Below are 144,179 nucleotides of genomic sequence, written 5' to 3' on the forward strand. Positions count from 1 at the left end.
TTAAACCATTAACTGAAAAGCTCCAAAACAAATTTTTTTTTTGGTTTTTTATCAATATTTAATCAAATTAAAAAAATGTGGGCTCCTTTCATGCCATCAACCTCTTTTCACAGCTAGAGATATAAATTTAACTTCGTAGACTCACTTCGTAGACTCATTTCACATTATACCTTTAACCAAAAACTTCTAAATCTCATCACTGCTTCTCTGTTGAAGATGAGTGATGGCTATCAAAAAATGCTATCAACAATTTTTCAATAGCGATCATGAAATTTTCTTGATAAGATCTTACCTATACCTTGTGCAAGATATATCAATGCCATGCATAGCTCGTTTAAATGCGTCAAATGTCGACTCATTGGGAGCGTGTTATAGATAAACTCTCAATGAAAACAAGAGATCTTTTGATTACGCATATCAAAGCTGCTCTTAATTAAAAAAGTTATGAGGCGATTTGTCTTTAATTGTTTTGTGGGAAAAATTAATAAGTTAGTTGATTTACATCTATCTGATCAGTAAACAGCGCAAAACGAGAAAAAAATCAAAACACTGCCGTGTAAAGAGGACAACTTTTACTTATTGTTAATTTGCTTAATTAAACAACAGGCCATGAAATGAGGAGCAGAAATTTTGTTAATGATGTTATTGACATCTCGGTTTTTGATCCTTGGAAGCTTTCAAGTATATCGGTTTTTTCGTGAGCTTGAAACATGGTGATCTAAAGGAGATTAGTGTCAGGTTGGCGGAAGGGGGACAGCAATTAGCGAGCTTTCAGAAGCTTTGGAAGAGCAAACAACTCGGAATTCCCCCTCAAATGTACATTATACAGAGCTCTTGGCTTGATAGTGGTCTTGTATAGCTCTGATACGTGGACCATGAATAATTCAAAACAGCGGAGACTTGAGAGTTTTACTTGCAACTGTCTGTGAAAGCTCCTATGTATATAATACGTGGGGAGGGTGACAAATGAAGTACTAGCTAGATCACGTATCTTGACAATTTCTGCAGTGATTATGATTAAACGGTTCAAGTGGTTTGACCATGTCCTGAGGATGAATGACGATCGTCTAGCGTTCCAAGCCCTCAATTGGGAACCGACAGAAAAAAAAACAGTTATGCTAAAGGTGCTCCAGGAGGTCAGCGCAAAACGTGGCTGGATCAACTTGAGGAGAACTGCTCAAAGAACAACATGAGCTACATCACCTTACGACAGAATCCAAAAGAAGGTCTAAATCCCGCTTTAGCAGTAGTTTTTTCAAACAGCATTTCCCGCATTAAATAAACTCAAATAAACTCAAACTTAAATGCATTTCATAATCTTGTTTGTACTTATTGTATTGTTCCTTTATTTCATTGTGAAATTTAAGTAGTAGTAGCAGTAGTAGCAGTAGTAGTAGTAGTAGTAGTAGTAGTAGTAGTAGTAGTAGTAGTAGTAGTAGTAGTAGTAGTAGTAGTAGTAGTAGTAGTAGTAGTAGTAGTAGTAGTAGTAGTAGTAGTAGTAGTAGTAGTAGTAGTAGTAGTAGTAGTAGTAGTAGTAGTAGTAGTAGTAGTAGTAGTAGTAGTAGTAGTAGTAGTAGTAGGTTGGTCTTTGAATCAGCTTGAATCGGGACTTGGGCCCACTAATTCACAGCTTATTTGACTCTCTGGATTGGGTTGTGATGTCCGCAATTGCAAATGAAATTCCATGAACAATTTAAATCTGTGTAACTCAAGATAAACTATTACCAGTAGAGATTATTAATTGAGACTTGTTAATTTCGCTTATTATTGTACAAGATTTTTATACAATTATGTTTAAAAGATTGCTGGATGTCCAAAAGTCATCGTCAGCATTTTTATGCGTGTTTTTGCAGATTGTAATGGTTACCTTGTGTCGTGTCTGTCATAGTATTGTTTAGTCGTTTTGATTATTATTACTTGCCGGTGGTACGATTGACCGGGTGATTCTACTATTGCCTTTTTCCGCTCGACAGACTTCTAATAGAAGTTTTCAGAGCACATGATCCAATCAAAGTTTCTCTTAAAGGGCCAACACGGCTACCCTCGAGAACAAAGTATCAAAAAAGAAACCGTTTCATAGTTTTGTTGAAATTGTTTTCCTAAATTTGCTACTGCATTTGATATGACGCACCAACAAGTTTCAGAAAGCCTGTTATTATGAGATTCGGCCTCCGCTTCAATAATTTGTTGATGAAAAAGTGAATTTGGTGTTGGTGCGAATTTCGGTTCTGCTTAAGCAAAGCTATTAAGTTTTTGATATGTTTTTCATATATTTGTTACACGCTGCGAATTTTATCCCTCGCTCGTTTGAAATAGAAGCCAATCAGTTTTACAATTGAAACAAACATGTCGACTAATGAAATATCTTTACAGTTCTTTCAACTTAAGTTTAATCTGCAGGAGCTGCATTAAAAGTTTCAGCTTGAATTAAGTATAATGGTGAAACAAAAATAAGTTTAAGACACCAAAAAGCAGTGTGATTGTCATTTGGAATATTTTTCGATACGCAAAGCAAAGTTGATGCGTTTCATGGAGTAAACATCTATGTTACAGTTTTTCAGAAATCGTTGGATTTGTTTTTTCTCTTTTCTTTTGTTCGTTTTATTTGTTGAGTTTTTCTCTTTCCTTAATATTTACTGAGTATCAAATACTGATTGAATTCGGCATTCAATAGCAGATAGGTTTCAGTCAACAATAGTTCAGGTCATCACATGGCTCGGGCAAACGAGTAAAAAAGTCGACGATTCAAAAAATAAAGTAACTATTTAAGAAAATTTTCAAACAATTATTCATAAGAGATACAATACGGGAAGATATTCTAAGCAGTGGCTCAGTAAAGATATTAAAGGTGATCTCTGGCCATCCGAATTTTAGCACAAATCATGTGAAACTGAAATCAAAATAATGAAGACTTATCTACTAACCGTTCCACTGTGACGGGCAACTCAGTATAGAAATATAACAAGCTACAAATGGAAAATCTGTTCAAAGTTGATTTGTCATTCACAGTTCCCAAAACAAAGGCTGTGTGTTAATCCAGAATTGCCGTTGAAATTTTTTCTTAAACAAAAACGCTGGTTCTGCGCTCTTTGTTTACATCGTAGAGCATTCTGAAAAGATTTTTGAGAAAAAATTTGGTTGAGGACTCGTCAGCTTCTTGCACCTTGTGATACCTCTGTCTGTGGAGGTACGTATATGAGCCAAGAATCCGCTTTAGAATTCCAGAACTGGATTCGAGGTGCGAATCCAAGGTTCCACTAATTTGTGGGATTACCACTTTTAGTTTTACTTAGCAATACAGTTACGAATGCAGTCGTAAACTGATGACGTGGAAATCCTCCTCAAATCCAACCGGAGTCTTCTGTTTGTAAAACTGTGTAGATTGAACAACTGAATTGAATGAGGAAAGTTAAGCGAATGAAATATAATCCAAAGTGGGTGATATGAACAAAACTGAAAAGTTGACTTATTAGTCGGCGGCAAACTTAACATAAGTGAACTATGACTATTGATCAGGCAAGGACAAATTTATACTTATTTAGTACTAATCAACAGAAAATGAACTTAATATGGTACAACCGTACCAAATATCCTCGGCTCTAATTAAATTTGAAATTGCAACAGTAAAAATTTATGATATTAATAACATACGTACTGGTTATTATAAGTAGTAGATTAATGAGAGCAACAACAAGCCAACTGAAAATTACAGTGGAATTGAGGAACTTATGCTAGAAAAACTATTTTAAGGTAAATCCTTTACAATTACGTTCAATCGTAAACATAAAATACAAATCAGTGCACAATTGAGGTGCGAATCACATAAAGTTTAATGGTTAAGATTTTCTGCTACGAAACCAAATTTAATTTAACAGTTGGAAACTAAACACGTTCACAAATAAATATTGATCCTTAACAGAAATTCTGCGCAATGGTAGCACAATTTCAGGTCTAAATTTAATATTGTACAAGCGAATGAAATAAAATTTGATGATTGCAAGAAATGAAATAGTTTAAAACGGCAGTTTTACTCAGTTTATTGAATTTGATTTTCTGCGTCAAAGATGCTCATGCTAATCTCCCTAGCATAATCTTCATATTCAAAACGTTCCGGAGACTATGTTCCAATTGGAGGAGGTGCAGGAGGACTCACTACTGGCAGCTCAAAATATGTCTTCGTTGCAGGGGTTGTGACGCCTCTTCCTGAGTTATTGTTTCTATGACGAGATTTGCGGTCTTATGATTTTTGGATGCAGGAGCAAAGTCATCGCTAATTGAACACACGGAGCTTTCAAAACCAATATAATCTGGAGCCTTTCTGTTTCTTTTGGTTTTCGATGTGGAACGCGAAGCGATTGACGAAGTGACCGATGACGCAGCAACTGAGGAAGCATTCGATGTGTTTAACGTGGTGGATGATTGTCTCGAACGATTAGTTCCCGTTTGTGGCTTTTTAGGTTTGCCGGAAGACATGGCTTTCGATATATTGCTGTTGACAGATGAAACTCCGGAAGCAGCATCAGACTGGGTAGGTCTGTGACGAATTTTGATCTCCCGACGATATTTCCTTTTAAGATGTTTTGTACGTTGAGCAATTTTTGCTTCAGTTGTCTTATCATAAGGGAGAGGACGTAGTTGAGCATATTGCCAGAAGTCCGTATTACGCTCAGCACGGGTAGCTAATTTTGCGATGTCGTTATTTGGCACTCTGACCTCAGGAACTCTGGGCTTTTTAATCACGGTTGTCGTAGGTGAAGTTCGCACGAACGTACTAACCGGGGCCAACGTTTCCCACAAGCCACGGAGATCCCTCTTTGACCGTTTGGACACTTTGCGTGCCAGCTTGATTTCCAATAATTTTTCCGACCGCGGTATCGGGTTTTTGAGTTTTGGATGCATTATGAACCGGGATATCGATTTGTTTTTATCACCATTTTATCTGCGCCCAGCATCCACGTGAGCCTTTTGCATTGCCTCTTCTATTAAGATGTCGCTGCGATCACTGGCCAGCCATCCGTTTTCGTCAAGGTAGTCATCCACGGGAACAGTATCAGCGTCTAAATAGTGGTGAAGAATGTTTTTATATGATAAATTTGATGACCTTGGTTTTGTACTAATATTGCTTAGTGGTGTGTTCGGCTTCTTTCCAAAATGTGCTTGGAAAGGTGTCACATTTGCTGTCTTTTGTTTGCATATACGTAATTGATATACTATTGAATTTATTGCTTCTTTAATTGCGAATGTGTTATTTCTACTATCTAATTTCATGCAGCTTAAGCGTTTTTTAATAGTTTGTATCAAACGCTCTACTAATCCAATAGCTCTATGATCATTAGAAGGGGCAGTGATTATGCTAATATTATGTTGTTTGCTGAAACTCTTTAATTATTATCCAATTAAACAACGTGCTTGATCTAACCTAATATTTCTGGGAAGACCGTGTATTTGAATGTATTCATCTAAAAATTTAATTACATTTGGTCCGTTAGCTTTATCAATGACTTCTACAGTAGGATATTTGGAAAAACGGTAAATGCATGCAAGAAAATGAATATCCTGATCTTTTTCATTCGTGGGCCGCCGAAATCAATTTGCATTTCTTCATTAGGTTCGGAACAATTTAATAAAGGCTTCCATTTCGACGCCGGAACAACGGGTTTGAGATTCTTACCAATATCAGTACAATGCTTGCACTGGGAAGCCTTGTTGAGATTTTCACGGTGCATATACGGCCAGAACCCATACTGCCCAAAAGTTTTCAAACCCCAACTGCCGGGGTGCGTGAGATGAAGACTCTCTAGCACTGCATCTTGGATTGAGTGCGCGATTGCCACACGTTCATCCACGCAAACGCAACCTGACCGCACGTGAAGGTCCCTCCAATAGGAGAATAAGTAGGGGTTCACCGCCTTATACCGTTGTGGATCAGATTGCAAGATGCAATCGCGCACCTCTTTGAGAACCGCGTCCTTGCTGGTGAGCACGTCTAAGAATCCTTTTGTAAATAACTTCATGAAGTTATTTTCGAACACTTCTTCTTTCGACACTTCCAGATTGGGGGAGTTTTGACCTTCGTTTGACGAGTGTGTTGAATTTATCGCCAAGTTTGGGGTGGACTGGAACGTCACTCTGCTGTGGGTAGGGGGGTTTGCGGGTTTGATTTCGGACTGCTATATTTCCTTGAGAGATTGAATGAATGTGTGATACGATTGAATTCAATTTAGTGTTAGATTGGATTTGACTTGAGTTTGTATTTAAATTTGAATTAAGATGGAGTTGAGCTGCGTTTGCAGAATTCTCGAGAAGCAACTGAGTTGTGTTACGATTAATGGCAGAAAGCAAATTGGAATAGTTTGTTGAGTGAGGATGTGAGGCACGTGTGAATTGTGTGTGATTGACGCTGCTAAAGTGCTGTGATTGGCAGTTTTGCTGTGTGGTATTTACATAAATTGCTGCAATAGCGTCGCGAATGCGGGTAATTGTTGCTACCGCAAACTCCTCATCGTATTTGTTTGCAACTTTTGCTTCTTGATTTAGTTGGCGGGAAATATAATCTACCAGCCCCATTTTTGCGCCTGGTATATGCTCAATATTAAAATCAAATGGTAAAAGACGGTCTACCCAACGGGTTAAACGACTATTATATGATTTTTTAGATGGGTGTTCTTTCACAATTGAAAGTAGTGCTCGATGATCTGTGATGCACGTGAATGACTTGCCAAATAAATAATAATTAAAATATTCTACGGACCACACAACCCCTAATAATTCTAATTCATTTATACTATAGCGTTCCTCGTTTGAATTTAGGAAACGAGACGCAAACGCAACTGTATGCCAACCTGTCGGTGAACGTTGTTCTAATGCTGCGCCTAACCCCGCTCTAGATGAGTTGCACTTGATCCGCGTTTCCAAGTGTGGACTTTAATGTGTTTTTTCTGTTGCATTTGCAACTTTATTTTTGATTGATTGGAAGTGAGTTTCAAGTTCATCATTTCAGACAAATATTGTGTTCTTTTTAAGCAATGGCCGAAGTGGATGACATAATTGGGATAAATTAGGGATGAATGTACCTATGTAATGAACAGAACCTAGAAATTAACGTAATTGTTTTTAGATTTTTAGGTGCTGATAATTTTAAAATTGCTGCTGTTTTGGATTCAAGTGGTGCGATTCCTGACTGAGTAAATTTATGTCCTAACCATTCAATTTTGGTTTTAACGAAATGATATAGGTAAATTTATTCTCAATTCATCGTAGTCCAATTTTTTTAAACATTTTTAGACTAACTGTAAGTGGTCTTCTTTAGAACCACGACTGACTACTATAATATCGTCCAAGAAACAATGAGTATTCTTAAGTTCAACTAAAGTTTATTCCATCACTTTTTGAAATGCTGATGGCATGTCAGCTAGTCCGTAGAAACCGGTAATGAAGCGATATGTACCAGTTCCCTCACCCCTAACAATATTAAATTTACAATGCCGGGCTGTTTCCGGGTCTAAATTAAGTTGATTGTATGCGTACTTCAAATCCAATGTTGAGAATTATGCTGTTTCATGTGACGCATTTGTTTTTAAATTTTGTTGAATCGTGTCAATTAAATTATCTATATTCGGCATTTGATATTTGTTTTTATGGATAGATTTATTAAAAATTTTTGAATCTAAAGCTAGTTTAATTGTTTTATCTCTTTTTACCGTGATAACTATAGGTGAAATGAAAATTTTAATTGAACAACTGTTTTGATGTGAATAATTTTATGATGTGTTTTTTCTTCAAGTAATTTTTTAAGTTCGGCATTAACTAGTGTTTGTAAATAATGGGGACTCTGCGTCCTTTTTGATGTGTAGGTGTAAAATATTTAAGAAATGCAGATTTAACTGAGTGTTTCAGAGATTAACTGATTCTTGAGATGAGACCTTGGAAATAAAATGCTATCTGTTTTTTGATTAATCATTGGTTTTGATCAATGTTTGCGACTTATTTCGACTGGGTGTGAGAAAAACCTAGCTTTGGGAAGAGATCTCGTCCAATGATGGGTCCATGACCATCTTCAACTGCAGTAACATCAACGCCTGTAGCCACCAAATCATTACACTTGATTGATGTCTTGAATACTCCAATTATCTTGATTAAATCATTAGAGAAAGTTTTTAGGTCGTGCATCTCTGGTGACTGTACCCAAAAGTTTTCTTTACACTCTGACACCACAGTAGTTGCGAGTCTTTTATTGATTATAGTGCACACGCTCCCCGAATCCACCAAAACCTTTGTCTTGCTCTTCCCAATACAAAAGTCTAAATTCTCCGGCTCCACCTCTCGAGTGTCGCTAATAATTGAAATTGTAGCAACACAGTTATCATCGTAGTCATCATAATCCGAATCGTAATTTGCATCGTAGATACCTTGTATTTGAAGCAATCTATCTATATGGTTAACTTGCTCTCCCACTGTTGCTGAAGTACCTACCGTGGCCGCTTCGGAGAAAGAATCATCTACATTGTTTACTTTGAGCCTCGGCTTGTATGGATGTTTAGGTTCCCGGCAAACTTTCGCGAAGTGGTTAGCAATACCGAAATTTTTACAATTCTTCCCGTGGGCAGGAAAATTTTGTCGATCGATGTGCAGCTGACCATCCATAGCCACAATTTGGACAAGTTGTAGGCTTTACGAATTGACTGTTTGGTGGTCGCGATCTTTTGCAAGATCCTTGTACATTGTTCACTGCTGCACTTGTAATATCGTTCGTAGTTGAATGGATGGAGGCCACAGATATCTTTAACTGATTTTGTATGCCCATCTCAATGTTCATGACAACTTCTATTGCCTTTTTAGCCGTTTTCGTTTCCTTTAACAGTTCTCTTTGACTCTCGCCGTCTTGCATGTTGGCTATGAAGACGTCACGAATGATTGGTTCCTCATGGCTTTCTAAATCGCAATTCAAGGACAGTTCCCGAAGGCAACCGTAGATGTTTTCCACAGGTTTTCCCTTCAGTTGTTTCCTGTTGAGAAAAAGTATACCGATCAAAGGTGATTTTTCGTTGTTTGGTAAACACTTGATCTAGGCTTTCCCAAAGTCCCTTTGTTGTTACGCGATCAATTTGTATATTCGGTTCTTGGGAACCAAATATTCGTCGACCCTCCATCCCCAGGCAGAGATAAGTCAAAGAGACAGCTTTGTTATCGCAATATTTCCAAGGTTTGTCACCACAAAATATTCCTACGAGTTCTATCTTCTGACAACGATTTAACCACGCATTCCTAAGTTGCTCGTTTCGAGTTTTCCGAAATCTTTCGCTCTGGGATGTGCTGTTTTCAACATAATCCTCGTATATAGGCTCAGGAGGTAGGGTGACCTTGTCCGGGGGGTCTTCGCGTAGGGTGTCAATCAATTTGCCCTCCTTTGCCAGGATAGCCAACTTCAACATTATCTTCCAGCGATCCCATCTCAGAGGTGGTTCTAGTGTTGGTTTCTCCCAAAAGGGTTCGATTCCAAGTGCCTGCTGACTGCGCCATGTGATACCTCTCTCTGTGGAGGTACGTGTATGAGCCACGAATCCGCTTTAGAATTTCAGATCTGGATTCGAGGTGCGAATCCAAGATTTCACTAATTTGTGGGATTACCACTTTTAGTTTTACTTAGCAATAGAGTTACGAATGCAGTCGTAAACAGATGGAGTGGAAATCCTCCTCAAAACCAACAGGAGTCTTCTGTTTGTAAAACTGTGTAGATTGAACAACTGAATTGAATGAGGAAAGTTAAGCGAATGAAATATAATCCAAAGTGGGTGATATTAACAAAACTGAAAATTTGACTGATTAGTCGGCAGCAAACTTAACATAAGTGGGCTATGACATTTGATCAGACAAGTACAAACTTAAACTGATTTAATACTAATCAACAGAATATGAACTTAATATGGTACAACGGTACCACACATCTCAATCGCTATAGTCTGGAACAAATAGCCTTTCTCTGCAATTTTTTTTACAACGTCTTGCTTTTTTATCGAGTCTCTGCATCTTCAATGCCCAAGTTGGCGATGGATCCAATATCAAGGCAAGCAGGATCAAGCGCATCCACTACTGTAACATCCCACAGAAGCTGCTTACGTGTCTTCCATGAGTTGCGTGTCAACTCATCCAGTCTGTTGTTGTCTGTTTTGCAGAGATGACTCTGCTCTAGCGCTGAGGTGTACAAACTGAAGCCTAAGCTTGCTTAATCAAAAGGTTGAGGCTTGCGATAGATTTTCTATTGCTTCCGGGATACAAAAGACCGTGCCAGCTGTTTGACTCTATCGTTTTACCACATAGTCAATTGTTAGTTTCACAGATCTTGATTCCCAGTTGCAAAGTTATTTGTTTTTTTATTCCACAGTGTCAGATATAGGTTTTTGGGAAGCAAACTTGTCATGGAAGCTGTTAAAACGTTTGACTCCCTTGACTCCAAAAGGACAACCTTTGAAAACGAGATTACGAGTGTGTTTCTTGTGAACAGGTTTCAACCAATGTTTTGTGTTGACTTTTAAGTGTTTCTTTAGTCTGTATCTTTTCATACCAGCCCTCTAAGCCATGTTTGAATGTTCAGTCGACTATATCACAACTATAGACACGGGGCGCCCGTTGCTGAAAGTAGAAGAACGGCAAGTTCAAGTATATGCGCAGATGAGATAAATCCATCCTTTGAGAAGGGCGAGATTGCTTAGAGAAACGCATTTTCATCAGTATGTACATTTGTTACTTAACTCTAATTTCAAAGCCGCATTGTTTTTCTCTTATACATTTTTTTTCAATAAGCCAAGGCTTGCTTTAAGTGAATAAATTTTTTTTGCATTCTGAAAGAGTTGCGGAGGAGATAAAAACCATAGTGCGCATCTCATATATCAGTAATTTCTGACATTTTCCATATCTTTAAATTTTTCCGCAAGCAGAGAACGCCTAATGTTCTTTCCGACTGGAGCAACTAATATTAAGAGATCGTATTTTGCTGTAACATTTGTTACCCTGCATATTTTTGCAATGTTGTTAATTAGTTACTTCATTAAACTTTATTAGGTTACCTTGATAATCACAACTCCCCTCCAGCGCTCCCATTTTAAGACTCGAGCCCAACTGTTTCTCAAATTTTGAGTTTTGTTTAAATTCTTGAAGTACAATTTTTCAGCCATCGGCCAGATTGCCATCATCCAAGTGCCATGTGTTGAGTTTTGACTTCATTTATGAGTACCTGTTTTGTTCCGGCCACTATATGAGGAGCTTGTGTGTACCCTTGTTGAGTTCCTTCCTACGACGATATGATTGCATATCCATATTTTGTGAAACAGTGTTGACAATAGGCTGCGTATATGTAGTTTCAAATAATCAGTCTGACCTTGCGTGAAAGTTTGAGCATTCTTTCTTATTTATGGAGTTGAAGTTAATTCCTTTTCTGTTTTATGCTTCCCTCTGAAATAATGTAAAAATTTGGTTGGAGCGCATGGTTTTCATGTAAAAAAGCAGCTCGATTCACTCGATGGGGGGAACAGCGACACCCCACTATTAAACATCAAAGCAAGAAATTCGGAGCCGCGTCCAAAATTTTTTAAAGTCTATCAAAAATTCTATATGTAGATCATATGTTTAAATTAAAAAAATGTACACAAGACACTTCGAGCAAAATGATAGCTCTCACCTCTTCAGCTGCAAACTTCTTATTAGCTGGGAAGGGTGATATAACAAGGACATTGAGCACCATGAACGGTAGGTTTAGATTCGAAGTCAAAGTATTTTCAAAAATTACTTTGGTAGACACCCTGAAGCCGTTTGCTTTGATATCATGCCGAGCGCTGTCATCAGTTCTAGTAGATGAGTTGCACAAGCGTTCACCTTCTAGCATGTGAAGTGATGGGTCAACTTTGACGTCACAGCATACATCATGGATTATCTCCGTAAAACGGTTTCCAACTTGGCTGTGAGGCATGTGGGTAAAGAATTTCCGTTTGTGTGATTTTTTCTCCACAAGGAGAGTCAATAGGTGTATTTTCTGCTTCAAGGTTGTGCCGAATGAGCAAACCGTTCCGGTAACTCCAATTTTTACTCAGTAAAACCGAGCCAGTTCGAGGCTTCATTTGCGTATGCCAAGCAAAAAACGATGTTTTTCTTCGGGTAACGTGCGGAGAATTTCTTTTTAGCGAGCTTCCATCAAGCGTCAAGCGTTGTGTTTGTCTTCGGTAGTAATATCTCGTATGTGGTGAACGTTCATGGGCTATTACTTTCCAAGAGGCTCGACGGCAGCCAGTGATTCATAGTATTCCTTGTCGGATTCCCTCGGCTCTCTGATGTTCAATTCAACCTGTCCGTTCTGTAGCAAGCACAACTGACCTACAGTGTCGCCGACGGGCGAGTCAAAGGCGTCCACGAAAACGTTCTCAGCGAACATGAGTAAGCTTTTTGGGGAGATGTATTTGCAATTTCTCCAAGTTTCTAAATAGATCGGAAAACTTTTGCGTGGTAGTTACCATGAATGGTTTCATCCCTATTCTACAATATCAACATCAGTTGCGCTGAAAGTTTCACGAGCTCTGGGTTTGCGTGCTCCTTTACAATCAATTGGCATTTGGAGCATTAACTGTGTCCAAAATGCATAGCATGATCGGAAAAGTCCGTGAAGAACTGAGGAACCTTTTCGTGACCTCAAAATTGCGGATAATAGTGACAAAGAGGACAAAAACTGTGGCATTTAGGGATGTTAAAATTGCGGAAATTAGGGACGTTCCTTAGCGCGGGATTTAGTGACATACATTTCGATAAGTGACACGGATGCGTCGGTGTTTCTCACTTGTCATCAAATTCCGCAATCTTCAAGTTTTCTAATTTTCCGTGTTCTTCACTGTCGTTGATAGAGACTAAAAAATGCTCAGACCTTAAGCAGATCTCCGAGGACCAAGCTGTTGTACAATGCTTCTTCAATTATAGCCATGCCACAACCAACAAAGATATGAATCTTGAGAATATTTTATTCATGCAGGTTTTTCCACTGAAATATCTAGTGATCAAACGTGGTGAAATTCCTGAACGTATCCTTTATCCTGAACTACTCTATCATATTTGCATATAGCTAGAAAAATTTGAATAATTTATTGTGTTTTGACTATTCGATTCTTACGATATTAAATAGATGGGATTAATGCTAATTGAAAACCATGGTTTTCCTGGTTGGAGCTAGCTGTCTCGCCAATCTTACAAGAACTTTGGATCACAAGGACAAAGGCCGATTTCAACGATTCTCCTACTCGAAGCCTGGCCTCTCTGTCAACCCCAGAGCGAAGGACAAGCAAAAATCAGTGCAACACCTGTTTCAAAACAATTTTGTGCTCCTAAATCGAAAAAGAATAGTCATCTGGCACAACATGATCAACAATAGCATCACCCCCCACAGAAGTAACAACAACTGACCCCTCTCCCCCGAACAACTGATCGAAACCCTCAAGAAGCTCAACTCAAACGGGCAGATTGAGGCCATAGTCTACACCCGCCGAGCTGGTACCCCTGACTTATCCATCGATCTCCGACAAACTGGCATCCTCATTCTAGAAGCTACGAAAAACCTGAGCTCAAAAAGAAAACAGGCAAATTTCGAATATCTTTACCAGCTGACCCAGTTACACCCCGTAACCCACATCGATCTCAAGTTGTTCACCACTGTTCTCTTAAACTGTCAAAATCTTTGAAAGCTGATCAAGAAGAAGAGATCGAAGAAGCCGGCAAAGAAGAAACCGAACAAACGCCAAAAAGACAGAAAGAGGAAGCGGGAAAGCAAGAAAGCAGAAGAAGCAGAACAGCAAGAGTAAACAGAGTAGGTCACTGTTTCTGATTTTTTCTTTTCTCTTTTCTGCTTAGTGAATCTGGAGGTCTTGTTATCTCAGGATCGCAATCAGAAATTAGTAAGGAAACATCAGTAATAGTACTTACGTTCCCATAAATCACACTTCATGTGAACCCGGAGACATTTATTCTTGAGATTGCGGAATTGTGTAATCTCCTATCAAATCCCCTGACTCCAGGAGCAGTTAGCTTGCTTTGGAATCGCGGATCTGTGTTTGAAAGTCACCCCCTCGGTTAAGGTATAAACCCGTCAGTGAATCCGGAAGTTTCAATTGTTACCTCGGAATTGCGACTGGTTTATGAAACGACCGAGATGACTCGATCAAAACCTGAAAGCACCTGCAAAATGTGCTCCCTCCCCATAAGCAACAAAAGTGCAGTGTTCAACTGTGTCTCGTGTGGCGACTCCATGCACCTGACCCCGAAATGCAGTGGAATGAGTGAAAAAGCCATATTTGGACTACAGGAAATCCGACAAAATGTTCTGCTCATATGTAACGACTGTGTGCAGAACAACCAACGAGACCGAGTTATAGACAACTTGGCTTCCAGCAGAGAATCCCCAGACGTGGCGGAAATAGCAAAGAACTTCCATGAAGTCAAACTTGAGATATCCAAAATCCGAGTGGAAATCAAGTCCCCTCCGCCTGAGCCGACAAAACCAGCCGTGCGTCCATCAGCACAGCCGATCATTCGGGAAAGCCAACATTCGATGGGGTACGCTTCCGTGGGATTCCCGAATCCTGAGGAAAAACCGCCAGAGAGCGTTATAACGAAGATGTTCAGAAAGTAAAGGAAATCCTCGCCCACATGGGTATCGACTGCCCAATGGATGATGTAAAACGCGTTGGGACCTACAAAAATGAGAAAACGAGAACCATAATTGCAAATTTCTCCAGTGAACATCATCGGCGACTTGTCCTGCTATTCGCCCACAAACTTGCAACATACGGGAAACAAATTTTCTTGAGCCGAGAACTCACTCCGGACGAAAAAATGGCTTGAAAATGCTCTGTTGATCAAGCGTAGATACGTCATAGATGTCGAGAAAATAGCCCTAAAAGAATTGCGAATTCGCAATCTGAAACTGCAGAAAAAGGAAAACAACAAAGTGATGGACGTTGATGTCACTCATACTGGCAGCAGCTCACCTCCGAAACAAAATTGACTACAAACTAAAAACAAACTCCAAATACTTATTTTCAATGTGCGAAGTCTGCTTGACTTCCAGAGGCGGAAAAATTTTTGCCAATGAAATAGCAAAGAACAACTACGATGAACTCTGTCTCACCGGAACCTGGTTAACAAGCGATGTACCTGACAATGCACTCTTTTTTACTGGATACACAATCCACAGAACTGACCGACTTACTGAAAACAATAACCCAAAACACGGAGGAGTTCTCATTCCTCACTACAGACTAAAAAACACAACGCACTCGGAAAGTGTATCGATTGCGTTACAAACGCAATCGATTGGAAAGTGAATCACTTGTAATTTGCTGCATGTAAAACCCTCCTAAATGTAGCCCTTACAGGGCAGCAGCCAGTCAAGTCCAAGAAAACCTGGAAGAAATCGAAAAGCAGATGAAATAACGGGACAATTACACCTTAATTGTCAGCGGCGATCTCAACCTCCCTGGAGCTGATTGGAACAGCATGCTCTCAGATGACGACTAAGAACTCTCGCTTCTCAACAACTTTGAAACCCACCGACTTCAGCAAATTCTGCCTTGCAAACGAAATCAATCACTGGATGTATGCCTCACCCAATCTCCTGACAGCATTGAGCTCACCGAAATCGACAAAAACATTCTCAGTTTCGTTTCTATTTTTAAGCATAACAAGGGAATAGGGGTGTGATCCACCCACCCAATGGACGCAATGAAGCATTATCAGTACTAGTCCAACTTGCGTGTTTTGAATTTTGCATGAATAAACTTAAATGGATTCAACTCAATGGTAGAATAATGCAGGCAGTGCTTACCGAGAAAAACTCTATAGTATAGCTGTTTGCCAGTTTTCCGTAAGAAGAATTATTGCATCCATAATTAAATGATGGTCCTATGAATAAATAACTCTTTCAGAAAAGCTATGACTGGCGAGACAAATGAACCAAAACCACGACTTATCATTCGGAAGCTGAGTCTAGAGAATTTCAAATCATATGGTGGAACCGTTGAGCTGGGACCATTTCATAAGGTAGATGATTAGTAATATTTTACTACTAGTAGTACTACTAAAACTTAATAAACTGAGAATGTACCTGACAATGCACTCTTTCTTACTGGATACACAATCCACAGAACTGACCGACCTACTGAAAACCATAACACAAAACACGGAGGAGTTCTCATTCCTCACTACAGACTAAAAAACACAACGCACTCGGAAAGTGTATCGATTGCGTTACAAACTCCAACTGAATCACTTGTAATTTGCTGCATGTAAAACCCTCCTAAATGTAGCCCTTACAGGGCACCAGCCAGTCAAATCCAAGAAAACCTGGAAGAAATCGTAAAGCAGATGAAATAACGGGACAATTACACCTTAATTGTCAGCGGCGATCTCAACCTCCCTGGAGCTGATTGGAACAGCATGCTCTCAGATGACGACTACGAACTCTCGCTTCTCAACAACTTTGAAACCCACCGACTTCAGCAAATTCTGCCTTGCAAACAAAATCAATCACTGGATGTATGCCTCACCCAATCTCCTGACAGCATTGAGCTCTACGAAATCGACAAAAACCTCACACGGGATTACTCAACGGAAAGACATGCTCCGACCATCAAGCATTCCGGACAACCATTTCCATCGACATATCAGCTACGAAACCAGCCCCCAAAGTGAAACATGCATATCACAAGGTGGACTGGAAAGAATTAAACAGCCACATCAGAGACCATCCTTTTTTACCCTACTGCTTAACCAATGTCGATGAACTTGTTGACCAACGAACCGAAGATCCTCGGAACGATGAAAAGGAAATACGAGAGAGCACCGACCCTTAACCTGATAAAGATAAAACGACGCTAAAAACTCCTCAATGAGCAAATCCTGACAGATCAGGCAGTCTATGAAGACAAATTCTTCAAAAGCCGCCGAATGTCTGACCTACAGAAATACCTGAAATCCCTGCGCAAATCAAAACATTTCCCTGATGAAATGTACTACAATGTTGTGCAAAATGGACAAGAAACAAAGAAGACAGCCAGAACCGATAGTGAAAAGTGCAATCGTTGTCACCAAAGATGGTAAAATCAACGAACCCTCAGTCTATCCAAAACTGAAACTCAACTACCTCAGAATTTCTGAAGAAGAAATCGAAAAACTTCTTCTTCAGAGCCGCAAAGCTATACAACATCGTCAGAAGAACAACGGAGAAGCCAATGACGAAGAAACTTCTGACAGAGATGTACCAAAACTACTTCCACAGAAGCTACAACGAACTCGACAGCTGCACCTGTAGACTTCTATGCAACTGTGAAATCTGCAATCCAATGAAAAAACTCGTGCCAAACAAAAACTGAAGGGTTTTTTTTACAACCGTGGGCTCCAACCCTAAAGACTCTCCTACTACTACTACTGCATATGCAAGCTTTTGTTCTATAGGTTCTACATTCATGTGAAACGCAACAGCTCAAATTGCAATTTTACATTCTCAGTTTCGTTTCTATTTTTAAGCATAACAAGGGAATAGGGGTGTGATCCACCCACCCAATGGACGCAATGAAGCATTATCAGTACTAGTCCAACTTGCGTGTTTTGAATTTTGCATGAATAAACTTAAATGGATTCAACTCAATGGTAGAATAATGCAGGCAGTGCTTACCGAGAAAAACTCTATAGTGTAGCTGTTTGCCAGTTTTCCGTAAGAAGAATTATTGCATCCATAATTAAATGATGGTCCTATGAATAAATAACTCTTTCAGAAAAGCTATGACTGGCGAGACAAATGAACCAAAACCACGACTTATCATTCGGAAGCTGAGTCTAGAGAATTTCAAATCATATGGTGGAACCGTTGAGCTGGGACCATTTCATAAGGTAGATGATTAGTAATATTTCACTACTAGTAGTACTACTAAAACTTAATAAACTGAGACATAAAATCCATCCTTTTTGGAATTTAAGAATATTGCTTTGTTGGGGGATGAGAGCCTTATTTTAAATATCAAATATTTCTGGTCCATTTTATTTCCAGCAGTCTCAGTGGGTATGTATGTTTTAAGCGCCACACAATTATGATACATTTGCGGACAATTAAATGGTAATATGCCATATGAAAGCATATTTTTCATCCTAGATTAGGTTTCATTTTTTAGTTTTCAAAGTTTGGAAACCCGTTGCAAAAAATCTGTTTAGAAATTTTGCTGCATTGTGGGACCGAATGGATCTGGAAAGAGTAACGTTATTGATGCACTTCTCTTTGTGTTTGGATTCAGAGCCGCAAAAATCAGGCTGAAAAAACTGTCGATGTTAATTCACAACTCTGATGAAAGCTGCCGAAGCATTCAGTCATGCTCTGTTGCTGTACATTTTGCCGACATTATTGACTCGGTGAGTTTCAGGCTTGTGCGATCTCAATGATTTGTCGCACAAACGGGACAAAAAAACCTATTTGCCTGATGGTGAAGTCGAATGGTGAATATATTGAGAACTCCATTAATAGCTTTTAAAGTTAGTGGGAGCACATTTGTTTTTGAGGTCTTAGTTCAAATACTCAGATTATAATTTTTTGTCAAATATCTAGAGCAATTTTATTAACATAGGAAAGCATGGACTAAAAACTTGCTATAAACGCATTCCACTGTGGAATGAAGTAAACAATTTTTGTTGTAGAATAACAGAGCAACGAAAGAACCCCTCTGTGAAAAATGAAAAAAAAAATGCTTAGAACAATGAAAAAGAAAATGCCTAGAACAATGAAATTGCACAAGACAATCAAACCTCTAAGCGAATTTCTTGGCATTTATGCCCAGCCAACAATCCATTTTGTCATTTATTGCCCAACCAAACTAAAATTTATTTTTTTTCACGACGAGACTATGAGTTGGAGATAGCAAACAGAAAAGGTTTCGCGAAACTCTAAGAAGAAGAAAATAAAACTTCTTGCTTTTATGAAAATGACAAAAACAGGACGTAACTCATAAACTTTAGTGATGTCGGCTACTTTCTTGCAGCTTATATTCAGTTAATCGAGGATTTTCTCTTGCCATTCTATCGATAAAAATTGAACTACCCTAGTTTCATTTTGCTCGTGTGTCCATACCAAATCAGTTAAAATTTTTTAACGATTCGTTAGTCTACTGGAAGTTGTCGGGTTGGTTGCCAGAATCATTGTTTTAAATATCGTGCACCCTCTAGCTGCAGGGAAATGTGGCCCCTATCCTTCTACATCTCATTTTCCGTGGTTTTAAATTGTCAAGTAAAGTTAGTAGCAATTATTAATTGCTCTCAAACGAAGTTTGAAGCAATTATATTAGTCCTGTCGGTCATTTTTTATGCGATTTTTCGCTTGACCGATTTTTCGTCTGACGATTTTGACTTTTCGTCCCCAAAAACGGGATAAACAGGTAGCGCTCCTCTAGGTTTGAATAAGTTTTTTGAAATTTTATGTCATTCTTAGATTTTTCTAGCCTCAAGAGCCACGGAACTTACTCTAGGGTTTGATAATTTGTTACTGCATAGTTTATAGATAAAATGGAATGTTTTTCAAGATTTAAATATCACGAATTTAAGCTGTTTTTTAAATTATTTGCAATTTTTTCAAGTTTTTGATTTTTTTCCGGAATTAGGGGCCCTGGGACCTCCTCCAAGGTTTGATAATAAGCTGATGCATAGTTTCTAGAGTTAATGGAATGATGATCAATTTTTTATGACTCCGGTTTTAGAAATTTTTGGATAAGTTTTATGTTCCAAGTGTATGGATCTTTGTGTCAGTGAAACTTTTGCAGGCTTGAAACAATGATACTTGATAGTCTCCGGAGACAATGAAATGGTTCTTAAGATATTAATAACTTGAATTTTAGCAAGATTTTAAAATTTGCAATTGTCTTCAAAACTTTTCAATTTTTTGTCCTTGAGTTTAACGACCATTACTGGCAAACGAAAATTTTTAAGTCTCGGAAATGGGTTACTCGACAGAACTTTCGAGACAAGAAGTGGTTAAACTTTTCTTACTGCGAAGTTGAAATTTTTAATGTTTCCTTTTTCAGTTTTTTCATGATTTATTCACTAACAAGGCTAGAAAACTAGAAGTTGGTTTATCTCTCGCTCTATCTTTCTCTTTTTTGTTGATGCCGCACTTCAGCTGCTGTTTTGTGGTGTAATCTCATCATCCCTGATCCTCATTAACAATGAGTTATAGTAGAAATGTCATTTATCATAAATGACTTAACAGGCTTTTTATGAAAGCATTGTTTATTGCTCTCAAAAACAATTTGTAGCAAATATATTAATCTTGTTTGTCTCTTGCAATTTTTGGCCTGGCCGATTTTTCGTCTGACTCATTTGACTTTCGTCTTCAGAAGCGGGATAAAGAGGTGGCGCCCAGTTTGTATGAAGTTCTCTTCGAGCCGTTCAGCGCACTAGTCGTCAAGTATGCAATTAACAGAAACTGTTTTGGAGACTTATACTTATGGTGTGAAGGGCCGTTCTCAGAAATTGATCCCACACCACACTGCCTCTACATCAGTCCCCTCAATCCACTTTGCACACCCGCTACGGTGCACCGTCGCTGCGCTCACCTTAACATCCATTCAATTAATCTAAGGCTAGGCTCACTAAACCGTGGCTAGCTTCTGACGAAGCCAGCCGGTCGTTTGAGAGCAATTCGCCTGACGTTAGTCGGCTATGTTATGAGTTCTGCTGATCTGTTTCAATGCATTTTTTGATACTATTGACATATCTTCTGATAGTTTTTCTATCTGATCATTTACAGTTTTGTCCTCAAAGTTGGATAGACAGTGAATACCGAAAAAGCATTTAGCCGTTGAGCACCTAGAATTGCAAGCCATAGAACTCAGCGCAGGTGGTAATAAAAGCAAATAGTAGGCACTGTCATTTAGCTGTGATGCAGGATAGAAGCCATCAACCAGTAAACTACTTGAATTAGATGACTGTATTAATTTTGGCGATTTCATTGCTCATAGCCCTCTATGGGACTCGAAATTACCAGAAGACACAGGAGGAAACGATATTGCAAGTGAAATAGACCTCTTTAATCATGTATTAAGCAGCAATGAACATCCTGCTCAAGCATAGTAATGAACATCGACTGGCGCACGGAGTAAGCATTAGGCTCGGACCATTCACCATTTTTTCTATCCATCACCTATGACCTCATCACTTACACAACAGCAAAAAACTTTCATCAATTTCCGCAAAGCTGGCTTGGCGAGTTTTAAAGACGACATTGAACTGAAACTGAAGAAACAACAAAGGCCAACAAATGTGTACCATGCGAAAAAGACCTTAAGGAAACCCATCAATTGTGCGGCTGGCAGGCATATCCCACATGGAAGAATTGAAACAGTTGTTGCCAATTTTCCCAACGAAGAAGTAAAGCTTCCTGAAAAAAGATCATATTCAAAGAAAACATCCAAGGCACCTCCAAAAAAGCAACTAAACCTTGAAATAAAAACTGGTTCAAAGTGAAAAACGCAAAAAAACGGGATCCAGTTTATGCAAACAGAGGTAACTGCTCTAAACTCTTGAGCACAGTAAAAGGACTTTCCTCAAGTAACGCAAAACCACCTGCAATCAGAGCCATATAGTTTGATGCTAAGATTACTACTCATCACCGTGATCCAAGGAAATGCGCGAACAATTTTAACCAACAATACACTCCACACCCCAAGAAAAATGAAAAACAGGAAATACACTAAGAACAAGGAAACTGGAAATAGGGGGGCAAAGTTTAAGTGTAACACAGTGAAAGAAGCTATAAGACAAAAAGAAAAGCAAGGCGCTGGGCCAAGTAGAATAGCGCCAATCCAATTACACCCCAATGCTTTCAGATACCTCACTGACACCATAAACTTTTCTGTAAACAGTGCACAATCACGAACATCTGGAAAGTTGAACGGGTTGTACCTCTAAACAAGCCGGGAAAACCAAGACGAATCTAAAAGATTCAGAACGATTGCACTCCTCTTCCCCATTGCCAAACTAAAAGAAAAACTCTTACTAATTGACTTCAGAATATCCACAAAAATAACACCAGGATGGCTTTAGACCTGTGCACTCCACAAAGACAGCTCTCAATATTGTCATCAACGATATACAAAAAGGCCTTAATCAAAAGAAACCTTGCAACCTTACTCTTCTAGTGACCTTAGATATAACCGCCGCTTTTGATACGGTTGATCACGACCTACTACTAAGAGACTTACTCGAGGCACCACGTCCAATTAACACAAACGGTTGGGTCGCTTGATATTTACATGGCAGCTTTTCCCACATAGAATATAACAAAAAGTCAAAGTGGAGAAAAGTCAAACAGGGTGTCCTCCATGGTGGTGAAATATCGCCCACTCTGTGCAAGGCTGCGTCTACCCTTAAAATCCCCCTATAAACATCACGTCTTACGCTGACGATATGACTTTTACTACATCTCACCCAAAGTTTGAAAATGTACGTAACTTGATAACTCCCTAACTTAATATTTCGCACGACTTGCCAGAATCAAGAAAACTTATGATGTGAGCTGAGATACCAATTGCAACTGTGTTAACAGCCTGGAGCAAGGAGGCCAAGTTTGGCCTACACCTCACTATCAACAGTTCACCAATACCAGTTAAGTCCAAAGTCAAAGTACTTGGTGTCACCTTCGATAGTATGCTCAAATTTGGAAAACGTTAAAAGTACAGAGAAATTACAAAAGCGCAATAACATACTGAATAAGATTTCTGGTAGCTACTGGGGCTGCACAAAAGAAACACTCTGTGACTTACAAAGCTATTGGTCGGAGCGTTCTGTACGTTGCTCCCATGAGGGCGTCATCAATCAGCAAAACAAACTGGTGCCACCTTTAAACACCACAAAACATTGCTCTTCGCACAAGAGCTCGCTCTGTAGACATTTTTTTATCAGTGACAACAATGAGGGTGAAATGCTGCCTGTTAAAGCTCACACAGAAGTGTTAGTAGAGCAATTTATTGACAGCAGTTATCAGAGCTACATTGCTGATCATGAAACAGCCTTTTCAAACAGTTTTCTCCCCATGAGAACGACACTAATTGATACTTAATAGCCACCGCGTGAAACAACACAAATAATAAAGAGCAATTAAATTGCAAAGAATACAAAACTGCGCTCAAAAGTATCCATCGACACACGGCCCATACTCAGTTGAACCAAGACAGCAAGCAATTAGGCACACCCCCACCAAAGATAGCAAAAGAAGAACGAACGCTACCATGAATTGCTTGTATCTGATTGGCACAACTGAGAACTGGATACTGCCCCTGCTAAACTCCATGAGTAAGGATCTCTATCATTGTTGATAAACGCTGTCCCGAATGTAAAGTAGCACCACATGACTTAAACCACATTTTCAACTGCAGTAAGAACACCACGGAACTGAAAGTGATTGACCTGTGGGGAAAGACAAGTAGAGGTAGCCAACTGACTGGACTTTATACTATCAGTCCAACACGACCACACTGCACAGAATAATCCGCCTTGCTTGCTCCTTTCCCCCGATGTTGACGATGTCTCTTCTGGTCCTCCTAACCTGGGGACCACATGTCGTTCACCCTGGCGTTGAAGCCAAACGGTTGCCGTACCAAGCAAATTGTGGATAGGGAGTCACACTACTACCAATATATCTCTTTTTATTTTGATACGAATGCAACTAGGGTACCAGTTAAAAACGGCAATCAGCACCAGTAACTGCAAATTTAAGCTCTGTGGGACAGCTACAACAACTTACTAGCATTTTGAGTAATTGCTCTCAAACAAAGTTTGTAGCAATTATATTAGTCCTGTTGGTCGTTTTTACGGCATTTTTCAGTTGACCGATTTTTCGATTTTTTGTCTGGTCCATTTAACTTTTCGTTCTCAAAAATGGATTAAATAGAGGTCTCGGAGGGAATTATTTATCTTGGAGCTTTTCAGCTCATCTGTCTCTAAGTATGCGATTCACAGTAACTGTTGGAGACTTATACTTACCGTGAAGAGCGGTTCTTAGAGGTTGACCCCCCCCCCCCCCCCCCCCCACACACACACACTCACGCACATCAGACCCCCTCACCTCACCCCCCACCCCAATCACCCTGCCCTGCACGTTGCTCGGGCCAACCGAAGACCCCTTCCCACCGTGCTCCCTACAACCCTCCCCCACACACACGCAGCCCCCCTCACTTAGCCCCCCCCCCCCCCAATTCCCACCCCTGCACTTCACATCATTCAGGCCGTAAGGGCCTTATGCAGCCGAAGACCCCCTCCCACCGTTGCCCCCAACAAACCCTTCCTCCCCCCAGCTCACCCCCCCCCCCCCCACACACACACACACATTTCACCCACCGGTGCAGCCCCCTCTCACTTCACCCCCAATCCCCACTCCTGCACATCGTTGAGGCCGTAAGAGCCCCGTGCAGCCAAAACCGCCCTCCTGGTGTTGAACCCCCCAACCACTGCCCCCCCCCGCTGCGCTCACCTCACGCCCCTTCAATTAAGCTAAGGCTAGCCTCACTAAACCGTGGGTAGCTACTGGCGAAGCCAGCTGGTCGTTCGAGAGCAATTCGCCCGACTTAAGTTGGTTATATTTATACTATTCGCCAAAACTGAAGTTATAATTTAACAGTGTGAAGGGTGCCTTTTTCGTCGAATGTTTTGCCAAATTTAATCTTATCAAACGGGACATATACAATTACTAATTAATTTATGAGAACTCAACTTTATTGAACGGCTAAAACAAAGAATTGAATTTTTAAATGCTCTTTTTTAATGAATACTTTTAAACTACTGCCTGATTTTAGTTGTAATGTAAAATTTTGATAGTAAGTTTGATCCATTGTTATTCACTTGTTAATTTCATTCTCAGGCAACTGATCCAGATGATTTCACAATAGTTGAGGGATCAGAACTGGTTATTTCAAGATCAGCGTACAGAGACAACTCATCCAATTATTACATCAATGGGAGAAAGAGTAACTACAAAGAAGTGCGTGATCTCCTCAAAAGTAAAGCCGTGGACCTGGATCACAATCGTTTTCTCATACTTCAGGTAATGATTGAACTTTCAATTTAATCAAGCCCCGTACTCTAGTGGATAAGAAACAAAATAACCGCTGTGAAAGTACCCCTTTTTGCATTCCTCCCCCCCCCCCCCATCGAATCGCTCTGAAGTACAAATCTCTGAAAACATTTTTTCTCAAAAGGAAAGATTTTGAAGTAAAAGTTATTCGTGCAAAGAATATGAGGGTTAACGTACTCGTCTAGGAGGAAACTCACTAAACTGATTGGGTTCCAAATTTTAAGCCCCAACTATTAGCTAGGGTTTTGAAAGCGGGAGCCAGCTTACTGCAGCGGCAATTAATTTGAATTAAAGTAATCAGTGCCCTAAAATATCAGGTTCAGTTAACCCTTATAGCTGTAAAGCTGAAGACGGCTGTTTTGCGTTTTTTAAGAGTACAATCAGTAACAGTAACTACGTTTAAAGAGTATTGAGCAAATTTCCGGTTGCTTGTGAAATTTCACGTGCGGTAATTTGATTGGGTTTCACCGTTTTTCTCAATATTTCTGGAGTGCCAATTATAGGGGATATAACTGTTTTAATGTTGGCTAGTGGCAGTTGTTTGAGACCTGAAAGGGCAGCTGAGAGTTTGTCAAGGACTCTTTGTTTTTCTGACTTTTAGTCAGATTTTGAGGTTGCACGTCTCTGTAGATCTTTGTTATTCTGTCATCTGGTCTAATGCTTGACACGTTTAACTGACTTGGTTATAAGTCCTAATATCATCCAGTTAATGGTTTCAATCTATATCTGGCGACGTACAAAAGAATTTTCCGGGTTGACCTTAATTGTTGTTCTGTTTTGATGTCCTGTTGCTTAGTCTCAAAGTTGGTCTTGTATGAATGGATTTTAAATTCCTGCACGCGTTGAATTACGCAAGGTAGAGAATACGGTCAATGTTAAAAGAACAAAATCAAAAGAAATGGGTTTAATCGATAAAGCCGAGTCATAGTGGATAAGGTTATCAAAGTTCATTAGAGCAATTGCTAGCTCACATTAGTATTTAGCTTAGTTTTCTGTTTAGAAGCTGTATTAAGTTTAATTTTGAAAAAATGAACTGAAACCGCACCAAATTAGAATACTCAAATAATTTTTTGACACTTAGATAAAATTCAGTCAATTTCTATCTCTTCTGTTTTCTCTTTCAATCCCGATGTGCGTCCAGCGCGTCAAGAGCAGCTATTTTTCGGCAATTTGCCGCTTCTCTGTAAGTTTTTGAATTGAATTATTTTTCACCGCTTTTGCGGATAGTTCAGTTACATGGTATCTTCGCATTTGACAGAGGTGTATACAAAGTTTCATTCTTGCCGAGTCTTTCCCATGTTTCATTTGACTGCTCGATTTCTTTTTAGTTCGCTTGAAGTTCTCTTTTTTAAACCTTAATTAAAGTCGATCTAATTGAGGGCTTTCTCAAGTCTTTATAGATATTTTTTTTCTTCAAAGCAGTCTCGTAAAAGTTACTTGAATTTATTTTCATTCTATATAGGCATTCAAGAGGTCCATTCTGTTTGGGCATTTAAGAGGTAAACTTTGATCGTATTTGTTGCTCTAAGATCGTATGAAAGATTTTATATTTTCCCAGTTTGAGGGTTTTAAGTTGTCGGTTTTTAAATATTGTGATTGCATTTTACTTGCTTTTTAATTGCTCTCGAACGAAGTTCATAGCAATTATTGTAAACGTGTGTCTTTTTTATGGAAAATTTTCGCTTGACAATTTTGACTTTTCGAGTGACTTTTACGCCGTTGACTTTTTGCGTTTCGCATGATCTAAAATTCTCTCTCAATCACAATTTCAAGCAGCTGAATTCAATTTGTGGCAATTTAATACTAAAAGTCAAATAAAAAGTGCGCCGAAACTGGTGTCATTTTTTACTTTAAATCTTAATAGTGGTATATGTTAACCTCTGTGGTTATTTGAAGCCCACTGTTTTGTCGGTTATGTTACTGTATTTGATTTTTTATTTTCGACCTATTACTTTAGTTCCACGTTCTATTGGAAAAAGTTTAAGGAATGTTGTATTTAACATGGCTTTAATGTGTAGAGCCACTTGAAAAGCCGTCTTATATGTTTTATGTTTTTTTTTCTGTTTGTATGGTTTTGTGCTTTTCTTCACGAGTCACGTCAGCCACGGCATCTGAAAATTACAAGTTAGGGTGTTTTATTACATTGGTGTTTTAGAGAAGCTCCATTCATTTTTCTGTTCTATTTTCCACGTTACTAACCTTAAAACAGCTTTTTTGGACATCATTTTTGTCGCCTTTCATTTTTACTAAGATCACGTGAGGTTACTCTTAAATATAGCTCTCAATATCAATAAAGGGCGGCTATTTAACGAATTCCTTGTCAGTGGAATGAAATCAGCGTTTTAAATATTCAATTGTCTCGAACGAAGTTTGAAGCAATTGTTATAAACGTGGGTGTCTTTTATGATGCAAAATTTTTGCTTAGCTGTTTTTTACACGTTTGTTCTAGAAATTTCTGGACTTTCACGTTTGAATTATTTGTTTTCGAGTGATCAATAGCCGCCGTCGGCCTCTCAACGGCTATTATTTGGGCGCTCTCATTTTTTTATTGGCTTTTCTTTTTGATCACGTTTCTCGGTTTACATAAATCACAATTTTCAAGCTTGACTTCTGACTTACCTCACTCACTGTTTCAACTGAATAGATTTTAAATTCTTTCAAGCATTGAATTACGCAATGTAGTGAATACAGTCAATGTCAAAAGAGCAAAATCAAAAGAAACGGAATAAGCCGTTAATGCCGTCATTAAGTCACATTGCACTAGGTTATCAAAGTTCATTAGAGTGATTGCTAGCTGACATTAGTATTAAGCTTAATAGCTTTCAATTTAGAAGCTGACTTAAGTATAGTTTTAGAATCTAACTGAAACTGCATGCCAAATTAGAACTTTTTGACACTAAAAAATCGGTCAATTTCTATCTCTTCTTTTTCTGTTTCAACGAAAAGAGCGAAAAGAGTTTCAAGCGAAAGAGGATCAAAGCCATTGTAGCTTAGTGGTTAAAATGTCAGAGTGATATCGTTGAGGTCCGCGGTTGGAACCTCTCTGGGGGGGGGGGGGGAGGAGGAGGTAGAAGGGGAGGGGCGTTTTTTGCAACTATAAAACATTTCTATGCTACGCCCCCTATAAATGCAATTGCCCCACCTGTCGTCCGAGAGCAGTCCACTGTCATTAGTGGGTTTATGTTTTTAATTCAAAAATATTAGAAGTATTTAAAGTTTTGCAGCAATTACGGCTATTTGCGGGCTATGTTGACTAGTATGAGGCTATTTTTCACTTGACTGCTGACACTTAAAAAATGGCTTCTTCACTTCTTTTCGCATATCAACTTGACATCACGGCGCGTTCGGCTTGTTTGGTTCAAAGGACCACATTCAACGAGTCCAACGTGTTTATGTATGATCTCAAACTACTTGTAGAAGTATTTTGGACGGTCATACTTGTAAGCCGGTCATAGTTTTGGGTTTTACTATTATAAGTTTTAAAATCTTTCGCTAGAAGATATCAGGAAGAGGCAATTGCTTCAACCAAATGCTTTGTCTACAAGAGCTGTATCTTTTTAGGGAGAGGTGGAGCAAATTTCACAGATGAAACCAAAAGGTCTCACTGAGCACGACGAGGGGCTCCTGGAATATTTGGAAGATATCATTGGCACTTATCAGTACAAAGAACAAATCGCAGTTATTGAAGTCGATCTATCTCAATTGGAGGAGCAGCGCAAAGATCAGGTAAATTATGGATGAGGTTAACATTTTTGATATAAAAATCTCGCAAGATGAACAGAGCAATTATTATGCGAGCAATTTGTCCCTCTTGCTCTGCAAATGAGTTTTCGAAATTAAAGTGATTGAGAGTACTCTTCTATGAGCTAGGGACACATGTACGCTAAACTCTGCCATTATTTCAGCTTCACGATTGAAGTGAATACCAGATTAAAAATTTCTTAATGGTTTTACAATTTTTTCAGAAGATTTGATCATTTCAACTCGTTTTTTAGCTGCTGCGATGTATATATTCAACTGTGCGCCAGCCTATCTCTATGGTCTATCCAGCTGTTGCCTGTTGTTTAATTTGTGGAAATTAGTTCAGAATATTTGATTTCCTCTACCCTTTATTGAGCAGTTTTTTTTTTCAAATTGGAGCTTATCGTTTTTAAGTCAAACGATAAACGTCGTGCATGTTTAATTGCTCTTGAACGAAGTTCATAGCAATTATTGTAAACGTGTGTCTTTTTTATGCAAAATTTTTGCTTGACAATTTTGACTTTTCGAGTAACTTTTACGCCCTTGACTTTTTGCGTTTCGCGTGATCTAAAATTCTCTCCACAATTTCAAGCAGCTAAACTCAATTGGCGGCAATTTAATACTAAAAGTCAAATGAAAAGTGCGCCGAAACTGGTGCCATTTTTACTGGCTGCAACTGATTAGAGCTCCCACTAGTCGTTCGGGAGTAATTCTTCCGACGTTTAGTTGGTTATGTTTAGTTTTCCTCTCTGGGAAGTTTCACATCGAAATCGCGCTGAAGTACAAATCTCTGAAAACCAAACGATTGGGGGACTGAACATTTTTTCTGAAAAGAAAGATTTTGAAAAAAAAAATTTATGCAAAGAATATGAGGGTTAACGTACTCGTCTGGGAGAAAACTCACTTAACTAATTGAATTGCAAATGTTAAGCCCCAGTGATTAGCTAGAGCTTTGAAAGTGGGAGCAAGCTGGCTACAGAGGCAACTAATTTGAATTAAAGTATTCATTGCCCTAAAATATCAGGTTCGGTTAACCTTTATAGCTGTAAAGCTGAGCAAGCCTTTGTTGCGTTCTTTAAGAGTTCAAACTTTAACTGAAACGCTGTTTAATATGATCACTTTGCTTTTTTAAAAACTTATTTCGCTCTGCCTCATTCTGCTGCTTTTTCGATATTTTAAGTGGAAATCTTGGACTTCTCTAGGCTATTTTCATTCTGCTCAAAATGCTATGGGAAAGCATCAAAACAATATAAATTGAACAGAATTAGTATCAACAAACGAAAGCAAAATCGGAAACAGGATAAACCCTTAAAGACCAACTTTAGATGCCCGCTACTTCAACTTTATTTTTATAAGTTTTAGTTACCATCTCTAATGTTTAGCTCTGATACTAGCACCTGTATCCTGTCATTAAGAGGCGGGGGTATGTATAACAAAGGAGTGGAATCAAAATAGTCTGCACTCCATTGTTTTCATGCCTCCATCGGTTTTCCAATTTTCAATAGTAATCCGTGGTTATGCGAGTCAATGGCGGCTATTTTCCGGCAATCTGTCGGGCATGTTTTGTTTTTGTCTTAAAAGTTTAGTAAGATTTTGAGGTTGCGCGTCTCGGTAGATCTTCTTGTGGTCCTGTCAACTGGTTTTTTTGCTGGACACGTTTAAATGACTTGGTAATAATTTAATGGTTTCAAAACATCTGGCAAAATACAAACGAATTTTTGGAGCTTTGTCCGTAATGGTTGTTCTGTTATGATGTCCTGTTGCTTAGTCTCAGTACTGATAAGTGGAGCCTTTGGTAGGCTTTCTAATAAAGAATAGTTGTAACTGACCCGTGTTTCTTTGAATTGTTAATGGTTATTAGGACCTTGAAACTTTTTTTCAATAGTTATCGGCGAATTTTTTTTAACTTTGGAACCTATTCTGTCTTGTTTTTAGTTTATAGCAGGTTTCTGGCAGCTTTGTTTAACCCCATTGGTTTTCCATGAAAAACAAGGTTTTTATTAATTGATCTCAAAAACTTTTGTAGCAATTATGTTAGTCCTGTCGTCGTTTTTTTAGGAGCTTTTTCGCTTGACCTATGTTTCGTCTGGCTCATTGGACTTTCATACAGTTAGAGCCTTACTCTTCTAGCATGCGATTGACTAAAATTGTTTCTAAACAATTTTAGAGCGTGAGGGGCGGCTCTTAAAAATTTAACCCCCTTCGGTTACTTCCCTCAGACACCCCGTCCACCCTCCTCCAACTTGCATGTCGACGATATTGACCCCCCCATTGCTTAACCTCTCCCTAGCATGCCTAAGCCCCAGCTGGCTACTACCGTAGCCAACCGCTCGCCGGTCGTTTGAGAGCAATTCGCCCGACGTTAGTCGTTTGTTTGTTGACTTTCTTACTTTCGGTACGTGTCACTTAGTTATATCTATGAAAGTTCATATAAGCGTTGTAATTATAAATTAATAGTTTTGTAAATAATTTCAATTGTTGACATAAGATTCAATTGTGGCATAAGATTTTTTATTCCTTAATGCGTTCGTAAAATACAAATGTGACAGAAATTTTATTTGTCTGTTTACGGTCTCATTGTTTTTCTACAAAGTGTGTATATGTTGTCCAAGTGTCTGTAGTGATAGATGGTTTTATTCGAGTAAGTGTTTTTGATAGGTGCTTTATAGGTTGCAATGAGCAAAGAAACAAGTCTGATTATTAATTGCTCTTGAACGAAGTTCATGGCAATTATTGTAATTGTGTTGGTCTTTTTTATGCAAATTTTTCGCTTGACCATTTTGCGCTTTTCTTCTGGAACATTCTTTGACTTCTCAAGTGACTTTTTCACGCCTTCGCTCTTCATTTTTGAGTGATCTCTATTGCTCTCGCTCTGAAGTAAAGCTTGTTGCTATAAAATCGGTTGCAGCGCAGCAATAAACAGGGTCTGGTGGCAGAGTGGTTGGTGCATGTGGTTGAAGATCGGGAGGTCAATGGTTTGAATCACGGTGGGGTCAGAATTTTATCTACCCGCCTCGTTCGAGAGCAATTCTTCCGACATTTGTCGGTTTATTTTTTATTTCAGTAAGTGTAATATTATTCTTAGATATTACACAAAATGCTCAATTCGCGGTTTGACAAAGTACTGAAACACACAAGAAATACAAATTAGAAAATTTGAATTGCTCGTCATAATTTTTTTTGAAACTTGATTTTTCAAATAGATTTTAAATGTGAGCAGTATATAGATGAGCAGTTTTCCGATTTGATTGCGTAGCTGGGGGATCTGACTTGACTTCTGTTAAAATATTATTTATGTTTTCGAAGTAAAAAAAATAACATTTTATACTATCTACATATCTAGGGAAATTGTTATGCTCATTGTTTAAATGATGGTTATCGCCGTTCTCGAGCTAACAAATCGCAAAAATTTGCTTTTTTTTTAGTTGAAACGAGTTGCACTGGTGGAAGGCGAGAAGAATGGACTCGAGAAGTTGAAACTGGAGGCAGTTGCTTTCTTAGATCTCGAGAATCACATCTCCGTTGTAAAGAACAAAATCATGCAGAAATACAGGTTAGACACAACTGCCATGATTTTTCATGAAGCTTTCTTGTCTAAAAATACTGAAAGAAGTGTGACAATGGTATTGTTTTTTCTACAAATAGTAAATGTCTGTAAATGGCTCAATATTAATCGCATATTTTTTTTGCTACGAACATTAAATAACTGAAAATAGCTTGATGTTTATTCGTCTGATCAAGCGCCCCTTGGTGTGGGGGGATCATACCCAAGGCAAACTCCCACGTCTGAATGGAAATATCCGCGGCAAAAGTGATCGAGGTGGAATAGATACCATCTAGTCGGTCCCATAAGACGTCAAGTCAAGTTCAATCATTGCACTCTTCGAGACGGAAATCTAAACTGAACCGCTAGGGAATGATTTTTCAGGCTGGATGTGTCGACCAGTAAAGCTAGTTTGGAAGGTGAGCTCAATGGAGTCAAAGATAATTTGGAGGAAAAACTGACTGGACAGCGAGAGATCGAGGCCCAGATTCTGGAGGCCAAGAAGAACAAGGAGCAAAAAAGCAGGTAAATAAGCGACTGAATGCCAGCTGAAGGAATTTTTCCTGCATGTTTTACTCTGAAATAAAAAGCTCTTTGATTCATGGTGAAATATCCATTTCTAACTATGGAATGTAAAAAAATAGATTGTCCCTGCCCACTAAGCTGTAGGAGAAGCGAAACAGAACATGTCCTAGAAATTTCATGAGATAAGCGTGGATGCTGGCCTGCAAATGTATGTGTTATGTGTTTCCAGGGAACTGAAAGTGGCCAATGACAAGGCAGAGCAGCTGCAGAGTCAGTTTGCTGAGATAGACGAGCAGGATGTAAAGCACCGCACAGATGTCAAGAATGCCAAAGAGGGCATCCCGAAGTTGCAGAAAGAAGTTGAGACACTTGGCAAAAAGGTCAATCTCCCATCTTCTATCTAGATATTAAACTCATAAGGCTTCATGTTTAATAGAGACTAAGCACCATGTTTTAACAGTACTACCGAAGAGCGCAGTTTAGTGGCTGTATAAGGGTCAGTGACAGACAAATAATGTTACAATGAGGCCATTGGCCGAAAAATCGTTCGGGAAAAAGGTCCATGACCGAAAAGTTTTCGATACAGAGAAGGTCAATGACCGAGAGCAAAAAGAGTCAATGATCATAAAAATAGTGCTGCAAAAGAGTCAGTGACCGATAAATTTGTAATACATAAGGTTAATAATCCCAAACATTACTGCTTAAAGGGCCAATGACCTTCAAAATTGTTTTGACAAAGCTTATTGACCAAGGGCTTTTCGGAACAGAAAATTTTAATGGACAAAAGATGTTCATGCAAAAAGAACCAATGGCCAAAGATGAAAGTAAGCTGATGAAAAGAAATTCGGTGCCCATAACGTGCTGTAACTATAGTATGAGGGAGCGAATTGCTAAAGGTCTTAGTAAAGTAAAGCGTCTTGTTTAATAGCCACCGTCAGCCTCTCAACGGCTATTATTTAGGTGCTCTACTTTTAGATTCGCTTTACTTTTTGATCGCTGTTTTCGCATTGAGTCACGATTTTCACGCTTGACTTCCGACTTATTTCACTCACTGTTTCAACTTAATGGATTTTTAATAGCCGCCCTCATCTTCTCAGCCGGCTATTATAGCGCTCCTTTTTTTTACAATTCAAAGAATTTGAATTGTATTGGGGCGCTGTCTTTTTTTTTAAGATCTGTTCACACATTTTCATGATTTTTGAAGTCAAATTGGAGCAGTGATTTTGGTCACGCCGAAACAGGAAGTGGAGCGAAAAAGCGAGTGGTTTTGCGGCGTGAAATTTTTTTGCTCTAAATTTAAAGTGGAGCGAGAAAACGGTGTTTGAACAAAAATTCGCTTTCTCGCTAGTGGTTTTTTGTTCACATGCGGCAATTTCACTTTGATTTTTACTGTTTTTTTTCGATTTTTTGGATCGGATTTTTTTCTAAATGGTTTTCCCAATCCATTCATAGTCCGTTCAAGGTCTAGTTTTCTGTTTAGTCAATGAAAATTCTTTGAATTGTACGTCAGGACTTGTCCTGTTATGTTTTTTTACTTCGTCGAATAAAAAAATGTTTCGCTTTACCTCATTTTGCCGCCTTTTCAACATTTTGCGTGAAATCTTTTAGACTTCTCTAGGCTAGTTTCTCTCTTCTCTCATTCTGCTAAAAGTGATTTTGAACATCAGTTGCTCAGCAAAGCAATTCAAAATGAACAGAGATAGTACAAAAATGGATGTCAGAAATAGAAACGGGATAAACCCATAAAGCCCAATTTTAGATGCCTGCTATTTGAATGTCATTCCTATAAGTCTTATTTACCATCTCTAATGCTTATTGTTATTGATGGTAGCCCCTGTAGCCTCTCACTAAAACAGAAGTATGTTCAACCACGCAATGCCATCAAAATAAATCGGACTTAAAAAAATGTTTTTGTATAAAAATCTTTTTTTTTCAATATCTTGTGTTATTTCAATCCCAATCATGCTTATTGGAATCAACGGCGGCTATTTTCCGGCAATCTGCCGGGTATGTTAAATCCTTTCACGTATTGAATTACGTAATGCGATTACGGTCAAATCAAAAGTGCAAAATTAAAAGCACGGGATAAACCGATAAAGTCCGGCCATTATGTCATAGTGCATTAGGTTATCAAAGTTGATTGGAGCGGTTGATAGCTGGCATTATGCCTAATACTTTTCAGGTTAGAAGCTGAATTCATTATAGTTTTAGAATCTAACTGGAACTGATTACCAAATCTAACAATTTTTGAAACTTATAGGAAATTTCTGCCATTTAGTCAAATATTGCCGCTATTTTCTGGAAATCTGCTGGTTTTTTTGAGTTGCTCTCCAAGTACGAAGAAATTAATGTAAACGTTGTGTCTTTTTGAAGCACATTTTTGCTTTAATGTTATCTTCTAAAGCATTCTTTCGATTTCACTTCTCGAGTGACTTTTTCATGGTTGACTTCTCAATTTTTGCGTGACCTGAATTGCTCTTATTCTGTAAATTATTCTGTTACTGAAACAAAAGCGATTGTAGGATTGGATAAACGAAGGGCCTGATAGCCTGAGTAGTCATTGCTTTAGTTTCTTACGCCCTAAATAGTGCGTTCGAATACCACCCCAGTCCATTTTTTTCACTTATAATTAATTTTTATATGGGTTACAGCCCCCATTAAATTAAATTGCCCCGCCTGTCTTTCGGTAGGTTAGTCGATTTATTTTAGTTTTTTTTTTCAACGTTATGTAGCTATCTGTTACTTTTTCTCTGATCTCTTTTCTCTTTTTTCTCTCTAATTTTGTGGACCCCTTTTTAATTGCTCTCAAACGAAGTTTGTAGCAATTATATTAGTCCTGTCGGTCTTTTTTTATGCGATTTTTTGCTTGACCGATTATTCGTCTGCCGCTTTTTACTTTTCGTCCTCAAAAACGGGATAAGCAGGTAGCGCCCAGCGGGCATTAAGTGTTCTTGGAGCCTTTCAGCTCTGTTTCGGCTCAAACTGTTTTGGAGACTTATAATTATGGTGTGAAGAGCGGTTCTTAGAGATTGAAGACCCCCAACTGTTTACCCCCCACTATTACCCAATCCCCCCTCCCACAGCGCTATTGCCCACCCACCCGACTGTTGCCACCCTCATCAGCACCCCCATGACTAGCTACTGACGAACAACCGCTCGCTAAAAAGACGCAAATTTATACAAATTTTCAAAATTTTTAAGCTTTTTGAAAATTTGTCATTTTTGTAAAACTTCTGTCAAATTTTCGAGTTTTATCAACCCTAGATGTCAAGGAACCCACTTTATGGTTTTTAATAGGTTACTGCACAGTTTCTAGTGGTAATAGAATGGTTTCAACATTTCAACTTGGCGAATTTTTGCAATTTTTTTTGAAAAAACTTTTTTCAAGGTTCAAGCAAATTTTTTCAAGGTCTTTGAAAATTTTTGTTGGTTTTTAGGTTTATCCGGCCTAAAGAGCCGAGGAGCCTCCTCTAGGGTTTGATGATAGGTTACTCTATAGTTTCTAGACGTAATAGAGTTTAAACATCGCGAATTTTAGCATTTTTTAACATTTATTGTCACTATTCAAGATTTTTCAGCCGCAGGGTTCAGAAAACCTGCTTAAGGGTTTGATAATATGTGGCTGCATAGTTTTTTGTGGTAATGGAATGGTTTTCAACTTTTTCATCTCAACTTTTTTCGATTTGTTTTTTATAAAACTTTATATAGCCTCAAAGGTTTATCTAGCCTCAAGAGCCAAGAAACGTCCTCTAGAGTTTGATAACAATTTATTGTATAGTTTCTAGTTGCAATGGAGTGTTTTTAAAGATTTTAACATTTAACGAGTGTTAGCAATTTTTTAAAAATTTTTTGGCAATCTTCATGTTTTTTTTTTTTTGAAATTGTTATTTTTTAAGGTTTTTCCAGCTTCAAGAGCCAAGAAGCCTCCTTCGAGGTTTAATACTAAGCTGCTGTTTATTTTCTAGAGTTAATGGAATGGTTATGATTATTTTAATGACTCGAGTTGTAGCAATTTTTGATGAAATTTATTATTTTTAGTATTCGAAAAATTATTATCATGTTCCAAGTTTATGGATCTTTATGAGCCAGTGCCAAGGAGGCTGAAATAGTGATATTTAAGGCTTGAAAATGGATACTATATAATCTCTTGAGACAATGAAATTGTTCTGATGATTTTAGTATTACCCTTAATAGGTTACGGCAGAACTCTAGACACAAAAAATGGTTTTGGAATGGTTTTTTCAGTGCGAATTGTGGAAACTTTTCTTTTGAATTTTGCACTTTCAGTTTTTTTCTGTTTGATTTAGTTACTAACAAGGTTAGAAAACTTGAAAATGTAGAGTCGAATCTCATCATCGAAAAAGTTCTTAGCTCCCTCCCGCTCTCTGTGTTGGCTGGCGTTTCTTTCCTTCTCGCTCACGTTTAATCTCTCTCTCTCTCTCTCTCTCTCTCTCTCTCTCTCTCTCCTTAATTCTTTCGCTGATGCCGCACTTCAGCGGCTGTTATGTGGCGTGATGTCATCTTCTATTACCCTTCAATCAAGCTAAAGCTAACCTCACTAAACAGTGGCTAGGTACTGACGAAGCCGACCGCTCGCCAGTCGTTTTAGAGCAATTCGCCCAACGTTAGTCGGTTATGTTTTCTTCCTCGCTCTTTTGTGTTGCTCTCGTCTCGCTCTCTCTTCCTCTCTCTCTCTCTCTCCCTCGCTGTCTGTCTTTATTTTTCTCTCGATCTGGCGCTCTTTTGCTTCTTTTCCCGATGGCTTTATTTTCGTTGTAGCTCTTGCTCTATTTCATACGACCTAATTTTCTGCATCTGGTGTTCTTGCTTCTCTTATTCAGTTTCTCTTTGGTTAACAACCGCCCTCATCTAAGCTGGCTATAATAGCCCTCCTATTTTTATTTTTACTTCATCGAATAAAAATTTAGTTCGGTTTAACTCATTTTGCCGCGTTCTCGACATTTTACATAAATTTTCTCTAGGCTTTTTTCATTCTTCGCTCATTCTTCTCAATATGCTTTTGAACAGCAAATGCTCAGCAGAGCAATCTTTAACAAACAGAATCAGAATCGAGAAAGGAATTCAAAATGGAAATAGGATATCCATAAAACCCATAAATAGGATACCCATAAAACCCAATTAGATGCACGCTACTTGAACTTTCGTATCCGTCTCAATCAACATCTAATTCTTTTTGGCATTCATACTAGCGCGGTATCCTCTCATTAAGAAAGAACCACAAAATCCAATCAAAGTATTTTGCACTTTTAGGTTTTTGTTTAACAATCAGTTTTTCATTGTATTTCTGTTCTTTCATACCAATCGGTGTTATGAGAATCAATGGCGGCTATTTTCCGGAAGTCCTTCGGGTACGTTTTTTTTAGCTCAGCTGTCTCTCTCAAACACACGGTTTTGGCTCTTCTGTTTTAACCATATCATGTGTTTCTTTCATTCTTCTTTTTTGCTTCTCAGTCATTACAGAATGCTGTTTCTATCTTTTCCTGAGCTCACCTCACGCCCCTTCTATTAAGCTAAAGCTACCCTCACTAAATTGCAGCTAGCTACTGACGAAGCCAACAGCTCGTGGGTTTCAGAGCAATTGGCCATTTCCGAGTTAAATTAAGGGTTATCAGGGCTTAGTGTACGAGAGGGAATTTTCTTTCGTTGCAGTATGCATGTGGATGACTGAATTTGGTTGCAGAGAATCTCTTTAATAGCCGCACAGCGATTTTTGTTACGACCATATGACGTCATAACCACTTCAAATCTGCCTTTTGTTCATTCGTTTATGCAATTTCAACTGAAGCGCGTGTGTGACGTCATTTTTTGCTCTTAGTGGTGCGAGTTTCTTTGTTTATTCGCGAGATTAAATGTTTGGTCACACTTGTCTTACCTCTCTCAAAAATGACTTCCTCACTTTGAAATTGACTTTTATTTACTTTAACTCAAAGAGATAAGGTCAAATGGTTGTTTGTCACTTCAAATGAAGATTATTAGAGTATACAGTTTTTAATTAAAAATAACATATCAACCTTCATTGAGAAGACGAATTCTTTTGGTCTGTCTTTTTTACTGTTTTTTTGAGACTGCAGATCTACGAAGCTATTGCGGCTGTTCTCTGGCAATCTGCCAGCTATGTTCTTTATTGGTTTTTTTCCGGATGGTTTCTATGAGCCTGCTTCTTTAACTCTAAATTAGAGAAAATTGATTCATCTAGTGCATATTGTAGCCTAATATTGAGCCTTCCATAAGAAACATTCATTTTAGCCAAAAGGACTATTTTTTTCAGTTCCGAGTTAAATTAAGAGTTATCATGGCCTAGTGTATGAGTTGTAATGTTCTTTCATAGCAACATTCATGTCGATGAGCAAATTAAGTTAAATTTGATTTGCAGGAATTCTGTTTCTCTGTATTGGTTTTTTTTGCAATTCAAAGAATTTGAATTGTTTTGGGACGCTGTATTTTTAAGATCTGTTCACACATTTTCATGATTTTTGAAGGCAAATCGGAGTAGTGAGAAAACGGTGTTTGAACAGAAATTCGCTTTCTCTCTAGTGGGTTTTTTTTTGTTCACATGCGGCAATTTCACTTTGATTTTTAGTGTTTTTTTCAATTTTTTTCATCGGATTTCTTTCTAAATAGTTTTTCAAATTTCCTTATAGTCCGTTCTAGGTCATTTTTTTGTTTAGTCAGTGAAAATTTTTTGAACTGTCCGTCATGACTTGTCCTGCAATGTTTTTTTAATTCGCTTTACCTTTTGATCGTGTTTTTCGTTTTCACGTTTGACTTCTGACTTACTTCACTCACTGTTTCAACAGAATGGATTTTAAATTCCTTCACTCATTCAATTACGCTATGTGAATACTGTCAACGTCAAATGATCAGAAGAGACGGGATAAAGCTCGGTCATGAAGTCATTGAGATTTAGGTTATCAAAGTTCCTTAGAGTGTTCGCTAGCTAACATTTTTATTAAGCTTATTAGCTTTCAGGTTAGAAGCTGAATTAAGTATAGTTTTAGAATCTAACTGCAACTGCACGCCAAATTAGAACACTTTTTGACATTGAAAAAAAGAAAAAAATTCGGTCAATTTATCTCTTCTTTTTTTTTCTTTTTCTGTTTCAATCCCGCTGTGCATCAAGCGTGTCAACGGCGGCTATTCTCCGGCAATCCTCTGGCTTTGTTTTTACTGTAATTTTTTTGTGGAAGCAGGATCTATTTGTACTATGCTTCACCGTATCTGACGGGGAGATAGCGTTTCATGGTGTGTAAATCAATTTTGGTAGGCTTGGGCCACCTTTACCCAATGAGGTGGGCCTCCATAAGTTTAGGCTAGCTACAACCAAAGCCAACAGCTAGACTGCTTTGAATTTTTCTGATGTTGATCGGTTATAGCAAATTGATTAGGTCCTTCCATTGGAATTTTTTTTTTGGTTCAAGAGATTGACAGCTGTTGCTTTGATTGCGTCGGTGTGAGCTCTTGTGCTTAAAAGTACCCTCAATTTATGTATGTATTTTTACGCCTCATTTATTTTGCTTGATCTAGATCTTCAAATTTTAAGCCGCTAAGTTGATCCTCCTCACTCTCGAATTGTTTTTTTAACAGCCGCCTCAGCTTTTCAGCCGCCTATTATAACGCTCATATTTTTTAAAATTCGAAGAATTTGAGTTGTATTGGGGCGCTGTCTTTATTGGACTAGTGATTTTGGTCACGCCGAAACAGGAAGTGGAGCGAAAAAGCGAGTGGTTTTACTCGTAAATTTTTTTCCTTCTAATTTACAGTGAGAAAACGGTGTTTGGAAAGTTCGCTTTCTCGCTAGTAGTTTTTTGTTCACATGCGGCAATTTCACTTTGATTTTATTTGTTTTTTAATAGCCGCCCTCATCTTCTCAGCCGGCTATTATAGCGCTCCTATTTTTTTTTTTTTACTTCGTCGAATAAAAAAATGTTTCGCTTTACCTCATTTTGCCGCCTTTTCAACATTTTGCGTGAAATCTTTTTGACTTCTCTAGGCTAGTTTCTCTCTTCTCTCATTCTGCTAAAAGTGATTTTGAACATCAGTTGCTCAGCAAAGCAATTCAAAATGAACAGTCAGTATAAAAAATTGAAGTCAGAAATAGAAACGGGATAAACCCATAAAGCCCAATTTTAGATGCCCGCTATTTGAACGTCGGTCCTATAAGTATTAGTTATCTCTCTCTAATGCTTATTGTTATTGATAGGAGCCCCTGTAGCCTGTCTCTAAGAAACAGAAGTAAGTTCAACTACGAAATGCCATCATAATAAATCGGACTTAAAAAATGTTTTTGTACAAAAATCTTTTTTTTTTCAATATCTTCTGTTATTTCAATCCCAATCATGCTTATTGGAATCAACGGCGGCTATTTTCCGGCAATCTGCCGGGTATGTTTCAATTCTTGGATCGGATTTTCTTCTAAGTGGCTTTCCCAATCCCATCATGGTTCATTCTAGGCCTAGTTTTTGTTAGTCAAATTAACTTTTCTCGCTAGAGGCATGTTGACATTGATTTTCTGTTTTATTTTGTTTTTATCTGATTTTTTTTAGAATTGTTTGTCTCAATTAACTCATAGTCCATTTTAGGTCTAGTTTTTGTTTAGTCAATTGAGAATTCTTTCAATTGTGCGTCAGGACTTGTCCTTATATGTTTTTTTACTTCGTCGAATACAAATTTTTCAATTTGCCTCAGTTCACAGCTTGTTCAACATTTTGCGTGACATCTTTTTGACTTATTTAGGCTAGTTTTACTCTTCTCTCATTCTGCCAAAAGTGTTTTTAGACAGCAGTTGCTCAGCAAAGCAATTAAAAATGAACAGGTCAGTATCAAAAAACGAAATGAGAAACTTGAAGTAGGATAAACCCATAAAGCCCATTTTTATGTTTAGATGCCCGTTACTCAACTTTAATCTTAGTTACCATCGCTAAGGTTCATTTGCTCTCAAACGAAGTTTGTAGCAATTATATTAGTCTCGTCGGTCTTTTTTATGCGATTTTTCGCTTGACCGAATTTTCGTCTGACCTATTTGACTTTTCGTCCTTAAAAACGGGATAAACAGGTAACGCCCAGCGGACAATAAGTGCTCTTAGAGCCTTTCAGCTCTGTTTCAGCTCAACTTGTTTTGGAGCCTATACTTATACTTATGATGTAAAGGGCGGTTCTTAGAGATTGAAGACACCCCCACTGTTGACCCCCCCCCCCACTATTGCTTTATCCACCGCGCTGTTACCCCTCACCCCAACCCCACTGTTGCCCCAACCCTAAAACCCATCAGCCCTCGGTGCAACACCCCCTTCCCCCGCCCCATCCCCGTTTCTAGCTACTGACGAACAACCGCTCGGTAAAAAGACGCAAGTTGATACTCTTTCGCAATTGTTTTCAAGCTTTTTGAAAAATTTTTTTTTAGCTGTTTTCGAGTTTTATCAGCCCTAGGTGTCAAGGAACCTCCTCATGGTTTTAATAATAGGTTACTGCTTAGTGGTAATGGAATGGTTTCATCATTTTAACATCACGAATTTTAGCGTTTTTTTGACAAAACGTGCAATTTCAAATCTTTTATTTGTTTTTTCTTTTTCAGGTCTTTCCAGACCCAGGGGGGAGAAAACATCCTAAGGGGTTTGATGATAAAATATAGACAAATTTTTATTGGCCATGAAATAGTTTTAATGGCCATGAAACTTTTTAATGTAATAAATTTTAGCAATTTTTTGATAAAACTTGCTTTTTCTCAAATTTTAAAATTTTTGTCTTATTTTAGTTTTTTTTTCAGCCCCAACGGCCAAGGAGCCTCCTCTAGCGTTTGAAAATAGGTTAGTGTATAAATTCTAAGTGTAAAGGAATGTCTTGCAAGACTTTAACATCTCGAATTTAGCATTTTTTGACAATATTTGTCATTTTTTGAATTTTTTTTGACATTTATAGTCATTATTCAAGTTTTTTAAGCCTCATGGGTCAGAAAACCTCTGTTACGGTTTGATAATAAGTTACTGGAAATTTTTTGTTGGTTCTTGATTATTTTTCAATTTTTTAATATCTTAATAACTTGAGTTTTCGCAATTTTTAGTTATATAATTTTGTTTTCTCGAATTTTTTTTGTCGTTTCATAGCTTTCCGCAGCTTCAAAGAGCCACGGAACTTCCTCTAATTATTGATATGTTACTGCATAACTTATAGGTGTAATGGAATGTTTTTCAAGATTTTAATATCACGAACTTGAAATTTTTCCGGCACCAGGGGCCCTGGGACCTCCGCCAAGGTTTGATAAGCTACTTCATAGGTTCTAGAGTTAACTAAATACTGATTAGTATTTTTTGACTTTAGTTTTAGTAATTTTTGGAGAAATTTTAATTTTTCATATTTTCGGAAATTTTTTGTTCCAATTGTATGGATCTTTATGAGACAGTGAAACTACTTCAGGCTTGAAGCAGCGATACTGGATAGTCTCCCGAGACAATGAATAGGTTCTTAAGATATTAATATCTTGAATTTTAGAAAAATTTTGTTAAATTTTGCTATTGTTGCCAAAAGATTTCAATATTATGTGTCCTTTTCTGAGTTTAATGACCATCTACTGGCCAACGAAGTCTCGGAGATGGGTTACCTGAAAGAACTTTCGAGACAAAAATTGGTTTTGAACTTTTACTGCGAAATTGAAAGCTTTTATTTTAATTCTGACTTTTTCAGTTTTGTTTCTATATTATTTATTTACTAACAAGGCTAGGAAGTTGCAGAGTCGAATCCCATCTCGGAGAATATCCCTGTCTCTCTTTCTCTCTCTGTCGGTTAGGGTTTCTTTTCTCTTGTTCACGGTTTATCTCTCTCTCTCACTCTTTTTTGTTGATGCCGCACTTCAGCTGCTGTTATGTGGCGTAATGTCATGTCTGATCCTCATTAGCAATGAGTTGTCGTAGAAATGTTGTTATCATAGTTGACTTAACGGGGACTTTTTGGGAAATCTGTGTTAATTGCTCTCAAAAGCAAATTGTAGCTGATATATTACTCCTATTTGTCTTTTTAATGCAATTTTTCGCTTGGTCGTTTTTTCGACTGACCCATTTTACTTTCGTCCAGAAACAGGATAAAGAGGTAGCGCCCAGTTTTTTTTCTTAAGTTCTCTTAGAGCCGTTCAGCCCACTAGTCTTCAAGTATGCGATTAACAGAAACTTTTTTGGAGACTTATAATTATGGTATGAAGGGCCCACACTGCACCCACCCACCTTCCCCACATCAGTCCCGCCAATCCACTTTTGTACCCCCGCTGCGCTCACCTTACGCCCCTTCAATTATTATAAAGCTAGCTAAATAAACCGTGGCTAGCTACTGACCGCTCGCTGGTCGTTTGAGAGCAGTTCGCCTGACGTTTATCGGTTATGTTTTTTGTCGTGTGGCGTTCATTTTTAATAGCAGCCTCAGCCTCTCAAACGGCTTTTATTTAGGCGCTATCTTTTTAGATGTCTTAACATTTTTTTCATGATTTTTGAAGTCAAATTGGAGTTGTGATTTTGGTCACGCTGAAACAGGAAATGGAGCCGAAGAGGGAGTGGTTTTGCGGCGTGAAATTGTTTCGCTCTAATTTTAAAGTAGAGTGAGAAAACAGTGTTTGAACAAAAATTTGCTTTCTCGCTAGTGGTTTTTTGTTCACATGCGGCAATTTCACGTTGATTTTTACGGTTTTTTCGATTTTTTGCCTCGATTTTTTTTTCGAATTTTTTTTAGAAACGGTTTTCTCAATTCACTCCTAGTCCGTGCTAGGTCTAGTTTTTTGTTCAGTCAATGAAAATTCTTTGAATTGTACGTCAGGACTTGTCCTGCTATGTTTTTTTAAATTTGCTTTACCTTTTGGTCACGTTTTTGGTTTTACATAAGTCACGATTTTCACGTTTGACTTCTGACTTACCTCACTCACTGTTTCAACCGAATGGATTCTATATTCTTTCACGCATTGAATTACGCAATGTACTGAATACGGACAATGTCAAAAGAGCAAAATCAAATGAAACGAATTAAAGCGATAAAGCCCGGCCATCAAGTCAGTGCATTAGAGCGATAGATAGCTGATATTAGTAATGGGCTGAATACTCTTTAGTTTAGAAGCTGAAGTAAGTAGTAGGTTTAGAATCTAAGTTGTACCCTGAATTAGAATATTTTTTGAAACTTAAAAAAATTTGTCAATTTCAATCTTCTTCTTTTCTGTTTCAATCCCGATATTCGTCTAGCACGTCAACGGTGGATATTTTCCGGCAATCTGCGGGCTATGTTTCTTTTTTTTCACTTCCAAACGATTTTGGCATCTTCCAATCCAGCTCTTCCACTTCTCTGTCGCCGCTTTTTGTCAACATTTTTTCAGTAGGATTAGGTGAAATTGCGTTGGTAGGTTTGTGGTCATAAATGATTGTTTTCTTTAACTCGTTAATTAGATTTACGAGTTATATTAAGCCAAATTTAGGTTGCTCCAAAGCCTTGCGGTGTATGTTGCCTTCTTGATTGAGACTTCCATTGGTTGCAGTCGTTTTTGAACGTCAGAAGTTTTTGACAGAATTTGTTAAGTCTTGTCAATGCATACATTGAGATATCTTTCAAGTGCAGAGCAAGCTTGGACGTTCTTGAACCTATCGTACGTTTAAGCTAGCCTCGCTAAGCAGCAGCTGGCTACTACTGAAGCCAACCCCTCTCCAGCCCTTAGAGAGAAATTTGCCCCATGTTAGTCGGTTATGTTTGTCGTTTTAAACCTTTGGCGAATCAGCGTTAGTTGCTTTTTAATTGTGGGGAAGGTTTCTGGGATTCGGTTAGATTAAATTGAAATGCTCAATTATTGATCGTTTTGAATGTGTAGATAGAGGAATGTGAGAAGAACATAAATGAGAAGTCGGAAGAGGTGTCTTCGTTAGAGGAGGAGCTTAAGTTAGTCGAGGAGACTAAGAGGGAGCTGAATGAGGAATACACTGCTGCAATGGAGTCAATCGATACACGACACTTACAGGAGCAAAAGGAGGCCAAAAGCAAACTGCTCATCGACAAAAATGAGGTAAAATTTGTTAATACAAATGAATATTTTGTGACTTTTTGGCGAATAACAGGCCTAATTAGGCAAATATATACATCATTAATAGCCGCCCTCATCTTCTTCTCATTTGGCTATTATAGCGGCTATTTATAATTGCTCTCGAAGAGAAGCAATTATTGTAAACGTTTGCTTCTTTTTACGACTCGAAGAGGAGTATTGAGATTCTAAAGGTTATTTTTAGCTGAAGTCATGACTTGAAATTTGACTTTTGCTTTCGAACATTGACTTTTGTTTTAGAACGTTGATTTCTGTTTTCGAACATTGGACTTCAAAAGCAGTTTAGTGTGTAATGTATAGTAATAAAGAACTGCCAACTACTCCCCCCCCCCCCCCCCCCACACACACACACACACACACACACACACACACACACACACACACACACACACACACGCTTAACCCCCCCCCCCTCCAACATCCCCCACTCCGCCCCCAACTAGCCCCCCTCCACGCAACTACCCCCCCCCCCCCCCCCGCGTCTACCTACTTACCTACCCTTATTTCTCACTAAAAATCGATCTTTTTCACACTGTTTATTGCTTTCATATTTCTAAAATAGGAAGGGTTAGATAAGACTTTTTGATGCACGACTCTTCGGGTCGTTTTCGATATTCTACCGGCTATGTTTTTTAATGCAAAATTTTTGCACGACCATTTTTTTGACTTTTCGAGTGACTTTTACGCCCTTTACTTTCTGCGTTTTGCGTGATCTGAAGTTTTCTCTCGTTCACAATTTCAAGTAGCTGAATTCAATTGACGGCAATTTAATACAAAGAGTCAAATGATATGCGCGCCAAAGTTGGTGCCATTTTTTCAGTTTAAATCTTAAAAGTGGTATATATTAACCTCTCATGAGGTTATTTGAAACCACTAGTGAACTTCTTAGTCACATTTAGGCTACCTCTCTCCGCTCGACTGAAGCAGGTTGCAATTGAGTAGAGCTTCCACAAGTCGTTCGAGGGCAATTCTTGCGACGTTAGTCGGTTGTTTACTATTCAAAAAATTTGAATTTTTTTGATGCGCTGTCTTTTCGTTTTTTTTTACTTGTTAGGTCTTTTTGCAGAATTATTATTTGATCGACAATGCATCTATTTATAACCCTCTGATAATAATGTTCTTGATTATCTAATTGTATGTTTCATGTTTCAGTGGCAAACTCGGCTCTTATTTCTCAATTTTATAATTGATTTTTGGCTTTTTTTTTCATTTATCAATTGCTCTCAAACGAAGTTTCTTGCCGTTAATCAATAAAAACGATAGTTATTTATAGCCGCCTCAGCTTCTCAGCCGGCTTTTCTAGCGCGAATCATTCAGTTATAAAACGAAATTAGGCTAGTCAGTTATAAAACAAAATCAGAAAGCTTAATAAAGCCCAACTTTACTTGCGTGTTACTTGCGCTTTGTTCATATTAGTCTTAGTAACCTATATTGCCTTCTCTAACGATTTTTGGTTTCGATACTAGCCCCTATTTCAACTCACTAAGAAACAGGGGTATGTCTATCTACAAAATGACACCAAAATAGTTTGCCTTTTTAGGTTTTTAGCAAAATCATTTCGCCCTATTTTCCGTTTCATCCCAGTCGGGGTTTTGAATCAACGGGGGGGGGGGGGTGGGGTGTTTTCCGGCAATATTTCGAGTATGTTTAAAATAGGGATTTTAGCTTTTTTTATTATGCTTGCTGTTCAGTTCATTTCAACTTAATGTCGCGCTGCTATTTGTTGAACTTCTTAATATAATGGCTGAAATTATTGAATAATAGTCGCAAAGCGATAGCTCGTGCTCTTATTGACCTCCTTTTGTTTTATTTAGCCGAGATTTTTTGTTACAACCGTGTGAGGTCAAAATCACTTCAATTCTGTGTTGTGTTCATTTTTTCATGCAATTGTTGTGTTTTTATAGCTGCAAAGTTTTAAGCTGAGTGGAGTTTTTTGCGGTGTTCGTGTTTTTTTTGTTTTGCCGTCTGACGCTCTTTTTCGTTTCACATATGTTTTCATCGCCAAGCTGAAAAAGTCCAATTTTCTGAATGACTTCTGCCTCTCACCAACAGCATTTGCGCGCGTGAGGGCTCTCTTTCTCTCTCTCTCTCTCTCTCGCTCTCTCTCTCTCTCTCTCTTGTTAACGTTTTTCAGTCAGTTACGTGATTAGATTTTGATCATACGTGACATATCTCCCTCAATAAAATGAATTTTGCACTTTGACTTAATTTCAATTTGAATAGTTTTTGGTCAAAGGAAATCTTTTATACATTGATGGACCCTAATAAAAGGCTTTCGCGTAGTGAATTGCAACAAGCCTTAGTAATTTATCGCTGAATTTTTTAAAAAATAATTTTTGAGCTGTCTCGATAACTTTTTAAACTTAAATTTTTATCTGTTATATGGCAGGCAAGTCTTTTCGCAGCTATTCCGGCAATCGGCTGGCTCTGTTATAGCTTTTACTTGTTGTCAGTGGAATGCTTCACTAGAGTTTTAGAATGAATTAATTTCTTTGGTACCCAGCAAGTTTTTGAATTTTGACAAATTGAGTTAAAAATGGTTCATTTTTTTGCACGTTTTCATTTTTTAGTTCAAAATTAGAGAAGAATTCGTTTGCATGAAATAATGATTTCTCTATTTACTTTTAATTGTATACATTGAAAACGTAGATGAGTATTCGTAATTTGGGTTCATTTTACTTTTTAGCTAAATTTTCTCTTGTTACTTTAAAGATTATTTCTCTTTTTTGATGCTGTCTGCCATCAGAAACTAGGTATCTTAACGTTTGTTTTTTGGCAAAAACGTCTATCAGTCGCTTTTCATTTTCTTCCGGGTATGTTTTTAATTTGGTGACTTCTGTTTTTAGAGGTTGTGCTTTAGAGGATGTCAAATTCTGCGCGAAACAGATGTTTTGGCCTCTCTGCAGAAAAAAGTAAAAAGCAGCGAGAGGAGTTAGATTTTTGTAAATCATCATTATTAATAGCCGCCCTCATCTTCTCAGCCGGCTATTATTGCGCTCGTATTTTTTTTTTACTTCGTCAAACTTTTTTTTCGCTTTACCATTTTGCCGCTTTTTCGACATTTTGCGTGAAATCTTTTTGACTTCTCTAGGCTAGTTTCTCTCTTCTCTCATTCTGCTAGAAGTGAATTTGAACATCAGTTGCTCAGCAAAGCAATTCAAAATGAACAAAGTCAGTATAAAAAATTGAAGTCAGAAATAGAAACGGGATAAACCTATTAAGCCCAATTTTAGATGCCCGCTATTTGAACGTCGTTCCTATAAGTCTTAGTTACCACCTCTAATGCTTATTGGTGTTGATAGTAGCCCCTGTAGCCTCTCGCTAAGAAACGGAAGTAGCTTCAACTACGAAATGCCATCAAAATAAATCGGACTTTAAAAAATGTTTTTGTACAAAAATCTTTTTTTTCAATATCTTCTGTTATTTCAATCCCAATCATGCTTATTGGAATCAACGGCGGCTATTTTCCGGCAATCTGCCGGGTATGTTTCTTAGAAAGAGCGAGGAAATTAGGTGTGAGACATTTTCGCTTAGCAGGTAATTTTTATCCCGTGAGACTTTCACAGCATGTTTTTTTCAGCTTCAATTCAACTTTATCGGATGAAGATGTTTGTCTTTATTTTTATAACCAGTAGTAGTGCGCGGGGAGTTTTTTTGTCTGAGCATGTTTCATTGGTTTATGTGATCTTTTGGATGGATTTTTATTTTAGTTGTTTTTGCTTAAAAAAATGGGTTAGTTTTAATCAAATATTGGCCCAGTTTGTTCTTAAAATTTTTTAAATATATATTTTTTTAATTTAAGCCCTCACATCCTCTCATTAAGAAAGAGGATTATGTGCAACTATGAAATAACATCAAAAATTTATTGCGTTTTCATTTAATTTTAAATAGCCGCCCTCATCTTCTCAGCCGGCTATTATAGCGCTCCTATTTTCTTACAATTTAAAGAATTTGAATTGTATTGGGCACTGTCTTTTTTTAAAGATCTGTTCACACATTTTCATGATTTTTGAAGTCCAATTGGAGTAGTGATTTTGGTCACGCCGAAACAGGAAGTGGAGCGAAAAAGTGAGTGGTTTTGCGGCGTGATTTTTTTTTCGCTCCAAATTTAAGGTAGAGTGAGAAAACGGTGTTTGAACAAAAATTCGCTTTCGCGCTAGTGGTTTTTTGTTCACATGCGGCAATTTGACTTTGATTTTTACTGTTTTTTTTGTTTTTTTTATCGGATTTTTTTTCTAAATGGTTTTTCCAATCCATTCATAGTCCGTTCTAAGTCTAGTTTTCTATTTAGTCAATGAAAATTCTTTGAATTGTACGTCAGAACTTGTCCTGCTATGTTCTTTCACTTCGTCGAACAAAAAATTGTTTCGCTTTACCTCATTTTGCCCCTTTTTCCACATTTTGCGTTTTTACTTAATTTCAATTTGAATAGTTTTTGGTCAAAGGAAATCTTTTTTACATTGATGGACCCTAATAAAAGGCTTTCGCGTAGTGAATTGCAACAAGCCTTAGTAATTTATCGCTGAATTTTTTAAAAAATAATTTTTGAGCTGTCTCGATAACTTTTTAAACTTTTAAATTTTTTATCTGTTATATGCCAGGCAAGTCTTTTCGCAGCTAATCAGGCAATCGGCTGGCTCTGTTATAGCTTTTACTTGTTGTCAGTGGAATGCTTCACTAGAGTTTTAGAATGAGTTAAATTCTTTGGTACCCAGCAAGTTTTTGAATTTTGACAAATTGAGTTAAAAATTGTTCATTTTTTTTGCACCTTTTCATTTTTTAGTTCAAAATTAGAGAAGAATTCGTTTGCATGAAATAATGATTTCTCTATTTACTTTTAATTGTATACATTGAAAACGTAGATGAGTATTCGTAATTTGGGTTCATTTTACTTTTTAGCTAAATTTTCTCTTGTTACTTTAAAGGTTATTTCTCTTTTTTGATGCTGTCTGCCATCAGAAACTAGGTATCTTAACGTTTGTTTTTTGGCAAAAACGTCTATCAGTCGCTTTTCATTTTCTTCCGGGTATGTTAATTTGGTGACTTCTGTTTTTAGAGGTTGTGCTTTAGAGGATGTCAAATTCTGCGCGAAACAGATGTTTTGGCCAGTCTGCAGAAAAAAGTAAAAAGCAGAGAGAGGAGTTAGATTTTTGTAAATCATTATTATTCTTAGAAAGAGCGGGGAAATTAGGCCTGAGAGATTTTCGCTTAGCAGGTAATCTTTATCCCGTGAGACTTACACAGCATGTTTTTAGCTTCAATTCAACTTTATCGGATGAAGATGTTTGTCTTTATTTTTATAACCAGTAGTAGTGCGCGGGGAGTTTTTTTGTCTGAGCATGTTTCATTGGTTTATGTGATCTTTTGGATGGATTTTTATTTTAGTTGTTTTTGCTTAAAAAAATGGGTTAGTTTTAATCAAATATTGGCCCAGTTTGTTCTTAAAATTTTTTAAATATTTTTTTTCTTAATTTAAGCCCTCACATCCTCTCATTAAGAAAGAAGATTATGTGCAACTAGGAAATAACATCAAAAATTAATTGCGTTTTTTTCATTTAATTTTTAATAGCCGCCCTCATCTTCTCAGCCGGCTATTATAGCGCTCCTATTTTCTTACAATTTAACGAATTTGAATTGTATTGAGCACTGTCTTTTTTTTAAGATCTGTTCACACATTTTCATGATTTTTGAAGTCCAATTGGAGTAGTGATTTTGGCCACGCCGAAACAGGAAGTGGAGCGAAAAAGCGAGTGGTTTTGCGGCGTGATTTTTTTTCGCTCTAAATTTAAAGTAGAGCGAGAAAACGGTGTTTGAACAAAAATTCGCTTTCTCGCTAGTGGTTTTTTGTTCACATGCGGCAATTTGACTTTGATTTTTACTGTTTTTTTTTCGTTTTTATCGGATTTTTTTTCTAAATGGTTTTTCCAATCGATTAATAGTCCGTTCTAAGTCTAGTTTTCTGTTTAGTCAATGAAAATTCTTTGAATTGTACGTCAGAACTTGTCCTGCTATGTTCTTTCACTTGTCGAACAAAAAAAATGTTTCGCTTTACATCATTTTGCCGCTTTTTCCACATTTTGCGTTTTGACTTCTCTTGGCTAGTTTCTCTTATTCTGCTAAAAGTGATTTTGAACATCAGTTGCTCGGCAAAGCAATTCAAAATGAACAGAGTCAGTATAAAAAATTGAAGTCTGAAATAGAAGCGGGCTAAACCCATAAAGCCCAACTTTAGTTGCCCGCTATTTGAACGTCGTTCCTATAAGTATTAGTTACCTCTCTCTAATGCTTATTGGTATTGATAGTAGCCCCTGTAGCCTCTCTCTAAGAAACAGAAGTATGTTCAACTACGAAATGCCAGCAAAATAAATCTTAAAAAAGACTTGAAAAATGTTTTTGTACAAAAATCTTTTTTTTCCAATATCTATTCTTTCAATCCAATCATGCTTATTGGAATCAACGGCGGCTATTTTCCGGCAATCTGCCGGGTATGTTTAATTTTGACGACCTGTATTATAATAAGGAAGTTGCAATCGGGCGTGAATATTAAATTGACGAGGACGTCAACAGATAAGATATTTTGTTTCGTTGGAAGAATTGTTTGAACTTGTTCGCTCTTTTGTTATATCTTGTTGTTAAAATGAGAGTGTACCGTTTAGACAACCCTCAAATGCAAACGCGAAGTTGACAGAGCACAGGCAGATCTGGACATTTTGAACAAGACAAGGAACAGACTGCGCAAGCAGAAGGAAGACACTCAAGCAGCTGCTGACAAAATTCGTCAGGATCTAGAAGCAAAAACTGAGTGAGTTTTGTTGTATCACTCGCAGCGTAAATCATGACTGCTGTTTTGCATCACCGACGCCATTACCTTTTATTCCTCAACTTTCACAGTGCCAAGAGAGACAGAGCAATGCTATGCTTTGCTCGTTTTGTTGAGTCGTGACATTTAATTATTTGCAAATGATTTGGGCTCAATCGGTCTCTTTAGATTTTGTCGGATCGTTTTCATGTTTGAACAATTTGAGTTCTTATCGAAGGAAACGGGATAACTGACTAAATGCCCGAGTGCAATAATTTGCTCTGCATTTGTTGCAGCTTTACAAATCTCTTAAGTATACAGTGCATTGAAACAGTGTATGCAGTGCAGTGAATGAAGGAATAAATTCGTGGTTCAAACGGCTTTTTAAATTTGAAGCCATTATTGTAGTCGTTTGTGTTTTACTCTTTACAAACTTTTTATTGGCTGCTTCGTGGCAGACTGGCACATTCTGAAAGTTTGCTATAGTTCTAAGAATTGGTTTTAATTCTGAAAACTTACAGAATATGCTTCATTGTTTTTTTGTAGCTTTTGAAGAGTTAGGCTGAGCGGAATTTGGTTTGGTATCAATTTGTTTATTAGTCCTGTTGGTTGTTCTTCTCTAGAATGTTCAAGAAAGTGGAGATACTTTTGCATCTCCGCAATTTCTTGATTTTTTTGCCAATTTCGTGTTCCTTAGACTAATTTTTAAACCAGAAGAATGCCACTAGAAATCCGGTCGTTTTTTTAAACCAGAGGAATGCCACTAGAAATCCTGTCGTTTGAGAGGACATTCTTTTACATAGATAATTATGTTCACATTTGTCATTCAGTCAAATATGAGCGTTCACTTCATGGTCCCTTTTAGAATATGTTGACTGTTCTAGAGAGCTTGCGACCCTGCCAGATGAGGTGAAGAACTTAACGAGCTCTGTGACATCCAATCGCAAGGAGCTGGAGAAGTTGATATCGAGCGAGAAATCTTATGATATCCAAGTAAGTAAACAATTCCAAGATATTTATCCGGAAGTTTCCTCTTTTAGTTACTTCAATGCGAACTCTACAGCTCTCTAAACGTCGTCGCATTTTCATTACTACTGAGTAATCGTACCAAAGCAAACATATTAAAAAGTCTTGTTATGCCTTCCGCTTGCGAAACTCGGCTAGCTCGACAAGCCTCCAAAAGTCGAAACATAAGAGGCGTATATGTCACAAGCTGAAGTGTAAGTCCCTAGCGAATAATAAAAGCAATTTCATAAAAATAAACAGACGAACAAGTAGAAAGTTACGTTTCTGGAGATCATGAAAAATTGTTGAAATAATTTATACGAGTCAATGGAGGTACGTCAGAAAATATCTCGATCGATTTTGTGTGTAAGTGTAAAAGTTTTGCTTTGGACGGTAAAGGAGACTGGCAGTACAATTCCTAACGATGTAGCTGTTCTTGGGAGTTCCACTGCTGCTTGTCATCCTTCGTCCCGCGCCAACAGCAAATTGCTATTAATAGACGCCAATGCATCAAGCTATTATTGCGGGCCTCGAAAAGGAATATTGACGGAGCGTCTTTTTAATTGCTCTTGAACGAAGTTCATAGCGATTATTGTAAACGTGTATGTCTTTTTCATGCAAAATTTTCGCTTGACGGTTTCGACTTTTCGAGTGACTTTTACGCCCTTGACTTTTTGTTTTTCGCGTGATCTAAAATTCTCTCTCAATCACAATTTCAAGCAGCTGAACTCAATTGGCGGCAATTGAATACTAAAAGTCAAATGAAAAGTGCGACGTAACTGGTGCCATTTTTCACTTCAGATCTTAATAGTGGTATATCTTAACCTCTAATGTGGTAATTTGAAGCCCACTATTGAACTTCTTAGTCCCATTTAGGCTTCCCCTCCCCTCCTCCACCCACTGAAGCAAGTTGCAATTGATTAGAGCTCCCACTCGTCGTTCGAGAGCAATTCTTCCAACGTTTAGTCGGTTATGTTTCAATGGGTAATTTTGTCGGTGTGTATTTGAAACAGGAAGTGAAACGCGTGGACGTGTTTAGTTCAGACTGCTGAAGAAATTGAAGAACCAAGAGAAGCAGGAGTAGTGTTTTTAGTTCATGCCCCCTTTTTGAGAGAGCGCGATCAAAGTATATAGTTAATTATATCACTTTTTTTATAGCTGCGAAGCTGTAAGCTGAGCGTAGCTATATTGCGGTGCTCTTAGTTTTTTTTTGTTTCGTCGTCTGACGCTCTTTTTTCGTTTTATATTTGTTCACACCGCAAAGCTGAAAAAGTCAAATTTTCTGAATGACTTCTCCCTCTCACTAACGGCATTTGCGCGCGTGACGTCATTTCTCACTCGCTTTTGCGAAAGATTTTAGGTTATTTGCGTGATTAGATTTTGATCATACGTGACTTAGCTCACTCAATAAAATGACTTTTGCACTTTAAAACTTAAGTTTAATTTGAATTTGTTTAAGGTCAAAAGAACTCATTTGTGCAGCAAAGGTCCTAATACGAGGCTTCTTCGGAATGAATTTTAACAAGGTTTATTAATTTATCGCTGAATGTTTTTTACCTAATTTTTTTAGCGGCGTCGATTTTTTTCAATTTAGATCTGTATCTGTTTCTATCTATTATATGGCACGCAGGTCTATTCTTTCGCAGCTATTCCGGCAATCTGCCGGCTATGTTTTCGAAGTTTTGACGCTATTATCTCTTCTATTTAGTGGTCGCCGATGGATCTCATTCGTGTTATGTTAAGTTGATGAGTATTTAGGTGCTGATTATCAATTGATGGCTTGATGATTGCTTGATCAATAGTTAATAGCCGACGTCAGCCTCTCAACGGCTATTATTTAGGCGCTCTGCTTTTTATTACATTTCAAAGAATTTGAATTTTATTGGGGCGCTTTTTTACGACTCGAAGAGGCATATTGGAGAAGTCCTTTTTTAAATCAATTTTATTGGAGTGAATTTTGAAGCAGAAAATGAAACACGTGAAAAAAATCGGAGTGATTTTGTTGCTGAATAAAATGAAAATTGGAGCGAAAAGAGTGGTTTTTTGTTTATATTGATGTTTCCTAGAGATTGATTACTTGAGGTTTGAAAAAAATTCTGTAAGCGAGCAAAATTTTTTGTTCACGTGCGGCATTTTAGAGCTTTTTTTTGTTTAAGAAGTTTGATTATGATTTTGTTTTGAGTTTAGGCTCGTTTTGGTAGTGGTTTGAAGGTTTTTGGAAATTCATATGAATTTAATGCTAATTCGGAGGTTTTTCTTTGTATTTTGCAGATTTTTGGGCTAATTTTTGCAATTTTTTTACTGTTTTGTTTTACTGCCTCAAATGGGTATTAAAAAGATCCCTATAACTTGAGCAATTTTTAGATAAGAAGTGGTTACAATTTTGTGGATATGAAGCATTTTTTGTTGAGAAATATGACAAAAAATGGCGAAAATTGAAATTATTTTCAACTTTTGCTATTTTTCGTTTTCTGTTTTTTAAACAAGTTTCTTTACCTATTATGACTTGCTTATTGTTTTGCGAGCATCTGGATACTCTATTGGTGGAAGGGAATTTTTCTTTGGATTTATGTGCTTCTGCAATATTCAAAAAATTTATAACTTTTTAGTCCAAGTTGTTTGTAAGAGCTTATCTTTCCATGATTTGGCTTCAAGTATAAAAAAAATGTTATAAGTGGTTTTAGTAGGTACAAGTTACTACAAAATTTGATCCGATTTTTTATCATATTTTAACAGATTTGTTCTTCTTGTTTTTTTATTTTTTTGTTTTATGGTTTTGTTTCAAGATAATCCTAAATTAGTGGAGGCACGTTTTGTCTGATGATTATTTGGATGGCGTTTAGGTGGATTTCCACTTCGAGTTGTTCCCGGAATTCTTCCGGCTATGTTTTTTTAAGATCTGTTCACACATTTTCATGATTTTTGAACTCAAGTGGGAATTGTGATTTTGGTCACGCTGAAACAGGAAGTGGAGCGAAAAAGCGAGTGGTTTTTCAGCTCAAAATTTTTTTGATCTAGTTTTAAAGTAGAGTGAGAAAACGGTGTTTGAACAAAAATTCGCTTTCTTGCTAGTGAGTTTTTGTTCACATGCGGCAATTTCACTATGATTTTTCCTGTTTTTTTCCTCAATTTTTTGGATCGGATTTTATTCTGAAAGGTTTTTTCAATCCATTCATAGTTCTTTCTAGGCCTACCTTTTTTTATTTGAACGAGATTTCCAGTTCTCGCTTGTTGTTTTTTTTACATGCGGCATTGTAATATTTTTTAATGATATTTTTTTAGATGGTTTTCCCATTTCACTCATAGTCAGTTCTGGTTCTAGTTTTCTGTTTAGTCAATGAAAATTCTTTGAATTGTACGTGAAGACTTGTCCTGCTATGTTTTTTAGGTCGCTTTACCTTTTGATCACGTTTTTCGTTTTACATAAGTCACGACTTTCACGTTTAGTGACATCTGACTTACCTTACTCACTGTTTCAACGGAATGGTTTTTAAAGCCATTCACTCAATAAATTACGCAAGATAGTGCATACAGTCAAGGTCAAAAGAGCAAAATCAAAAGAGACAGAATAAACCGATAAAGCCCGATCATTTGGTCCTTGAGAATTAGGTTACCAAAGTTCGTTAGAGTGCTTGCTAGCTGACATTGGTATTAAGCTTATCGACTTTCAGTTTGGAAGCTGAGTTTTGTATAGTTTTAGAATTAAACTGAAAGTGCACGCCGAATTAGAACACTTTTTTACACTGAAAAAACTTGGGTCAATTTATCTCTTTTTTCTTTTTCTGTTTCACTTTCGATGTGCATTAAATTTTTGCACTTCTGATGTTGGCTGATTTTATTGTGATTTTTGTGAAAGCTGCTTCTCTATTTATATTTGATTGCATCGGTATGCAATCTGTTCTTTATGTGTTTATGTTCTTCCAAATGGTAATGATCGGGTTTTTTTCATGATCTCGTTTGGAATGATAAAAATGTTTTGTTTGATTAGAAGTTGGTTTTTCAGGTGAGTTTTTAAGTATTGTCTCTAATCTTCCTCTGTACTTGATTGTTACTGCTGTGCAATCAAGCAGTTCACCATTCTCAATCAAGTGCTTTAGCATTTGAAGCAATATAAAATAATCTTATTCAGAAAAAATACAAAAAATGCTGAATACAGAATTTGGGTGTTCATAAAATTTTGAAACATCAAAAAATCCGTTTGCATTCATTGCATTTTTTTGGAACTTATCATTTTTACATCTTCTGTTATTAATAGCCGCCGTCAGCATCTCAACTGCTATTATTTTGGAGAGCTCTCTTGTTTTAAATTTAAAAGTTCACGTTTGACTCCTGATTTACCTCACTCACGATCTCAAATTTGAGTTTTAGTTTATCTTTCTCATTGAATTACGCAATATAGTGAACCACTTCAAGGCCACAGCAGCAAAACGAAAAGGGACAGGACAAATAGATAAAGCCCGGTCATTAAGTCAGAGTGCATTAGGTTATCAGAGTTAATTAGGGCGATTGCTATCTGGCGGTAGTATTTAGCTTAACCGCCCTCCTTCGATTTCGAAACTGAATTAAGTGAAATTTTAGAACTAACAAACTGCACAACAAATTAGAACAGTTTTTGATACTTAGAAACAAAGTCTGTATTTTTTCTTTTGTGCTTCAATCCTGATGTGTGTCAAACCTGTCATTGGTGGCTTTTTCCTCTTTTTTGTTGGCCATGTTTATTGCTTCAGTAGTTTTAATGTTAGTGATTCATTGGGTACCTAGCCAGCTTTCATTGCGACTAGTTTTTCTTCTCTTTAAAGTGCTTTTAAACAGCAGTTGCTCACCAAAGCCATCTCAGCTACAGGTTCAGTATCGAAAAAAAGGTAATTTTTTCTAAGTTTGAAGTAACAGGTATTATGTCTATTCACATTGATATTTTGTCTTTTATTTCCTAATTTTTTCAATCAAACTCTTAACATGATATCAATTATCGAAATTTCAGTTAAAAATTTCATTCGAAATTTTTTGTAATTGCTCTTGAACGTAGTTCATAGCAATTATTGTAAACGTGTGTGTCTTTTTTTATGCAAAATTTTCGCATTTTCATTTCGACTTTTTGCTTTTCGCGTGATTTCCCTTGACTTTTTGCATTTCGCGTGATCTAAAATTCTCTCAACTGGGGGCAATTCTGAACTCAATTGGCGGCAATTTATTACTAAAAGTCAAATGAAAAGTGCGCCGAAACTGGTAACTGGTGTCTTTTTTTAACTTTAAATCTTAATAGTGGTATATGTTAACCTCTAATGTGGTTATTTGAAGCCCACTATAGAACTTCTTAGTCCCATTGAGGCTCCACCTCCCCCCGACTGAAGCAGGCTGCAATTGATTAGAGCTCCCACTAGTCGTTCAAGAGCAATTCTTCCGACGTTTAGTCGGTTATGTTTATAAGCCGCCATCAACCTCTCAACGGATATTATTTAGGCGCTCTCCTTTTTCCTTTGTTTCACTTCAACGTTGTTTGTTCTACGTAATTCGCGACTTTCATGTTTGACTCCTGACTTACATCATTTTGTTTTTCAACTGAATGGATATTAAATTCTTCCACTCATTGAAGTACGCAATGCAGTAAATAGGTCAACAGAAAATGAGCGAAATCAGATGAAACGGGGTAAAGCCTGTTATTAATTGCTCTCAAACGAAGTTTGTAGCAATTATATTAGTCCTGTCGGTCTTTTTTTTGCGATTTTTCGCTTGACCAATTTTTCGTCTGACGCTTTTGACTTTTCGTCCTCAAAAACGGGATAAACAGGTAGCGCCCAGCGGGCATTAAGTGCTCTTAGAGCCTTTTAGCTCTGTTTCAGCTCAAACAGTTTTGGAGTCTTATACTTATGGTGTGAACAGCGGTTCTTAGAGGTTGAAGACCCGCCCCCCCACCCCCCCCACCACTGCTGACCCCCCACTATTGCCCCCCCACCGCCCTGTTCCCCCCCACCCCCCACCCGACTGTTGCCACCCCCATCGGCACCCCCGTGCACCCTCCCCCCACCCGTGGCTAGCTACTGACGAACAACCGCTAGCTAAAAACGCAAATTTATACTAATTTTCACAATTTTTAAGATTTTTGAAAATTTTTGTCAGTTTTTTAAGTTTTTTTCAGCCCTAGGCGTCAAGGAATCCACCGTAGGATTTGATAGTAGGTTATTGAATAGTTTCTAGTGGTAATAGAATGGTTTCAACATTTCAACACTGCGAATTTTTTGCAGTTTTTTGATAAATTTTGCAAATTTTTTGAAAGTTTTTGTCGTTTTTTAGGTTTATCCAGCCTCAAGAACCAAGGAACTTCCTCGAGGGTTTAATAATAGGTTACTATGTAGTTTCTAGAAGTAATGGAATCATTTTCAAGATTTAAACATTGATTTTTTAATAAAACTTAGATTTTTTCAAATTTTTTTTTGAAATTTTTGTCATTTTATTTGCAGTTTTTGAGTCCTTTTTTGAGTTTAACGATTAATACTGGCCAACGAAGCTTTTTAGGTCTTGCAGATGGGTTGCATGGCAAAAATCCAGAGGCAAAAAATGTTCTTTGAACATTTTCGTCACTGCAAAATGTGGAAAGTTTTCTTCTGAATTTTGCACTTTCAGTTTTTTATATGATTTAGTTACCAACGAGGCTAGAATCTCATGGAAAAAATTTCTAGCTCTCTCTCTCTCTTTCTCTGTGTGTGTGTGTTGGTTGGCGTTTCTTTCCTTCTCTTTCTCGCTCACGTTTTACCTCGCACTCTCTCTCTCTCTCTCCTTAACTCTTTTGTTGACTTCAGCGGCTGTTATGTGGCGTGATAATATCGTCTATTACCCTAGCCTCACGCCTCTTCAGTCAAGCGAAAGCTAACCTCACTAAACAGTGGCTAGGTGCTGACAACCGCCCGCCGGTCGTTTGAGAGCAATTCGCCCGACGTTAGTCGGTTATGTTTAAATCAGATTGATTTAGGTTATCGAAATTCATTAGATCGATTGCTAGTTGGTATTAGTGTTTAGTTTCACAGCATGTAATTTAGAAGCTGAAATAAGTAAAACCTTAGAATTTAACAAATTGCACATCAAATGAGAACATTTGTTGACTTTTCAATTATTATATGTTCTTTTTCCTGTTTCAATCACGATATGCATCAATGGGGTCAACGGCGGCTGATTTCAGGCGATGTTTATTGTTTTAATAATTTTGATGGCAGTGATCCAGTAGATACTTCGCCAATTTTTCATCTTTGAGATGGTCCGGGATTTCTCCGGCTATATCAATTAGCTTTGTCAATCAAAAATATGCGTTACTTAAGGTCATAGCTTGTGCAACTATTGGCGTGATGTTTTTCACTTCTGTTGGCTAGAACTCAGCTCGTTCTGCTCAAAGCGCTTTTAAATATCAGAATAGTCATAACTCGAAATCAAGAACTGAAACGGGATAAACCCATAAAGCCGATTTTTCAGATGCCCGTTACTTGAACTTTATTCTTATTTGTCATTGTCACCATCTGTAATGCTTATTAGTTTTGTTACTAGCCCCTGTATCCTCTCCTTAAGAAACTTGAGTTTGCCTATCTACGAATGACAACAAAATGTTTTGTTTCCACTTTAAAAATACAAAATTTAACTAACATCAATAAAAAGAAAAAATCTGAAGACATTTTTCGTATGATCTGATAGAAGTCAGAGGACTATTTCGACGGAAAAATTAACTGGAGATATTAAATCAGAAACCATTCAGAAATTAAATTCTGTTCTTGATAGAGTGATCGTCATGTGATTAGCTTAGCTACACACGTAGGCTAAACAAAAACTGTAATAATCCACGGTTTCTTAGCAAATGAAATTCCAGTAGTTCATGTATAATAAAATTGTGTAAGCTGGTTTTCAATGAACCTATTTTTCAAAAGTTACTGTGAGATTGACTACCTTGGCTTTAGTCTGGCTATCAACATCTTATAGCTGAAAGTGTAAGCTGATTGTAGCTAATTTTATGTTGTCCCGATTTGATGACAATTGTTTCGCTCATTAGCAGTGATTTTGAGGTCATTTGAGGACTCAAATTTTGAGGTCATTTGTTTTCAAACACTTCCAAGGTCAAATTGAAATTCCTTTATAAGGAAAACCGTTGATTCTTTTATTTTTAAATGACTATCAATTAATACGTACGTCAGCTGGGTTCGGTGTCTGTTTCTTTCTATAATCTGCGCCCCATCGATCTTTTTTGTAGCTGTTACGGCAAGATGTTGAAGATTTTTTGAGTTAATAAATTAAAGCAACTTTTCCGGTTTTGACCACAATTAGATTTACTGTTTTTGTCAGTTTTTCATGCCTTTTGTAAGCTTACTCCTCTGTGTCTGAGATTGTTAACTTTTCTTCCATAAACCGGATGTGTTGTTAGGTGAGATTTTAAAACTCAACGTGTGTAAGTTTTCGTTCCGAGATTTTTTTTTTTTGATGGAAATGGATAACAGCGTTAAGTTGGCTGAAGGCTCGCTCAGTTTTTTGTACGCTGTCCAGCTCATAAGACTACACGTATTCCTCTCAGCTTTTCACTTGGAATAGCTGTTCTAGGAAATTGAACAATGTCAATGGTAACTTTGTCAACTGAGCATTTTTGGCAAACAATTGCCATCTGATCCCGTCCAATCGATGTATCGTTTGAAGACATCGGCTGAGATCAAATCTTCTCGAAATCTGTGAGCTGTGTTTTGTTTGTGATCAGTGACCTATGATCATGAGATCTTAGGTTGCGTAAAAGTGCTGATTTACTCTTTGCCTTGGTACTGGACTATAAGGGGCTACTGTATTAAGGAGAGAGATAGTTTGTGAGTTCCGTTTGTTTAGTTCCAAGGAGTGAGAGGGGATCTTGAGACTGCTAGGAGCTCCTTCAGACAGGACCAGAGCAGAGGTAAACAGATAACTGCTCTGATGAAGGAGAAGGAACTGGGAAAGCTTCCCGGTATAGTAGGAAGGCTGGGAGATCTGGGATCTATTGATGAGCAGTTCGATGTTGCAATCAGCACTGCTTGTCCCCAACTTGACTACATTGTGGTGGATAATATGAACACTGCCAAACAATGTGTCCAACTCTTGAAGCAGCGCAGTCTGGGCATGGCCACATTTCTCGGCTTGGACAAGGTATTAGCCGCTGATTTTATGAATAATGTGCTTCCTATAACTCGCGTTTAAATGGTCGCGAATTTAAGATGGTTAGGTCGACCCGAATCCGAAAAATTCTGAGGTCTAGAACTTTTTAAGTACTGATGAATAAACGATATTATGTTATGTGTAGTGCAGTCTTATTTGAGCCAATTTCAGATTTGTAATTATTTTTGACTGTTTAGATGCAAGATCAGTTGAGAAACAGTCAGCGTCCAATTCAAGTGTAAGTGCCCATTCGTCTCTGTTTGTTTCTAGAAAGCATTGTTTTTGTTATAGCTGTAAGCTGAGCGGAGCTGTATTGCGGTGTCCTTCGTTTTTACGACTCGAAGAGGAGTATTGGTTTTAAATTTTTATAGCTGCGAAGCTGTAAGCTGAGCGTAGCTATATTGCGGTGCTCTTGGTTTTTTTACGACTCGAAGAGGAGTATTGGAGAAGTCCTTTAATCACTTTAGTTGGAGTGAATTTTGAAGCAGGAAATGAAACGCGTGAAAAATTTTTGAGTGGTTTGGGTGCTGAACAAAAGTGAAGAGGGGAGCGAAAAGAGAGTGGTTTTTTGTTCATTCCGCTGTTTTCGAGAGAGCGAGAAATTGAGGTGTGAAAAAAATTTCTGTAAGCGAGCGAAATTTTGTGTTCACGTGCGGCTTTTTAAAACCGTTTTTTTATTATTTTTTTTGGTTTGGAAGTCTTATTATGATATTGTGTGATTTTTAAGGTTGCTCTAATAGTAGTTTGTAGGTTTTTGGTCATCAATAAGAGTTTTATACCATTTTGCTGGTTTTCCAGCTATTTTGCTGAATTTTAGGCGAATTTTAGCAATTTTTTGCGTTTTGTCTCGTTATATTGCTTTGTATGGGCTTTTAATAGACGCATGTTAGTTACTGAGTCTTTAGATACAAAGTGATTACATTTTCTTAGGTTTTAAACGATTTTTTTAAGAAAAATGACAATAAACTGAAACAATTTTAATTATTCTTAATTTTTGCTGTTTTTCGCTTTTTTTTTCAAAACTTAGAGACGTTTCTTAGCCTATTCGGTTTTCCTATTGTTTTGGAAGTTTTTCAGTTTTCTTTTTGCTCCATTTAACGTTTTTTGGCTCTATGTGCTCTTGTGAAATCAAAAAGGCTTATTTTTTAAGATTTCTTTCAAGTTGTTTTTATATGCTCTTTGCGTTCTTCAAGTTTTTATAGCATTTGGGGTTGCCTAGGGTCTAATTTAGTTGTTTTTGATGCGTGCTGATGATTTTGATTTCAGTTTTGAGTCATTTTATTAACGATAATTGAGTAATTTTATGAAGATTTCCGCGAATTTTTTGTGATTTTTTTTTTAAACTTTTGCTGAAATCTTCTGATCTGCTTTTTACTACATTTTAGTATTCAAGCTTTTGATAGGAACTTCTCTAGAGGTTGTAATGGAATATATTTAGAGCACTTTTCAATGGCAGATATTACTAACTTTTCTTAATCTCTACTGTTTTTTAATCAATTTTAGTGGAGTGATTTTTGAAGCGGGAAATGAAACGCGTAAAAAAATTTGGAGTGATTTTGGCACTGAACAAGTCGGAAGAGTCGAGCGAAAAGATAGTGGTTTTTGTTCACTCAGCTGTTTTTGAGAGAGCGAGAAACTGATGTCTGAAAAAATTTTATCTAATCGAGCGAATTTTTTTTCACGTGCGGCTTTTAAATGCAGTTTTTTCCAACTTTTGATGGTTATGAAGTTTGATTATGCTATTGTATTATTTTTAGACTTGTTGTGATAGGAACTGAAGTGTTCAAGCAGTTAATTTGAGTTTACTAATTTTGGAGGATTTTGACCAGTTTTGCTGATTTTTAGACAAAATTTAATGGTTTTTTGCCTGATTTTTTGTTTTAATGCTTTAAGTCGGAATCGAATAGAAGCTTGTTACTTAAAATATTTTCGGATACCAATTGACTAATTTTCTTTTGGTATCAATTATTTTTTTTTGGGAAATTTGGTAGAAAAATTGAGAAATTTTAAACCATTTTTCTTATTTCTTGGAGTTTTTCTCTTTTTTTAAAAAGAAATCTGAGAGGTTTCCTAGCCTATTATGACTTGCCCATTGTTTTGCGAACTTTTCATTGCTCTAAGTGCAAAGGAACTTTACTCGGTTTTATGCTTCCTTGTACTATTAAAAAAAACTCATTAAGTTTTTAGTTTTTTTTTTGTTCAATTTGTGTTCGAATGCCGTTTCTATTCTTCCTTATTTTTTGTGGCATTTGTGGAGGTTCAGGGTTCACAATAATTGTTTTTTTATTAGGTAATAAGTATGGGCAAATTTATCCTTCGAGACGTTTCCGGAATTCTTCCGGCTATGTTTTTTGTTTCGTCGTCTGACGCTCTTTTTTCGTTTTACACTTGTTCACACAGCAAAGCTGAAAAGGTCAAATTTTCTGAACGACTTCCTCTCACTAACAGCGTTTGGGCGCGTGACGTCATTTCTCTCTCTCTCTCTCTCTCTCTCTCTCTCTCTCTCTCGCTCTCTCTCTCTCTCACTCCAGCAAAGGTTTTAAGATCATTTGCGTGATTAGATTTGATCATACATGACTTGCCTCACTCAATAAAATGACTTGAGTATAATGTGAATTTGTTTGAGGTCAAAGTAACTCATATGTAATAAAGGTTTCTAATAAAAAGGCTTCTGTGGATTGAATTTTAACAAGCTCTATTAATTTATCGCTGAATGTTTTGTACTTAGCTTTTTGAGCGGCGTCGATTTTCAATTTAGATCTGTGTCTGTTTCTATCTCTATTATACGGCACGCAGGTCTATTCTTTCTCAGCTATTCCGGCAATCTGCCGGCTGTGTTTGATTGAATACATTTAACGCGTGGTTTGTTTTTCATTGGGCACCGTCAAAATTTAAGTATTTATTTTTCGTTTTGAAACATTAAGCGCAAAGCATATTTTTTAGGAAACCCCAGCAATACATCGATTTAATTTGAATGCCAAACTTGAGTTTGGTGTGTTATTAAGAGCGGGGCGAAAAATCATAGCAATATATTGATTTAGTTTGAATTCGAAATCAGTTTGCGCTGTTAAAATATTTTTAGCAGCCAAGTTTTGTTTCCATATTGGACTCCGGCATTCTTGGTGTGGTATACCGTTTGTTATTCTTTTTAGACCTCGCGGAACTGTGCGTTTGTTCGATCAAATAAAAATGAAGAACCCAGAACATGCGGGTGCCTTCTACTACGCAGCGCGAGACACTCTAGTTGCGCAAACGATAGACGAGGCAAGACGGGTCGCATTGCACGGCAGTCAGAGGTGGAGAGTGGTTACTGTAGGTGGGCAGCTGATCGAGATCTCTGGCACCATGAGTGGTGGAGGTTCAAGGGTTGCCAGAGGACTCATGTCCAATAAAACCACTGAAGAGTTCAGCCCAGCACAGGTTATAGTTTTAATTTCAAGCATTGAAAAATGAATAAAATTGATTTGTATGATTAATAGCCTCCCTCATCTTGTCAGCCGGCTATTATTGCGCTCCTAATTTTTTTACAATTCAAAGAATTTGAACTTTATTGGGGCGCTGTCTTATCTTTGACTCGGGGTATTGAAGAAGTGTCTTTTTGATACTCGAACAGGCGTTATGGTTTGCTTTTTAATTGCTCTTGAACGAAGTTCATAGCAATTATTGTAAACGTGTGTGTCTTTTGATGCAAAATTTTCGCTTGACAATTTTGCGCTTTTCTTCTAGAACATTCTTTGACTTCTCCAGTAACTTTTTCACGCTTTCGTTCTTCACTTTTGAGTGATCTCTATTGCTCTGAAGTAAAGCTTGTTGCTAATATAAAATCGGTTGCAGCACGGCAGAGGAAAGTGATGCGTAGCGAAGTGGTTAGTGCGGGTGGGCGTGGATCGGAAGGTCAGTGGTTCGAATCCTGGCGGGGGAAAGGTTTTTTGCACCCTTAAAGAAAAATTTATCGAGGCTACAGCCCCTTAAATTGCCTCGCCTGTCGTTCAAGAGCAATTCTTTCGACATTTCTCGGTTTATGTTTTAGTATCCGCCGTCAGCCTTTCAGCGGCTATTATTTGGGAGCTCTCCTTTTTTAAATTCGCTTTACCTTTTGATCTCGTTTTTCGTTTTACTTAAGTCACGATTTTCACGCTGGACTTCCGACTTATTTCACTCACTGTTTCAACTGAATCGATTTTAAATCCTTTCACGTATTGAATTACGTAATGTGAATACGGTCAGTATCAAAAGTGCAAAATCAAAAGAACGGGATAAACCGATAAAGCCCGGTCATTAAAGCATAATGAATTAGGTGATCAAAGTTCATTAAAGCGATTGCTAGCTGGCGTTAATATTATCCTTGATAGCCTTCAGTTTAAGCTAAATTAAGTTTAATTTTGGAATCTAACTGAATATGCAGAATTTGCACACCAAACAAGAACACTTGACACTTAGAAAAATTCTGACAATTTCTATCTCTTATTTTTCTTTTTCTGTTTCAATACCAATGTGCGTCAAGCGGGTCAACGGCGGCTTTTTTCTGGCAATTTGCCGGCTATGTTTTGATAAGTGAGCGAGCAAAGAAACCGGAAGTTACTGCAGTGAATAAATTTTGAAAAAGTACTTTCGGTGGTGTCGTAGGATATTAGGCGAACACATTTTTTTTGCATCCATTAGCCGAAAATTTTGAACTAAAGTTTTCCGGTCATTAAGCTAATAACAATTAAAACACTTATATGCGGTACTGCAGAATTCACTTGACGCTGTGACGTACTCAAGTGTCGCTAACAAAGGTCTACATAAAAGCCTACAAAAATTTATTTTTTAAATATTGAGCATTTAAAGCACTTCATTTTATGGCCGTCCAGCATTAATGGCACCAATTTTCTCAGTTTTTCACGTCCATAAACTATTTAGAGTAATAACATGAATATTTTTTTACTGTGCCTTTGACTCCTTCCTCCGTTTTCGCCAAATACTTTTTGCCGGAATGGTACCTAGAGGGAAAAATAATTTGAAATATATTTTAAATGTGCTTTATTTACTCATTTTCATGTAAGGACATTTATAAGGAACACGTCAGGGGTACTTTATGGCGTCAAATGAACTTTTAGTACCATCCTCAACCATTTTATTTGCTATTCTGTTCATATCTACAAAACTTAAGTTCGAAATTTTGTTTAATGGCTACAAAAATCGCCTAATCAAGTTTTCGCCTACTATATCATCCCCCGTTTCGGTGACCAAATTTGAAGAGCGGAGAAAAGAGAGTGGTTATTCTGTTCATACCCTCTCGAAATACAGCAAGGAATGTAGAAGTGAACAACGTTTCCCTAGTGAGTGATTTTTTTTGTTCACGTGCTTTTTTTTTGAAGCTGTTTTTTTGTTTTAGGTTTTTTATGTTGTCTAACAGTTAATTGTATACTAAATTAATATTATTGAGCCTGTTTTGATACCTTTTTAAGGGTTTTGTTAAATAACGGGAACTTGACGCTTATTTGAATGTTCTTCAACTTTCTGTTTATTTATAGTGCATTTTTAATTCATCTCAATTGAATTTTGTAGCATTTATAGTAGTTCTGTTGTCTTTTTTATGCGATTGTTTGCTTTACCGATTTTTTGTTAGACACATTTTACTTTTCGTCCTCAACAACGGAGTAAACAGAGAGCGCCCGGAGGGCTTTAATTTCTCCTAGAGCCATTCAGCTCTCTAGTCTCCAAGTGTGCGATTCACAGAAACTGTTTTGGAGACGTATACTCAAGTTATTCTTGAAGGGAGTTTTTTGTGTTCATTTTGTGGACTTGGCAACGACTTGGCAAATTTGCCATACCCATTACGACTAGGCAAATTTTTTTCGTTTTTTTTGTGGTTACTGGTTTTCACTGAATGAAGCAACGTTTCTCGTATGTTTGTGTACTTTGAATTTTTCTAATTTTTTATGTTAATTCAACTAGAGTTACAGAAATTTCTTTGTTGTTTGACCTCAGAGTGTTGTTTTGTCTGCAATGATGAGTCCGGCGAGGAGATAATGGCTTTTTGAAAATCAGTTCTTTCGTGGAATACGAATTCGAGTCGTTTCCGGAATTCTTCCGGCAATATTTTTTATCCATAATTTTTTTAATGTTTTTAAAACAGGATGTAAAAATACATGCTGCACGTAAAAACTAAGTGGTTTGGGTCAAAATGCTGCACGATTTAGAGAAGCGAGAGTGCTATTGTGTTATATCGTTTTTTCTGAGAGACAGCGGCGAGAAAAGTGTGTGAGAAAAATTTTTTGCTAAGGGAGTAAAATGTTTTGATCACATGCGATTTTTCCAAAGTCCTCTTTCTTTACTTTTGACTCCCACTTTTTCAGTCAAAGTCATTTTTCTCAACAATCCAAACTAGAAATAATGTTTCGAAGCATTTCTGAGCTTTTAAGGCAAATTTTACAGCTTTTCAATTTTCAGCTATTTTTCCTGTTTTTGTAATCTTGTTCTATTTCTGTAGCATTTGGGGAGTTGTGTGGTTTACATTAGTCGTTGTAGCGCTTTTTGTGGTCTTTCATTTGGAGTGCTAGTTTTTTCGAGTTGCTTCTGTTGAAAATTGAGTATATTTGTGCAATTTTTTGCCGATGTTTGTCTCTTCTTTCATTCAATTCTTAGATAAGAGCTATTCTATAGATGTTGCTACTATGAGGTAACACTTGAAGGCTACACATGATAGTTCTCACTGAAATAAATTATACGAGTTTTCTGGGTTTTTTGCTCTGCATTTTTAATTGTTGTTCAATTTTTTCTGCAGCATTTTGGACATGTGACTGATCAAGTAAAAGAATTTAATGTTTCCGAGTAATTGTAGGGAAAAAAACTTCAAAGCTAAACAGGGCTTTTTAAAATAATTTGTACACTATTCCTATTTTTCAGGTCTTTTTGTTCTATGCCTTGTTTAATGGTTGTTCGTTATTTCTCTTGCAATTATCGGGTGGTTGACTGATACTCCAGAAGATGTTAATGTTAGTGAAGTTGCATTTTAGCAATTGTAGCAATTTGAGAAATGTTGTTTGATTTTTTGGCGAATATTGTTTTTTGGTTTTGTCCTTCGTTGTCCCTTTTCCTCGGTTTTCTTATTATGAACACATTATATGAGTTTGCCTTGCAGTTGGCTTTTTGTGTGTAGCAAACGGCATATATTGGTCTTCTGCAATAGGTTTTTTGGAGTCGCAACTAAAAGGAAATTTTATCAGATGCTATATGAATTTTTGTCATTTTGTGTTGTCATGCTATTTTTCGTGTTTCAAATGCTAATCAAAACTTCAGATGCTTAGTTTATTTTGTAGATTGTGCATTGGGTTTTTGAGTTTGGTCAAATTTCTACTTGCTTCAAAGATTTAGACCCCCTCACTCAATCCTACCGCCCTCCCCCATCGTTCCCCCTAATGCCTAAGCCCCAGCTGACTACAACCGAACCAAAGCCCACCGCTCGCCGTTTCCGGTCGTTTGAGAGCAATTCCCCCGATGCTAGTTGGTTATGTTAAGTTAATACCTCTAGTTTTCAGAGAGCGAGAAATTTTGGTGTAAACTTTGTTCTCTAAGCGATCGGAGTTTTTTCATCAATTGCTCTGCGAAACAATCTACAATCAACAGAGTCAGTATCAAATCACGAAATCCAAAATAGAAAAAGGATAAAGCCCAATTTTAGATTCGCTCTACTTGAACTTATTTCTTTTAATTATTCGTTACCATCACTATGGCTTTTTAGTATTGATGCTACCCCCCTATTGATCACGCTTCAGAGGACCGGAACCATTTAGTTCAAAAACAAGTGCCCTCATTTAGCTTTAATTCTTATGGGTGACAGCAATGATTGTCCTATCTAAACTTTTGCTTTTGACCATTTTTGTGCTACACCTTTCAAAGACAAAGGATGTACGTACGCAGCTGCCGAAATTAATTTAAGATAGCAAGTAATTGAGGCTTTAAATTTCTACAGTTTTTACTGATGAATTTACGTCAATTAGCCCAGTGATCCGCTCAAGCGGCTACTGGCTCTCGTTTTGAAGTTCGCCTTACACATGACTTTGGATCTAAATTACTGCCTTTTTAATGGAATGGAATTGGCGGTTAGTTCAAATTTCATCCAATGTATTAAATTTGGCCAAAATCATAAGGGCAACATCGTGGTATATGTAAAAACAGTTTTTAACTCGTTTTTAAGATAGTGCATTAGTTTTTCATAGCTGCAATATGGATACCTGTGTAGAGCTATTATTAGCTTCTTCTTGCTTTTTTTAATAATTCAAGGACTTTGAATTGTAGAGGGTCTTTCTACGACTCGAAGAGGAGTATTGGCGGAGCATCTTTTTTATCAGTAATTTTGATGAAGTATTTGAAACAGGAAGTAAAATTCGTGAAAACAAAATTCGTGTTTAGGTCGAACTGCCAAAGAAAAGAGAAGAGTGGTTTTGGTTCAGGTCGCTTTTTTGAAAGAGAGCGACAAAAGAAGGCGTGAAAAAAAAATTTGCTTAGCAATTTTTTTTTCACGTGCGGCATTTTCGAAGCAGATTTTAGTGTTATCTGCAATTTTTGAGTTAAAAGTGTGTATCTTTCATCCAAGGTAGCAATAGTGCGTTCTTGAGCATATGGAAAATAATGTTCAACGTTTGGACTCAATTTTGAGCTGTTTATTTTGCTTTTTATAGCATTTGGTGAGTTTTATAATTAACATTAGTTCTTGTAGCATTTTTGATTGTCGTTTATTTTGAATAATATTAATTTTGAGCTGTTTTAGAAAATGAGGAAGTTTTTGCCATTTTGTCTGTTGAATTTCTCTCAAAAACGAAGTTGGTAGCAATCATAATAGTCCTGGAGTCTTTTTTTCATGCGTGGTTTTCCTTAACCGATTTTTCATGTTAACCATTTGACTTGTCGTCCTCAAAAATGGGATAAACAGGTAGCGCTCGAAGGGCATTAAGTGGCCCAGAAGCTTTCTTAGTGCCTTTCTAGTCTCTAAGTATGCGATTCACCGGAAACCGCAGTCACCCGACGTTAGTCGGTTATGTTTATAGCTGCGAAGCTGTCAGCTGAGCGTAGCTATATTGCGGTGCTCTTGGTTTTTTACAATTCAAAGAATTTGAATTGTATTGGGGCGCTGTGTTTTTTTTTAAGATGTGTTCACACATTTTCAATGACTTTGATCTTTCAAAACGGGATAAACAGGTAAAGTCCAGCGGGCATTAAGTTTCATTAGAGGCCCAAAGAGGGCTTTAGTAGTCATTCAAGTGCTTAGAGTGGTACAGCTGCTGGGATGGCACTAATTGAAGGTTGAAAGGTCGTTTTTGGGAGTTTTTGGGCTCAAAATGCTGCTTTTTTTCATGTTTTTTTTTTGTGATTTTTCAAGTTTTTTGCTTGATTAGTCTCAGGTTGAAGTTTTTAAAAGTTGACGAAGGCCTTTTTCGAGACAAATTTACTTTTTATGACTATTTTATGAGCTATATGTCTTGGTATTACAAACACAAACACGCAAAATGATACTAATTTTTGCAATTTTTTTCAAGTTTTTTGAAAATTTTTGTCATTTTTTGAGTTTTTTCAGCTTCAGGGGCCAAAGAATCTCCTTTGAGTTTTGTTAATACGGCACTGCATAATTTCTAGTAACAACAGATTTGTTTTCAACATTTTAATGTCTCAAATTTTAGCACATTTTTGATAAAATTTGCAATTTTTTCATGGTTTTCTAATATTTTTGTCAGTTTTTCGTAATTGTCCATTCTCAAGTACCAAAAAATCTATTCCACGATCTGATGAAAGTTACTGCATGGTTGTTAGTTTCAATGGATTTGTTTTCAACAATTTAACTTTTCGAATGTTAGAAATTTCTTGATAAAATTTGCAATTTTTTTAAGTTTTTCCAAAACATTTGTCTTTTAGTCAGTTTTTCTCACCTCAGTAGCCAGCTAACCTCATCCATGGTTTTATAGTATGTTTTTAAATAGTTACCAGGGGGCAAGTGAATGTTTTTTACATTTTATTTGAAAGAATTTCTGTTTTTTGAAATTTTTTCTGAAAATTATTGCCTATAAGTCTTTGAGCCCATGAATTTTTGAAGGCTTGGAATTGGGTTACGGGATGGCGTCAAATAGCCTCTAGCTACACAGAAACGATTCTGAAGATTTTAATATGACGATTTTCCGTAAAATTTCATTAAAATTTGCAATTGATTTCTTTTTGAATTTTTCGGTCATTTTCGAGTTAATCGATCTTCAAGGGCCATTGAATTTCTTTCAGTTATTGCAGATATAATACTGGACCGATTTCAGAAACAAAATTGTTTTTCGAACATGTTTTTTGAAATAGGTATAATTAAAGAGATCAAATTTTGCCTTAGAGGTAAAAGCTTCTAGATTTTTAGCAATGAGTATATTTTTGTTCAGTTTTTTCATTGTTTTAATTTCTCAAGTTTTGGAGATGATTTTGTTTCTGTTTTCGCTGGCATTGTTCACGTGATCTGCTGGTCAGGTAGAGTGCTTCTAAGTTTTTCATTCAATTCTTTGAATTGTATTTCAGGACTTGTCCTGCTATGTTTTTTTGTTTCGTCGTCTGACGTTCTTTTTTCGTTTCACAATTGTTCACACAGCAAAGCTGAAAAAGTCAAATTTTCTGAATGAATTCTTCCTCTCACTAGCGGCATATGCGCGCGTGACGCATTTCTCACTCACTTTAGCGAAAGTTTTTAGGTTATTTGCGTGATTAGATTTGATCAAACGTGACTTACCTCACTCAATAAAATGACTTTTGCACTTTAAAATTTAAGTTTAATTTGAATTTGTCTAAGGTCAACGGAACTCCTATGTGCATTAAAGGTCCCTAATAAGAGGCTTCTGCGGAATGAATTTTATCAAGCTTTATTATTTTATCGCTGAATGTTTTTTAGCCTAGTTTTTTGAGCGGCGTCGATTTTTTTTCAATTTAGATCTGTATCTGTTTCTATCTATTATATGGCACGCAGGTCTATTCTTTCGCAGCTATTCCGGCAATCTGCCAGCTATGTTTTTAAAGTTTTGTTGCCGAGTTCTTCTCATTTTATGCTTCTCATACTATGAAGGGACTATTGTAAAGCTAAACATGCCAGTTCTCACTGAAATAATTAAATCGAATTTCTACTTTCAGGTTTTTTCTGCATTTTTCAATTGTTGTTATTTTTCTCTACCGAGTATTAGGTGTTTGACTGATCTAGCACAAATGTAAGTGATTTTCTTTTCAATTAATGGTTGGTAAGTCTTGAAAGTCCGACGAATATTTTCCTCAAAAATAAACAAATTTTTTTTTCAGGTTTTTTGATTTTTTTTTGCATTTTCTATTTGTTATTTTTCAGCGGAGTATAGGTTGGTTGATTTTTCTAGCAAAATTGTAAGTAATTTTTTCTACCGAATATTGGTTGGTAAGACTTTGAAACCAGGTGGATTTTTTTCATCAAAATTGAACAAATTTCCTTATTTCGTCAGGTTGTCTTTTCATTTTTTAATTGTTTTTTAGTATATATATGCCAATCATTGGGTAGGTGGTTGATCTAGGACAAGATATAATTATTATTTATCTTCTAATAATGGTTGGAAGATGGCCTCTGAAACTGTTGTAGAGAATTTTTCATTTTTTCCTGCGCCGTATCTCTTAGTTTTCCGCCGTCTTTTCTTTGTGAACTAATTTTGTTAGATTATCTGTCGATTGGTATGATGGTGTTGCAAATGGCCTCTATTACAAGGTCGTTTGCCTTGTCAGTTGTTTTATTCTGGAATCTCAACTTCAGTTGTTGTCAGTTTTTCTGTATTTTTGTTCAAAATTTCTAGTATAATTATGTAGGAGGTGCATTAGGTCTGTAAGGATGGTCATTGTCATTAGGTCATGTTTCTGAGTAGTTTCAGGAATTCTTTCGGCTGTGATTTTTAATTTTTTTTTCACACATTTTGATGTCTAATTGGTAGCGATTTTGTTGATGCCGAAACACTAATTCGAGCAAAAACGCTAGTGAAATTTAATCACTTAAGTTTTGGGTTTCAGTTTTAAAGTAAATTGTTTAAACAATCAACAAATTGTATTTGAGGACTTGCACTGCTATGTTTCTTATTTCGTCTTAACGAAATAAGAAACAGCAGGACGAGTCCTCAAATTTTTGGTACGAACATATGGCACCGGTTGACTTCAAATCAGCTTGTTAATTCATGCAATTTTTGTACTCAATTGTTCGTGAAACTTAATTTTGACTCTTAATGGAGGGAGTTTTTTGTTCATTCGTATGAAATGTTTTGCCTGCACGTGGCTACCTGACTCTAAAGATGCCCTTTCTCCATTCAAATTGGCTATTGCTTACATCGATTGGAGAAGAGGTCCTTTGAGGAAGTCTTACTCTAATTCAATTTTTTAGGGTAGCGTTATATTGCTATGTTTTAATCAATTTTTGTTTGTTAACATTTTTTCTCAAATTTTAAAGCCGCTTAACTTACGCTACACTGTAGTACCAAAAAGCTACGTACAGTATGATTTCTACTTTTAAAGCATGATTCGTGCTTCATAAGCATGATTTGCGCTAAGGCGTGAAAAAAAGTGAAATTTAGAAGTTTTACGAGAAATTTCATTCTCATTTTCGCCGCTTAAACAGGAAAGATAGTTGTTTGAAAATTTTGTAAATTTACGAAGACAAAATGGATTTCCTGGACATTATTTTTCAACAAGATAATAATCCTGTGCATAAATCGAAGATTATCGGCAATTTCTTCTAAGAAAACGACGGGAAGGTACTGGCATGGCCAGTATACAGTCCAGATCTGAATCCAATTGAAAATTTAGGGCCGATTTTGAAGTAACGATTACGAAAACAAAGTTTTTTGGGAAAAGTTAGAAGAAAAAGTGTATGAAATTTGGAATGAAATTGACGCAGACGTCGTGAGTAACCTGTAGTGTATTTTGCGGCAGTTTGCTACTAAAAGTCTGATGAAAAGTCACCGAATTTGATTTAATTTCAAAAATTTTAATCGTGTTGTAAAATTAACTCGAGTAAAAGCTCTTGTAGCCCCTTGTTGAAGCAGTTTTTAGTGAACACTGGAACTCACCGACCGTCTGTTGTTTGATAGCTGTTCGTTTGCCATTAATCGCTCATGTTTTTTTATCAATGTAATTTCTTCCTGACTCGGATGCTATTTGAGAGTAAACGTTCGATGCTATTCGTTAAGTGAGTAATATAGCATCGATTAAACATATCTTCACGTGTTTTTGATGTTAAGATAACCAGCCTGGAGAAGCAAGAGGGAGAATTGAGAGAGAAGTTGCAAAGTATAAGACAGCAGAGGGCTGATTTAGATGCAACCCTGGAGAAAGATCAGCAGTCTCTAGCCCTCAAAAAGAACTCACTTCAACAAATAGACCAGAAAATTAAGGTTAGTTTGCCTTGAAGCTCCTTTTTGCGTTGACTTTTTCACCTTCCACAAGTTAAGGAGAGTGGTTATATTCGCAATGTAAATATTAAACTTGAGTGTCTGTTTATTAATAACGTATGTGGCTGTTTTTATATCCTCAATGCTGTTCCAAACATAGCAACCTAATTAGAAGTTACATTTTACTTTTAATTACTCACTCAAATGCTGCTTTTGAAATATTCTAGTAATGGATGGAATAATAACTATGGGTGATAAGCTTGGTTTGCATTCTAGTTGCTGAAGGACCAACTGTCCTCCTACGAGATGAGAGTGAAGAAGACGGAGGCTGAGATGAAGGCCGCCGAGCCAGATCCTCAAGAAGCAAAACGAATCGAAAGCACCATCCAATCTCTCACCAAGGGTATATTTTTTGGTTCTACTTCTTTTGTCCTCCAAATAATTTAACCCCCACAGTTTTATATCATATCTTTTAACCCCCATGTTAACACCGCAAACTTTTCACTCGAAAACCTCTTCACCAAACCTTCCCAATCTCTAATTTTGAGTATTAATCCCTAAAATCTGTTTTATGTCATGAACATGTTTTTAGAGAACGTTTTTCAATGTCATATTGCTCTTAATGAATTTCAACATGAAGTTTTAATTGAAGCAATACAAAATTGCATACGGTGTAAGTCTGTATAAAAGCAATAGCGAAGTACTCCCGAAGCATCCTTGATAAGTTTGGGGCTTCATTTCAACTCGTCTTTTCAGCTCTCGCTTGAAATCTAAGGGATCTGTAGTGTTTAGTTTGTGTGCATTGTTTAGAGTACGAGAAGGCCGAAGCGGTGTCATCAAAAGTGAAGCAAGAAGTTGAAGATCTGAATGCGAAGATCTTGGAAGAAGCCAACAAAGTCCTCGGGCCAATTAAGGAGAGGCAACAGACATGTGATCATAACAAACAGATGATGACAACTCAATTGACCAAGGCGAAAACCTCTGTTAAAACAAATGAGAAGTTAGTCAATTGCAGCTCATTTTTAAGCTTAACGCGCACAAAAATGACCAGAATTGTTTGAGTTTTCCATCATCTGCTGGATAAAATTAGTGGCTAAGAGCGAACTTTGCGCTATCAACTGGCTGTGACAAAATAGCGACTCATCGAAATAAATGATTTACAAAAATGAGTTAATTATAGCTGCGAAGCTGAGCGGAGCTATATTGCGGTGCTCTTGTTTTTTTACAATTCAAAGAATTTAAATTGTATTGGGGCGCTGTCTTTTTTTAAGATCTGTTCATGATTTTTGAAGTCAAATTGGAGTAGTGATTTTTTTCACGCCGAAACAGGAAGTGGAGCGATATAGCGAGTGGTTTTGCGGCGTAAATTTTTTTGCTCTAAATATTTAAAGCAGATTGAGAAAACGGTGTTTGAACAAAAATTCGCTTTCTCGCTAGTGGTTTTTTGTTCACATGCGGCAACTTCACTTAAATTTTTAACTGTTTTTAATAGCCGACCTCATCTTCTCAGCCGGCTATTATAGCGCTCCTATTTTGTTTTTTTTACTTCGTCGAACTTTTTTTCGCTTTACCCATTTTGCCGCTTTTTCGACATTTTGCGTGAAATCTTTTTGACTTCTCTAGGCTTGTTTTACTATTCTGTCTTTCTGCTCAAAGTCCTTTTAAACAGCAGCTGCTCAGCAACGCAATTCAAAATGAAGAGAGTCAGCATAAAAAAATCAAAGTCAGAAATAGAAACGGGATAAACCCATAAAGCCCGTTTTTAGATGCCCGGTACTTGAACTTTGTTCTCATAAGTTTTAGTTACTATCTATAATGCTTATTGGTATTGATACTAGACCCTGTAGCCTCTCACTGAGAGACAGGAGTATGTTCAGTTACGAAATGACATCAAAGTAAATCGCACTTGAAAATGTTTTATACAAAATTCTATTTTTGTCGAAATTTTCTTTTCTTTCAATCCCAAGAGAGTTATGGGAATCAACGGCGGCTATTTTCCGGCAATCTGCCGGGTATGTTATTAAATGGTTGCACTTGAGTGCAATGGTTAACAGTGTTCGTATCTGCACATGTTTTAATGGTCCTTAAACGTGCAGCCTAACGTAAAAAATGCGTTTTAAGACGCGCTATGCCGCGATATTCAAACTTCTATGTACAGGTTTTGCCGCTCACTAAGCATGCAGCATAGCAAAACTAGCGAGCTAAGAAAGCCAATGCCCAAAAAATTTGCTGATGTAGAAAGTGCAATAGACAAAAACAACACGCTTCCGCAGCGTAAGCCATATAACCTATGGCTGTTAAGCGAGGGAACGGGTTCGTGCAAGAGTCGGAACCAAAAAAGCTCCTCTTTTCTTTGCCGAAAGAAACGTTTATTGTTAATAGCCGCCCTCATCTTCTCAGCCGGCTATTATAGCGCTCCTATTTTCTTACAATTCAAAGAATTTGAATTGTATTGGGGCGCTGTGTTTTTAAGATGTGTTCACACATTTTTCAATGACTTTGATCTTTCAAAACGGGATAATCAGGTAAAGCCCAGTGGGAGTTAAGTTTCATTAGAGGCCCAAAGTGGACGTTAGTAGTCATCCAAGTGCTTAAAGTCTTGCAGCTGCTGGGATGGCCTCAATTCGAGGTTAAAAGGTCATTTTTAGTAGTTTTTGGGCTCAAAATGGTGCAATTTTTCATGTTTTTTGTGATTTTTTTAAGTTTTTTGCTCGATTAGTCTTAGGCTGAAGTTTTTAAAAGTTGATGAAGGCCTTTTGCGAGACAAAAGTACTTGTTATGACCATTTTATGAGCTACATGTTTTGGTGCTACAAACACAAAATGATACTAGTTTTTGCAATTTTTTTCAAGTTTTGTCATTTTTTTGCTTTCCCTGCTTCAGGGGCCAGGGAATCTCTTTTAAGGTTTGGTAATAGGAAACGGTATAGTTTCTAGTAATAATGAAGTGGTTTTCAACATTTTAATGTTCCGAATTTTAGCATTTTTTGGATCAAATCTGCAATTTATTTTGAGGTTTCCTGAAGTTTTTGTCAAGTTTTGATATTTTTCCATTCTCAAGTGCCTGGAAACCTATTCCACGGTCTGAAAAGTTACTGCATAGTTGTTATTTTCAATGGATTTGTTTTCAATAATTAAACTGTTCGAATTTTGAAAATTTTCTGATAAAACTTGCAAGTTTTTTAAGTTTTTTTTTTCAAAACATTTGTCTTTTATTCCGTTTTTCTTGCATGGGTAGCCAGATAACCTCATACAGGGTTTTGTAGTATGTTATTAAATAGTTGCTATGGAATAATTGGATAGTTTTCAACATTTTAATAGAACGACTTTGTGTTTTTTGAAATTTGAAATTTTATAAAAATTACGGCCTGTCGATCTTTGAACCAATTAATTTTTTAAGGCATGGAATTGGTTTACTGGATAGCCTCCATATAAACTAGAATCATTTCTTAAAAATGATTCTTAAGATTTTAATATCACGATTTTCAGCAACATTTCCTTGAAATTTCAATTGATATCATTTTTTAATTTTAGAAAATTTTCGATTTAATTGATCTTCAAGGGCCAATGAATTTTTCAGGCCTTGCTGATATAATACTACATCAATTTCTGAAGCAGAATTTGGTTTTGAACATAGTTTTGAAATAGGTATATTTAGAACGATCAAATTTTGCCTTAGTGGTAAAAGCTTCAAAGTTCCATGGTCTGAAAAGTTACTGCATAGTTGTTATTTTCAATGGATTTGTTTTCAATAATTAAACCGTTCGAATTTTGAAAATTTTCTGATAAAACTTGCAAGTTTTTTAAGTTTTTTTTTTCAAAACATTTGTCTTTTATTCCGTTTTTCTTGCATGGGTAGCCAGATAACCTCATACAGGGTTTTGTAGTATGTTATTAATTAGTTGCTATGGAATAATTGGATAGTTTTCAACATTTTAATAGAACGAATTTGTGTTTTTTGAAATTTGAAATTTTATAAAAATTACGGCCTGTCGATCTTTGAACCAATTAATTTTTTAAGGCATGGAATTGGTTTACTGGATAGCCTCCATAGAAACTAGAATCATTTCTTAAAAATGATTCTTAAGATTTTAATATCACGATTTTCAGCAACATTTCCTTGAAATTTCAATTGATATCATTTTTTAATTTTTGAAAATTTTCGATTTAATCGATCTTCAAGGGCCAATGAATTTTTCAGGCCTTGCTGATATAATACTACATCAATTTCTGAAGCACAATTTGGTTTCGAACATAGTTTTGAAATAGGTATATTTAAAACGATCAAATTTTGCCTTAGGGGTAAAAGCTTCAAAGTTTTATCAATAATTATATATTTGTTTAGTTTGTTTGATTATTTGTTTCTCAATTTTCTGATATGATTTTGTTTGTGTTATGGCTGGCATCGTTGAATTGATCTAAAGGTCAGGTAGAGTAATTCTTATTTTCTCATTTCTTTCAATTGTATTTCAGGACTTGTCCTGCTATGTTTTTTTTTACTTCGTCGAAAAAAATGTTTCGCTTTACCTCATTTTGCCGCTTTTTCAACATTTTGCGTGAAATCTTTGACTTCTCTAGGCTAGTTTCTCTCTTCTCTCATTCTGCTAAAGGTGATTTTGAATATCAGTTGCTCAGCAAAGCAATTCAAATTAACAGAGTCAGAATGAAAAATTGAAGTCAGAAATAGAAACGGGATATACCCATAAAGCCCAATTTTAGATGCCCGCTATTTGAACGTCGTTCCTATAAGTATTAGTTACCATCTCTAATGCTTATTGATATTGGTAGTAGCCCCTGTAGCCTCTCTCTAAGAAAAAGAATTATGATCAACTACGAAATGCCGTCAAAATAAATGGGACTTAAAAAAATGTTTTCGTACAAAAAATCTTTTTTTTTCAATATCTTCTATTCTTTCAATCCCAATCATGTTTATTGGAATCAACGGCGGCTATTTTCCGGCAATCTGCCGGGTATATTTTCGATTTTTCGGATCGGATTTTTTGTAAATGGTTTTCCCAATCCATTCATAGTCCGTTCTAGGTCTAGTTTTCTGTTTAGTCAATGAAAATTTGAATTGTACATCAGGATTTATGATGCTATGTGTTTTTGTTTCGTCGTCTGATGCTCTTTTTTCGTTTTGCATTTGTTCACATCGCAAAGCTGAATAGTCAAATTTTCTGAATGACTTCTTCCTCTCACTAACAGGTTTTGCGCGCGTGACGTCATTTCTCACTCTCTCTAGCAAAGTTTTTTGCGTGATTAGATTTTGATCATAAGTGACCATTACTCACGCAAAAAAATGACTTTTGCACTTTAAAATTCAAGTTTATTTTCAATTAGTTTAAGGTCAAAGGAACTCATATGTGTAATAAGGGTCCCTAATAAAAAGACTTCTGCGCAATGAATTTTAGCAAGCTTTATTAATTTATCGTTTAATTTTGTACATAGCTTTTTGAGCGGCGTCGATAACTTTTTCAACTTATATCTGTATCTGTTTCTATCTCTATCATAAGGCACGCAAGTCTAGTCTTTCGCAGCTATTCCGGCAATCTGCCGGCTTTGTTATTAATATTGGAGTTGTGACTGCGACGTAGATCAATATCGGAACATTTGAAAGAAAGGATTAGCGCTCTAGGTAACAGTATAAAATATACTGAGATCCACAAGAGAACCCTTAACTGGATCTATAGTGCGAAAGACGTACATACTGAGAGATTACAACTTTTACCTTTGTCACCTTATGGTGGTAGGCCGTGCTATGCGAAGTGTATTGCTGACGGCGATATATTAATGGCTTGATTTTACGCTAATTTTAGAATTTTAAAGAAGATGCAGTCTCAAGTGGAGCAGAACAAACAAGAGATTGAAAGGCTTACGGGAGTGAAGAGCAACCTGAAAGCACTTCTGCTCCAGAGTGAGAAAGAAGCGAACCAAGTACTCCAGAATATAGAACTGTGTCAGGTTAGTTTTCCAATTAGATGAATTCTATAGGTCTGGGAAAACCCACGAAAAAAGCCCACCTAATTTTAGAAAGAAAATAACCCCCTCGGACATAATCCCCATTTTAAATTTGATTTTGGTCGTGATAATTTGGGTTGTGATAGTTTCATATGTCCCACGAGCCGCTAAGGCATAGCCAACGAGGAGGCATGACCAAACGCGCTCAATGCGCATCTCTTTAATAGTCAAGTGGAAAGTCCGAAATAGTCAAGTCCGAAAAAAACCAATTATGTTGGATAGAAGTCCTATCCAGCAAAATTGTTTTTAATAGCCGCGTCCTCAATTCCAGGCGGCTATTATAGCGCTCCTAATTTTTTTTACAATTCAAAGAATTTGAATTGTATTGTGGCGCTGTGTTTTATACGACTCGAAGAGAAGTATTGGAGAAGTCCTTTTTAAATCACTTTAGTTGGAGTGATTTTTGAAGCGGGAAATGAAACACGTGAAAAAATTTGGAGTGATTTGGTGAACAAAAGTGAAGAGCGGAGCGAAAAGAGTGAGAGCGGTTTTTGTTCAAACCGCTGTTTTTGAGAGAGTGAAAATTTGATGTGAAAAAATTTTCTCTAAGCGAACAAATTTTTTTGTTCACGGCCGTTTTTTAAAAGTAGTTTTTTAATAGCCGCGTCCTCAGTTCCAGGCGGCTATTATAACGCTCCTAAATTTTTTTACTTCGTCTAACAGACTTTTGTTTCGTCTTACCCTGACTTCTTGGAATTGACTTTTTCAATGACTTACCTCACTGAAAAAAATGACTTCTGAAGTCACTTATGGAACTTTAAATTTTATGAACATTTACTCGTTAAAGGTCAATAGTGTGCATCTAAGTAGTGCCAAACATATGCCCTAATTCTTGATTATTAGAGTCTTGAGTTTTTGATTTCGAATATCAATTTTGGGATCTTCTCCGTGTGTGCCCCCAGTACCTTATGCGCCCCCCAGTTACAAATCGGTTGCGATTACATACTAAGTCCTTATGTAAAAAATATTGCACGTGCATCTGAGGGGTGCAAATAATATGCGCCCACTAAGGTGAGGGGGCAGAAACGGAAATGATCCTGGTTTTGAGAAGCCCTATTAGGGCTTTCTCCTATTAGAGCTTATGTGCCTCCTAAAAGTGACAGTCCAAAGCTAACCCAAAAAGTCTAGTGGTCTATTAAAGGACTGGTGGTCGATCTGTTAATCTAATCTCTTTAGTAGTTTCAATTCATGGAAGGCCCCAAGCGTCTATCGCGGCTCTTTTCCGGCAGTCTGCTAGCTATGTTCGCAATTTTTAGTGGTTATGAGGTTTGATTATGATATTGAATTATTGTTAGGCTTGTTTTGATAAGAATTAAAGGTTTAAAGTAGTTAATTTGAGTTAAATGCTAATTTGGAGATTTTTTATCAGTTTTGCTGATTTTTAGACGAAATTTAATAATTTTTTGCCTGTTTTTTTATTGTTTTAATGCTTTAAGTGGGAATTGGATAGAAGTTTGTTACTTAAAGAATTTTCAGATACCAATTAAATAAAGTTTTTTTTTATAAATCATTTTTTTCTTAAGAAAAATGACAGAAAAATTAAAATTTTAAAACAATTTTTCTTTTCAAGTTTTTCTTTTTTTTAATCTTAGACAATTTTCTTAGCCTATTATTGTTTGCCCATTGTTTTGCGAGCTTTTAATTGCTCTAATAGCAAGGGAACTTTATTCGGCTTTGTGTTTCCTTGTACTGTAAAAAAACTCAAGTTAAGAAACTTAAGTTTTTCAAGTTTTTTGTTCAATTTGTTTTTGAAAGCCGTTTCTATTCCTTCAATTTTTTATGGAATTTGTGGAGGTTCGGGGTTCACAATAGTTGTTCAATTGTTTAGTTATAAGTATGGGCATTGTTCTCCTTCGAGTCGTGTCCGGAATTCTTCCGGCTACGTTTTTATTAAGATGTGTTCACACATTTTTCAATGACTTTGTTCTTTCAAATCGGGATAAACAGATAAAACCCAATGGGCATCGAGTTTCATTAAAGTGGGCTTTAGTGTTCCTTCAAGTGCTTAGAATTATGCAGCTGCTGGGATGGGCTTAATTTAAGGTTAAAAGATCATTTTTAGGAGTTTTTGAGCTGACAATGCTGCAATTTTTCATGTTTTTTTGTGATTTTTTTTAGTCTTTTGTTTCATTAGTCTTAGTTTGAATTTTTATAAGCAGATGAAGGAATTTCTCAAGACAAATTTACTTGATGTGACCATTTTATGAGTTATGTGTTTTGGTACTACAAACACAAACACGCATAATGATACTATTTTGCAATTTTTTTCAAGCTTTTTGAAAATTTTTGTCAATTTTTGAGTATTGGCAGCTTCAGGGGCCGGGGAATCTCATTTAAGGTTTTATAATAGGGCACTGCATTGTTTCTACTAACAGTGGATTGGTTTTCAATGTTTTTATTTCTCAATTTTGTGCATTTTTTTTGATAAAATCTGCAATTTTTTTCAAGCTTTTCTCCAGTATTTCTCAATTTTTGATCTTTGACCATTCTCAAGTGCCAGAAAACCTATTCCGCGATCTGATTAAAGTTACTGCATGGTTTTTAGTTTCAATGGATTTGTTTTCAACAATTTAACCTTTCCTGTTTTTGAAATTCTTTGATCATTTGTCTTTTCAGTTTTTCTTACTTCAGTAGCCAGGTAAACTCATCCAAGGTTTTATAGTATGTTATAAAATAGTTGCTGGGGGCAATGGAATGGTTCTCAACATTTTAATAGAACGAATTTCTTTTTTGAAATTTGAATTTCTAATATTTATTGCCTATCGGTCTTTGAGCCAATGAATTTTTTAAGGCTTTGAATTAGGTTACTGGATAGCCTCTTGAGACACATAATTGATCCGGAAGATATTAATTTTACAATTTTCAGCAAACTTTTGTTAAATTCTGCAATCGATTTCTTTTTTAAAATTTTTTGTCATTTTTGAGTTAATCGATCTTCAAGGACCAGTAGATTTTATTCAAGTATTGCAGATTTAATACTGGACCGCTTTCAGAAATAGAAATTGATTTTGAACATATTTTGAAATAGGTATATTTAAAGGGACCAATTTTTGCCTTCGGGATAAAAGCTTCAATAGTATATTTTTGAAAGCTTCAATAATATATCCCTTCGGGATAAAAGCTAAAAATGAGTATATTTTTGTTTCATTGTTTGTTTCTCAGTTTGTTGATGATTATTTTGGTTTGTGTTTTGGCTGGAATTGTTCAATTGCTCTGCTTGTCAGATAGAGTACTTCTAAGTTTATCATTCAATTCTTTGAATTGTATTTCAGGACTTGTCCTGCTATGTTTTTTTTTACTTCGTCTAACAGATTTTTGTTTCGTCTTACCCTGACTTCTTGGAATTGACTTTTTCAATGACTTACCTCACTGAAAAAATTGACTTCTGATGTCACTTATGGAACTTTAATTTTTTTTGAACAATTAATTGTTAAAGGTCAATAGTGTGCATCTAAGTAGTGCCAAAGATATGCCCTAATTCTTGATTATTTGTCTTGATTTTTTGATTTCGAATATTAATATTGGGATCTTCTCCGTTTGTGCACTCATCACGTTATGCGCCCCCAGTTACAGAGCAGGTGCCGTTACATAGTAAGTCATTATGTAAAAAATTTTGCACGTGCTTCTGAGGGGTGCAAACAATATGCGCACACTAAGCTGAGGGGTCACAAACGGAAAAGATTCTAATTTTGAAAAGCCCTTTTAGGGCTTTCTCCTTATAGAGCTTATGTGTCCCATAAAAATGACAGTTCAGAGCTAACCCAAAAAGTCTAGTGGTCTATGAAAAGATGAAAGGACTAGTGTTTGATCTTAGTATCTAATCTCTTCAGTTGTTTCAATTCATGGCAGGCCCCAAGCGTCTATCGCGGCTATTTTCCGGCAATCTGCCGGCTCTGTTTGCAACTTTTGATTGTTATGAGGTTTGATTATGATATTGTATTTTTGTTAGGCTTGTTTTGATAGGAATTAAAGGTTTTATGTTAATATGTAGTTAATATGTTTTATGCTAATTTGGAGATTTTTGATCAGTTTTGCTGATTTTCAGACGAAATTTAATGATTTTTTGCCTGTTTTTTTTTGTTTTAATGCTTTAAGTGGGAATTGGATAGAAGCTTGTTACTTAAGGAATTTTCAGATACCAATTAAATAAAGTTTTTGTATAAATCATTTTTTTACTTAAGAAAAATGACAGAAAAATTGAAGTTTTAAAACAATTTTTCTTTTTAAGTTTTTCTTTTTTAATCTTGAACAAATTTCTTAGCCTATTATTATTTGCCCATTGTTTTGCGAGCTTTTAATTGCTCTAATAGCAAGGGAACTTTATACGGCTTTGTGTTTCCTTGTACTATAAAAAACTCAAATTAATAAACTTAAGTTTTTCAAGTTTTTTGTTCAATTTGTTTTTGAAAGCCGTTTCTATTCTTCCTTTAATTTTTTATGGAATTTGTGGAGATTCGGGGTTCAAAATAGTTGTTCAATTGTTTAGTTATAAGTATGGGCATTGTTCTCCTTCGAGTCGTGTCCGGAATTCTTCCGGCTACGTTTTTATTAAGATGTGTTCACACATTTTTCAATTACTTTGTTCTTTCAAATCGGGATAAACAGATAAAACCCAGCGGGCATTGAGTTTCGTTAGAGGCCGCAAAGTAGGCTTTAGTGTTCCTTCAAGTGCTTAGAGTTGCGCAGCTGCTGGGATGGGATTAATTTAGGGTTAAAAGATCATTTTTACGAGTTTTTGGGCTCACAGTGCTGCAACTTTTCATGTTTTTTTTGGTTTTTGTTTGATTGGACTTAGTTTGAAGTTTTTAAAAGCAGATGAAGGAATATCTCAAGACTATATTTTTTGGTTTGACCATTTTTGGAGCTATATGTTTTGGTACTACAAACACAAACACGCATAATGATACTAATTTGCAATTTTTTTCAAGCTTTTTGAAAATTTTTGTCAATTTATGAGTTTTTCCAGCTTCAGAGGCCAGCGAATTGCATTTAAGGTTGGATAATAGGGCACTGCATAGTTTCTACTAACAATGGATTGGTTTTCAATTTTTTATCTCTCAATTTTGTGCATTTTTTTGATGAAATCTGCAATTTCAAGTTTTTTTCAAAACAGTTGTCTTTTATTCAGTTTTTTTTACCTCAGTAGCCAGGTAAACTAATCCAAGGTTTTATAGTATGTTATAAAATAGTTGCTGGGGGCAATGGAATGGTTCTCAACATTTTAATAGAACGAATTTCTCTTTTTTGAAATTTGAATTTCTAATATTTATTGCCTATCGGTCTTTGAGTCAATGAATTTTTTAAGGCTTTGAATTGGGTTACTGGATAGCCTCTAGATTCACGGAATTGATTCGGAGGATATTTTAATTTCACGATTTTCAGCAATATATTGCTAAAATCTGCAAGGGATTTCTTTTTTTTTGAATTTTTTGGTCATTTTTGAGTTAATCGATCTTCAAGGGCCAATAAATTTTTTCCAGGTATTGCAGATTTAATGCTGGATCGCTTTCAGAAATAGAAATTGATTTTGAACATATTTTGAAATAGGTATATTAAAAGGGACCAATTTTTGCCTTCGGGATAAAAGCTTCAATAGTTTTAACAATGAGTATATTTTTGTTTCATTGTTTGTTTCTCAGTTTGTTGATGATTATTTTGGTTTGTGTTTTGGCTGGAATTGTTCAATTGCTCCGCTGGTCAGATAGAGTACTTCTAAGTTTTTCATTCAATTCTTTGAATTGTATTTCAGGAATTGTCCTGCTATGTTTTTTTACTTCGTCTAACAGATTTTTGTTTCGTCTTACCCTGAGTTCTTGGAATTGACTTTTTCAATGACTTACCTCACTGAAAAAAATGACTTCTGAAGTCACTTATAGAACTTTAAATTTGATGAACATTTATTTATTAAAGGTCAATAGTGTGCATCTATGTAGTGCCAAACATATGCCCTAATTCTTGAATATTAGTCTTGAGTTTTTGATTTCGAATATTAATTGTGGGATCTTTTCCGTTTGTGCCCCCCTCCAAATTTTGCACGTGCATCTGGGGGGGGGGGGGGGGGTGTGCAAATAATATGCGCCAACTAAGCTGTGGGGGCGCAAACGGAAAAGATTCTAATTTTGAAAAGCCCTATTAGGGATTTCTCCTTATAGAGCTTATGTGCCTCCTAAAAATGACAGTCCAAAGCTAACCCAAAAAGTCTAGTGGTCTATTAAAGGACTAGTGGTGGATCTGTCTATCTAATCTCTTTAGTTGTTTCAATTCATGGCAGGCCCCAATTGTCTATCGCGGCTATTTTCCTGCAATCTGCCGGCTATATTTTTTTCTAGGGTTTTTTTTAACTGGAATTTTATGTATATTTTCTTGTCCCATATTCTGTACAAGCTCAAAGCAAATATTAAATACTTTCGTTTCACTGTTTAGTGGCTGTTTCGTGTCGCGAAATCAGATTACATGATAATTTACCCAATTCTTTTTTTTACCCAATTCCATTTTAACCAATGACATCGTACCTAATGGCAACTTACAAAATGCTCATGCTTTTTGATCTTTGTTCAATTATCCGAGGTTCGGTTGGGATAATTTCATATGAAGTCCCACGGGCCATTTATCTATGTAACCATTTTATAACCCCATGTTCGTTGTGATAATTTCATAGCAAGTCCCACGGGCCATTTAGTTATGTACCCATTTATAACCCCATGTTCGTTGTGATATCAAATCCCACGGGCCATTTAATCATGTACTCACCTGTGACCCCATTTTCGTTGTGATCGTTTCATATCAAGTCTCACGGGCCATTTAATTACCTACCCTTTTGACACCCCATGTTCGTTGTTATATTTTCTTAGCAAGTCCCACGGGCAATTTAATATTGTACCCATTTTATAACCCCATGTTCGTCGTGATAGTTTCATAGCAAGTCCCACGGGCCATTTAGTTATGTACCCATTTATAACCCCATGTTCGTTGTGATATCAAATCCCACGGGCCATTTAATTATGTACCCACCTGTGACCCCATTTTCGTTGTGATCGTTTCATATCAAGTCTCACGGGCCATTTAATTACGTACCCTTTTGAAACCCCATGTTCGTTGTGATAGTTTCTTAGCAAGTCCCCCGGGCAATTTAATATTGTACCCATTTTATAACCCCATGTTCGTCGTGATAGTTTCATAGCAAGTCCCACGGGCCATTTAGTTATGTACCCATTTATAACCCCATGTTCGTTATGATATCAAATCCCACGGGCCATTTAATTATGTACCCACCTGTGACCCCATTTTCGTTGTGATCGTTTCATATCCATTTCCACGGGCCATTGAATTATGTACTCATTTGTAACCCCATGTTCGTTGTAATGGTTTCTTAGCTGGTCCCACGGGCCATTTAGTTATGTATCTATTTATAACACCATGTTCGTTGTGATAGTTGCATCAAGTCCCACGGGCCTTTAGATTATTTACCTTTTATAACCCCATGTTCGTTGTGATAGTTTCATATCAAGTCCCATGGGCCATTTAATTATGTACCCTTTTATAACCCCATGATCGGTTGTGATACCTTCATATCAATCCCGCGGGAAATTTCATTTTGTACTCTTTTACAACCCCATATTCGTGTTGATAGTTTCATATCAAGTCCCACGGGCCAGTTAATGATATAGTTGGTTAATTAGTCTTCTGGTAATTTTAACAATAGGGTAAATTAATGTTGGCATTGGGTCAAATGGCAGTTTGGGTCAAATGGATTTGAGTAAATTGTCCTGACACCGTGAAGTCGACCCCCCCCCCCCCCAATGTAGAGGAAAATTGATATCAAAGTGATTCAGCTGAAATTTTGTCTGGCTTGAAAAAATTTTTTCTTTCGTGAACTCTCAAAATATGATCGGTTGTGATACCTTCATATCAAGTCCCGCGGGCAATTTTATTTTGTACTCATTTACAACCCCATATTCGTGTTGATGGTTTCATATCAAGTCCCACGGGCCAGTTAATGATATAGTTGGTTAATTAGTCTTCTGGTAATTTTAGCAATAGGGTAAATTAATGTTGGCATTGGGTAAAGTGGCAGGTTGGGTAAAATGGATTTGAGTAAATTGTCCTGACACCGTGAAGTCGACCCCCCCCCCCCCCCCCAATGTAGAGGAAAATTGATATCAAAGTGATTCAGCTGAAATTTTGTCCGGCTTTAATAAATTTTTTCTTTCGTGAACTCTCAAAATATGATCGTCTCAAAAATTCTCCAATTGTAAATAACGTTTTTCTCTTTTTAGGTGGAACAGAAAGAATTAGAGAAATGTATTGATGGCTTCAACAAAGAAATCGCTCAAATCGGGAAAGGACTGGACGAGGTCAAACAGGCCAATCTGGCTTTGCAGCACCAGTGTGACGAATTGGCAGCCAAAGTGAAGGACAAAGCTGCTCAAGTAGTCAGCTATAACAAACAGGTGATGAAGCAGCTTATTTATGATCACAGTGTGATTGATGAATAGCAGTTAATAAAGAGCCGACTCATAGCAGACTATTATTGAATTTGTTAATTTTCCTCTTTTGTTAGAGTACTTCTCATTAGAGTTTCCTGTATCACTCCCGTTGAAGAAACTTTCCTTAATCTACTTGCAACTTTTGTATGTTTGTTAACGATCATATTGGTGTTTAGATTGCCGGGTTACGACTCAACGTGGAGGACTGTGAGGCGTGTGAACTGCAAACATTCAGCGAAGAGGAGCTTGTTAATGTGAACGTCAATGCTCTGAAGGAAGACTTGGAGAGTAGCGAGTCTGCTCTCAAGTCCATGAAACCCAACTTGGCTTCAATCGTGGCTTTCAGGAAGAAGTTTGCACAGTATATGGAACGAGTGGATGAGCTGGACAAGATGACGTCATCCAGGGATGAGAAGAAGTCGGAGTTGAGTGGTCTGAAGACGAGGCGTCAGGGGGAGTTCATGACTGGGCTGAGTGTGATTGTGAAGAAGCTAAAAGAGATGTACCAGATGATCACACTTGGAGGAGATGCGGAACTGGAATTGGTGGACAGTCTGGACCCCTTCTCAGAGGGTGTGGTATTCAGGTTAGATCCACAAAAGTTTTTAGGCAAAAGTGCAGAAAATCATGGCAATGTTTGGATTGAAGCGTAACAGCGAGCTCAAAATAATAGTATAAATCTGGTTGAAAATATTTGTACTATGCGGCTCAATATACATTGTTTTGTACATAACAGACGTTTAATTTTACCCAGTTTCGCATTTTTGAGTCCTGCGTGATCTGATTATTAGCCGCACAGCGATAGCTGGGGCTATAATTGGCCTTCTCTTGGTTTTTTACAATTCAAAGAATTTGAATTGTATTGGGGCGCTGTCTTTTTTTTTAAGATCTGTTCACACATTTTCATGATTTTTGAAGTCAAATTGGAGTAGTGATTTTGGTCACGCCGAAACAGGAAATGGAGCGAAAAAGCGAGTGGGTTTGCGGCGTGAAATTTTTTCGCTCTAAATTTAAAGTAGAGTGAGAAAACGGTGTTTGAACAAAAATTCGCTTTCTCGCTAGTGGTTTTTTGTTCACATGCGGCAATTTCACTTTGATTTTTACTGTTTTTTCGATTTTTTGGATCGGATTTTTTTCTAAATGGTTTTTCCAATCCATTCATAGTCCGTTTTAGGTCTAGTTTTTCTAGTCAATGAAAATTCTTTGAATTGTACGTCAGGACTTGTCCTGCTATGTTTTTTTATTTCGTCGTCATGATTTTTGTTACGACCATATGACGTCACAGCCACTTTTTGTTCATTCGTTCATGCAATTTTAACTGAATTGCATGTGTGACGTCATTTTTCGCTCTTATTGGAGCGAGTTTTTTTGTTCATTCGCGTGATTAAATTTTTGGTCACACTTGACTTACCTCACTCTCAAAAATGACTTCCTCACTTTGAAATTGACTTTTATTTTATTGCTGCGAAGCTGTAAGCTGAGCGTAGCTATATTGTGGTGCTCTTGGTTTTTTACAATTCAAAGAATTTGAATTGTATTGGGACGCTGTCTTTTTTTTTTAAGATCTGTTCACACATTTTCATGATTTTTGAAGTCAAATTGGAGTAGTGATTTTGGTCACGCCGAAACAGGAAGTGGAGCGAAAAAGCGAGTGGTTTTGCGGCGTGAATTTTTTTCGCTCTAATTTTAAAGTAGAGTGAGAAAACGGTGTTTGAACAAAAATTCGCTTTCTCGCTAGTGGTTTTTTGTTCACATGCGGCAACTTCACTTTGATTTTTACTGTTTTTTCGATTTTTTAGATCGGATTTTTTTCTAAATGGTTTTTCCAATCCATTCATAGTCCGTTCTAGGTCTAGTTTTCTGTTTAGTCAATGAAAATTCTTTGAATTGTACGTCAGGACTTGTCCTGCTATGTTTTTTGTTTCGTCGTCTGACGCTCTTTTTTCGTTTTACATTTGTTCACACAGCAAAGCTGAAAAAGTCAAATTTTCTGAATGACTTCTTCCTCTCACTAACGGCATTTGCGCGCGTGACGTCATTTCTCACTCGCTTTAGCAAAAGTTTTTAGGTCATTTGCGTGATTAGATTTTGATCATACGTGACTTACCTCACTCAATAAAATGACTTTTGCACTTTAAAACTTAAGTTTAATTTGAATTTTTTTAAGGTCAAAGGAATTCATATGTGCAGTAAAGGTCCCTAATAAGAGGCTTCTGTGGAATGAATTTTAACAAGCTTTATTAATTTATCGCTGAATGTTTTTTAGCCTATTTTTTTTTTGATGGCGTCGATTTTTTTTCAATTTAGATCTGTATCTGTTTTTATCTCTATTTTATGGCACCCAGGTCTATTCTTTCGCAGCTATTCCGGCAATCTGCCGGCTATGTTACTTTAATTCAAAGAGATAAGGTCAAATGGGTGTGTATCACTCTAAATGAAGGTTATTTGAGATCAGCTAATAGAGGCAGCAATAACTTTACATAGATTTTTAATCAAAATATAACATATCAGCCTTCAATGAAAAGACGAATTTTTTTGGTCTGTCTTTTTTACTGTTTTTTTAGACTGCCGATCTACGAATCTATTGCGGCTATTTTCTGGCAATCTGCCAGCTATGTTTTTCGATTTCTGCGTGATTTGAATAGTTACAAAACTCGATTTATTTCGCCAAATGTAGTTTCATTTCAATTCGTATATTTTTCGTTCATTTTTCAGTCGTTTATTCTCAATTCCATCGTTTGAAGTCCCTCTCGAAGTAAGAAGAGCCCATCCAGTTATCTGAGCGCATTCCTTCAAATTAGTGGGTTAAGTTTTGTGTTCTTTGCAATATCGCGAGACAAGATTGAAATGTGAAATTTCTTGTGTCAGATTCTTGTAGTAAAAATGACAGAATTTTTCAATCAAAAAAGTTTTGCTGCTGCAGTGTGCGTCCTCTGAAGAAGAGTTGGAAGAATATTTGCAATTTGTCTGGTGGTGAGAAGACGTTGAGCTCTCTAGCACTGGTGTTCGCCCTGCATCACTACAAACCCACACCCTTCTACTTCATGGACGAGATAGATGCTGCTCTCGACTACAAAAACGTCTCAATCATCTCCAACTACATTCAGGTATTAAATACGCCATTCCTACGTCTCTCCTGATTTAGTAGTACGGTGAAAAAAAAGCTTCGTAAATCATACATAATAGTTGACGATGCATTCTAATAGAGCACTGCTTTGTAACCGGCACCGTATTAACTCTGCGTAAACTTAGAACAGGCAAAATTCAGCTTTATTAATGGAAGCTAGCGAAATTAGTTTTATATTTTGATGCGTAAGGCTAATTGTCAATACAATCTTTCAATGTCGCAAAGTCAGTACAGATTCAAAAGGAATTTGATGATTTTTGGGAAATCTTCGAGAAGTGCGAAGAATTATGAGTGATTGTTGTTGACAGGGTCGGACTGCAGACGCACAATTTATTATAATTTCTCTGAGGAGTCAAATGTTCGAATTGTCAGACCAGCTGGTTGGTATCTACAAGACCAACAACTCAACTAAGAGTGTTTCTCTCAATCACAAGGCCACTATGCAAAGCATATGCGACCATACTAGTGGCAGGGGAGTCTCCTCGAACAAGGAACCACGAAAAGAGCAGAAGAGAAAAGAAAACGATGGTAAAAGTGTTGAAGACAATGCTGCTGAAATGGCAATGGAAACTTAGTTACGTGAAAAAGAACTGAAGAACTACTTAATACGTGTGGTTGATGCCAATGTTTATCCGATCAAATAATATTTTGAAGGACTGAAGGTTGATTTTGAAACTTTCATTTCTAATTTGAAGTTTGAGTGAGTTGATGTGATTTGTAGCTTTGTTCTCTTTTGTGTGTTTTGTGCGTTGATTCAAATTGCGAAACAGCGCTTTGACTTAGTTTTGCTGTATTGAATTTTGTCTTTAATTTGACACCAATTTAATGTATTATTACGACTTATTGTTATTAATAGCCGCCCTCATCTTCTCAGCCGGCTATTATAGCGCTCCTAATTTTTTTTACTTTGGGAAATTGGGGCGCTGTCTTTTATGCGACTCGAAGAGGAAGTCCCTTTTCGCTCTAATTTTAAAGTAGAGTGAGAAAATGGTGTCTGAACAAAAATTCGGCTTCTCGGTAGTGGTTTTTTTTTTGTTCACATGCTGCATTGTGACATTGATTTTCTGTTTTTCTCTTATTTTTTTTATCTGATTTTTTAAAAAATGGTTTTCTCAATTCACTCATAGTCCATTCTAGGTCTGGTTTTTCTGTTTAGTCAATGAAAATTTTTTGAATTGTACGTCAGGACTTCTCATGCTATGTTTTTACTTCGTCGAACAAAAAATGTTTCTCTTTTCCATTTTGCCGCCTTTTCAGCATTTTGCGTGAAATCTTTTTGACTTCTCTAGGCTAGTTTCTCTCTTCTCTCATTCTGCTAAAAGTGAATTTGAACACCAGTTGCTCAGCAAAGCAAGTCAAATTAACAGAGTCAAATAGAAACAACCATTGAAGTCAGAAATAGAAACGGGATATACCCATAAAGCCCAATTTTAGATGCCCGCTATTTGAACGTCGTTCCTATAAGTCTTAGTTACCATCTCTTATGCTTATTGGTATTGATAGTAGCCCATGTAGCCTCTCTCTATGAAACAGAAGTATGTTCAACTACGAAATGCCACCAAAATAAATCGGACTTAAAAATGTTTTTTTTTTACAAAAATTATTTCGATATCTATTCTTTCAATCCCAATCATGCTTCTTGGAATCAACGGCTGCTAATTTCCGGCAATCTTCCGGGTATGTCTCATTTTTGGTCTAAGTTTTTAATAGCCACTTTCGTTCTCTCAACAGCTATTATTTAAGCGCTTTGAATTTTATTGGGGTGCTGCGTTTTTTACGACTCGAAGGAGAGTGTTGAAGCGTCTTCTATCGATAATTTTGTTGGAGTGTTTTCAAAACAGGGGGCCTAGGATATTAGGCGACAACTCTATTCGGCGAACATTAAAAAAGACACCATTAGGCTAAAATTATTCAAAATTATTTGCCCATATTTTTAGCTTACACTTGAACATTTTTAGATAACCGAGACGAGCATCTTTAATTGAAAAAGGTGTTTAAGCATAAAAAAGGCTTTGAAAATGCCACCCGTAAACACAAAATTCGCTGGTTTAGCAAAAATTTTTCACTTACCTTTCGAGCAGTTGCTGACAAAAATGTGACATGAACAGAAAACCACTCTCTCTTCTTTGCAGCAGGTTGACCTAATAGTAATGCTAGTAAGTGCATTTTGAAGCCTTTTTGAACATCTGAAGCAAATAGTATTTTTATTAATAGCCGCTCAGCGATAGCTGAGGCCATCATTTGCCTTCTCTTGGTTTCCAAAAAATTTTAATTGCCGCACAGCGATAGCTCAGGCTATTATGGGCCTTTATTTGTTTTTTCGTCGAGTTTTTGTTACGAACATATGACCTCACAACCACTTAAATCTGCTTTTTAGTCTTTCGTTCATGCCATTTAAACTGAATTGCGTGCGTGACTTCATTTTTGACTTTTATTGGAGCGAGTTTTTTGTTGAATTATGTGATTAAGTTTTTGGTCACTTGTGACTTACCTCACTCTCAAAAATGACTTCCTCACTTTGAAATTGACTTTTCGTCACTTTAATTCGAAGAGAAAATGTCAAGTGAATGTGTGAAAGTGGTTTGTTGCTGAACAAAAATGAGGAGTGGAGCAAAAAGATAATTGTTGTTGTTCATACCGCTTTCTTGAAGAGAGCGCAAAATTGGTTGTGAAAAAATTCAGAAGGGAGTGAAATTTTTTTGTGTGAACTTTTTAAAACAGTTTTTTCTTAATTATGGTTTAAAACTTCGATTGCGGTATTGTATTTTTAGGGTCATTTTGGTTGTGGCTTGAAGGTTTCTGGTAATCAAAATAAATTTTATGCCAATTAGGAGGTTTTTTAAAGCTATTTTAATTTTGCGCACTTATAGGCGAAATTTAGCCATTTTTCGCTAATTACTTTGTTTAACCGCCTTAAATGAGATTTGAAAAGGCGCCTCTTACTTACAGCGTTTTTAAATACCAAGTGAGTACAGCTTCTTGTTGTCAAAAAATGATTTTTTTCTGAAAAACAAGATAAAAATTGATAATTTCAACTGTTTTTGTTAATTTTGTGCAGTTTTTTTGTTTTTTCTATATTCTTTGATTGGTTTACTAGCTTATTATGACTTTTCTATTGTTTTGATTTTAATACAATAGAGGAAGCATTTTAATACCCTTTTTTTCCTAAATCAAAATTTTTTTATGACCTTGTAATATAAAATAAAATACGTAATTTTTCTAGTTCAATAGCTTTATAGATTTTGGGTATTTGTCATTTGCTTCCAGCTTAGTAGGTGCACATTATTCGTACCCCCCGACGCACGTGCCTATTTAAACATAACACTTTACTCTGTACTGACCGCTTCTTTTATTTGGAGGGGGGGATGCAAAAAGATCTGAGTTTTTAATCATGATATTATTTCATTATTTTCAAAAATCTTCATGAGTACTTTAGGTAGGTACTAGTTTTCTGTTTCCGGAATTCTTGTGATTGTTTTCTAAAATCCAAGAACTCGATTGTATAGGGGCCCGGTCTTCTTTTGTAAGATGTTTTTACATACACGATCAATGACTCTAAAACCGAGATTAACAAGTAAGGCCTGTTGGGCATCAGGTTTCATTGGAGGCTCAAAGCAAGTAATAGTAGTCCTTTAAATGCGTAGAGTGGTGCAAGTGCTGGAAATGACTTGAGACAAGTTTAAAAAGCCATTGTTTTTCGGCCAAAAATGTTGCAATTTTTCACGTTTTTTGGTCATTTCTCGAGTTTGTTGTTTGATTAGTTTTGAAGTCTTTATCATTGGTCTTTAAGAGCTATATAGCTTAGTACTTCAACCATAAACACCAAAAATTACAAAAACGTCTTCAATTTTTTCAGCTGTTTTGTCTTCTGGTCAGTTTTTCTCAACCTAGCGTCAAGGTCTGATTATATTCTTCCTCTAAAGCTTGATAATATGTTACTGTATGGTTGTTAAGGTCAATTGCCTGTACCAAGTTTCTGCAATTTTTGAGAAAAATTGAAGTTTCTGCAATTTTCTGAGAATTATTGTCATGTTCCCTGTTTATCAATCACTTTGAGCCACGAAAATTTTAGGCTTGAATTTGGATTACCGGATGGCCCCTGTAGACAGTAGTGGATAAAACAAGGAAACCAGCCACCAGCAAAATTTGACCCTTTCTCCATACGCTAATCGCGCGTGTCAAATCGGGCCAAATTTTACTGATAACTGGTTTCCTTGTTTTATACACTACTACATATTCACTCTATGTCTAACATTAAATTACGAAATGTTTTAATTCTAGAAAATAATAATAAGCTCGTTTGCAAATTCACCACTTTTTCGTTTTTTCACACTTTGTTAAATCTTTCAGCATATTCTTCGAATCTATCTTTGGTATGTGTATATCTATATCTATGTAAATAAATACATAATCTACACTGAAAATTTTAAAATCTAAATCCGCTGATGTGTTGATTTTCATTACACATAATACAAGTTTTATATAGACTAGGATCATTATAATGTATATTCATATGATTAATATAATCTCTATTCTTGAAGTAACCCTTACAGATATAACATTCAAATAAACTATCTAAACATTTATCACAACATTTTCTCCATGATTTATCTTTACAACCACCACATTTTACTGATGTAGACATTTTTAATTTGTATGTTTTCAAAAATGAATTTTTGTCTATAGAAATAAAGATGTCTAAAGTAGAAAACGCAAACTTTTGTTAAATTTGTGATTTGGCCTTTGAAACACGGAAACAATTTGTCAAACAATTTAAGCGATGAACACTTAAACAGGGCGAGAAAGGAGTATGAGTACGAAGTGGAAAATGAAATCTTGGAGAGGCTGTATAATACAGATGAAGATGATTATATTCTCAAACCTAAAGATAAAACTAAGGATACTATTAAAACTAAAACTGAAACTAAAGCTAAAAGTAAAACTGATAGTGAAACATCGGTGAAACCGCTTCGCGGATTGTCAAAGACCCATGGTGATAATAATATCTACACCAGAATTAAGTATGAGTGTAAAGAATGTCATGAAGAATTTAGGAATAAATTAGTCTCATTCTTATATATGAATGAGTAGTTACTGAAGAAAATAGTCAAGAACTACTCATTCTTATAGTCATAATCGCAAGTATCTAGAAAACACAGAATACTTTGATATAAACTCTAGCCGGAACATGAGAGAGTTTTATATTACTGATAAAGCTGGAAATTACATTGAAGACATAGACGAAGCCATTAATAACTCTTTAGAAGAAATTAAAAACTTTTACCAGTATAGAAAAGTTAAGAGTTGAAAGTATAAGATCACAGATGAGTGTGAATATAAAAAGAGAACCAAAGAAGAAGTTAAAACAACTAAAATATTTTTCAACACTGACTATATTATTAATAACGCAATATATGGAAATGGAGACTTCACACAATGGTTAAGCTTTGAAAAGGAAACATATGAGGTTTATGGCTATGACTTTGAGTTTCTCGGATTATGAAGTATTCAGACAAATATTGAACCAACTAAAGCATCTATTGGTAGTTATATAGATTTACCCCCCGATCTCAAGAACTCTAAATCAATATTGAATATACGCAATTCCAGATATAACTGCTTGCAACTAACTATTACTGCTTGGCTACATCCTACCATGGATCAACGAAGTGGCTTTGCCAATCACGCAACACGTGAAGGTAAATACCAGAATAAACTAATTGCACGAAGACAATAACATGAAGATGAATTCGGATATATATCAAGAATACAAAAATTGTACGATATTAATATTTGGATATACACACCTTGTGGTGGGGGTAAAGTAGAATTGTTAAAACCAGTGGATGATTTTGATAAAAATAGAAAAGATGTCAGAATATTGGTTTGGGGAGACGGTACTGCATAGCACTGTGCTCTAATTGAAAACATAGAAACCTTGTTAGAACGACCAAATAAAAATAACAATAAAAATTATTATTGTGATAGATGTACAAATTGGTTTGATTCACAAATTAAATACGACAAACATGAATGCAGCCACTCTTTCAAACCCGAAGTTGTTTGTCCTAAGAAGAAAATTACAGTTATAAATGAACACAAACGTCAGAATATTAAAAATATTATAACTGCTGATATAGAATGTTGTGTCACCAACGTCTCGACCTCAACTAGCAAATATGTAATAGCTGAACACATACCAATAAGTGTTGGTTAAATCTGGCAGTGTAATTTCAAATACTAATTCGGTCTTGATTGTATCAAAAGATTTACCAGTGATCTAATAGAAATAGAAACTGAGAATAACTTCAAGCGCAACAAACAAATGATATTTAATGAAGAAGATAAATTATATCATGAAATTAATAACACTTGTCATATCTGCCGTAAAACATGTATTAATAAATTAAGAAATCATTGTCATGAAACTGGTAAATATAGAGGACCAGCATGTAGAATAAGTGATCTGAGGTACACACACCAAAGCTGCATTCCTGTAAAATTTCACAATGGCTCTGGCTATGACTTCAACCTACTACACAGTGAATTTATTAAGCAGAATAATGATAAAAGAAAAGTAGATAACATACCACTAGCTGCTGGTAAGTCTAAGATGTTTAGCATTGGTTGTCTTAAATTCTTAGATAGTTATAACTTCTTAGCTATGCCTCCAGATAAAATGGCAAAGATATACGTGTGTAAAACTAAAACATTATATCCATATGAATATTTTGGTTTAGACACCCACCAAGAAGTTATAGGTAATCTAAAAATAGAAGACTTCAAATCCTCTATCTCGAATAAATTACCAACACAAGAAGAAGTAGATATCTTTAATAAAGACAAAAGTCATAAAACTGGTAAAGATCTAACTATAGAGTATTTACAAAATGATGTGGAAATATTAGACTACTGCATGAATGAATATGTTAAACTAAGTTTGAAAAAATTCAAGCTCAATCCCCTACACTATGTAAGTCTCCCGGGTTATAGTTCTGATTGTTGGTTAATGTCAAGTGGTGTTTCATTAGATACATTACAAGATAAACAAATGCTAGATGATTTTGTTAAAGCAAAGAGAGGAGGCATATGCGGTATAATGGGAGACAGGATAGTCAACAACGGTGATACAGGGATGAAGTCCCGTAACACAAAAATCTGGTGCATTGATGCAAACAACCTATATGGCTGTGCAATGATGCAGAAGCTACCTTATAAGGATTTCAAGTTTACTACTACATCTCTAGATTATATATTAAAAAATCCAGATGATATTTATCACGTTTACTATATAGTTTGTGATATTGATTATACTAATATTTGTAAAGATAGAACAGAGCAATTAGCATTAATGCCCGATAAGAGAAAAATAAAGGATAATGAATTGGGATACCGAGAAAGAGAAAGGCAAAACAAAAACAGAGAAATTAATCTTAGACCAAAAAAAACAAAACAGAATACATGACTCATTATAAGATGTTAAAGTTCTATGTTAAAGTGGGTGTAAAAGTAACTAAAATACATAGAGTAATTAATTTAAACAAGATTATATATGTATAGATTATATAAAAAACAATACTAATAAAAGAGCAACAGCTAAAACTGAAGCAGAAAAGGATGTAAGGAAATTAATGATCAATTCACTATATGGAAGAATGTACATGAATCCCCTACACTTCCTTCAAAGTAAGTTATTACATGATGAAGAAAAGATAATTAAAAGTATAAGTAAACCAACATTTAAGAAAATAAATGGATATAAGGATTATAGCCAATAAAGAAAAAAATAGAATATGATTCTCCAGTATATGTAGGTGTTACTGTCTTAAACTTAAAAAAATTACACATGTATGATGTATTCTATAATATTCTTCAACCATCACTCAAAGATCTACAACTCCACTATATGGATACTGATAGTTTTGTATTGAGTTATACTGAAGGTAAAGTTAGTGACGAGCACATGGATCTGTCCAATCTGGATTTCCCAATCAAAACTAATAATAAATCCCTGGTAAATTCAAACATCAAATGGGAAGTAATGTCATAGAAGAAATTGTGGCACTAACACCAAAGACATATAGCTTCAAAGACTACCCGAGTAAAACTAAAGAGAAAGGAATAAAGAATTGTAACAATAATAAACATGAAGAATATTATAATGCACTAATGTATAACACAGAGAGAACTGTAGATAAATGCAGAATACGAAAAGTTGGTGATAACATGACAACAACAAAAACAAGTAAGATTAGTGTCAACACATTTGATGATAAAAGATTTTATGTAAATAACATTAAAAGCTATCCTCATGATGAGAATCTATATCTATTCAAAAAAGATTTAATAAATAAAATCTGGGAAACAGGTTCCCTGATTAAGAAAGCATCATTAGATGGAGACAAAGACCTATTGGTTAGTAATATTCTAGAACTAACCATTAATGATGATAGAAAGTTAATTGAAGCTGCTTTTACACTATATAATGATTTATTATAACCATAAAAAAATGACTAAACTAGAAACACTTATAAAATTAAACACTCTAGAAAAACAAAACAGAAGAAATAGATTAGAAGATAAATTAAAACAAGAAGAAAATTATGGTGAAATAAAAGAGTTATTTGTTCCAGTAACTAAAACTTTAAATGTAAACAGTGATGCATTACTAGCCAAACTACAATGCAGTTTCACTGATAATGAAGCAATGCAAGCTCCTCAAAACCAAACATTAGCAGCACTCGAGGACAATATTAATACTTTAAAGAGTGTGGAGCACCAAAGACACAGACAAAGTAGCTTTCTTCATGATAGAGCTACTCTTTTATCACTCTCATCTATTTCACCTGTAAAATAAAAGATGATAGAGGTAAAACATTTACTGTAGACAATGAATAAACAATTCAAATTAATACCAGTTGATCCAAATTCAAACAAACTCAAAATAAATGGTGTAGATGTATCTCTAGTCCCTGATGGTATAGAAATGAAAGGTAAAGTCTATGATTTTTCTAAGGGCTTTGCTATATTTATTACTAAAAAAGATGTAAACGAAAGAGATATAAAAGGTGATGAAAACAAAATAAAACAATTTCTAAGGGATATTGGTTATAAACAAAGAGGAGATACTAAAAGTAATAGATCAAAGTTTATAAGAAGAATGTTTGCTAGTATCGGTGAAGCCGTTTCACGGATCGGTGAACAAACTTCTCGTGTTATATCAATACCAACCTCCAGTGATGAATTTTTATATAATCGTGATACTAGTGACTATGAGCAAGGGGTAGAAAAAGAAGAAGAAGAAGAAGAAGAAAAAACTGATTATGAGACTGATAAACAAATAGAAGCTAGTGGTCTTACTAAGACTGACCCCAGCAAACAACAAAGTTGCCATCTAAATGGTTTAGTAGAAAGATTAGAATTATTAATATTAGAAACAAAAGCTGGTCAAGATGGATTATATGATGAAATGCTAGATATATCTAAGCAACTACTACCTATGTATATTCATATGATTAATATAATCTCTATTCTTGAAGTAACCCTTACAGATATAACATTCAAATAAACTATCTAAACATTTATCACAACATTTTCTCCATGATTTATCTTTACAACCACCACATTTTACTGATGTAGACATTTTTAATTTGTATGTTTTCAAAAATGAATTTTTGTCTATAGAAATAAAGATGTCTAAAGTAGAAAACGCAAACTTTTGTTAAATTTGTGATTTGGCCTTTGAAACACGGAAACAATTTGTCAAACAATTTAAGCGATGAACACTTAAACAGGGCGAGAAAGGAGTATGAGTACGAAGTGGAAAATGAAATCTTGGAGAGGCTGTATAATACAGATGAAGATGATTATATTCTCAAACCTAAAGATAAAACTAAGGATACTATTAAAACTAAAACTGAAACTAAAGCTAAAAGTAAAACTGATAGTGAAACATCGGTGAAACCGCTTCGCGGATTGTCAAAGACCCATGGTGATAATAATATCTACACCAGAATTAAGTATGAGTGTAAAGAATGTCATGAAGAATTTAGGAATAAATTAGTCTCATTCTTATATATGAATGAGTAGTTACTGAAGAAAATAGTCAAGAACTACTCATTCTTATAGTCATAATCGCAAGTATCTAGAAAACACAGAATACTTTGATATAAACTCTAGCCGGAACATGAGAGAGTTTTATATTACTGATAAAGCTGGAAATTACATTGAAGACATAGACGAAGCCATTAATAACTCTTTAGAAGAAATTAAAAACTTTTACCAGTATAGAAAAGTTAAGAGTTGAAAGTATAAGATCACAGATGAGTGTGAATATAAAAAGAGAACCAAAGAAGAAGTTAAAACAACTAAAATATTTTTCAACACTGACTATATTATTAATAACGCAATATATGGAAATGGAGACTTCACACAATGGTTAAGCTTTGAAAAGGAAACATATGAGGTTTATGGCTATGACTTTGAGTTTCTCGGATTATGAAGTATTCAGACAAATATTGAACCAACTAAAGCATCTATTGGTAGTTATATAGATTTACCCCCCGATCTCAAGAACTCTAAATCAATATTGAATATACGCAATTCCAGATATAACTGCTTGCAACTAACTATTACTGCTTGGCTACATCCTACCATGGATCAACGAAGTGGCTTTGCCAATCACGCAACACGTGAAGGTAAATACCAGAATAAACTAATTGCACGAAGACAATAACATGAAGATGAATTCGGATATATATCAAGAATACAAAAATTGTACGATATTAATATTTGGATATACACACCTTGTGGTGGGGGTAAAGTAGAATTGTTAAAACCAGTGGATGATTTTGATAAAAATAGAAAAGATGTCAGAATATTGGTTTGGGGAGACGGTACTGCATAGCACTGTGCTCTAATTGAAAACATAGAAACCTTGTTAGAACGACCAAATAAAAATAACAATAAAAATTATTATTGTGATAGATGTACAAATTGGTTTGATTCACAAATTAAATACGACAAACATGAATGCAGCCACTCTTTCAAACCCGAAGTTGTTTGTCCTAAGAAGAAAATTACAGTTATAAATGAACACAAACGTCAGAATATTAAAAATATTATAACTGCTGATATAGAATGTTGTGTCACCAACGTCTCGACCTCAACTAGCAAATATGTAATAGCTGAACACATACCAATAAGTGTTGGTTAAATCTGGCAGTGTAATTTCAAATACTAATTCGGTCTTGATTGTATCAAAAGATTTACCAGTGATCTAATAGAAATAGAAACTGAGAATAACTTCAAGCGCAACAAACAAATGATATTTAATGAAGAAGATAAATTATATCATGAAATTAATAACACTTGTCATATCTGCCGTAAAACATGTATTAATAAATTAAGAAATCATTGTCATGAAACTGGTAAATATAGAGGACCAGCATGTAGAATAAGTGATCTGAGGTACACACACCAAAGCTGCATTCCTGTAAAATTTCACAATGGCTCTGGCTATGACTTCAACCTACTACACAGTGAATTTATTAAGCAGAATAATGATAAAAGAAAAGTAGATAACATACCACTAGCTGCTGGTAAGTCTAAGATGTTTAGCATTGGTTGTCTTAAATTCTTAGATAGTTATAACTTCTTAGCTATGCCTCCAGATAAAATGGCAAAGATATACGTGTGTAAAACTAAAACATTATATCCATATGAATATTTTGGTTTAGACACCCACCAAGAAGTTATAGGTAATCTAAAAATAGAAGACTTCAAATCCTCTATCTCGAATAAATTACCAACACAAGAAGAAGTAGATATCTTTAATAAAGACAAAAGTCATAAAACTGGTAAAGATCTAACTATAGAGTATTTACAAAATGATGTGGAAATATTAGACTACTGCATGAATGAATATGTTAAACTAAGTTTGAAAAAATTCAAGCTCAATCCCCTACACTATGTAAGTCTCCCGGGTTATAGTTCTGATTGTTGGTTAATGTCAAGTGGTGTTTCATTAGATACATTACAAGATAAACAAATGCTAGATGATTTTGTTAAAGCAAAGAGAGGAGGCATATGCGGTATAATGGGAGACAGGATAGTCAACAACGGTGATACAGGGATGAAGTCCCGTAACACAAAAATCTGGTGCATTGATGCAAACAACCTATATGGCTGTGCAATGATGCAGAAGCTACCTTATAAGGATTTCAAGTTTACTACTACATCTCTAGATTATATATTAAAAAATCCAGATGATATTTATCACGTTTACTATATAGTTTGTGATATTGATTATACTAATATTTGTAAAGATAGAACAGAGCAATTAGCATTAATGCCCGATAAGAGAAAAATAAAGGATAATGAATTGGGATACCGAGAAAGAGAAAGGCAAAACAAAAACAGAGAAATTAATCTTAGACCAAAAAAAACAAAACAGAATACATGACTCATTATAAGATGTTAAAGTTCTATGTTAAAGTGGGTGTAAAAGTAACTAAAATACATAGAGTAATTAATTTAAACAAGATTATATATGTATAGATTATATAAAAAACAATACTAATAAAAGAGCAACAGCTAAAACTGAAGCAGAAAAGGATGTAAGGAAATTAATGATCAATTCACTATATGGATGAATGTACATGAATCCCCTACACTTCCTTCAAAGTAAGTTATTACATGATGAAGAAAAGATAATTAAAAGTATAAGTAAACCAACATTTAAGAAAATAAATGGATATAAGGATTATAGCCAATAAAGAAAAAAATAGAATATGATTCTCCAGTATATGTAGGTGTTACTGTCTTAAACTTAAAAAAATTACACATGTATGATGTATTCTATAATATTCTTCAACCATCACTCAAAGATCTACAACTCCACTATATGGATACTGATAGTTTTGTATTGAGTTATACTGAAGGTAAAGTTAGTGACGAGCACATGGATCTGTCCAATCTGGATTTCCCAATCAAAACTAATAATAAATCCCTGGTAAATTCAAACATCAAATGGGAAGTAATGTCATAGAAGAAATTGTGGCACTAACACCAAAGACATATAGCTTCAAAGACTACCCGAGTAAAACTAAAGAGAAAGGAATAAAGAATTGTAACAATAATAAACATGAAGAATATTATAATGCACTAATGTATAACACAGAGAGAACTGTAGATAAATGCAGAATACGAAAAGTTGGTGATAACATGACAACAACAAAAACAAGTAAGATTAGTGTCAACACATTTGATGATAAAAGATTTTATGTAAATAACATTAAAAGCTATCCTCATGATGAGAATCTATATCTATTCAAAAAAGATTTAATAAATAAAATCTGGGAAACAGGTTCCCTGATTAAGAAAGCATCATTAGATGGAGACAAAGACCTATTGGTTAGTAATATTCTAGAACTAACCATTAATGATGATAGAAAGTTAATTGAAGCTGCTATTACACTATATAATGATTTATTATAACCATAAAAAAATGACTAAACTAGAAACACTTATAAAATTAAACACTCTAGAAAAACAAAACAGAAGAAATAGATTAGAAGATAAATTAAAACAAGAAGAAAATTATGGTGAAATAAAAGAGTTATTTGTTCCAGTAACTAAAACTTTAAATGTAAACAGTGATGCATTACTAGCCAAACTACAATGCAGTTTCACTGATAATGAAGCAATGCAAGCTCCTCAAAACCAAACATTAGCAGCACTCGAGGACAATATTAATACTTTAAAGAGTGTGGAGCACCAAAGACACAGACAAAGTAGCTTTCTTCATGATAGAGCTACTCTTTTATCACTCTCATCTATTTCACCTGTAAAATAAAAGATGATAGAGGTAAAACATTTACTGTAGACAATGAATAAACAATTCAAATTAATACCAGTTGATCCAAATTCAAACAAACTCAAAATAAATGGTGTAGATGTATCTCTAGTCCCTGATGGTATAGAAATGAAAGGTAAAGTCTATGATTTTTCTAAGGGCTTTGCTATATTTATTACTAAAAAAGATGTAAACGAAAGAGATATAAAAGGTGATGAAAACAAAATAAAACAATTTCTAAGGGATATTGGTTATAAACAAAGAGGAGATACTAAAAGTAATAGATCAAAGTTTATAAGAAGAATGTTTGCTAGTATCGGTGAAGCCGTTTCACGGATCGGTGAACAAACTTCTCGTGTTATATCAATACCAACCTCCAGTGATGAATTTTTATATAATCGTGATACTAGTGACTATGAGCAAGGGGTAGAAAAAGAAGAAGAAGAAGAAGAAGAAAAAACTGATTATGAGACTGATAAACAAATAGAAGCTAGTGGTCTTACTAAGACTGACCCCAGCAAACAACAAAGTTGCCATCTAAATGGTTTAGTAGAAAGATTAGAATTATTAATATTAGAAACAAAAGCTGGTCAAGATGGATTATATGATGAAATGCTAGATATATCTAAGCAACTACTACCTATGAATTTTATTATTCAAGAGCAACCAGATAATTTTGTTTTTAACTATGGTAAATAAATAATGATGGAAAAATAACAACAACTATTAGCTAAAGAAGTATTCAGTCCTCAAATAACAAAGTTTAGAAGAGAAAGAATAATACCATTATATAAAGATCAAACATGGTCAGCTGATTTAATTGATAAGTCATCTCTAAGTGAATACAATAATTATTATAAGTTTATATTAACTGTTATAGATAATTTCACAAAATGTGCATGGGCTATTCCATTACAGAAAAAATCTGGTTTATCTATAAACCAGATGCAAAAGCTACCTTATAAGGATTTCAAGTTTACTACTACATCTCTAGATTATATATTAAATACTCCAGATGATATTTATCACGGTTACTATATGGTTTGTGATATTGATTATACTAATAGTTGTAAAGATAGAACAGAGCGATTAGCATTAATGCCCGATAAGAGAAAAATAAAGTATAATGAATTGGGATACCGAGATGCAAAAGCTACCTTATAAGTATTTCAAGTTTACTACTACATCTCTAGATTATATATTAAATACTCCAGATGATAGTTATCACGGTTACTATATAGTTTGTGATATTGAATATACTAATAGTTGTAAAGATAGAACAGAGCAATTAGCATTAATGCCCGATAAGAGAAAAATAATATTGAATTGGGATACCGAGAAAGAGAGAAAGGCAAAACAAAAACAGAGAAATTAATCTTAGACCAAAAAAACAAAACAGAATACATGGTTCATTATAAGATGTTAAAGTTGTATGTTAAAATGGGTGTTAAAGTAACTAAAATACATAGAGTAATTAATTTAAACAAGATTATATATGTATAGATTATATAAAAAACAATACTAATAAAAGAGCAACAGTTAAAACTGAAGCAGAAAAGGATGTAAGGAAATTAATGAACAATTCACTATATGGAAGAATGTGCATGAATCCCCTACACTTCCTTCAAAGTAAGTTCTTACATGATGAAGAAAAGATAATGAAAAGTATAAGTAAACCAACATTTAAGAAAAAAACAAGATATAAGGATTATAGCCAAATTGAATATATAAAGAAAAAAATAGAATATGGTTCTCCAGTATATGTAGGTATTACTGTCTTAGAATTAAAAAAATTACACATGTATGATGTATTCTATAATATTCTTCAACCATCACTCAAAGATCTACAACTCCACTATATGGATACTGATAGTTTTGTATTGAGTTATACTGAAGGTAAAGTTAGTGACGAGCACATGGATCTGTCCAATCTGGATTTCCTAATTAAAACTAATAATAAAGTCCCTGGTAAATTCAAACATGCAATGGGAAGTAATGTCATAGAAGAGTTTGTGGCACTAACACCAAAGACATATAGCTTCAAAGACTACCCGAATAAAACTAAAGAGAAAGGAATAAAGAATTGTAACAATGCTAAACATGAAGAATATTATAATGCACTAATGTATAACACGGAGAGAACTGTAGATGAATGTAGAAAACGAAAAGTTGGTGATAACATGACAACACCTAAACAAGTAAGATTAGTGTAAAAACATTTGATGATAAAAGATTTTATGTAAATAACATTAAAAGTTATCCTCATGATGAGAATCTATATCTATTCAAAAAAGATTTAATAAATAAAATCTGGGAAACAGGTTCCTTGATTAAGAAAGCATCATTAGATGGAGACAAAGACCTATTGGTTAGTAATATTCTAGAACTAACCATTAATGATGATAGAAAGTTAATTGAAGCTGCTATTACACTATATAATGATTTATTATAACAATAAAAAATGACTAAACTAGAAACACTTATAAAATTAAGAACTCTAAAAAAACAAAACAGAAGAAAGAGATTAGAAGATAGATTAAACCAAGAAGAAAATTATGGTGAAATAAGAGAGTTATTTGTTCCAGTAACTAAAACTTTAAATGTAAACAGTGATGCATTACTAGCCAAACTACAAAGCAGTTTCACTGATAATGAAGCAATGCAAGCTCCTCAAAACCAAACATTAGCAGCACTCGAGGACAATATTAATACTTTAAAGAGTGTGGAGCACCAAAGACACAGACAAAGTAGCTTTCTTCATGATAGAGCTACTCTTTTATCAGCCTCATCTGTTTCACCTGTAAAATTAAAAGATGATAGAGGTAAAACATTTACTGTAGACAATGAAAAAACAATTCAAATTAATACCAGTTGATCCAAATTCAAACAAACTTAAAATAAATGGTGTAGATGTATCTCTAGTCCCTGATGGTATAAAAATGAAAGGTAAAGTCTATGATTTTTCTAAGGGCTTTGCTATATTTATTACTAAAAAAGATGTAAACGAAAGAGATATAAAAGGTGATGAAAACAAAATAAAACAATTTCTAAGGGATATTGGTTATAAACAAAGAGGAGATACTAAAAGTAATAGATCAAAGTTTATAAGAAGAATGTTTGCTAGTATCGGTGAAGCCGTTTCACGGATCGGTGAACAAACTTCTCGTGTTATATCAATACCAACCTCCAGTGATGAATTTTTATATAATCGTGATACTAGTGACTATGAGCAAGGGGTAGAAAAAGAAGAAGAAGAAGAAGAAGAAAAAACTGATTATGAGACTGATAAACAAATAGAAGCTAGTGGTCTTACTAAGACTGACCCCAGCAAACAACAAAGTTGCCATCTAAATGGTTTAGTAGAAAGATTAGAATTATTAATATTAGAAACAAAAGCTGGTCAAGATGGATTATATGATGAAATGCTAGATATATCTAAGCAACTACTACCTATGAATTTTATTATTCAAGAGCAACTAGATAATTTTGTTTTTAACTATGGTAAATAAATAATGATGGAAAAATAACAACAACTATTAGCTAAAGAAGTATTCAGTCCTCAAATAACAAAGTTTAGAAGAGAAAGAATAATACCATTATATAAAGATCAAACATGGTCAGCTGATTTAATTGATAAGTCATCTCTAAGTGAATACAATAATTATTATAAGTTTATATTAACTGTTATAGATAATTTCACAAAATGTGCATGGGCTATTCCATTAAAGAATAAATCTGGTTTATCTATAACTAATGGTTTTAAAACAATGCTATCACAGGGTCCACAGGGTGGCTCTGAAAGTCGAAAACCAGAAAAGTTATGGGTAGATAGAGGTAGTGAGTTTTACAATAAAACATTTGAATCTTTACTTAAAGAATATGAAACAAATCTATATAGTACATATAGTGATTTAAAGGCTGTATTTATAGAGAGATTTAATAGAACATTATTACGCATAATTAGTAAACCAATGTTCGTCAAAGGTGATGGTAATTGAGTAAATATATTAAATGATGAGGTCATAACATATAACAATAACATTCATTCAACAATTAATATGACACAAGTTGATGCTTCTAATAATCCTGATAAAGTTAAATACTATGTTAAATCTACCAAGGCAACACCAAAATTTAAAGTTGGTGACTATGTTAGAAATGCAGATAAGCGTAATATCTTCTCTAAGGGATACACTTCTAATTGGAATAGAGAACTACTTAAAATTAATGAAGTTTTGAACACACAACCACTAACATATAAGATAGAAGACATGAATGGAGAGATGATAGAAGGTAAATATTACGAACACGATTTATTAAAATCCGAGTTTGACTTTGAATCTAATAATAATGTTTTAGAATCATTAAATATATTTCTTAATATAAATAATGACAAGAAACAGATTCAATCAGGCTAAACACCAATGGAAAAGCGTGACCGGAGGTCCATCGGAGAACCCGCTTCTCGGATCAACATCAACAAACAACTTAACACTAAGTAAGGCTCGTGGGTTATTCCTAGAAGATAATGATAATATTGATATGAATTATACCTATAAAATTACAAATATTGATCCTCCAATAGTTGAAAAAGATGTTGTTTAAAAAGAGTATTGTGACAATAACTTATTATCTTCTAATAATAAAAAGATATTTTAAGTAAAAACATAACTGAGCTATGAAAAGTGAATTTGACAAAGTCACAACTAAAACATTACAACTAAATGAAACACGAGTTCATGATGAACTAATTAAAGAGTTCATTGAATCAGCAAATGAAGTCACAAATACTGTTAATTTTGTAATAAAATTGCTGCTGATACTATCTCTAAATATAATCAATTAAAAGAAGAATTTTATAATTATAAGTTTAATCAAAATTTCACTAACATACATTTAGATGATATGTTTAGTAACGTTCTAAGAGAATTGAAAGAATACAATAAATCTCTTAGAAGAGTTATAGTACAATATATAATTGCTATACTTTTTCAAAAATACATTAGTTGATAATAAAGAGCAAGCAAGACTTATGGTTTTAAACCAGAAGATGTAATGAAAGAAATAGAAAGATTTTTTTACTAATGAAAATAAGCAAAGCTATGACGAAGTCCATGACCAATCCAACAGCACCGAGTGAGAGATAACTATCTCCAGATTTGTCATCAGTATCAGATTGATTAATAAATGAAAAAAATCAAGCCAATAAAAAATTTAACAACAATTTTAACATTTTAAAAGATATTAGAAATTATTATGAAACTGAAACTAATAACTATAATAAGAAACTAAGTAGATGTAAAAATTATATTAACGTAGCTGAGATAAAAGAAATACTATTATCATCAATAGCAACAACGGCAACAACAACATCAGTTGCATTAACAGTAATAGGATTACCTTATTCTATACCAACAGCTTTTGCTACAGCAACTGTTTGTTGTTGATTATCAAAAACAATTAAAATTAAAATAAGAAATAAAATTATAAAGTATTCACAATTGTATTTTTTAACTAAACAGTTTAGCGACAAGTTTATTAAACTATATACTAAATAAATGAATGATAATAAAATAGATAATGATGAATATAATGAATTAGTCAAGGCATATGAAGATTATAAGAAGAATCGGCGAAGCTAATATTAATAGATAGATATAGAGTTTTAACTGAAACTAAAGTCTTAGTGCTAGTCATAACTAAATTATCTTTTCTTTGTACCTAAATATAACCCTCTTCTTTTTTGTACTACCTTTATACCTTCACCAGTAGTTGCAAATTTAATTAAATCAGGTGTGGCTGATAAAGCAGCTCTAGTGTTTCCAGATGCAGCTGCACTTCCTATTTTGCTTGCTATTTCTAATGCTCTTACGAGATTGTTAGCAACTTTCTTTTCGAAGTTAACTGTAGCTCTACCAACACTTTTAAAGAAATCATTCAATCCCTCTGCTTCTATTGTTGCATCACTTACAGTCATTGATTTATTCCTTCTACATTTAGTGCAGGATCCTCTTGACATTTTAGTACCTTTTGAAGTAATAGCTCCACTTATATTATTAGTACCATTATAATGTCTGCCACCAACACAATAAGAATTAGTTTTGAACTTATTTAAAAGACTCATTTCTATATATATAAAATAATGGAAGTTAAAAAGTATAATCCTTTTGTTGTTATTAAATCGAAGCCTAAGGTTAAACCATTATCTGAGGCTAAGATTAAGCCAAAAACCTAAAACTGAACTTGAAGCTAAGGGATTGACTCTAGATAATAAAAAGAAACTGGATACTATTTATGCTAAAGGTTTTGTTAAGACTAGTAGGAAATAGTTTGATTATCATTGATTTAGTCATTTATTTGGTCATTGATTTATTCATTGATTTAGTTATTGATTAAGTCATTAACTATAATTATAATTATGATACAACATCAACCATCTTATTACCATCACTATTAACACTAATAACTTTTCTAGTAAATAATAATGCATGACATATAACATCTGCAACTGCAGCACTAAATTTAAAATTAAGTTGTATTGGTTGTGGACCTATGTGATCACTTTGATATCTAGTATCGAATACATATATTCTGTAACTACTTTTGAATGTTCTATGATTTATATATGGTTTTATATTATGTGGTAACCCATTATAATCTTTATTAAAGCTAACAATCTCCTTAAAAGCCTCATAATAATTATTAGTACCATAATTTGTATTCATTCTATCCTCAGGATAAAATTCACTACCAATCTTACAATAACATTCAGTAACATTCATTATATGAAATGTACTTGTATCATGAGTTTGTTCATTAACATTATTATTTTGAAAACCAATTATTATATATTGTGGTCTTTCCATCCCACTTTCCATATCAAGATTATACAGGAAATTAGTAGCATTGGGTACATTCTTATAAACTGTTTTCTTTTCATTATAGCTAAAGTCTACATTGTTCTTTTTACTTAAACCCTTTTGCACAATAATTCTATTATCATTTCTAGGATCAATACTAGGTACACATCAAGATATATATCTAATTTTTAAATTAGCATCATTAGCAACTGCGCCAGAATTATCATTAATTCTATAGAGAGCTCTATCATTATTATTTCTTTTTAATATTTATTTAAATCATAAACCATATATAATTTCTAAATCATTTACAAAACCGAATAGATCTCTCATCTTAACCATCATATACATATGACCTCTTTCTGCAGCAACATGATCACCTCTGAGTTGACAATTCCTATTATCTATATTTCTAACAAACCCACTCTCACATTCATCATCAGTACTAGTTAATAACTTATACATCAATAGATTAGGATGACAATGATCTATATATTCAATAGTCCTACCACCACTAGTTTCAAGTTTAACTGAACTAAACAATGCCATCATACCATAATTAACTAATCTGATGTTACAATCATTAGCAAATACACCACCAGCATCATCTGATACAACAAACTCTATCTCTAGATATGAATCACGCAAATTTAAATGATTCTCCTCTCTTTTGAGTATGATATTAATGTCAGTATTGATTGTATTCATTGTTGCCAGATTATTTGGTTTATATTTTATAATCTTACTCTTATGTATATCATTATTATACCCATAAGTTGTATCCAATTTAGAATCCATTTTTATTAGTCAAAAAATGACGGATCCACGAAGTGGCTTCTCCCATAACTTAATTCCATATGAACTACGAAAAACACATGATGCTCGAACTAAAACTAAAGAAGAACATACACTTAACTTTAGAATGATAAAGCCAACAGAAAAGTTTAACTTTACTGAACCTTTTTTTACTCATCAAAATTAGGTTTAATTAGATTATCTGTTTATAATTCGGTGTTTAATGTGAATAGAAGGAACAATCAATTCATATATGATATCAAGGGTGAAACATGGTCAGAAACCCGTATTTTAGCTATTATACCAGGAGCATATGAATTATTCGAAATAGCAGAATTAATAAAAGAAAAAACTAATGGTAAAGTTATAATAGAACCTGATAAGAATACAATGAAAAGTTTAATGGAAATAAAACAAGGTGCAATTAACTTTGACATAGAAAATTCAATAGCCCCATTACTAGGATTTAGAAAAATAGTTTATAAAAGAGGTAAATATACATCTCAGAAAATTGTTGATATTATGGGTTTTAGTTCTATTAACATTCATTGTAATGTGATATCCGGTGTTAAAGATAATGGGAATAACACAGACATACTATATACCTTTACTCTGACAGAACCACCGGGTTACTTGATAAATTTTATACCAACTAATATCTTGTATCAAAATGTAAATAAAGATAGAATAGAATATATAGAGTTTCATATTAAAGATGAATGTGGAAGACCTATAGATTTTAATGGTGATGTATTAAGTTTTTCTTTACATGTGTGTTAACACAGCTGGTCGAAGACCCATCAGTGAAGCTGCTTCGCAGATCTGGTGTAACCAGCAACTTCGTTGATCTAGTCTAAATTATAGATCTAACTCTAGATATTGATAAAAACTTAATTTAAACTACAAAACTCTCCGATCCCAATTAATTCTTAGTTTACCATTAATATTTTTATTTTTAGTTATATCAATGACAATATAATTATAAGGCTCTTTCCATACCTTATTACATATATTAGCAAAATCGATATAACTAAGTTCAACATTATTAAAGAAATCTTGATATTTGATATGAGAACTTTACCTCTTTGTTCAAATAAAATAAATAGATTGCAATTATCTCTAACACTCTATCTATTGTGAAAAGATTTAGATTAAGATATATCATATTGCAATTGTTATGTCTACCTCTACAAAACTACTCATTAAAAACTGGCTCTTTGGGTCTAACATCATCGAAAATCATTAGTTTCTTTAAGTCTTTGGGTAGTTGATCGGGAGATGGTAAATCTTTTATATCTTTAACAAACTCAACATCTGCTTTATCGTTTATTCTCTCTACACCTTTATATTGATCACCAGTAGGACCATTGATGTATAGCTTATCAAAGTATATTCTAGCCAAAATTAGTTTTTTTAATAAGAATGTCTTGCCGCATTCACTAGGACCAGATATTATACATCTAAAATTCTCTGGGAGTGTAGCTTCTGTAATTATATTATCATCATTTAGCCATGATTGTAGATCTTCATTTATGTTTACAGAGATATTGTTACTAAGATCAACGAAGTTGCCACCACGTGGATCAGTATAACTGCTTCGCAGATTGTTGAAACCGCTTGGTTTACCACAGACTGAGTCTGTTCGCAGATATTCTTTGTTGCTGGGTTTAACCTTCTGATGTTTTTCATCAAATAGATATATAAAACTATCATTAACATTATCATTAACATTATCATTGTCATTATCATTATCATTAACATTATCATAAACATTATCATTATCCTTAACATTAACATTATCATTAACATTATCATTATCATTAACATTATCATTAACTTTATCATTATTAGCAAAGCTACTTCGTAGATCTTTACTACAACCTAAACAAAAACACTCATTATATATTCCTGGATATTTACATTGATTAACTAGAATATTCAAAGCATTGTTAATTCTAAATCCTCTACCAATAAGATAGATCATGTATAGACAATATCCACCACAATAAGATTCATCATATTGTTGTATTCTCTCATTAGAGCGTAGATCAACATATTCTTCTAAGAATAATGGAGGAGTTTCAACACCAAAACTATTAGAGTAATACACAGGACCACCTTCTCTTCTTATAATTAAAACCCAATGTGTACCATCAGTTGGATGTAGATTCACAATAATGTTGACGTTAGGTTCACAGATCTGCGAAGCAGGATCCCTGATTGTTTTAGGACTTTGATCTCTCATTACTATCTCAATTGGTGTTAGACTTATATCTCTACCTATATCTTTTATTCTAATAACGCTCATAGCAATATTATCAATACTAAATTTATTATTGAATTCCTCAAAAGTTAGGATAAGCATTTTTAATACGTTTAAAAACGGAGACAGGTAGCACAGTTATATTTTTTACTTTCTTAATTGGAACTTGTTATATAATATATGATTCAATACCAAGTAAATATGCAAAACTAGAAGAAAAATTTGGTGGATTAATGAATAGGAGTCTAGTTAGATTTGAATATGAAAAGTAACCATTACATACTATTGTTTATGGTGGAACTGGTACAGGCCAAACATATTTTATTAGACAATACTTAAAGTTATACTTAGATCCGCGAAGCGGTTACACCGATCAAAACCAGAACCAAAACCAAAACCAAGATGAGAGAAGCAATTTGGTAAACCACGAACAAAGTTCGCTCACCGATCAAGCTAAAAATTTAATCATAGTATGTAGAGATGATAGAGATTGGATAGATCCTGACACCGGTGTGTTTTATATTGGATTTAATACATGCGATATAAATATGATCACATCAAAAAATAAGTCTAAATTCAAAGATAGTGTAATTGTTCTTGATTATATGGGTGATAAATTAAATAAGGATATAGCTTATTAGTTCAGAGAAGGAAGACATTATAATATTCAAATGATTGTAATGTGTCATAAACCAGCTCAGATAATTAATACAGCAAGAATCAGTTGTGATTATTTTTATTTAACAACTTATAATGGAGCTGATCTATTTAAAAATTTTAATGAAATATATAAATGTGAACCTAACTTCAATGAAAAAATTAGTGAGTTAAATAGCACACTATTATAGTAAACTAATACTAATAGTAAACTATTATAATTGTACAGACGGAATGTTAAATGAACTTCGTTATAGTATAATTAAATATAATAGTAAAGAGAATACTTTTATTATTATTGATAAGAATAGAACTATGATATATGACTCGAGAGTTGGTTTCGTTGATCTAAAAGCTCTTAGTTTAAAAGATAAATTAGAAAGTGAAGATAAAAATAAACTTATAGTCTATATGAAACAACTCATGATAAATGCTACAGATAGAAGTACTATTAATCATGATAATTATCACTTCTATTTTATTAAACTTCTTACATTAAAAGGTATTAAAATACAGAATGATGTTTTAACACAGGACAAAATTAAAGCAAATGGTTTCAGGTTAATATCAACTTTTTAGGAATTATAAGTCCGGGTTTTATGATATATAATTATATTTATCCTGATATGACAGTAAAAAAATACTGGAATTGTAGCGATGAGTGCAAGTAGTATGTTAAGTAGAGCAAGTACATTTATTAATTATGGTTATGGAGAAGATCTGCAAAGCATGTTGGAGAACCAAGGGCAGAGCCCCTTACACCATGATGATCTACAAAGAAGCTTTGCTAATACAATAGAAAAGATACAAGAAAAAAAATATAGATGAAGAGATGGGAACTTTAAATAGAAAGGGACAAAAATATTTAACAAAACTATATGAAAAAAATGAAGAATTTAGAGAAGAAATTATAAATTTTGATGGAGATAAAAAAGAATTAGACCCTAAAGAGATTTTAGATAGAAGATATAAAACTAACACACTCAATACGACAAGGAAGGAATATTTAGCTAAGTGTATCCTGTCTAAAGATAATACTAAAGATTTAATTGAGATATTGGCTAAATATGATGGGTATAATTGAAATTTGGCCAATTTTAAATGGTTAAAAATGTTTAGAGTGTAAACATAAATGTGGACTCCCTTTTAGTTTAGATTTTCATTATTCAATATGTCATGAAGATGAAATTAGTAAATGTGAATGTGGCTGTAAAACACTAAGTGGTATTTGTATTAAGAAACTTGCTCAACGAAGTTGTTTTGCAAATACACCGATTAAAACAGATCGTTCTTTCAATGTTAATGATAATGTTAATGTTAATATTAATGATAATGTTAATGTTAATCATAATCTTAATGTTAATGATAATATTAAAGATAATGTTAATAATCTACGAAGTAGATTTGCTAATATTGTTAATCAAAATCTAAATCCAAACGTAAATGTTAGTGTTAATCCTAGAAATAATAAAGTCCTTACTAGAAATTGTAATAAATGTAATTCTGTAAAACAGCTAACTGATTTTGATAAGAGTAAGTATACTTGTACAAAGTGTACTTCAGCTAAAGTTAATGGTCTATATTGTGAGAGATTATGGAATAAGAGCTCATGTAATGAAACAACATCCAGTTGTAGAATTAACTAGAGGATTTAGTATAAATTTAAATCCTCGAAGAGCTATTACTCAAACTGGGGAAAGTTGTTCGTGTAAATATTATAATTTTTTATCATTTCTTATTAGTAATGGAATAAAAATAGAAAAAGTTAAAGAGAATATAAATTTATTGAAGAGTATAGATAATTTGAAAGAAAAAAATAGAAAAATAAAAAAAATAAAAATTTATTAAAAAATTTAGATAATAATAAAAATTATTTAAAAAGAGGGAAATCACTTTTGAAACGCGATAAATAGTGATTTTGTACTGGGGCATCACTCCGATAGGGGCGATTTTGCTCTTAAAGACTGATTCGCTCTTAAAAGAGGGATTTCACTCTGATTTTGAAATTTGCTTTTTAAAATAAATTATCAAATTTTGCTATTACTTTGCGTTTTAGCTTAATTAACAAGGATCTTAATATTATATAAATACTAGCAAAATTTTAAATTTATAAAAAAGTTAAGCTGGTTTTTTCATTCAGGTTACACTGAAAATCACTGATCACAGTGTTTCCACCGATCTGTGTTTTTGACTGTGCTCTTTTTGTTCAAGTTATCCACGAAGTGGTTACAATGATCCGCAAAGTGGTTACACCAATTTTTGCAATTTGGTTTTACATGCTTGTTACACGGTCTCACTAGTTATACTGAAAAACACTGATCACTGTGTTTCCACCGATCTCAGTGTTTTTGACTGTATACCCATCACAGTCTGTCCCATATACAGTCTCACGGCAGGGATCGTCCTTTTTAAGAACTGTGAATTTGGTTTTCTTTTATCTCACTTAGTTTCATAGTAACTCATCAAATCGGGGGACGTTCAGTGGAGATAGTGAGGAAGGAACCCCAAACCTTCCGTTTGCTAAAGCAACTTAACTAGACTCGATGATTTAACCTCTACGTCAAGTGAGACAGAAAGTTTTAGTTTTAGATTGATTAAATATTGATTACGGAACATAGGAAAACTTTTATTATATAAATATTTTTTTCAATTTTTTGTTCAAGTTTATTTTTTATGTTCATTTTTTCGCAAGTTGGTTTAACGTGCATTTTAAACGGTCTCTCTAGTTACACTAGTATCTGGGATACGTCCACTGGAGTCGGTGGGGATAAAACCCGAACTATCCTCCTGATAACGGACAATTACCAGCTTAACTCGTACTAGTGGATTGCACTAAGTGAGACAAGAAATGACAAATTTAAAATGAATATAAAGGTAATATGTAGTAGTGGATAAAACAAAGAAACCAGTTAGCAGTAAACTTTGGCCCAATTCCACGTGCACGATTAGCGTATGGAGAAAGAGTCAATTTTTGCTGGTGGCTGGTTTCCTTGTTTTATCCACTACTGTAGACAAAAAACGTTTTTTGAGAAATTAAAATGACAGATTTCAGTCAAATTTCGTTAAGAATTGGAACTGTTTTCTAATTTTTTTGAATTTTGTCCATTTTCTAAAATTTTGGATCTTTTCGGGACCATGAAATTTTAAGAATTTTTAGTTAGTTTCCGGGACAAAAATAACAGACTTTAAACATTTATATTTTGCGAAATTCAGAAGTTTTCAAGTTTTGCTGTTTTCAATTTTTTAATCATTTTTCATATATCTTTTTTAAAATCTTTATTGGAAAATAAACTCTTTTCAAGGTGTGTGCCTGTGTTAATGTCATTCAGAGTAAAAATTGGTTGAGTATATTATTTTATTTCTGTAGAGTTTGTTTGATTGTTATAGATTCTCAATTGTTGAGATTGTTTTTCTTTTGGACTGGCATTGTTCAATTGATCTGCTGACAAGAACAGTAGTCCTACATTTTTCATTCAATTCTTTGTATAGTGATTTAAGAATTGTCCCCCTTTTTTGTGGAATAAAAAATTGTCTTGCTTTATCTTAGTTCACAGCTTATTCAGAATTTGCGTGAACTCTTTTGACCTTTCTAGGCTAGTTTCACTATTTTTTCAATATGCTTACAGTGTTTTTAAGCAGCAGTTGTTCAGCAAAGCAAACTAAAACTTCGAAAACGACAAAAAAATTTAGGAAATTCCAGGCGCCCGCTATTTGAAGTTTTACTGGTTACATTGACAATCTCTAATGCTTATTGACATTGATACTAGCCTCCTTATCCTCTTATTACGAAGCAGGAGTATGTCTAACAACGAAGCGAAATCAAAATGTTTTGCACTTTTGGAAAATTTTTCTCACATCAATCTTTTTTTCGTTCTCTGTTCTTTCAATCCCAATCGGGCGACGGGAATCAATGGCGGCTATTTTCCAGCAATCTATCGGTCTGTTTTTAAGATAATTGAGTAACTTTGAGCAAGTTTGTCCGATTTTTTTTTGTTCTAAGTTGTTCTTATTTCGTTGTAGTTTTGAGCAATCATTAATATAGATTTATGCGAGAGAAAATACTCTTAAAACTAGTCAGTAATGGCTAGAAAGGGCATTTTTTAAACAAAAAACACAATTTTTTTATTTTTTTGGCACTTTGCCCAATAATCGTAGGTTAACATTTTCCTGTCAAGTGTTGACTATGTGAATACATAGCCGGCTAACTAGTAACTGTTTTTTTTTTCTCAAAAAATTGGCAGGGAAGCAGCGTTTCATCCTCTTTCGGACAATGATTTAAGAAAAAATATTTTTTACTGTCCTTTGCTTCCTTTGCTTTCCTTTGCCTCATGTGTTCTCCTTTTAAAACTGTTTGTGTTTTTTTTCTGGCATTTGGTAGTTGTTTAATGAAAGGCAACTAATCCTATCAGAAAATAATTGGCCAGGATTCATTTTGGAGGCGCAACTTGTGAAAAGAATCAGATGCTTTATTAGATTTTTCTCTCAAACACTTTTGCATTGTTAATGTTATCGTTACAAATTGGACAATATATTCATTGTCAACTGTGCTGGTCATTTTTCTTTGAGCCGTTTCCGGAAGTCTGTGGGCTGGTTTTTCAAAATATCTGTGCACAAGTTTTCACCTTAGTTCACAGCTTATTCAACTTTTTATGTGAAATCATTTCGACTTGTCTAGGCTAGTTTCACTTATATCTTGTGTTGCTGAAATTGATTTTAAGCATCAGTTGCTCAGCAAAGCAATCTACAATGAACGGCAGAAATATCAAAAATGACATCAAAATTAGAACCAGGATAAATCATTCAAAGTTCAATTTTACATTCAAGCTACTTGAAGTTTGTTCTTATAGGTAACAGTTAACATCTCTAATGTTTATTGATGTTGATACCAGCCCCTGTGTCCTCTCATTGAGTAACAGGATTATGTCTAACAACAAAACAAAATCAAAATAGTTTGCACTTTTACGGAATTTTCTTAACCAATATTTTTTGCCCTATTTTTTTGTTTCAATCACAATAAGGGCTATGAGAATCAATGGTGGATATTATCTGGGAATCTCCCGGGTATGTTTTATATGTGTTCTAGAACAATCTTTCGCGTGTACTTTTTTAATGATTATCTCACTATGTTTGTTGCATTTCCTGACTTTATTTTGTTAGATTGCTCTCATTCAGAGTTTCAATGAGCCTATTTTATGTGGCGGCAGTTTAATACCAAACTTTTAACGAAAAGTCAGATGAAATTGCTTTCATAAAAAAATGAAAAATCGTGTTATAATAAAAATTCTGAAAAAAACAATTAATAGTCCCTTGTTGAAGCAATTTTCAGTAAACAGTGGGGCCACTACCCGCGCAAACTTTGCTAGCAAATCGTTCGTCATTATTCGCTCATGTTTTCATTTAATCAATGTAATTCTCGCCTGAATTGGCTGCTATTTGAGAGTAAACATCCGATGCTACTCAACAGTTGTTCAATAGCCGCCTTCATTTCAGCCGGCATTTAGAGTTAGCCTGTTAGTTTAAAGTTCAAAACATTTCAATTGGTTTTGGGCTCTGTTTTTTCGATCTGTTGACTCATTTTCTTGAATTTTGATGATGTTGATGATGATGATGAACTTCAATGATGATTTTGTTCACGCCGAAACAAGAAGTGGAGTGAAAAAAGAGTGTTTTTGCGGTATAAATTGTTTTCACTCTATTTTTAAAGTAGAGTGAGAAAACGTTTAAATAAAACTTCGATTTCTGGCTTGGGGTTTTTCATCTCATGCTATAAAATATAATTTTTACTATTTTTCTGTTATCGTAATATTTTTCAAAATGGCTTTCAGAATCCATTCTCAGTCCCTTGTAGGTGCAGTTTTTCGTTTAGTAATTGAAAATTCTTTGAATTGTGACTGGTCCTGTTTTTTAATTGGCCTTATCTTTCATTCACGTTTTTTGTTTTATATAAGTCACGATTTCTACGCTTGACTTGACCTACCTCACTCACTGTTGAATTTTTTCACTCATTGACTTTCGTAATGAAGTGAGTTCGCTCAAAATCAAGAGAAACTTGATAAATCGCTGAAACCCGGTCATTAAGTCTTAATGCATTGGTTTATCAGAGTTCATTAGAGCGATTGCTAGCTGGCATTAGTATTAAGCATAATAGCTTTCAGTTGAAAAGCTGATTTTTTTTTCAATTCAGAACCTAACTAAAACTGCATACCAAGTTAGAGCTTTTTGACTATTAGTGACAAATTCTGTTAATTTGTTTTCACTTTATCTTTTTCTTATTCAATCCCTATGTCCGTCAAGCTGCTCAATGGCGGCTATTTTCTGGCCATTTGCTGGCTATGTTCTGAACTTTCTAACCACTTATTGGTAAAAATATATCGGAAAGTAATTTTTGCAACACCGTTAGTTGTTTAGTATAGTGACCGAAGATAAAGGGGAATTGAGTTTTTCACGAACAAAAAATTTTAGGCGCACAATCAGGCTGTCTTTGACTGTAGTCTTTTGTCTGTCTAAGTGCAGCTCTATGGGTTTTTGTTAGTTGGCAGCTGGATCAGACGCTTTTTCTACAATGCACAATGTTTGCAAATAAGGTTTAGAGGTCGCCTAATGAAACTGTTCAATTGAGAAAAACGTATAGTACGAAACGTATGCATATTAAGAGTGTGTGCTCCCCTCATAAAAGTAAAGTAAAGAGTGTAAAGAATCTTCCGCACATCCTTGGAATCGACGTTTCTAGAACAAGATCTAAGAAATGGAAGCGACACCCAACAGATTTTAACATTTTTCTCAAATCGTGGAGTTTTCAATTTAACGGCCTCATCGTGCAAAAAACCATCGTCGTTCAAATTTTCTATTATAGAATTCTCGATAATTGGAGAAGAGTTAGAACATTTCCAAATTGAAATATGGGAACCAACAGTGCATTGTTTGTTCAAATTCGTGTTATTGGAAAACATTCAATCTTGCGGACGACCAGTCCGAATGTCGCGGTTTGGAACCCCTCTCGGGTCAATTTTTTTACACCCATAAAATATTTCTAAGCTACACCCCCCTCTAAATACAATTGCTCAGCCTGCCTTTGAGAGCAATTCATCCGACATTTGTCGGTTTCTTGGTGAAAAAATCAATAAGAATCAATACTAAGAATCTTCTTCATTGTTGTTGGCTTTCCTGTTCTACAAGATTTATAAACTAAGTATAACTAAGGCGTCTAAACAGAAAATACTAACTAACCGTAGGAGTGCTACTACAGCATTGGGTTTTCGAGAAGAATAGTCTTATTCGAAGTAATCCAGCACCAAAATCTTTGAATGGTAAATTAAGTGACCAACACTAACGAATTGAATGGGTTCCATTGAGCGTAATAAATTTTGCCAATATTTTGAAAAATTCACATTTTAGGCGAAACATCCGTCCGAGAGGAGAGCACAATTAATTTGACAAACCCGCCCTGAAGACAGGCTTCAATAGCAGTATAACATAAAAGTTACGACAGACGAGAAAACTAGACCCTGTTTCGGCTCCAAAATTTTGCGAGAAAATAATTTAACATAAAAACCACCATACACTTATATACGCACTTATTTAAGCAATGTGCTTTTGCCTACGATGAGTCTACTCCCGCTTACAAGTAAGATTTTGATTATCGCAAACGATCACTTTACCTCAGTCACGTAATACTCTCGGTGCGCGATACCTAGTTCTTTTACTAAAACCGAAAAAAAAAACGCTTAGCATATAATTTAGGAGCAAATTGTGCAACTGATCAAAAGACGCCTAACCAGTGTTTGAGGAGTGAAACGATAATTGCAACTGAAAAACTAAATGATTTGCGAAGCAGGAAAGACCAGCAAAGTCCGAGAGCGAAAAACTTGGCAAATCACGGACACCGCTGAAAGTTCCAATACTGTGTCCTGCAGCATAAAGATGCAAGATTGATAAGAGTCAACCCGTACATTCATTCTTAATAGAACCACTTTCACGTCCGTTTGGGATGAGTATGTGTTAACGAAAAGGTGGCTCTTCAAGCTCAACAAAATTTGAACAATTCGATTATTAGCATTCAGACCACCCAGGAATCTGGGGTATGAATTGCATGGCAAGACACTAATGGTGGCCGTACATGTGTCGCGAGTTCAGTATAAAATATACACTGCACTGCAATTAGTAAGATTTCGAAACCAGTCATTCCCGCTTAGCAAAATGAATTGCAATTTTCCAAGTTAAAAAAAACATTTAATAAAAATCAAAATCTTTCTCCAGTTTTTAAAAAATTTAGGCCAAATCCTAAGTTTAAACGGGTGTCAAATAAAAAGTTTCCGATAAAACGAACATACGGCAATAATAGAAGCTCCAACAAATGATTAGAGCAATTGCTTTAAAAACAGACATCGACAATCTGAAACGTAGAAAATGAAAAAAATTATTTTTTAAAACTACTTACCTAGAGGGATAGCGCGGCTTGAATCGAAACCTCAGGCACAAGGTCACCGCAGCACAAGCAAGTTTTGGATAAGCAATCACACACACTACTACTCATATATCTTTTCCCGGAGGTTGGTGGCAGAGTAAATCAGCGCTAAATCAGTCTAAAGATATTCTGTTCCTCAGGATGGCCAGTACTCTGTTCAGGGCCCAATTTACACGGGCCAGTCTTGATTTTTGAGTAAAATTTACTGCATGAACAAAAATGTTCAACTTAACTCCCGCCAACAGGGTCTGCTTTATATGCGATTCGAACTTGCGCTTTGGTACTTATAACATTTAATTTGCGTAGCAAGTCGTAACCACAAAGCTAAATGCGCTTTGTGTTAATTGCCTACAAACTAGCTTATATATAAATAGTTTGTATGCTACTATAATAATTACCAGTCATAAGCTACAAAAGTATGACTTACTCTGCTCAGACTTATTTTTGGGGTATGAGTAATTTTCAGATTGTACAGATAAGTTTAGCATGGGCTAACTCCGTGATCTCAATATAATCATAATGAAGAAGAACTGCACATAAAGAAACTTGAAATATTCTGAGAAGCAATGTTTCAGAACTGAATTAAACTTTTACACTTGAAATGTGCTGGTTCAGCGCTGAAATGCTCTGAGACCCAAGTCCGGGTTATTATAATACAAAGACCCAAGTCCGGGTTATTATAATACAAATGCAGCTAGGGTACCAGTTAAAAACGGCAATAAACGTCCGTATCCAGCCAAAATTACCTACAAATTGCAGCTCTATGGGACAGCTACAACAGCAACGTACTTCATGAAAATGAATAATATTATCAGAATGAGCCAGACATTTTTGGGGAGAGCGAATAAATTGCGGCTATATAGGACTGGGAGGTACCAGCGTAAAAAAATCCACGTTTTCTATCTGAGTATTTACATACTGGGACGGTCTGGACATGCCAGTCATTTCAAACCGACACCTCGCCCTGTGATGAGCTTGAGTGACTGCATGTCTCATTTCGTGTGTCGGGTTGAGTGCATGTGAGCGTTCGCACGTGTGTACAAGCGTATTTCGGTTTCAATGCGTTGAGAACTGCCAAAAATGCTACAAAGATTAAATCATACACCTTATTCTTCTTCGCCGTAGAATGCTTCCATCATTCTTGAAAAGGAAAAGTTTCGAAAATAAATTAATGTACAAATTGTGATTTCATAATTTGTCAATTTTTCAACAGTTTTGTTCAAAACTACAAAGCTCTCCAAACAAATTCATTGATTTTAATCAAAAGTAATTTTAATAGGATTGGGTTCTACTTTCCAATGTAACGCTTTGTAGTTTTTACGTCGTTAAGAATTGAAATTCAAGTTTCTGCACCTTTGGTCGGACGACTAATTGGAAATAAATGTTTTGCTTATTAAGACTAGCTTTTTACATTAAAACAGAAGATTAATTAATTAATTATTGAATGAACAGAAATTATAAACTTCATTCATGTTTGACCGGTTGGAAATATGAACTGGAATTAATAATTTCTTTCTCGTTGATTTGATACTTTTCATAATAAAATAAAACGTATTTTAGTTTTGACGGTAATTACCTTGTTCAAAATACAAGTCAATAAATCAGTCCAGTTTTTTATATATGACTTCTTCTAATTTTCCTCCAAGATTAAAATCAAGTTTAACTCTGCAACATAACAAATCATCTGGCTAATATTTGGTCGTTGGTTACCAAATGTGACCTCGAAATTGAAATACCCATTTAGTTAAACTCTCCATATATAAACATACAACCTCACACCATATGTCAGCTTCACACACACCAATAGCCAGAGATAAATGACATTGACAGGCCACGCACAATGCAGTAGACGACGAAGAGCAATTAACGGATATGAGAAAATTCAACATGGTCCAGAAAGTCACAAGAACGTCAAATTTAAATTGGAGTCGACCCGGGCTATCCATCGTTATGTTATCATCGTTTGTGGCACAAATCCCTCACGCAAACACATTGAAGGAACACAATACGTGTTGCGTAGTTGAGTGAGTTCGAATGGATGCAGTGACCCAATAGTCATGGAACAAAACATAATAAAATGAAGGAACAAAATTAGGACGACAGGGAGGCAAAAACAAAGTCAAATAAGGAATTAGAAAACTGCAGTGGCGTGGGTAGCGACTATGTTGTCCATTTAGGGACATAGACGCCGATTGAAGCTTTTACAAGATATAGATACAACAGGTAATGGCTACTCGTTATGCGGATAAAATACTGAGAGAGAAAGAGAGAAACTAAGGAATGAATCTACGAATATCCGTCTCCCTCGAAAAAGAGATAGAGAAGAGAGAGAGAGAGCGAGGGTGGTCTTCATCGTCTTGACAAAACAACACAAGACAGGACAAAACGAACAAAATAACACAAAACCGAGTCACACCAGAACAGCGCGTCATGGTTGAGTCGTCAGAAGTTGCATCACGTCTTCAGAAGAACATTCTAGATCTGGCTCCAGTTAATGTGTAGAGTTAGAGACACAGTTGCTCGCAGGTTTGTTCACAGCTGTGACGTCATTGATTTCGGATGGGGAGGGTTCCTGCTGTTGTTTTGAGGGTGAGGCCGGTGAGGATGAGTTTTGGGTGTCGGGTGAGTTGGTTCCAGGGGAGCCTTCCTTGTCATTGAGGAGCTGGTCAACGTCCAGGTGTCTAATGTCGAGTTTTCCCTTGACCATGATTGGCTTATCGCCCACTTCGTTCTTCACAACCTGCCACCTGCGTCTGTTCAGCTCAACTTCGTCATATGCTTCTGAACACTGCGGGAGGAACTTGCTCAGCAGGCTGAAATATTTCCCAGTGATCACCATAAAATAACATATTTTTTGCAAGACACTAGATAAATTTTTCACCATATTGCAAGAAACTTTTTCTTCCTATTCTTCTTGAAGCCCCTAATAGTATCCTTATACCACTATATTTTGCCAAACTATTACGCTTGAGCTTGCTAATATTAGGACATTCTTTTGCTTAGTTCAAAAATAGTCGAAAACGAAATAATTAACGTGATCGGCTCTTCAAAACTTTTTGACAGCTCTATTAAAGCTAATTTGACGAGGACGAAAAAAAACAAAAATCAAATCGCCTTGCCTGAGCAATTAAAACATAGCTGGCAGATTGCCAGAAAATAGCCGCAATAGATTCGTAGATCGGCAGGCTAAAAAAACAGTAAAAAAGACAGACCACAAAAAATTCGTCTTTTCATTGAAGGCTGATCTGTTAGTTATATTTTGATTCAAAATCTGTATAAGTTATTGCTGCCTCTACTAGCTGACCTCAAATAACCTTTATTTAGAGTGACACACACCCATTTGACCTTATCTCTTTGAATTAAAGTAATTAAAAGTCAATTTCAAATTGAGGAAGTCATTTTTGAGAGTGAGGTAAATCAAGTGTGACCAAAAATTTAATCACGCGCATGAACAAAAAAACACGCTCCACTAAGAGCAAAAAATGACGTCACACATGCAATTCAATTGAAATTGCATGAACGAATGAACAAGAAGTGGCTGTGACGTCATATGGTCGTAACAAAAATCATGACGACGAAATAAAAAAAACATAGCAGGACAAGTCCTGACGTACAATTCAAAGAATTTTCATTGACTAAACAGAAAAACTAGACCTAGAATGGACTATGAGTGAATTGAAAAAACCATTTTTTAAAAAAATCAGATCAAAAAAATAAGAAAAAACGGAAAATCGATGTCAAAATGCCGCATGTGAACAAAAAAACCACTAGCGAGAAATGAAAATTTAATTCAAACAACAAACTAGGTCTAGATTGAGCTGTGAATGGATTGGGAAAACCATTTAGAAAAAAATCTGGTCCAAAAAATCGAAAAAACAGTAAAAATCAGAGTGAAATTGCCGCATGTGAACAAAAAACCACTACCGAGAAACCGAATTTTTGTTCAAACACCGTTTTCTCACTCTACTTTAAAATTAGAGCGAAAAAGATTCACGCCGCAAAACCACTCGCTTTTTCGCTCCATTTCCTGTTTCGGCGTGACCAAAATCACTACTCCAATTTGACTTCAAAAATCATGAAAATGTGTGAACAGATCTTAAAAAAAAGACAGCGCCCCAATACAATTCAAATTCTTTGAATTGTAAAAAACCAAGAGAAGGCCAATAATAGCCCCAGCTATCGCTCTGCGGCTATTAATAATTAATTCTTGTTCAAACGGATTAAGACTCCCGTCGTGTCTTAAAAAGGGTGGGACAGGTTGGGGGTTGTGTGGTGGAGAGGGGTGGGTGCATGGTGTGTACTAACTCGAATGTGGGAAGGGCGACGTTATCGAGGAAGCTGATTTGCTGTTCTGGAATGTGGGCTCTGTGTCTGTCCATCATCTCATTCGGCTGAGCACCCATCTCTCGCTCCAGGTCTCCCTGGTTGAAGAATTCCTCGTACAGACTCTCCTAAACAACAACCACAAAATCATCACTAGATATAACACACTCGGATCGAGAATTAGCTGTAAAAACCCAAAAATATAAAGGAAAGAATGGAAACAACAACAACTTTCAGTCGTCAACTCGCCATCGATTTTAACAGAAGGGTGGAAAGGACCAATACAGCGGTGGAAGTTTCAGAATAACGGTGGAATTAGTATAGGAAATAAAAATTTACATTCTGTTGATAAAGTAAAGCATTTATAATTGTCAACAAAAAGTCAAGTGTCCTAAAAAGGGATCTTTTCGGTACCCCCCCCCCCCATTACCTCTCCCCCCCCCCCACCGTCCCTGTGCTGGTATATGAAAATTTTTATGTTATTCTTAAACCATCTGATTCTGAGTTGCAAATAAAACCAACCCACTAAGCTGGCGGCGTTAACGGAAACGATTTCAAAATTGTGTGGAGTAAACCTTGGTTTAATAAATTGAAGTGTCACAATGAACAAGTAGTCCTCACCGCAACTTCTATCAAGTTGTTCCAGTCCTTCGTCTGATCAGAGAGATCACACGAGGTCATGATTAAACACAAGAGCAGTTCGTGGTGTTTCTCGTTGTCAACTTGGTACCCATTACAGGCCATGTCTTTCAGTTTGGCCATGATTTTGAAGTGGTGCGCGAGGTCTGTGGCCAGTATGTTGCACTGCAGCATATCCAGGGCCTCTTTGAACTGGTTGTCTGGAAGAGTAGCGAATATGTTGCAACTGCCACTGTTCAGGATGGCCACAGTCTGTGCAAAGTGGTGTCTCTCCATAACGGAGCCCTGCGAGCTGTAGAGGGATGCCAGGGTGCTTTTCTAAATAAATAAAAACTGCTTTAGCAAAAACAAACAAATCTGAATCAATGAACAAATCAAATCAAAGGCTGGCCCAAACACAGAGAAAACTCAAGATTGGTTAAAATTTGAATAGAAATAACCCTCAAGTTTGTTTTTGCTCCAACCCTCCTTGCAAATGAGGCTAGGAACTTTATGCCAGACCAATTTTCGTGTCTGCTCAATTTTGGTCGATCGATATCTTCTACGGAGATTTGCAACAGCAGCAAGACCACCAATAAGCAGTCGAAAACTGAATTGATTATTGAAGAGAAATTTTCAGTTGTTGATTTCTCGAGTAAATACTGCGTTTTAAATTTTCAGAGCTTTTTCACTTTTCAAGTTTCAAATACGCTTAAGTCTTTAAAACAGATGTTTGTAAAATACGAAACAAATGTATTTAGTAGACGTCTAATAGGCACACAAAAGGGGTCCAAAGATTATTGAAATGTTTTTAAAATTTTGTAAAGGTGAAAACATTTGGAGCAAAATAGAGCAAAAATCATTGTTAGACTACTCGATTCTTTTAGTCTAAGCACCTATAAATTCCATTTATTCTCAAAATCCAACAAATTTTAAAACGACTAACTTTTTATTCTTCTATTTTCCAGCAATTCGGAGATTTTCAAAAATGGTACTTGACAGAAAAATTTATTTCGCAATTTATTCGGATATTGTTTTTCTTAGATAATGCCTAGAAATTTGTTTCTGTGTTTCTGTTAAGAATCTGGCATGCAGGAAATGTTGGACGCTGTACTCTTTTATTACGTTAAGAATTACGTAATAAAGAATTACGTAATTTTTTGGAAAGAATTACGTAACTCACGGTGCAAAATGGGAACATGAACGATGAGATATGCTGCAAAATTCAACTAAAGTATTGAAAGATAACTTTGTAAGACTCTGCGTTCATTGTTTTCAATGATTTCGCAGTAATCCTGCAAAATCTCGAATTTTAGTCGGTTTCAAACACTTGAATGCTTGCGGAACGTTGAAGTTTCTGAGAGCAAGGGTTGCGATTTATTAGACATGTGTACCGACTATTTCTCAATGAAATCAAAATGATAGACAGTTTTCCAGTTCATTGTAAGGGATACTAACGGAGTTGATTTCGAATGAGTTGTTCGTTCCTCGATGGTCAATGTCGTGACACAAGCACGCTATGAATGTGACAAACGTCTCCAAGTCACTGAAAATAAAACCATAACAAATGATTATTTCATGTTTTCAATTTTAAACTTCTTCTATCAGACTCAGCGAGCATTTAAGAAAACAAGAAACGGTTCTGTTGTTTGATGGAAGTACTGCATTTGTGATAGGAAAACCACGAGAGAAACTACTTGCAACTATGAATTTTGTTCGCAACTATTCTCATCATCTGAATTTCAATTGTGCCAACTCATAATTGAATTTGCAGAACAAGCTGAAATCTCAATTCATTATTTAGATTTCCTCGAAAAAAGACTTGCGAGTTAGATAGAACATTTCAACTCTTCAATTAATCATTTTTATTGGACATGGCAATTACGTAATTATTCTTTCGTAGTTTTAAGTGTCTGAAGTATTTCAGGTATCTTTTGCTGTTTAAAAGACAGACAACAAATATGTTCAATGAAGTTCTGACTGTGACTGAAAAATACATGCCAGTTTTTCAGTATTGACCCAAATTAAATGTCGACTTCTGCATGAATGCCAAATACTTTTTTCAATTCGATTCAATTTTGTTGAGCGAACTAAAATTTCTTGATTGAAGAAATAGTTTAAAAGAGCCCAAGATAACCCAATTTATTGCGGACATATCGGATTACAACCCCAATTAAGAGACAAGGGAGGATTAGCAACCATACCTTAATTGGCTGGCGACGCTCGATTTGCAGTTCTTGCAAATAAGGTAGAAAAAGTGGGCAACTGAGAAAGCGTGCCACCAGTTATGATAAGAAACACTATCTCTGTAGCCCTGTTTCACAGTCAGACTGAACTGGACCAGGGTGTCCATGTCCAAGTGCCAACGGCTGATGAAACCCAGTTCGTGGAACATGTTGAGAACACATCGCACCGTCTCACTATAAGGTATAGTCAAGCGGGCGTTGAACTTGAAGCTATCGATTCCTGGCCACTTCTCACACACGTTTTCCCTCTCCTCTCCCAAGAGTGCGGTGACCTCGTCCAATGAGAGGTTCTTCATGTGATAGAGCATAAGTTCATTCGTCAACAAAATCTTCTTCTGCGCTTGTTGAACTTTTTGGTAAAGCAATGACTGAAAGCAAATAAAATAAACTAAAAATCATATTTAAACCCTGTTACACGTCAATACATAGCATGATGAAAGGGTTAACAGGTAGTATTCATCTCTTAGTCCACCTCAACAAAAAAGCTTCTTGTACCTTCCTCGCTAACCATTTTAACACAACTTCCTCGCGAAACACAATTTAACGCCAAATATTAAGGATCACCTCATAACTGAAAAATTTGTAATAAAAGTTGCAAAAAATTGACAGCCATTTTTATTAGACTTTTGCTGAAAATGAGAATGCTATATCCCATTACGTGCATTTTTTTTGTCATAAGTCAGTTTGAATCAATTGTCACCAACTCACCTCCGAACCGGCACAAACTACCTTCTCCACAATAATCAGTGAAATTTAAAGTTGAAATGCCATCAAGAATGCAATCAAGAGTAGAAAGAACTAAACAAAAATGGAAACAGGGTTAAAAAGGAACTAGCTTCAGATTTAAAAGTTCTGAAACAATAAGCGCTAAAAATGGGCACTGTTGACAAAGGGGCAGCTAATTAAGTTAAGGGAGGGGGCTAGTATACTGCTGCAGAAACAAATCACTGCTTGATTCTGATCGACTGAATATTATCCTACTCAAATGACCGTGCGAACAACGAATAAAGCTGATTATAGAACTGCTTCATTTAGCTCGACTTTAAGTTTCAATTTGACTCAACTTGTTCATAACTTCAATTGTTTTTTTTTTCAACTGAGGAGGTGGGACTGCGAGCTAATTGTGAATAAGTCAACAAATTTTTCAAACATTCTTGGTTAATACTTTGAAGATTTTCCATTTTTTAATGAGTTTATCAGTTTTGTTACAAACAGGTAACGCATAAAAGGTCACATGACATCGTTGCAAGTCTTGTCTTTGCCCTAATTATAACGTTTTTTTTTATTTTGATCAACGATGTGAATTTCTTTCTTTGTTACATTCAATTTTATTATAGCATTTTTATTTGCACAGCGTATAATACATTAATTTTCAAATTTTATATTTCAGTGAAATTTTGTGACGACACTGTTCGACTTACGCAAGGTCAGTTGACAGTGAGCTGATATAATTAATCTTGATTAAGTAACCATGTATCTTTTAAGCTTCCAAACATTTAAACAGAAATCGAATAAATTTTGGATCTTATAAACAACAGCAGAAACAAAATGCCAACCCGAAACCCGAACGAAAATGCCAACCCGAAACCCGAACGGAAACACGATTAAAAAGGAACTAACTTCAAATTAAATTCAAATTAAAATTCAAATTAAATTAATCTAATAAAGCTTATAGATTATGGGTTTGTAGCTTCAGATTATTTGAAGTTCCCAAAAAACCAACCCAAAATCACTTTTTAAGCAATTCACTTAAGCACAAAATTTGCCAAGTTTGTGTCACAAACGCTAATCAAAAGATATTTGATTCATGTTTGGATGGGGAAGGGAGGGTGGTCTTATCATTTCATTTTCACACTTTCCACTTCGTCTGTGCCATCTCATTACGAACTTGTAACTACTCGAAGTTTTACTGATACTTTTCCTGAAATTTTATGCACAAGTGGGTGAGAGGGCTGTACTCACATGAGCGATAGCAATTGCACAGTAGATGGAGAAAGCCTTTGCCACTTGGACGTCTTCAGTTGAGAAGCAGTTTCCAGCAATCTTGTTGCAGAGTTCAGCCACCCCGATCACCTGGTCTCCGTCTATGATTGGGAAGCAAAGGATGGCCCGGGTGCGGAACCCCGTCTTCTTGTCCACCCCAGTGAAGAACAGCGGGTGCTCATACGCGTCCTTTATATTCAGGATCTCGCCTACACATTCAAACAATTTAAAGTTAGAAGCAAATCAAAATTGCCCATACAATAAAGCATAACAGAGTTTGGAGTATAACCTCCCCTTGATCGGAGTAAATTTAGGTGGAGAGAAGACATTTTAAGAACAACGACGACGAAGAAACAGGCCATGAGAAAAACCAAAATTTGAGGGTTTGACACTGGTTCCAATGCAGATCAAGCATTACTACAATTGCAGAGAGATACTGAAATTAATCTAGCTATGTGCAATCTGCGCATTAATCGCTCCTAGGTTTAATATCTCAACCCACCCTGGCTACAACGTAAACCCCCTCCCCAATTATTATTTCCAATATGCCATATTACACAATCAGCGGATGTATTTACACGTGTGCGCAATAATGATAGAAATGAAGATGATACAATTTGAATCGTTTAGTTTCATCAGTTGCTCTTAGGTATTTCTGGGGCTTATATCAATGGACGAAAGCGAACACAATTCAGTTTAAAATATATTATATTGATGTTGTTGGCATGCAACCTGCCAGTCTGGATTATTTTTATTGTCTTTATTATTATGTAGTCAGCTGGCACACCTGTCGTGGCAACCTGTCCAGCGATGCCTGTGTCAATTGGAATCCGGATCTCTGTGGAAGCCTCTCCCCCATCGAACACTTTGGCCACTAGCTGTTGCCTGTTCTCATTCACCAGAAACAGCGAGCACCTTAATCACACAGGTACACATACACAGTATAAAATAAAACTCTTTTTCGAAGATTTCTCCCAATTATCGCCTTTACCGGGTCTAATGACGATCTATGATTGATTATGATTCATTGTCATCATAGACAGTAGTCCTCTCTTGATAGGCTATGCAATCAACTGTATGTCAACAAATAGCTCCAGATTAAGTGGGGTTCAAGTTTCAAAGTTAAGGGTTCCATTCTGTTACAGCATATATAAATAGAAAACACTTATTTCACCATCAATTTTTTCAGTCACATTTCTAGCTTTTGTTCAAAAACCGCTTCATTTCTGCTTCACAGCAAAATTCAATTTGCGTTTCTCTTAGAAGGTACTTCTAAAAATGTGACAGAGCATTGTTAAATAGTAATGGACATTTTGGTATTGCACGAATATTGCTAAATTTAGGCAATGAGAATAATAAGATTATATTTCTTAAATATTTGTAACATAAATTGAGAGAAATTAAATTTAATTTGGTATTTAAAAAATGGGAGAAGGGTTTCTGGAATTTTGCGATGAATGAAGTTAGTTCGGTACCTTTCAGCATTGCATAGATTCCTGGCCTCTTGCATCACCAACTTGAGAAGCTCAGTCATGTCCTCTGAAACAAGACAATCATTAAAACTTCAATCACACAAAAAGCATCACAAACAATTTTGTATAAAGACAAACATTTTTATGCATGTTGCATGAATTCACTAAATCTTTTACCGAATTTCAAATATTGAATTTTAACCAATTTCTTCAGTAAAAATTTTTCGGGATTTCAAAATTAAATTTAACGAGAGTTTAACTTTAATTCAATTGAAAAATGGCTGAAGACGAAAATTTTTTCAGTCATCAAATTTTAATGCGTGAGCTCTAAAACAACAAGGGGGTTCGAGCTTCTGAGTTTTCTTACACCTATTTGAGTTCTTTCATGGACAATCAAAGAGTAAATGCCTTTGTCAAATCTCAAAATAAAACACGACGGCTCGGGCGAGATTTTTCGTAGCACAGAAAGTTTGTCAACTCCTTGACATTCAATTTTAAAAATCTCAAGTTTAAGCAATTTCATTGGAGCAACCTTAATTAAAACGTGCTTTAATTTTTGAAACTGAGAAACAATCACAACCTTGCTATTCATATAAAATTAACAGATAATAAACCACAGTCTAAGAAAGCAATTAGTTGCAACTAAATTTTTATCTTAAACTAACACCACTAGAAACCTTCAAAAAAGTTCATTAATAATGTCAAATAGTGTCATTTTGGTATCAATGTGAAGTTATCTTCAATTCAGTTGTTCTTCATTCGAAATTTGCGTTATTTTCTTGAATACATTCTAGTTTCAAGTACATTAGTTCTTTGTACTTGAATATTGACGTTTTTGGTTTTTAACTAGATCAGTCAGGCGGACTCTGCAATCTCTTGATTCAATCATATCTGGAACAACCGCAGAACGTATTTTTTCAACTCAACCAGGCAACAGTTGGGAAGACGCCAGCAGCGTTGACAAGGATGTTTTTCTTTTTTCCTAGTTGCTTTTTCTGTTCTTCTGGGCACTAACTCTGCACAAGCAATCAATTCAAATAAACCGTCCTATATAAACCTTAATTGATTTTGAGAATGTGTTTTTAGAAAGTTTTGTTGCAGCTATTCGGAAAGAAGCTTTCTAGTTCAGAAAAACTTCACCTCTATTACTTGAAATGAAAACGTATAAAGGAATGCAATAGAAAATCTACTAGTAAATCGAACTATAAATCACAGTGAGACCCTGAAAACACCCCAATTATCAAATTCATTTTAAATCTGAAGTAAGGAAGTTGAAAACCCAAAATTTCGCTTGCGTTCCTCCCTTGGTTGTCCTTTGTATTTTCTTTCTGAATGTTCCTTAAGTAACCAATTCCCAAGAACCAATTTTAACAAAGAGTTAGTTTTTGTCATATAAAAGCGTAAAATGAAGGTTTACAAAACCGAAGGGTTACAAAGCATGGCAATGAAATGCAGAAGAAATCGAAGAAAGTATTTTTTTTACTTGTCCAAAACTTTTCCTTGCTTACTTTTTTTTCATTTAAAGCAGAAAAACATGTCATATCTTCTTGTTTCTGCCTTCACCATTATCTAAAATTGATGACCAACTAGATTCCCTTGAAAAATTTCTATTTGAAAGTGTCTGAACCATCAAGGCCAATCAACAGAACACTTAAAATTTCTCTCAGCCCCTTATTCTCTGTTGTTCTCGTCTAAATTTTTCCATAGTAAGCTAATACTGTGAAACGTCATTCAATTACTACAGCAAAAATATATCTGGGTATATTTAAGGTTCAGCGTAGGTGCGCATATTATCTACAAAACGAGGTTGTTTTCCTTTGAAACATTTTCATTTTTCTCTTTCTTATTAGAAAAAATTAGAAAAAAGTTGTTAAATTGTTACCATAAATTTGCAGTTGAACTAACAAGTCTATCTTTTAGAGGCTTCTGTGCAAAATATTTTGTTCCCGGAAAAACCAAAGATGAATCTTTCCTGATTTTCTTTTATCTTTTCAAACAGTTCCCCCTTTTATAATAATCTGCAATAAAGTTTGAGTTTTTTTTTATAAAAATCAAAACTAGCTCCTACGGGCTACAAAATGATGTTTATTTTTTCTTCACAATGCGTAAACAAAAAGTGAAAAATTGACTGAAGAAATAGAAAACAGCCAGCCTGCAATATATTTTCCCCATTTTGAAAAATGTTGGAAGAATAAAAAAAACGTACTTACTTTTGCCATCACTTAATGCTGTTCGTTTAATTTATCTTTTCATATTATGAGCAAGAGTTTAAGTTTCAAAAAAGTAATTGCTGTCTTAAAAATTATAATGACAAGATATGACAAAGCGAAAACGCACGAAGTGCTCGCAAAGCTAAGGAATTAAAATTTAAATTTAAAAGATCAGTCTGGTCACAGCCAATAAAAATAATACCTGAGCTATTGTGCTGCCGAAGAACTAAAATTACGTTTCGTTAGAGAATGTATGCCACCTAATCACCGTTATCACATCCATTAAAGTCAATAACTAAGCTTTGGTACCGCCTAGGAACTCATTCTGCGTTGCCTTAAAAATTGATACCAATTATTACATATACATGGAATGAAATAGGCTAACAGAAAAAATGCGGTCACAGCTGAAACAAATAAAATCTTAAATTTCTCCAAATTATTAAAGCTAAAGTAATTGCATGACAACTCAACTCTGAAGGGTTTTAGAGTCTACCCCATTTTAGAATGGATTTTTTCTATCAAAATGCTTTACTGTCAGCGACTGCTTTTGTACACGAAATTTTTCGAATGAGCTGAGAAAGTAGTCATTTCGTTAAATTTTTCCATAATTTATCTAGGAAAACCTGTATTTTCTTGACAAGCTCATATCTTCAACAGGAACGAATTTAAGGAAATATTCGGCGTTGTAAGAGCTTTCGATTGACAGCATCCATGTTTTCCTTTTATCAATATTTCGAGGGGTCAAAAATGGCAGACCAAAATCCCTGACTAACATATAGTTTCTGGTTACCTGAAGTCAGGCCAACAAAATGAAAACTTAAAAAATTTATCCTCTGAAAAATAGTATTATAGTGTAAAAATATAGCGTTTCAGGAAAACTTTTATGTAAAGTTTCAGTCTATATTTCATTAATCTCTACCAATATTGCCTTTTTTTTCTCAAAAGAAAGTTTCGAGTGGACTAACCGAGCTGTGAGAAGAGGTTTTTGGCGACGTTGAGCATGGTCTCAGTCTGAGTCTTGAGTCTTTTCTCCTTCTGGTACGCGATGGTACTGGTCAACACTGTGGTCGTGTAGCGGAACGTGTTGTGCGCCTTAATCTCGTCCATAGCATCAAATGAGGGTTGCTGCTGATTTGCACCGGTTGTCACACCACTAGAACTGCTCCCGATACCGGCTGCCGAACTACCGCCTGAGGGCACCCAACACGAATGACGTGAGTTGGTACTAGACGTAGGGGCATTTGAGGAGGTTGAGGGACCATGTACTCCGTGGAGGTTGCTACTACTGTGGCTGCTGTTTTGCTGCTGTGGTTGTTGTTGTTGGTGTCGCTTGTTAAAGGCACAGAAGAGTGCGATCACGTGACTCTGGTCGCTCCTGCTCTCCACTGGGATACAAAGCATGTTGTACAGCTCACTCCCAAAACACTTTTCCAACTGATCACGCTCCTCCTGAAACCAAATCAATAGTAGCTCTTTGTCTCAACAAATAACTAACAAGAGCTGTTGATTATCACCAATATATTGTTTCTTGAGAAATTTAATGCGGTTCGAATTTAATGAAAGTTTTTTAAAAGAAAGTTTTTTCTCACTGATAACAAAATTTTTTTCTTGTTGATATTAAACATTTTTTTTTTGAAAATTAATTCAAACAATTTATATTTAAAATGTTTAGAGCTGTCTTTAAATTCGACACCAATGTGAACTAATCATATGAAATTGAGATGAAAAATATAAACTACTAGCGTCGGGTGACTTGCTCTTGAACGACAGACAGGGAAAACTTAATTTAGAGGGGGTTTAGCTTAGAAATGTTATACAGGTTCAACAAAACAATCCCACAAGGTTTTGAACCCTTTATCTTCTTGTTGGCAGTCTGTCATCTTACCCTCTCAGCTGCAATGGCTTTGATCACCTTTAGGTCAAATCCGCTTCTGTATTAGCAACAAAATTTATTTCAGAACGAGAGCAACTTAGATAAGTGTGAAGAAGTCACTAAGTCAAAGAAAGTTCATGAACAAAAGCGCATAAACGGCCAAGCAAAATTTTTTGCACAATGAAGCCGATAGAATACCGGAAACGACGAAGAGTCAATCAATAAAAACTCTTCTAACCCTATCTATTTTAGAACTGTCAAAAAATAGAATAAAAGCAAAATAAAGTTAAAAACAACCAATTTTTAGGAAAGTGGCTAGGTGGGGGGAGGGGGGTGTACGTAGTTTGAGGAAGAGTGTTCGGTGGGTGTTTGGGGTGAGCATGTTGGGGGGGGGGGGGGGTAAGGTACGAGGTACGTGGGGGAATGTAGGCAGAGCGCCGATAGATGCCCAGGGAGGTAGGAGTGGTGGGTTCGGTAGGTGTAGGGGTTGGTAGAGGGGTTAAGTAGTTGGGGAGCAGGTAGATAGGGGGGACAGGTAGGTGCGGTGTGGTAGGCAGGGGTTTGATAAGTAGGTGATTGATCTGTACTTTAGATAAATCGGAGGAACTGACCAAGTTCTCAAAATGACCTTTTCACCTTGAATATTACAAGCAGAGATAAATGTTCAATAAAAAGGTCAAACTTCAAGTCATGAACAAACTTGCTTCAGCTAAAAAAAACTGTGTGACACCAATAAGCTTTTTGGAGCCGTAAAAAGACACACGCGTTCAATAATTGCTTCACACGTTGTTCGGGAGCAATTAGAAACTGATAACCCTATTATTTCCATTTTATAAGACTCAGTCAAAAATTTAGCTAATTATTTTAACCAAACTCACCATTCATTCTCTACGAAGATAACTAACCGAAGAGGCTCAAGATCTCAAAAAAAGAAGACAAAAATTTCAGCCCAACGATGAACTTTTTTAAAGTTCTACACAATATTGTCCATTTTTGATAATAATAATTTAACGCACGACCATCAATACAGTTTTATTACAGAATTTACCGAAAAATATTTTCCAAATTTTGAAATTCACATAAATAAAATTATTTTTTCGTTTGAATACGTATGGACTCCTAGTTTCCTGGTCTACGCTGCTTGATCAAATCAGAACAACATTTTAGGAACATCCAGATGACCAAAAGTTGCTTGATATCATTTTTGACTCATCGCGTATTCATTTGAAAACTTTTAAAAAGTCGTTTCGTTTCGAGCAACTTTTACCAAAACAATAACGCACGCTATTGTTAATCACATTTTCTTTTCAACTCGACCACCGTCAGAGGCCGTCAATTTTAATGAAGCAGCAAGAAAAAGACAATTTTTATTAAAATTTTCTTGAAATTTCATCTATTTTCGAGTGCAAGTGTTTACTTCTATTCCACATGAGACTTCCTAAGTTCATGGCTGTTTTCAAGCTGTCAGGCAGTTAAGGTGTTTTGATTTGAGATAGGCAAGCAACCTGACCCGACATACATTTGCTAAAGTTGAGAGGAGAGAAACACTTAATAGTTGAACTCGCAAAAAATTGTAGCTGTTTACAAAAATTTCCTTTCTACAAACATGAATCTTCATCCTATTGACTCAAATAAGACCTCAGCTGTGCATTCGCTTCTTATATACAATTCTTTAGGTTTTGAACAGTTCAGTTCTAATTCTATGGCAGAAAAAAATTCATCGTAGGTTTAGCAGATGTCATCATTCCTTGTACTTATTGATACACAAGTTAAAGACTTCTTTCGCATTTGAGGAACAAAATCTTTAAAACCTTGCATATTAAAAAATGAATGCTCTTAGGACTGATACCACTAACGTTTTTTGACGTTTTTATGAAGTCAACTATTGTCAGAAGTCAACTATTGTCTTAAGTTATGTTTGCAACAATTGTTGTTTTGTAACATTAATGTTTGCGAATTATTTTTTAGCGGAAAAATAAGCATGAAGACAAGACTACTGACAAAATTTGTAACTTTGTTAGCATGTCAGGCCGCCTTTAATTTTTTTTTCATTTCACGAAGACAAGTATTTCAAAGACTTCTAACTCTGTAGTCCTAATAAACTAAGAGCCTTCTTGGCACTTTTTTACATTAGCAAAAAACACTCTGCAGTGGTTACACTATTTTCCAAACAATTGACAATCTTGCAGGTGTTGACATTTGCAGTAAAAAAAACGTTACTTCGGGTGAAAATGTTTCAATTTTACTTAAACTTTCCGAACAAATTTCACACATTTCCAGATTGCTTGAAACCCTGCTGAACTCACGTCAATTTGTAACGCTATCCAAATTCAAAATCAAATGTAGGTTTGAATTTAGAATTGAATATTTTTTGCAAAAATTGGCAATTTTTTTTATTTCGAGAGCTAGTGGATAAAAACGATCGGAACACTATGAACAAACATAGACAGTTTCTAGACAATAAATCTTCTACTAAATGATTTCAGTACTATAATTAATATCTCAAAAAACAAAGTCAGTTTTAAGCAAAATTAACAAAAAATTCTCCTAAATTACAGAACTATCATAACC

General features: G+C 35.4%; 2 protein-coding genes across 2 annotated transcripts in view; one reads left to right on the forward strand and one right to left on the reverse strand.

Annotated features, from left to right (window-relative positions):
* The first annotated feature begins 17,780 nt into the window (after nt 1–17,780).
* LOC142334678 (structural maintenance of chromosomes protein 4-like) lies at nt 17,781–94,828 on the forward strand. The gene is made up of 21 exons (XM_075382900.1): nt 17,781–17,916; nt 18,235–18,429; nt 24,920–25,102; nt 28,694–28,858; nt 32,299–32,426; nt 32,802–32,942; nt 33,172–33,322; nt 45,790–45,981; nt 52,674–52,819; nt 53,701–53,809; nt 62,666–62,959; nt 63,166–63,206; nt 66,121–66,388; nt 76,210–76,362; nt 76,636–76,762; nt 77,170–77,359; nt 82,175–82,319; nt 90,653–90,826; nt 91,039–91,448; nt 93,786–93,969; nt 94,298–94,828. The coding sequence occupies exons 1-21, from the start codon at nt 17,809–17,811 to the stop codon at nt 94,562–94,564; spliced, it is 3,771 nt and encodes a 1,256-aa protein (XP_075239015.1). The 5' UTR covers nt 17,781–17,808; the 3' UTR covers nt 94,565–94,828.
* A 33,207-nt stretch (nt 94,829–128,035) lies between these two features.
* The window catches only part of LOC142334989 (cGMP-dependent 3',5'-cyclic phosphodiesterase-like), a 51,821-nt gene continuing 35,677 nt past the window's right edge, over nt 128,036–144,179 (reverse strand). Inside the window, exons 6-14 of the mRNA XM_075383317.1 lie at nt 140,701–141,213; nt 137,529–137,592; nt 136,841–136,968; nt 136,033–136,262; nt 134,029–134,438; nt 133,283–133,370; nt 131,828–132,163; nt 131,189–131,334; nt 128,036–129,696 (exon numbers count right to left, since the gene is read on the reverse strand). Of these exons, the coding sequence (XP_075239432.1) occupies nt 129,375–129,696; nt 131,189–131,334; nt 131,828–132,163; nt 133,283–133,370; nt 134,029–134,438; nt 136,033–136,262; nt 136,841–136,968; nt 137,529–137,592; nt 140,701–141,213 (2,237 nt within the window). The 3' untranslated portion in view covers nt 128,036–129,374. The remainder of the gene's footprint in view (nt 129,697–131,188; nt 131,335–131,827; nt 132,164–133,282; nt 133,371–134,028; nt 134,439–136,032; nt 136,263–136,840; nt 136,969–137,528; nt 137,593–140,700; nt 141,214–144,179) is intronic.

The sequence above is a fragment of the Convolutriloba macropyga genome, chromosome 2, assembly GCF_964194025.1.
Source record: "Convolutriloba macropyga chromosome 2, txConMacr16.3, whole genome shotgun sequence".
Classification (NCBI taxonomy): Eukaryota; Metazoa; Xenacoelomorpha; order Acoela; family Convolutidae; genus Convolutriloba; species Convolutriloba macropyga.

Bases quoted from the DNA above. Each gene is read 5' to 3' on its own strand.
- LOC142334678 (XM_075382900.1), top strand. From the start codon at position 17,809: ATGACTGGCGAGACAAATGAACCAAAACCACGACTTATCATTCGGAAG. The intron at 32,943-33,171 runs GTAAATAAGCGA...ATGTGTTTCCAG, and splicing joins AACAAGGAGCAAAAAAGCAG to GGAACTGAAAGTGGCCAATG. The intron at 33,323-45,789 runs GTCAATCTCCCA...TTGAATGTGTAG, and splicing joins TTGAGACACTTGGCAAAAAG to ATAGAGGAATGTGAGAAGAA.